Source organism: Pristiophorus japonicus, chromosome 16 (genome assembly GCF_044704955.1).
Source record: "Pristiophorus japonicus isolate sPriJap1 chromosome 16, sPriJap1.hap1, whole genome shotgun sequence".
In the NCBI taxonomy this organism is placed as follows: Eukaryota; Metazoa; Chordata; class Chondrichthyes; family Pristiophoridae; genus Pristiophorus; species Pristiophorus japonicus.
This window is the reverse complement of record NC_091992.1, coordinates 88415325-88559503: the sequence shown is the minus strand read 5'-3', so window position 1 is coordinate 88559503 and position 144179 is coordinate 88415325. Positions and strand designations below refer to the sequence as shown.

The 144179-nt window shown below is 42.9% G+C and overlaps 1 protein-coding gene across 1 annotated transcript; it reads left to right on the top strand.

The window, feature by feature from the left end:
- The first annotated feature begins 34547 nt into the window (after nt 1-34547).
- Nucleotides 34548-110273, top strand: LOC139226206 (uncharacterized). Its single transcript, XM_070856836.1, has 82 exons — nt 34548-34763; nt 37730-37873; nt 37958-38114; nt 38269-38296; nt 38412-38520; nt 39018-39110; nt 39290-39353; nt 39444-39542; nt 39738-39841; nt 39927-40065; nt 42848-42966; nt 43094-43243; nt 43332-43502; nt 43616-43919; nt 44019-44089; nt 44270-44357; nt 44454-44571; nt 45522-45645; nt 45745-45881; nt 45967-46222; nt 52119-52361; nt 52459-52635; nt 52716-52861; nt 52946-53036; nt 53850-54239; nt 54337-54463; nt 54763-54881; nt 60357-60553; nt 60651-60834; nt 60921-61086; nt 61198-61322; nt 62278-62586; nt 63682-63885; nt 63976-64101; nt 64226-64396; nt 64575-64679; nt 67266-67361; nt 70615-70749; nt 82212-82290; nt 83944-84188; nt 86412-86479; nt 89138-89189; nt 90959-91054; nt 93077-93289; nt 93382-93525; nt 93612-93768; nt 93879-93906; nt 94028-94139; nt 94911-95003; nt 95143-95206; nt 95313-95411; nt 95573-95676; nt 95766-95904; nt 98513-98631; nt 98744-98893; nt 100209-100379; nt 100519-100822; nt 100932-101002; nt 101287-101374; nt 101543-101660; nt 101751-101874; nt 101963-102099; nt 102211-102466; nt 103247-103489; nt 103734-103910; nt 104008-104153; nt 104243-104333; nt 104444-104833; nt 104929-105055; nt 105157-105275; nt 105615-105811; nt 106541-106724; nt 106823-106988; nt 107357-107481; nt 107598-107906; nt 108082-108285; nt 108395-108520; nt 108609-108779; nt 108886-108990; nt 109131-109226; nt 109368-109496; nt 110129-110273. The coding sequence occupies exons 1-82, from the start codon at nt 34560-34562 to the stop codon at nt 110150-110152; spliced, it is 12150 nt and encodes a 4049-aa protein (XP_070712937.1). The 5' UTR covers nt 34548-34559; the 3' UTR covers nt 110153-110273.
- The last annotated feature ends 33906 nt before the right edge of the window (nt 110274-144179 follow it).

Sequence of the window (144179 nt, the reverse complement as noted above, 5' to 3'; positions counted from 1 at the left end):
GGCACCTTATCGAATGCCTTCTGGAAATCCAAATACACCACATCTTTCGGTACACCTCTATCCACCATGCTCGTTATATCTTCAAAGAATTCCAGTAAATTAGTCAAACATGATTTCCCCTTCATGAATCCATGTTGCGTCTGCTTGATTGCACTATTCCTATATAGCTGTCCCGCTATTTCTTCCTTAAAGATAGCTTCAAGCATTTTCCCCTTACTATGAAGGCCAACATGCTTTCTTAACCGCCTGCTGTACCTGCATGCCAACCTTCAATGACTGATGTACCATGACACCTAGGTCTCGTTGCACTTCTCCTTTTCCTAATCTGTCACCATTCAGATAATAGTCTGTCTCTCTGCTTTTACCACCAAAGTGGATAACCTCACATGTATCCACATTATACTTCATCTGCCATGCATTTGCCCACTCACCTAACCTATCCAAGTCACTCTGCAGCCTCATAGCATCCTCCTCGCAGCTCACACTGCCACCCAACTTAGTATCATCCCCAAATTTGGAGATACTACATTTAATCCCCTCATCTAAATCATTAATGTACAATGTAAACAGCTGGGGCCCCAGGACAGAACCTTGTGGTACCCCACTAGTCACTGCCTGCCATTCTGAAAAGTACCCATTTACTCCTACTCTTTGCTTCCTGTCTGCCAACCAGTTCTCAATCCACGTCAGCACACTACCCCCAATCCCATGTGCTTTAACTTTGCACATTAATCTCTTGTGTGGGACCTTGTCGAAAGCCTTCTGAAAGTGCAAATACACCACATCAACTGGTTCTCCCTTGTCCACTCTACTGGAAACATCCTCAAAAAATTCCAGAAGATTTGTCAAGCATGATTTCCCTTTCATAAATCCATGCTGACTTGGACCTGTCATGTCACCTCTTTCCATATGTGCTGCTATGACATCCTTAATAATTGATTCCATCATTTTCCCCAATACCGATGTCAGGCTGACCAGTCTATAATTCCCTATTTTCGCTCGCCCTCCTTTTTTAAAAAGTGGGGTTACATTGGCTACCCTTCACTCCATAGGAACTGATCCAGAGTCTATGGAATGTTGGAAAATGACTGTCAATGCATCCGCTATTTCCAAGGCCACCTCCTTAAGTACTCTGGGATGCAGTCCATCATGCCCTGGGGATTTATCAGCCTTCAATCCCATCAATTTCCCCAACACAATTTCCTGACTAATAAGGATTTCCCTCAGTTCCTCCTTCTTACTAGACCCTCTGACCCCTTTTATATCCGGAAGGGTGTTTGTGTCCTCCTTCGTGAATATCGAACCAAAGTACTTGTTCAAATGTTCTGCCATTTCTTTGTTCCCCGTTATGACTTCCCCTGATTCTGACTGCAGGGGACCTACATTTGTCTTTACTAACCTATTATGGCTGATCATTCACCTCAGTACCCCTTTCCTGCTTTCTCTCCATACTGCTTGATCCCTTTAGCCGTAAGGACCATATCTAACTCCGTCTTAAATATATCCAATGAACTTGCATCAACAACTCTCTGCGGTAGGGAATTCCACAGGTAAACAACTCTCTGAGTGAAGAAGTTTTGCCTCATCTCAGTCCTAAATGGCTTATACCTTATTGTTAGACTGTGTCCCATGGTTCTGGACTGCCCCAACATCGGGAACATTCTTCCTCATCTAACCTGTCCAGTCCCGTCAGAATTTTATATGTTTCTATGAGATCCCCTCTCATCCTTCTAAAGTCCAGTGAATACAGGCCCAGTCGATCCAGTCTCTCCTCATATGTCAGTACTGCCATCCCGAGAATCAGTCTGGTGAACCTTCGTTACAATCCCTCAATAACAAGAACGTCCTTCCTCAGATTAGGAGACCAAAACTGAACACAATATTCCAGGTGAGGCCTCACCAAGGCCCTGCACAAATGCAGTAAGACCTCCCTGTTCCTATACTCAAATCCCCTAGCTATGAAGGCCACATACCATTTGCTTTCTTCACCGCCTGCTGTACCTGCATTCCAACTTTCAATGACTGATGTACCATGACACCCAGGTCTCGTTGCACCTCCCCTTTTCCTAATCTGCCGCCATTTATATAATATTCTGCCTTCATGTTTTTGCCCCCAAAGTGGATAACCACACATTTATCCACATTATACTGCATCTGCCATGCATTCGCCCACTTACCTAACCTGTCCAATTCACCCTGCAGCCTTTTAGTGTCCTCCTCACAGCTCACACCACCACCCAGCTTAGTGTCATCTGCAAACTTGGAGATATTACACTCAATTCCTTCATCTAAATCATTAATGTATAGTGTAAATAGCTGGAGTCCCAGCACTGAGCCCTGCGGCACCCCACTAGTCACTGCCTGCCATTCTGAAAAGGACCCGTTTATCCCGACTCTCTGCTTCCTCTCTGCCAACCAGTTCTCTATCCACGTCAGTACATTACCCCCAATACCATGTGCTTTAATTTTACACACAAATCTCTTGTGTGGGACCTTGTCAAAAGCCTTTTGAAAGTCCAAGTACATCACATCCACTGGTTCTCCCTTGTCCACTCTACTAGTTACATCCTCAAAAAATTCCATAAAATTTGTCAAGCATGATTTCCCTTTCATAAATCCATGCTGACTTGTACCGATCCTGTCACTGCTTTCCAAATGTGCTGCTATTTTATCTTTAATAATTGATTCTAACATTTTCCCCACTACTGATGTCAGGCTAACTGATCGCTAATTACCTGTTTTCTCTCCCTCCTTTTTTAAAACGTGGTGTTACATTAGCTACCCTCCAGTCCATAGGAACTGATCCAGAGTCGATATACTGTTGGAAAATGATCACCAATGCATCCACTATTTCTATGGCAACTTACTTAAGTACTCTGGAATGCAGACTATCAGGCCGCGGGGATTTATCAGCCTTCAATCCCATCAATTTCCCTAACACCATTTCCGCCTAATAAGGATTTCCTTCAGTTCCTCCTTCTCACTAGATCCTCGGTTCCCTAGTATTTCCGGAAGGTTATTTGTGTCTTCCTTCATGACGACAGAACCAAAGTATTTGTTCAACTGGCCTGCCATTTCTTTGTTCCCCATTATAAATTCACCTGAATCTGACTGCAAGGGACCTACGTTTGTCTTCACTAAACTTTTTCTCTTCACATATCTATAGAAGCTTTTGCAGTCAGTTTTTATATTCCCGGCAAGCTTCCTCTCATACTCTATTTTCCTCCTCCTAATTAGATCCTTTGTCCTCTTCTGCTGAATTCTAAATTTCTCCCAGTCCTCAGGTTTGCTGCTTTTTCTGCCCAATTTATATGCCTCTTCCTTGGATTTAACACTATCCTTAATTTCCCTTGTTAGCTACAGCTGAGCCACCTTTCCCGTTTTATTTTTACTCCAGGCAGGGATATACAATTGTTGAAGCTCATCCATGTGATCTTTAAATGTTTGCCATTGCCGATCCATCGTGAACCCTTTAAGTATCATTTGTCAGTCTATTCTAGCCAATTCACGACTCATACCATCAAAGTTACCTTTCCTTAAGTTCAGGACCCTAGTCTCTGAATTAACTGTGTCACTCTCCATCTTAATAAAGAATTCTACCATATTATGGTCATTCTTCCCCAAGGGCCCTTGCACAACAAGATTGCTAATTAGTCCTTTCTCATTACACATCACCCAGTCTAGGATGGCCAGCCCTCTAGTTGGTACCTCGACATATTGGTCTAGAAAACCATCCCTAATACACTCCAGGAAATCCTCCTCCAACCTATTGCTACCAGTTTAGTTAGCCCAATCTATATGTAGATTAAAGTCGCCTATGATAACTGCTGTACTTTATTGCATGCATCCCTAATTTGTTGTTTGATGCTGTCCCCAACCTCACTACTACTGTTTGGTGGTCAGTACACAACTCCCACTAGCGTTTTCTGCCCTTTGGTATTCCGCAGCTCCACCCATACAGATTCCACATCATCCAAGCTAATGTCCTTCCTTACTAATGCATTCATTTCCTCTTTAACCAGCAACGCTATCGCAACCTCCTTTTCCTTTCTGTCTATCCTTCCTGAATGTTGAATACCCCTGGATGTTGAGTTCCCAGCCTTGGTCACTCTGGAGCCATGTGTCTGTGATGCCAATTACATTATATTCATTAATTGCTGCTTGTGCAGTTAATTCGTCCACCTTATTATGAATGCTCCTCGCATTGAGGTCCAGAGCCTTCAGGCTTGTCTTTTTAACACACTTTGCCCCTTTAGAATTTTAATGTAATGTGGCCCTTTTTGATTTTTGCCTTAGGTTTCTCTGCCCTCCACTTTTACTTTTCTTCTTTCTATCTTTTGCTTCTGCCCCCATTCTACTTCCCTCTGTCTCTCTGCATAGGTTCCCATCCCCTTGCCATATTAGTTTAATCCCATCCCAACAGCACTAGCAAACACTCTCCCTCGGACATTGGTTCCGATCCTGCCCAGGTGCGGACCATCTGGTTTGTACTAGTCTCACCTCCCCCAGAACTGGTTCCAATGTCCCAGTAATTTGAATTCCTCCCTTCTGCACCACTCCACAAGCCACGTATTCATCTGAGATATTCCTGTGATTCCTACTCTGACTAGCACGTGGCACTGGTAGCAATCCGGAGGTTACTACCTTTGAGGTCCTACTTTTTAATTTAACTCCTCGCTCCCTAAATTCAGCTTGTAGGACCTCATCCCATTTTTTACCTATATCATTGGTACTTATATGCACCATGACAACTGGCTGTTCACCTTCCCCCTCCAAAATGTCCTGCGGCTGCTCCGAGACATCCTTGACCCTTGCACCAGGGAGGCAACATACGATCCTGGAGTCTCGATTGCGGCTGCAGAAACGTCTATCTATTCCCCTTACAATAGAATCCCCTACAACTGTAGCTCTCCCACTCTTTTTCCTGCCCTCCTGTGCAGCAGAGCCACCCACAGTGATATAGACTTGGCTACTGCTCTCCTCCCCTGTTGAGTCATCCCCCCACAACAGTACCCAAAACAGTGCATCTGTTTTGTAGGGGGATGACTGCAGGGGACCTCTGCACTACCTTCCTTCCACTGCTCTTCCTGTTGGTCACTCATTCCCTATCAGTCTGTGTAACTTTTACCTGTGGTATGACCAACTCACTAAACGTGCTATTCACGGCATCCTCAGCTTCGCCGATGCTCCAGAGTGAATCCACCCACAGCTCCAGTGCCGCAAAGTGGTCTGGCAGGAGCTGCAGCAGGACACACTTCCCGGGCATGTAGTCGTCAAGGACACTGGAAGCGTCCTTGAGTTCCCACATAGCACAGGAGGAGTGTCCGAGCTCTCCTGCCATGACTTAACCCCTAGATTAACTTAATTTGGCAACAACAATGCTAAAGGTTACCTACTGATAAAGGAAAAGAAAAAGAAAAACTACTCACCAATCAAGAGCCAATCACTTAGCCCCTTGTCTGTGACGTCACCCTTTGATTTTTTTTCTACTTTTTTGCCGTCTCTCCCTGCAGCTGCACCAGCTGGCCTCCTCCTCGACGAACTCCCGCCGCTCCGACCACTGGGCCTTTTATAGGTCTCCCTCCGACCAGAACTGCACGCAGTTATCCAGCTGTGGCCTTACCAGTATTTTATACAGTTCAAGCATAACCCACCTGCTCTTATATTCTATGCCTCGGCTAATAAAGGTAAACATTCCAATAAAGGTAAACATTCCAGATGCCTTCTTAACCACCCTATCTACCTGGCCTGCTACCTTCAGGGACCTGTGGACATGCAGTCCCAAGTCCCTTTGTTCATCTACACTTCTCAATATCCTACCATTTAATGTGTATTCCCTTTCTTTGTTAGCCCTCCCCAAATGCATTATCTCATACTTCGCTGGATTAAATTCCATTTGTCACTGTTCTGCCCACCTGACCAGTTGAAAGCAGGTTGATAAGTGTGGTAAGCAGGAGTAATTAAATGGCAAAAGGGACAAAAGTCATCTAGTTCCCTTTCTACCATCCTGGTAGTCACATGATCCAACAATAATGAAGTTGTTGATTAATCAGGGCAATCAATCTCTATCAATTAGTTGATAACAGACCCAGACATGAGGTGAGGAAAACCCTCCAGTAGAGGATAGCTTTGGTAATTATGGGGTAGAGTTTCTGCTTGTTTCGGCTAGTTTTGCGCCCATATTCCAGCACAATCGACCTAACCAATGTAAAAAGTTCGAGGAAATTTAAATGTAAGTGAGTTATGCCCCAAACCACTTACGTTCTTGTTTTCTGTGATCTTTTGCAACGGTTCAAGATTCAATTTGTCCGAAGCAGGCCTCTCCCACACATTGGCCTTGCCCTCAGATCGATATTACGAGATTCCGACGATTGCGCTGGTTTGCGAAAGCTCTTCAAATTGCACTCATTTTTTTAGACACACAGGCACGAGTTGGCATGTTTTAAAAGTTTTTTCCACATCAAAAACATATTTAATTTATGAAGAAATTGATGAAATTATTAAACAGTTCGATCTAGTTTCTTTGGGCTAGAACCTCCACTTTCTTTGCCTGCTTAACGCCCACTTTACGCCTATTTAACCGCTGAAATGACATATAACACCCAGATATCGCCCATTTTGGCACAAAAATGGAAACTGACGGGTTTTTTAGGAGACTTATCGGCGAGCGTTATTTTCCCCATGTGCTTAACGCCGAGAAAAAATATTAACGCCCGCCCACTTCTTTGGGGCGGAATCAGCAGAATAGGCGATTTCAACGCCCATATTATCACCCAGCGTTACTTTCCTCATGGACTTAACGCCGAGATTCAATAATAACACCCGATGACTGTTTATTTGTCGTAAAGAGCATATTTACCCAAACTAGCGGCCATGGAGATCGCCCACCATCAATTTTACCACCTCACACACATATCGCCCAAAATATCGGCCACTCAAAAAACTGCCCACAAAACATGGAACCAACTGGGACGGACACCAGCGGTGTGGCTGGCATTTGTTAAATCCCACTCTTACGTGAGGAACTGATGTTGGAAAGATTTGCCTGAAAGAGTGCTGATGTGAGTGAAAACGCTGACACATTGCTGTGTGTGTGCAGCTCAGACATCAATGGTGTCCATCAGCTTGGTACCAGTTAAAGTTTACATTGATTGATGTTAAGTTGTATTTAACTCTTTCATGGTAAGGAATCACTGGTGTGTAATGGTCCAGCTTCCTGAGACAATGCGCAACAAGGTTATGTTCAATAACAAAAGTTTAATACCAACATTGGTCTGAAATCATAAGTAACACAGCCAATAACACCCAACCCCCGCCCACATCCCACTTTTCCCACCATTGACATAAATCACATGGTCAACATGTCTAGCAACACAGAATGTAAAGGCAAAGCAGGAGTGTGGTCCCCAGCCCCCATACATTGCAACAAATTGCATACACCCAGATGGAGATATAACACAGCCATCACCTGTGCACATGCACCTCACTTTCCTTCCCCCCTCTCTTTCTTCTCCCCACCTCTATCCCTTCCCCTCCTCGCTCCACAGCGCCTAACCAAGGAGCTCCTCAGGCGGTGCCTCATTGCGGGGGGACGAGGGCAGATGGGTTGGTTGAATGGGTACGGGAGCAGGGGGGCTGCCGAGGGGACAACATTCTCTGACGCAGAAGCAGGATCTTGGTCCTTGCTCGCATCTGTCGTTTGCAGTGATGGTGCGGAACCTAGGGGTAGAATGCCGTGCTCTGGGACCACTGGGAGGGCTGTGGCAGCAGTGTTCCTGGCTATCGCATCCAGGGACTCCGCCATGCATGGAATGTACTCGGACATGGTGGCCAAGTGTTGGGATATGCCCCCCAAAGCTTCGATGAGCTGGTCACCAATGTCTACAGTCCTCCTGGACAACTGAACCATCTCTCCGCTGTCGTATCATGCTCGTGGAACAGACCTGCCATGTCCACGATGCCTCCGCAGGGTCGGTGCCGCCCTGGGGACAAATGGGGTGTCCTGTAGAGAGGTGCTTGGGGCCAGCACCTTCAGTGTCAAGGCGGGAATGACCGGAGGACCAATAGATGGCCTTGGGGTGGAATGGGTTCTGGAACGTGGCGATGCAGGTTCTTCGAAGTCCACGCTCTCATCCATCGAGAACAAACCCAGCGGATTGACGGGCAACAATTGGAGCTCCTCAGCATCAGATGTAGTAGGATCGTCCACCAACTCCTGCCCCGCACCCCCACCTTCTGGCCTCTGTGGCCTTGCCTGGGGCCGCGCTGCTGGCTGAGCTGCAAGACACAAATGAGGTTGTTAGAGGAAAAGGGGGTGCTCGGGTGACAAGGTGAGTTCAGCGCTACGCACAGCATATGCACGACAAAAGCACCACCGCTATCAAAATCATTGCAGACATCACATTTCATGACCTTCAACACATTGTGGATTGCAATGATTTTCATTTGGCCAGCATTATCTCTATGACACTTTTAGAAATCATCTATCATATATGATTGGCTGGATATGAGTTGGTGTGGCATCTATTGACTTTACTTCACGCAATGGTGTAAGCTTTACTCACATGGCATCACTTCAGGGCTGTCCGGGGGTGCTTCGTCACGAGTGCTAGCACTTGCTCCTCCATGTCAGTGATGTCACTGGGGACTGGTGCCCCCCACCCGTTCGCCTCTGCATGGACCTCATCGTCGATAGTTTCTTCTGTAAATGGTGACAGCACGACATGGCATGAGATCACTGCATGATATCATTGCTGGGTACTGTCACAGACACTGATACAACACATAACTGACAGATGTAATCATGATTATTATGATTATTATCATTCTTTACCTAAAGACGTACACCGTGCCCGCAGGCTTTGAGTACAACATTCCCGGTAAAAGTGCAAGACCTCACATCTGCTGATAGTCACTCATGACTGTTACAAATCAAATTATATAAATAGATAAGTACATGTAAATAAATGTAATACTTACTCTTGCGGATCCTACAAGGTTGTTCCATCGTTTGTGGCATTGGTTGCCCTCAAGCACCTCGTTGGTCGCTGACGAGATCACCTCTGCTATCTCGGTCCATATCCTCTAGTAGGCCTTTGGGGTGGGCTTCCCACGCCCTTCCTGTGTCAAATCACCCCAGTGTGATTCGACCTCCTGCAGGAGGACGGCATTTGCCTCGTCCGAGAATCTCCTGGCTCTTTTGCGGCCTCCACTGTGCTCCTCTCCCACCTTACTGCTCTCTCCAGCATCAGTCTCCACAGTGTACTGTGATGCCTCCTCCGCTCCCTCCATTATAAGGCAAAGTTGGTCAAATATGTGGCTATTAACAGCTACTTTTTGTTTGTCTAAAGCTCTAAAGTCTCCCTCCATCCTCCCAAAGCAGCCACACCACACCCAGCCACGCCTTCAGTCCCTCTGAGCTCTCTCTCTTTCTGTCTCTTCTGCGCATGTCATGGTGACCCTTGACCTCCTGAATTGCAGGAATCGAGCATTGCCATGCCATTGCTAAGGACGGCCACACTTTACAGCAGAAGGTCAGAAAAATTTAACGCGACCGCCCATTTGATATCGCTCACGGTAATGCCCATTTTCAAAAATGTAAACTAGGTGTTTTAAGAATGGGCGAGAAGCCGGCGATCTGAAAACACTTTTTTCCCGCCCACGCCGGAAATAATGCCCATTTTTGGGCGATAAGCTCAAAAGCGGAGGTTCTAGCTCATAAAGTCATTTTCAGAGATTTTAAATCAGGTTACTCACAGGTGGAAGACTAGACACCCTTACTAAAAATGCTTACTTTTGGTGATAAGCCCCATTTCAGCTGCACCAGGTTATCACTCTTAAATACATCAAGGAATACTTTTTTTTAAACCAGAAATAAATAAATAAATAAATATTTAAATTCTATTACGCTGCCTGATTGCGCCGGTTCATGGAAGATGTTATGTTTGATTATGCAAGTTAATTTTAGCGGAAACTTGAACTGTAAGCTAGCCAGCATAATTTCAAGTGATTGCACCCAAAGTGGAAACTCTACCCCTATATGTTCAACATCTACCAGCAGTCGACCTGGTAAGCTGATCGCAACCAGGGTGGTAGTAATGAGTGCTACAATTTGCCTCAGTCTTTTCAGGCTAGTGACCAGTAAAAAAAGTCAGCCTAGCTATCAAGATGATTGGTATCCAGTGCCCCTGATGAAATGTGTACATATGAAAATGAAGAGTATGGTCAGGATTAGATTTGGTTGTGATGCCACCCTCAGTCAAACAGGCTGCCGATACTCACAATCTAGACTCACAGATGGCAATGGCACTTGAGTGAGATATCCAAACGTTGCTGCTATATGGGGATCCATATCACAGTAAGGAGAGTAGGGGAGACATTTTCTAATATTTAATCAAATGCCTCCTTGTTGTCAAATCATCAACAAAGATACCCATCAATTAAGGGGTCAAGTTAAACCTAGTACTGAAAATTTCTGGTATTTTGAGTTTGACTACACCCAATGAAGGTTCAATATAGTGGGACAGAAAGTCCTGTGATGATGTTACTTAACACTATCGGAATTAAATATTTGAAAGACATATTTTAAATAGCTATGCTGTAAATAGGACACATATTGCTTAATATGAACCTAAATAACTGCAGAAATTACTGACGTAAACTCTGGGACTTTATATACTCCAACACAGGACCCGAAATGGCTGATAAACCTCACAGATAGTAGTCAGTTAATAAAATTAGATTTTTCACTTTGCATAAAATCAGAAAAGGCAACTTTGTTCAACAAACCCATCCATTCCTCGTGCCATGTTGTCATAGAGTCTGCCAAAGCCATTCAATCTCTCAAACTGAAAACATTGGGAATAGTCTGTTCATTTTATCCTAATCCAATGGCATTTATTGCTCTAGACTGATCTTGTGGTTTGTGGCTGATCTTGGAACCAATCATCGCCAAGCATTACTTCATTATTTGACAGCAGTAATGACATAAACCTTCAAATGCCGATAGTTTTATCACCATGAGATGAGCAGAGGATCGTTGGGTGTTTGCTCCTTCATTCTGGGTCAGGTGATAATCAGACAGTGATTTGTAAACCACAAACAATATATTAAAAGTTATGGTTGAAATAATTTGGCACTATTAGGAGACAAGTCTTCCATTCCTTGGTCCTGATTTAATGCAGACATCAACCAGTTTAAAATTACAGTGTCATGTCATATGAATGAGTTAAGAGTTCATATGCAACAATAGTGTATTTCCTTTTGTATTCATGGACATTGTAAACAATATGAAAACCATGTCAAACTGAAGTTGACACAATTTATGAATTCCTTTATGAACTCTGTTCCAACAACATCTATATTGAATTATAAGCTGCTAGGTACTCAGTTTGGTTTCCTTAGTTAGTTAACTAAATCGACAAACCTTCAACAAAAGTAGTTCTGAATTGTGGTTACACTGTATACATAATAACATAAGAACATAAGAAATAGGAGCAGGAGTAGGCCATTTGGCCCCTTGAGCCTGCTCCGCCATTTAATAAGATCATGGATGATCTGATCATCGACTCAGCTCCACTTCCCTGCCCGCTCCCCATAACCCTTTATTCCCTTATCGCTCAAAAATCTGTCTGTCTCCGCCTTAAATTTATTCACTGACCCAGCCTCCACAGCTCGATGGGGCAGAGAATTCCACAGATTTACAACCCTCTGAGAGAAGAAATTCTTCCTCATCTCAGTTTTAAAAGGATGGCTCCTTTATTCATGGACTTTGCAACAGTAATATATTTCCTTTTGCATTCATGGACTTTGTAAACAATATGAAAACCATGTCAAACTGAAGTTGACACAATTCATGAATTCCTTTGTGAACTCTGTTCCAACAACATCTATATTGAATTATAAGCTGCTAGGTACTCAGTTTGGTTTCCTTAGTTAGTTGACTAAATCGACAAACCTTCAACAAAAATAGTTCTGAATTGTGGTTACACTGTATACATAATAACATAAGAACATAAGAAATAGGAGCAGGAGTCGGCCATTTGGCCCCTTGAGCCTGCTCCACCATTTAATAAGATCATGGCTGATCTGATCATCGACTCAGCTCCACTTCCCTGCCCGCTCCCCATAACCCTTTATTGCCTTATCACTCAAAAATCTGTCTAACTCCGCCTTAAATTTATTCAATGACCCAACCTCCACAGCTTTCTGGGGCAGAGAATTCCACAGATTTACAACCCTCTGAGAGAATAAATTCTTCCTCATCTCAGTTTTAAAAGGGCAGCTCCTTTATTCATGGACTTTGCAACAGTAATGTATTTCCTTTTGTATTCATGGACTTTGTAAACAATATGAAAACCATGTCAAACTGAAGTTGACACAATTTATGAATTCCTTTATGAACTCTGTTCCAACAACATCCATTGAATTATAAGCTGCTAGGTACTCAGTTTGGTTTCCTTAGTTAGGTGACTAAATCGACAAACCTTCAAATAAAATAGTTCTGAATTGTGGTTACACAGTGTACTATAGCTTAGATAATATTTAGAATTGAATTATTTTGTAGATGCTTGTTTAAATGATCTATAATATTACCATCCACATAAGGTGCTATTTTGCAAATGTTTTGTGCGTTAGTTTTCAGTTGGAAGTGTCTTTATATTGCCCAATCTAAGGTACCATATGACATTGCTTTAGCCCAATTTTCACATCATTTGAAATATATGCAGCCTTGAAGTATATAGATATAATATAAAATATTTGTACGGTGCATATGTGGCAAAAAAGATAACTGGTTGCAGGGTGAAAAGGTTCAGGCCCACACCACTCAGGAGTCGGGACCCTGGACGAGGAAAGAGCCTCACGGCGGACATGTCTCTTTCTCTGAGAATCTGCATTAAGCAATTAGTGATGAGTAAACTGGATATGTGGCATCAGACTTGGGACATCAAGAACATCAACACTGCAAGCTGCCTGGTGTAGTTCCTTCCACTATGCATGAAGGCAGACATCCGTCATATAGCTGACGAGAAAACTAAGTTGGTTGCCTGGCCTACACACCTTTAGAACAGACTTTCAATTGCTGGTTACCTTCCACTGGAGTGAAGAGAGGAAAGCCTGATGATAACTTTATTTTACTGCTACCAACGCAGAAATGGCCTGCCAGTAACATCAATTCTGGCTACTCACAGCAGGAAAAATCACTTCAATGTTTACTAGATTTAAAATGGTTTTATTTAGAATTACAGCTTTATTTAAATTAATAGCATTGAAAAATAAATGGCGTACATATTACCAACTGTTGATAATCAGGGCCACTGAACATAAAATTGTATCTGTAAGTTTTATATGTGACCATCTGAGGTTTATATTTCTGTATCTATGTTGAATCTTACTTGAACAGATAAATATAGACTATAGTTTAGAATGTTTAATACATGTAAAATACTGACACATGATGCCTGAAGATTTATGCACACATATCTTTTTTAATAGTAGATGCTCAGTATAATGTGAAACAAAGCAGCTTTGATCAATGGTACTATATGTGGCCTGCACTGAGTTAGCTGAGGCAGTGGTAGGAGCTCTACAATTGGCACAGTGACACAGCATGAGTGAAGAGATGAATAGAAACATCAACCAGTACAATATATTGCTGCAAAATGCAGTCTGTGGATGATGGGTGAGGACAAGATTGAGGTCTGCTGTGTGGCCACCCTGGCCTAACACCACTCACTATGACCACACCCATGAATGGCCACTTGGGTGCACTACTACAGGGTGGGTGAGTTACTGTGGGCTGCCAGTACCTGAGGAGCTGTACCACAGCTGGAGGAGGGAAGTGAAGACAAGGACAAGTGTAAGTTATATGGCCAATGCTGTAACTCTGGATTGAGAATTTATCATCTTACTCTCATGAACAGAAATAGAATTCAATTGTCCACAACATTGTCCTTTCTGGCTATTCTATGACCAAGATTGTAGAAGACAAAGTTGTTGCATTTAGACAGGCAGGATGTATCGAGAACAGCTGATGATTCAACATAAAAATGAATTGACAGCTGCCTTCGAAATGGAAACTATCACTTGAGCTGCAGTGACATTGGATTGTTGGCATGCGTTAAAGTGAAAGCCTGCAGTTGGTTTAAGACAAGGAAACAGACTATAGATGAGTTCAAGAAAGCAAGCTACATTTGATGTACCATTACAAAAAATACTAGGCTACAATGAATATGCTTAACAAATCAGATTTATTTGGGTGGTGATAATCATTTTCTGGATTCTCCTGTCATGTTGCAAAGATCACCCTGTAAAAATCTGACTGGGGTCAAGATTCCATAGTTTGCACTATGCTCAATTTCCTGAAATGAAATATTCTAATAGCTTAACAAGTTGGAGATGTAAGTACAGAAGGCTGGCTTCTTGTTGTAAGTGGCTTATGATTTGAGTGCCAGAAGCTACAAGATAGAACATACTTATATGTAAATTTATACCAAAGTTAAAAAATAAAAACAGATAAATAGAAAAAATTCCCCGTTTTGCAGAGTGTTTTTTCATGCTGCCGTCTCTTCTAATGTTTTCTTTTGTGTGACCTTTCCTCTTCTTCCTTCCATGGTTTTCTGTTTTTTACACTATGACTGCTACAATTTGGGATTATCAAGATACTTTATTTTCATGTCCAACACAATAGTTACCTCCCATATGAATTGAAGCAAGACCTTGTGCACAAAATACAACAATAATTTGTATTTTATAGCAAATTTAATTAGAAAAATGCTCCAAAGCACTTCACAAAGGCATAACGGAAAAATGTACATTGAGTCAAAGAAGGAAATATTAGATGGGATGATGAAAAGTTTGGTCAAATTGATGGATTTGCCACTGAGGATCTTTAAAAAAGAGAGGGAAGTGGAAAGGTGGAGTGTTTAGGGAATAGCTGTCGTTATGCCTGCTACAGGTGGGGTGAAGGGAGGGATGATACATAAGAGGCTAGAATCAGAGGAATAGAGAGTTCAGGGGTTGGAGGTGCAAAGACGTGGATGAAGGTTTCAGAAGCAAGAGGGTGAAGGTAGGGGTGGAGCCAAGCCCCGTTATGGTGCTGGATGTAGATGATGGCGAGGCTATTGGTTTGGAAGCTCACCTCAGAGTTATGTTGGATGCCAAGATTGTAAACAACTTGGTTCAACCTGAGACAGTGGCCAGAGGGGGGACTGGAATCAATAGTGAGGGTAGAGAGTTTGTGGAAGGGGCAAAGATGATGTTTAGCTGGAGGAAATTAAGCCCCATCCAAGACCGGATGTTGGATAAGCAGTTTGACAGCACAGAAGCAGTACAGGGGTTCAGAGAGGTGGTGGCGCTGTAAGGGTGGGTGTCATCAGTGTACATTTGGAAGTTGACCCTTTGTCATAGAGTTATTATGATGTCACTTAGGGGCAGTACGCAGATGAGGAAGAGGAGGGGGACAGGGATGGATCCCTGGAGGAATCCCAAGGTGGCAGTGCAAGGCTGGTATGTTAAGCCATTGGTAGAGATGCTCTGACCACAATCGGATAGATAAGAATGGAACTAAGTGAGGGGAATTCCAATGAACTGCATGATGGAGTAGAGGCATTGGAGGCAGATGGTGTGGCTTATTATGTCAAAGTGAGGTTGAAGAAGATGAGAAGAGATATAGCAGGGTCACAGTCACACAGAATGCCATATCGATGCCATGGAAGGGGCAGAAACCTGATTGGACTGATTCAAACAAGGATTTGCGGAGAGATGGGCGCAGATTTGAACCAGTTCAGGAAGCTTTAAACAATTCCTGTTCCAACACAATGAAAAAAGTTTACTGTGTTGGTATAGTTATGGTTCATTTTTTGTTTTTATCATTTGTTACTGAAATTTGTGCAGAATGATAGCAGCAGTGTGAAAACTTGGGCACATTATGCTGCTCACAATATTAGGCCCCTGCAAAATTAATATTTTTGCACTGCTCAAGGGGCAGTGTCTAAATCATATTGTGACACTGGCTATTACTAATGAGGAATGAAAGTTTAGGTAATTTCAGACCTTGTTCTAAATTTCAGATATACCAAAATTTGGATCGGGGTCATTTCCCTTGTTCTTGTGATATTTTGCCAAATACTTTTCTTTTTTCTTTTTGCTTAATCCCACTTTCCAGCTCTTGGTCCGTAGCCCTGTAAGCACTTCAAGTGCACATCCAAGTACTTTTTAAATGTGGTGAGGGTTTCTGCCTCTACCACCCTTTCAGGCAGTGAGTTCCAGACCGCCACCACCCTCTGGGTGAAGAAACTTCCTCTCATATCTCCTCTAAGCCTCCCCCCAATTACTTTAAATCTATGCCCCCTGGTTGTTGACCCCTTTACCCAGGGAAACAGGTCCTTCCTATCCACTCTAGCCAGGCCCCTCATAATTTTATACACCTCAATCAGGTCTCCCTTTAGCCTCCTCTGTTCCAAAGAAAACAGTCCCAGCATCTCCAATCTTTCCTCATAGCCAAATTTCTCCAGACCAGGCAACATTCTTGTAAACCTCCTCTGCACCCTTTCCAGTGCAATCACATCTTTCCTGTAATGTGGTGACCAGAACTGCACCCAGTACTCCAGCTGCGGCCTAACCAGTGTTCTATACATTTCAAGCATAACCTCCTTGCTGTTGTATTCCATGCCTCGACTAATAAAAGCATATGCCTTTTTAACCACCTTATCTACCTGGTCTGCTACCTATAGGGATCTGTGGATCTGCACCCCAAGGTCCCTTTGTTCAGTGTCGTACCATTTAATGTGTATTTCCTTGCCTTGTTAGACCTTTCCAAATGCATTACCTCCGGATTGAATTTCATTTGCCACTGTTCTGCCCATCTAACCAGTGCATTGATATCATCCTGCAGTCCGCAGCTTTCTTCTTCATTATCAACCACACAGCCTGCTTTACTGTCATCTGTATTCATGCAGCACTTCTCCTACATTAATGTTACTTGGGAGCAACATCTCAGGTGCCCTCGCTTCACCAAGGAGATAGTCACCAAGCCACATCATCTGCTGCAACCACAACTCAAGCCTCGATCCAGGGCATGGACAGCACAGCCTGTGCATGACAAGATCATCATGGACATTAACTTTTATACCACAGGGTCCTTTCAGATTCTTTTTCTTAGGCAGTCCCCTGGAGTCGAGGATGACTTGTTTCCACACTAATATGAGTTCTAAGGTGACTGATGAGTCCAATACGGGATCTACAGACTCCGTCACAGGTGGGGCAGGTTGTGGTTGAAGGGATGGGTAGATGGAGCGCTTGGTTTGTTGTACGCTCCTTCCACTGTTTGTACTCGGCTTTCGCGTGCTCCTGACGAAGAGACATAGAAACATAGAAACATAGAAAATAGGTGCAGGAGTATGCCATTCGGCCCTTCGAGCCTGCACCGCCATTCAATAAGATCATGGCTGATCATTCCCTCAGTACCCCTTTCCTGCTTTCTCTCCATACCCCTTGATCCCCTTAGCCGTAAGAGCCATATCTAACTCCCTGGCATCAACAACTCTCTGCGGCAGGGAATTCCACAGGTTAACAACTCTCTGAGTGAAGAAGTTTCTCCTCATCTCAGTCCTAAATGGCCTACCCTTTATCCTAAGACTATGTCCCCTGGTTCAGGACTTCCCCAACATCGGGAACATTCTTCCCGCATCTAACCTGTCCAGTCCTGTCAGAATCTTATACATTTCTATGAGATCCCCTCTCATCCTTCTAAACTCCAGTGAATAAAGGCCCATTTGATCCAGTCTCTCCTCATATGACAGTCCAGCCATTCCTGGAATCAGTTTGGTGAACCTTCGCTGCATTCCCTCAATAGCAAGAACGTCCTTCCTCAAATTAGGAGACCAAAACTGTACACAATATTCCAGGTGAGGCCTCACTAAGGCCCTGTACAACTGCAGTAAGACCTCCCTGCTCCTATACTCAAATCCCCTAGCTATGAAGACCAACATACCATTTGCCTTCTTCACCGCCTGCTGTACCTGCATGCCCACTTTCAGTAACTGATGAACCATGACACCCAGGTCTCGTTGCACCTCCCCTTTTCCTAATCTGCCGCCATCCAGATAATATTCTGCCTTCGTGTTTTTGCCCCCAAAATGGATAACCTCACATTTATCCACATTATACTGCATCTGCCATGCATTTGCCCACTCACCTAACCTGTCCAAGTCACCCTGCAGCCTCTTAGCATCCTCCTCACAGCTCACACCGCCACCCAGTTTAGTGTCATCCGCAAACTTGGAGATATTACACTCAATTCCTTCATCTAAATCGTTAATGTATATTATAAAGAGCTGGGGTCCCAACACTGAGCCCTGCGGCACTCCACTAGTCACCGCCTGCCATTCTGAAAAGGACCTGTTTATCTCGACTCTCTGCTTCCTGTCTGCCAACCAGTTCTCTATCCACGTCAGTACATTACCCCCAATACCATGCACTTTGATTTTGCACACCAATCTCTTGTGCGGGACCTTGTCAAAAGCCTTTTGGAAGTCCAAATACACCTCATCCACTGGTTCTCCTTTGTCCACTCTGCTAGTTACATCCTCAAAAAATTCCAAAAGGTCCGTCAAGCATGATTTCCTTTTCATAAATCCATGCTGACTTGGTCCGATCCTGTCACTGCTTTCCAAATGCGCTGCGATTTCATCCTTAATGATTGATTCCAACATTTTCCCCACTACTGATGTCAGGCTAACCGTTCTATAATTACCCATTTTCTCTCTCCCTCCTTTTTTAAAAAGTGGTGTTACATTAGCTATCCTCCAGTCCATAGGAACTAATCCAGAGTCGATAGACAGTTGGAAAATGATCACCAATGCATCCACTATTTCTAGGGCCACTTCCTTAAGTACTCTGGGATGCAGACTATCAGGCCCCGGGGATTTATCGGCCTTCAATCCCATCAATTTCCCGAACACAATTTCCCGCCTAATAAGGATATCCTTCAGTACCTCCTTCTCACAAGACCTACTGTCCCCTGGTACAATCAGAAGGTTATTTGTGTCTTCCTTTGTTCAATTGGTCTGCCATTTCTTTATTCCCCATTATAAATTCACCTGAATCCAACTGCAAGGGACCTACATTTGTCTTCACTAATCTTTTTCTCTTCACATATTTGCAGTCAGTTTTTATGTTCCCTGCAAGCTTCCTCACGTACTCTATTTTCCCCCTCTTAATTAAACCCTTAGTCTTCCTCTGTTGAATTCTAAATTTCTCCAAGTCCTCAGGTTTGTTGCTTTTTCCAGCCAAATTATATGCCTCTCCCTTGGCTTTAACACTATCCTTAATTTCCCTTGTTAGCCATGGTTGAGCCACCTTCCCCGTTTTATTTTTACTCCAGACAGAAATGCACAAGGATGTACTCGAGGTGTTTGGCTCCTTCTCGGATGCTTCTCCTCCACTTTGAGCAGTCTTGGGCCAGGGATTCCCAAGAGTCGGTGAGAACCTTTGTCTTACGAATGTTTAATGTAAGGCCGAATCTCTCGTTCACTTCAGTGAAGGTGTCAACGATGGTTTGGAGTTCGAACTCTGAGTAACTTTTATACCACAGGGTCTTTTCAGACTGCAATAGGTGCTATAAGTTAGCACTCACATCAAAATATCAGGGAGGTAACTGTAAGAGAAAAATTTGGCATTAGGGGCACCAGCGGGACAAGGGTTAAAGTGCTGGTTCCTGCACCGACCCATAAGGAGGTAAAAGGCCTCTCTTCGGCCTTGTACATTCCAGTACCAAGGCTCCAGAAGTTATTAATTCAATATGTACCAGGACATTAGATAATATTCCGACAGGATATGATGTGAGAACCTAAGCAGACATTGATAAGACCTTGCAAAGAGGCTCGAGGCAGACTCACGGGCACCAAGGAGAATCAGCAAATTCTAACCTGATGAAGTCATCCGAGTTATGGCCCAAGGTGGTCACGAGATTTTGGCCTGTCAATCCGAAATAGCACTGATAAGGTAGTCCAATTAGAGAAATAGTACTGATAAGGTAGTCCAATTAGAAAAGTATTACTGATAAGATAGTCCAATTAGAGATCTAGGGAGGTCTTACCAGGGAACGGAGGGTTTTTTGAAATGTATAAAAGTTGTATGATTGTGCTGTTCAGGGAGCATCTCCACTCACAGGTGGCTGTGATGAGAGGTGTTCCCGGATATTTGTAATTAAAGATCGTTATACCTTGCCATCCATCTCTGTCTGCCAACTTCGAGAACTGCTACGCAGGTTGGGGCGAGCGTTGACCCTCTATATCAGGGGGCCCGCTCATGGGAGGAGAAGCCTTCCCATTTTCCCCTTACATTTACCAAGGCTCTCTACACCAGGAGAAACATATACATCTCCTTCCCTATGGACAGGATAAAGCAGGACGACAACACTAGGCTACGCCTGCACGCCAGGCTTCCCCAAAGTTCAAGTTGCCATAGAATGCACACACTTTGCCATACATGTTCCCCATCATAGCCAGGTATCTTTATTAATCAAAAAGGATTTAATTCCCTCAATGTCCAGCTGGTTTGTGACCACATGCAGGTCTGTGCCCGCTATCCTGGAAGTAGTCACAACTTTTTCATCTTGCTCTAGTCCTCTCTGCCACCTTTATTCCAATCAGGCTGTTGAGTTACAGGCTGGTTATTGGATGACAAGTACTATTTCCTCCAGTCATGGCTCATGCTCATGGTTGTCTCTTGTTGAATTATTCTGATGGGAGTTTACTGCTTTTTTGTTCGCATCTGCTTTTTCTCTGATGTTGTATGTTGACCGTGCATTGTTGCACTGAATAAAAGTCAATTGTTTGTTTAAATTTTGCCTGTGCTTCTTTCTGTTTGCATCACCATGGGGATCAATCCACTAGAAAATTCTTCCAGATTTCGGGTCCACCTCCACTTCACTGGTGGAACTTCGGGGTGGGGGTGCGGGGTAGTGACAAGGGATAGGTGGGGTTGTCATTATTCAAGCAGCTGAGCCACCAGCTGATCTCTGACCTCCCTGGCCGCTGCTTCCGTGCCTTCCTCCGGGAGGCCACCACCCATGGGCCCAAGAATATGTGGGTCCGGATCCTCCGGTTCCACAGGCATCTTGTCTGCCCTACCTGCAGGGCAAAATTGTGCAGTGCAGACCACTACAATCTTTGCCACTTTATCATTGGCATACTGTAGTTTTCTCCTCAACCTATCCAAGCACCAGAAGCATGCCTTAAGCACCCCAAAGGTCCACTCCATTGCTTGTCAGGTCGCTGCATGTGCACAGGTTTCACATTCCTGTACTGTGTTGTTTACGATGCAGAATGGTATCATCAGCCACAAATTCAGTGGGTAGACCTTGTCACCCAGGATACATCCACCTCCTTGTCCCTCCTTGCTGAATAAGTCATGGATGGTGGAGTGGCGGAGGACAAAAGTGTCGTGAGCACCTCCCCGATGCTCTGAGTTGACATGTAGGATCGGCATTGCAAATAGTTAGCATATTTAGCGAGCAGTAACCTTTGCTGTTGAAACAGTGACAGGTTCCTCAAATGGAGCCTTCAGCGACACACCGGTCCCATCAGTAACTCCCTGCACCCTGGTGAAGCCACAATTCTATGAAAATTAATGACCCTCTCTCTTTGCTGCACAGAGGACATGTTGTATTTAAATAAATTGGATGCCCTGCAAAAGAGTATCTGTCACCTACTGAATTCAGGTCCTCACAGCTCCTTGGCTGATGTTACAGAGGTCTGCAGTGCCTACCTGTAAGGAACCGAAGTTGTAGAAATTGAGGGCTATCATCACTTTCATTGCCACTAATAAGGCCCTGCGAGAGGTAAACCACATCATCAGGTCTTCATGGAGCATCTCATAGAAGTGGCCAATTATTTCCTTGATGAAGTCTAGCTAGTGCATGCACAGGTCCTCTCACAGTGTCTCTAATGATATTCGATATCCTGTACACTGTCGGTGGCGGGGGGCATGTGGTGGGGGGAGGTAATGAGATCACTTCAGTCTCTGGCCATGGTGCCTCAAGTACCATACCTCCTCTCTCTGCTCCTCCTCCAAGTTCTCCGTAATAATCAAAAACGGGAATGTCCATTGCAATGCTTCCAGCTTCCTAACGTTTAGAAAGAGGTGAGTGGTGTCCTGAAATGAATTGGTTTCAGACACTAACAGGGCTCTGGATGGCAAATCTGTCAATAAAAGATTGGCAAAATTGCGAGAATTGGAAAAAGAAAACTCAGAACAATCTCCAGCCTACTGGAATGAGGCTTCTCAGCTTTAATGGTGCTTTTGTTGATCTTCCGGCCTGACAGTCACTTGAGGGCCATAAATCACATTACTACCTGCTCACCCGCACCATTATTTTTCAGTCTAAGTGGCTGTGGCGTGAATAATGGCGTAAATCCTGCAAATTAGTGAACACCATTGACTGCATTGGTGGACTGAGTGAGGAGAACAAACTTTTATCGGCTTAGCTGAGGGTGCAATGCAGCTAATGGCATAACTCGCTTACTCCTTTTATATGCTGGAACTTTTATATACTAACAATGATGTGCGCTGTTAATGTGTCATTTCTGTGGCATGAGTTTCTAGCAAATTCAGCTTCATTCACAGGATGTAGGTGTCGCTGGCAAGGCGAGCATTTATTGCTTATCCTTAGTTGCGCTTGAGAAGGTGTTGGGTGAATTGCCTTCTTGAATAGTAGCATAAATATGCCCCTTTTTAAATCCTGAAAGCTAATAGTGGCATATAAATTGACAGCTGTTCATATCTTGGTTGCCACAGGACTCTTCTGCACATGATTATTTAGGAAATAGCGAAGGTTGGTAACAACCTACCTGGACAATTGATTCATGTACAATATATGGCTGTTGCAAACGTATTTTGAATCAATTGACGGAGAGGTCAGTAATAGGCCTTGAGCCAGTTCAGCTAATTTTTGGACATCTTCACTCCTGCACTCTATACTGAAATTTCTTCCAGGATTTGGCTAATTCTAGATGAGTCAAATATCAAGGAATATGGGGCAAAGGCAGGTAAATGGAAGTGAGATACAGATCAGTCAAGATCTAATAGAAAAACAGAACAGGTTCAATGGGCTGAATGGCCTACTCCTATTGCTATGCATGTTAATAGAAACATTGAAACATAGAAAATAGGTGCAGGATTAGGCCATTCGGCACTTCTAGCCTGCACCGCCATTCAATGAGTTCATGGCTGAAAATGCAACCTCAGTACCCCATTCCTGCTTTCTCGCCATACCCCTTGATCCCCCTAGTAGTAAGGACTTCATCTAACTCCTTTTTGAATGTATGTGTTAATGTATAACTATTTTTAACAGTCTACATAACAAAAGGATGGGGGATGGATCTAAATTTTACACATCTGATTTGTAATTTCTTAAATACTTCTGCAAGATTAACAATTGGCCTTCGTTTACCATATGTGCAAAACTAAACCAAGTGCAGAAACAGGAAAAGATGTTTCCTGAAAGCTAAAGCATTATGTTGGAACACTACTTCAAGAACAAAACTGACTATGTTTAAGCTTCTTGCCAATTCATTTTGATATGAATATTACTGTAACAATGCACCACAGGATATATAAGGGTATCAGGGAAATAGTAATTGTTAGGATTTATGCCAAAAATGCTGTACTGTTACAGAGCATCGCTAGCAAGGATGAATCAAGTAAGGTAGCACAAGTGAAAATACCAATCGCATTTTACATCCCATCAGGCCTTCATGGACAAGATGGTGCTGCTCAGTTACAACCTCTGCAATGAACCTTAGCCTCCACATGCACTATTCCAGCAGAGTGACATAGGCAGAAAAGCAACCTCTGCAATGAACCTTAGCCTCCACATGCACTATTCCAGCAGAGTGACATAGGCAGAAAAGCAAAATAATGCAAACTGCTAATCACCTAATCATCGTTTGGTCTCCCCAATATAAAGGAGACCCTTAACCTTTTCTGTTAACAGTCCTAACTTTTCAGACCTCTCCTCATAACTGAAGTCCCTCCTCCCTGGTAACATCCTGGTAAACCTCCTCTGTAGCCTCTCTAATGCCTTTACATCTTTCCTGAAGTGTGGTGCCTAGAATTGCCCACTATACTCCAGCTGAGGTCTAACCAGTGGCTTATAAAGTTCTAGCATGATCCCTTTGTTTTATGTTTTATTCCTTTATTTATAAACCCAAGTAACCCATGTGCTTTTATAACCACCTTATCAACTTGCCGTGCAATCTTTTAAGGATTTATGTATATGGACACCAAGGGCTTTCTGTTCATCTACACTTTTCAAAATTGTGCCATTTATAATATACTGTCTTTCCATATTAGTCCTCCCAAAGTGCATCACTTGAAACTTCTCTGCATTGAATTCCATCTGTCATGCTTCTGCCCATTTCACCATCCTGTCTGTTATTCTGAAGCCTATAACTATCCACATTATGCTCTACTGCTTTGCCAAGTATCGTACCATCTGCAAACTTTATAATGCTGCTCCTTACACCCTGCGAAGAGAAATAGTCCCAAAACTGACCCTTGGGGAACACCACTGCCTACCTCCTCCCAGTCTAAAAGAAAACCGTCCACTACCAACCTTTGCTTCCTGTCACATTATGACCAGATGATATCATGTTGATTTATGAATCTGTCAAGCAACCAGAAGTTCTCCTCAGCTGTTGATTTAGTAGGCAGCAACTGGCAAAAAGCAATGTCCTCCTGTATTGCACCTTCGTAAATGTACTCCAGAATGTGAGCTAAGCCTGCCACATCTGTGGATTTGTCCAGCTGCAGAGCAAAGTCTGACATGGTTCACTAATTGAGTTAGGACATCATTGGTCATGTCATTAATTTGACATGACACTGCGTTGTTTGATAATGGCACTCACTGAATTCATTTTTGTGCCTTCTCTCCAAGCATAGTGCTTACCATGCCTGCAACCACAGGTAGTATTACGCCCTCTGCTATGGCATGAGGTTTTCCTGATTTCTCAACTCTGTAACTCAATATTTATGAGGCTTCAAGGGCTTCAATATTGTTATCAGCAGCAGCAGAGCGCAAAACTGCCTTGCTTGCCATTAGCTGTGCCCGCGCCGCTTGAAAAAGTTTGGCGCTTTGTCATTATGTTCTTCATGTTTTGTTTCCAAGTGTAGTAGAAAAGCTGGTTTTCGGCTGTTACTTGACAGGGCCTCATCACATAACACACACTGTGGCTGAGGGTATTTGCTGTCTCCAGTCCAAGTAAATCCCACTGTTAACCACGAGGGACTATGGAGCGCTCTCCTCTGTTTTGGCTGGCCCCAAAGGTTTGTCGCCATCCTCCGCCTGCTCTACGACGACATGCAAGCTGTGATCCTGACCAATGGATCCACCACAGACCCAATGCACATCTGGACCGGAGTCATCGTGCTAACCCTCTTCTCGATCTTCCTTGCTGCAATTCTCCATCTCACGCTCAACAAGAGCTGGAGTGGAACTAAACTATACAACCAGTGGGGATCTGTTCAACCTTCATCGCCGCCAGGCTAGATCAAAGATCATCCCATCCTCTGCCATCGAACTACAGTTAACGGATGATGCTTGCATCTGCGCACATTCAGAGGCTGAACTCCAAGCCATTGTCAACATCTTCACCGAGGCATCCGAAAACATGGGCCTTACACTAAACATCCATAAGATAAAGGTACTCCACCAACCTGACCCCGCCACACAGCACTGTCCCCCACTCATCAAAATCCATGGGGCAGCCTTGGACAATGTGGACCACTTCCCATACCTCGGGAGCCTACTATCAGCAAGGGCAGACATCGAAGACAAGGTCCACACCACCTCCAGTGCACCAATGCAGCCTTCGGTCGCCTGAGGAAGACCAGGCCCTCAAATCTGGCACCAAGCTTATGGTCTACAGGTCTGTAGTGATACCCGCCCTCCTGTATGGCTCAGAGACGTGGACCATATACAGTAAACACCTCAAATCGCTGGAGAAATACTACCAACAATGTCTCCGCAAGATCCTGCAAATTCCCTGCAAGGATAGATGCACCAACGTCAGTGTTCTCGATCAGGCCAACATCCCCAGCATCGAAGCACTGACCACACTTGACCAGCTCTGTTGGGTGGGCCACATTGTCTGCATGCCCGACACAAGACTTCCAAAGCAAGCACTCTACCTGGAACTCCGACACAGCAAGCGATCCCCAGGTGGGCAGAGGAAACATTTCAAAGACACCCTCAAAGCCTCCTGATAAAGTGCAACATCCCCACCGACACTGGGAATCCCTCACCAAAGACCGCACTAAGTGGAGGAAGAGCCTCTGGGAGAGCGCTGAGCATCTCGAGTCTCGGCACCGAGAGCATGCAGAAAACAAGCGCGGGAAGCGGAAGGAGCGTGCGGCAAACCAGACTCCCCACCCACCCTTTCCTTCAACGACTGTCTGTCCCACCTGTGACAGAGACTGTAATTCCCATATTGGACTGTACAGGCACCTGAGAACTCACTTTTAGAGTGGAAGCAAGTCTTCCTCGATCTCGAGGGACTGCCTATGATAATGATGATGATGAAATCCCATTTCAATGTACTTTCGTCATATTTACATCTCTTTGATATAGGTCTTGTTTTTTCCGTGGTGTCAATGTTTCGCTTCACAGGCTGAGATTCGCATGTTGAGTCAGTAGTTGTTGTCTCACCAGTAATTTCAGCAAGTGCGCTGGTACTGGCAAGACAAATGTCATTACTTTGCATCTCATCACTGATACCTTGTGTGCTCTTCTTAATACTAGCTGACTTTAGCCATCTGTCCATTTTTCACTGTTATGTCCCATCAGATATAATTACAGTGTGATGTATACAACCGAAAAAAACACGAGTTAGTTCTGAGCTCAGTTAGACTGGACAGTTGCTGGGCAACTGAAATCATGCTGTAGTGTATGGTGATTGGAGGTACATCATCGTCTCTGTGTATCTGTGTTCTCATTGGTACATCTTGAAATAAATTAACTACTTTATATAATTATTAATAAATAAAATCCACCATTAGACAATTTCTCCTGTGTACCTCCCAGATGTCTTGCGTACTCCCAGGGGTATGTGTACCACAGTTTGGGAAGTCCTGGTCTGGAGGAACTGTAAATGACTACAACAGAATCATACCAACAGTTGCTGTCGAAAAAAATAGGAGTATTGGTTATGAACTAAAATTGTTGAACTCAATCTTGGTCCAGAAGGCTGTAAAGTGCCTAATCAAAAGATGAGGTGCTGTTCCTTGAATTTCCATTGAGCTTCATTAGAACAGTGTAGAAGCCTGAGGACAGAGAGGTCTGTGAGGGAATGGGACTGCTAATTAAAATGGCAAGTGACGGAAGCTTGGGTCACGTTTGCAGACTGAACGGAAAGCAATCACCCAATCTGCGTTTGGTCTCCTCAGTGTCACGGAGACTGCATCGTGAGCAGTGAATATAGTGTACTAAATTGAAAGAAGTACAAGTAAATCACTGTTTCACCTGAAAGGAGTGTTTTGGGGCTCTGGAAGGTGGGAAGGGATGAAGCAAAAGGGCAGGTGTTGCAACTCTTGCATAGGGAGGTGGGTGTGGGTTGAGAGTGATTGAAGAATGGACCAGGGTGTCATGGAGGGAGTGGTCTCTTCGAAATGCTGAAAGGGAAGATGGCGGGAATGGTGGCGGATCATGCGTTGAATGTGGAGGTTGGTGGGGTGGAAGGTGAGAACAAGAAGCACCCTATAGTGGTTCTGGGAGGGAGTGAAAGGGATGAGAGCAGAGGTACAGGAAATAGAATGGACACAGTCGAGGGCCCTGTCAACCAACATGGAAGACAATCCTCAGTTGAAGAAAAAGGAAGACTTATCGGAAGCACTGGAATGGGAGGTGGCATCAGCAAAACAGATGCGACGGAGACAAAGAAACTGGGAGAACGGAATAGAGTTCTTACAGGAAATGACGTGGGAGGAAATGTAATCAAGGTAGCTCTAGGAGTCAGTGGGCTTATAGTAGATATTGGTCGACAGCCTATCCCCCGAAATGGAGACAGAGAAGTCGAAGGAAGGGAAGAGTCAGAGATGGACCATGTGAAGGTGAAGCAGGGGTGAAAATTGGAAGCAAAGCTGATGACATTTTCCAGTTCAGGGTGAGAGCATGAAGTGGCACTAATACAGTCATCAATGTATTGGAAAACGAGGTGAGGGAGGAGACTTGAGTTGGACTGGAATAAAGACTGTTCCGCCTATCCCACGAAAAGGCAGGCACAGCTAGGATCCATATGGTTCCCATAGCAACACCTTGTATTTGAAGGAAGTGAGTACAGTCAAAGAAGTTGTTCAATGTAAGAACAAGTTCAGCCAGGCTGACGAGGGTGGTGGTGAATGGAGACTAGTTAGGCCTCCATTCATGGAAGAAGCCGAGGGCCCTCAGGCTGTCCAGGTGGGGGATGGAGATGTGGAGGAACTGTATGCCCATGGCGAAAAGGAGATGGTTAGGACCAGGAAACTGGAAACTGTAAATGTGGTGGAGGTCATTGGAAGAATTGCAAATGTAGGTGGGAAGAGACTGGAAAAGGAGAGAAAAAAAGAGTTGAGATAGGAAAAATAACTTCCGGGGGGAAAGAAGAAGCTGAATCAATGGGTCGACCAGGGCAGTCCTTTTTGTGGATCTTTGGAATGGAGGTAGAAGCGGGCTTTGAGGGGTTTAGAGTCTATGAGGTTGGAAACCATGGAGGAAAGTGCTCCAGAGGAGGTGAAATCAGTGACAGCCTGGGAAATGTTTGCTTGATGTTCATTGGTGGGGGTCATAGTCTAGGGGGAGGTAAGAGGAGGTGTCAAAGGTGTTCAGCCTCTGCAAGGCAGAGGTCGGTTTGTCAAACTACAACAGCTCCACATTTGTCAGCAGGTTAATGACAATATTAAGATTGCACCAGAGAGTGTTGCAAGTTCAGAGGGAGGTAGGTTAGAGTGAGTAAGCAGAGTAGAAATATTGAGATGGCCGATGTCACAGCAGCAGTTCCCGATTAAAGGATCTAGAGAGGGTAAGAGGCTAGAGGAAGGGGCCTGGATGGAACACGAATTCTGAAGACGAGAGAAAGGGGGGTGGGGGGGAAGACTCCTAGCAAAAGAAGTGGGTATGGAGTCAATGGAAAATGAGCTCAGCATTGTGCAGACTTTGAAATTCATTGAGATAAGGGGCAATGGGATGAAGCTGAGGCCTTTACTGAGAACTGATTATTCAGGGTCAGAAAGGGACAGGTCAGAGGGCATAGTGAACAGAAGACAAAAGATACGATTGGTAGGAGGAATGGAGTCAGAGAAAAGTGATGGAGAAGAAGGATACACAGGTGTGTTGGTATGCAAGAGTTGTTGAAACGAAATTGGAGCTGGCGATGTAACTTTGCTCTACGAGCATTGTAATGCTTTTTACAAGCGTTAATTGGAGACCAGGACCTGCTTTATAAAGTGCTGGCTGAGCATTGCAATCATTGTTCAACATACACTGCTCCTGAGCAGTGGGGGAGGGCGACAATGCGAAAGTAATCTTAGATCCTGCATCTATTTAGGTCTTTTTATCAATAAGGGATTGAACAGCTATTGCAACATATGAAATTGACAGAAATGAAGAGCATAACGTGGTCAACTGTAAGTAGTTCTACCCAGGTGGTATAAACAGTAACAATCACCATCACAGTGGGCTAAAAGTCCATAACTTGGTCTCACAAAAATTAAAATGAGTGAGAGTTGAATCGCCACTCTAGTATTAAAATGGTCGGGGATGAAGAGCTCAGCATTGTTAAGACTTGGAAATTCATTGAGATGAGGGGCAATGGGATGAAGCTGAGGCTCGACGGGCTGGTTGGCCTAGTCCTGTTCCTAATTCTTATGTTCTTATGTTCTTATATTACTGAGAACTGATCATTCAGGGTCAGAAAGGGGCAGGTCAGAGGGGATAATGAAAACAAGACAAATGATACGATTGGTTGGAGGAATGTAGTCAGAGAAAAATGATGGGAAGAAGGATACAGAGGTGTATTTGCATAATCACTGCTAGTACAGTAGCCTTCAGCAAGGGGTATCAAGCAACTGGTACAGGGTTTGCTGGACATCTTGATCTCGGAGTTGAAGATGTTCTTACGGTGCATTTCCCATCTATAATTGCAGAATGCACACAGCTATTATGTACTGGCTAGAATACACTGAGGTAAAAGAGGTAAGACAATACAGTAGAGTTCAGTGAGAGGGTACGCCTGAAGTAAAAGTCCATCAAACAGTATCCAGTTGCGAGGAGCAAACTTAAAAACATTGCAATTCAGTTCGAGACTTTTGAAATTAACGTGGGCAGTATTGGGCGAGACATTTTGCATTCCAAGGGTGCTCAACATTCTTCTGAACCTGCATCCCATATGATCTGTGTTCTCAGCTCTCTGTCAGCACATTTAAAACAGAAACATTACAACATTGTTAACCCCAGTTCTAGCCAAGGCAAGGAAACAGAGCCACATGCTCCCCAATGACAATCAAGGTTGTTCAGTGTGTGAAATTATAAACGCCATATATACTCCGGTTTCAAATTATGGGTAAGGAAAATACACCTACATCTTGTGATACTACATTGAACAATGACACATCTATAAGTTCATCCTCAATTAAGTATACCGAACCAGATACAAAGATTATTTGGGTCCAAACCATAAGTGCACGTTTAAACATAAAATATAGCTTGCAAATTGTTTGAACTATGATAATTGAATGATTTGTTTTATTATCACCTTCTCAATGTACCGTCTTCCAAAAAGACATACATTCATACTATTACAGCGACTGCAATATTCTATATGAAGAAAGCGACTGATTCACTGCATTCATTTTGATCAAAATTATAGTACACTGCCAAGAATGCGAAACCGATAGTGTTGGCTTGCCGCTGGTTGCTGTAGAATTGCATTGTTGAAATGTTTTATGGGCCAATAAAACATTTCTAATTTTATCAGCTGATATCAAAAATTAGAGTAAATAATGTGAGCAAAATTGAGCCAGCCAATTACAAAGATCGCCTCTCCCACCGGACCTCCCTATAAAAGTGCTGTTCTGTCTTGTGCTGACTGGATTCCTCGATCAACCTTCAAAGTAAGAATTTAGAACTAACTCATGTACTGGAGTTGGGCGAGTGACGGGGCTGATGATTTTGTATTTTTGTGCAGTATTGCAATATGTTGAAGTCTCTGGGCTTGTTATTTTATACGGCAATAACATTTAAGATCCCATTAAATCGGGCTTTATTGCACCTTTTCTTCCAAACGTCAATTGTTTTTTTAAGTATTCATTCATGTGATGTTGGCGTCGCTGGCAAGGCCAGCATTTATTGCCCACCCCTCATTGCCCTTGAGAAGACTTGTGTTTAAACAATGCAAAATTGTTACTTCACTCTAATGTCATGTATTTTAGATATTTCCATTCAAGCGTGTTTGGCCTATATATAACGATATATGTCTTGATTCTTACAGTTACGAACTGCTCTCGGGTCTTCTGTTCTTGTCACAACAGGTAAGGATCGCATACGTTTCAAGTCAAGAAGAGCACTTCATGGTACAGACTAAAACGTGATTGACTCTTCTGTATCGGATACTCTTGGCAGTAATGACTGGAGGGAATTTAGTGCAATGGAGAGATACAGACTTGGGTGGGACTGATGAACAAAAGAGAGGACGGGCTGATCTTAATTGGTGGTGATTTTATGGGAGATGGGGAGAACAGATAACTAGCACGATACTGACAGCCCATTTTGAACAGACAATACAATGACAACCTTTTCCTATTAACTGGAATGCCCGAAATAACAACCAAGGTTTTTGGACCGATCAGAAAAGTATCTAAAATATTCCTTTGCTAGATTTTATAATTATTTCTTCCATTTCCCCCCTCACTTCGCCATTCTTCACATGTGACATGTGATACTTTCAGACAGTGAGTGTGGGCCGACGATTCCAACTCCTGGCCTTACCTGACGTTAGCACGTGTACTTCCCATCAAGGATCATTGGATGGGGAACGGAGGCCGCAAGTCTGGTGATGTTTTATTTGCTGACCTAGAATACGGTGCCTCTGCCGCCTGTTTTGATCACAGGTTTGAGAAGTTTTGGTCTGCAGCACTGCGAGTTAACGAGACTTTTTGCTTGATAGCTCAGGTCTGCATCATGCTCTGTGAAGCATTTTTTTCATACAAGCATTTTTCTTACAATGCTATTTTAATCAAAATAAGTTGACGACAGATGAATATATTTTCCTGTCTTATTCGAGTGCACTATTTTCTAGTCAATTGTTCTCCAGTTGCCAGATAGGAAGGCAGACGGGCTTTTGTAAAATACAAAATATGTATACCCTTTAAGTTTTCCACTTTACTGTGCAACAACTCTATTTTAACAATGAACACAGTTTGCTTATTTTCCAGATAGCACTTTATTTTGGAGATAATACAGAAGTTGATATTGTAATATTCCTAAAATGAAATTGTTTGCAGCCCTGTTACATAAACATCTTTTAACAGAAATACATTTCAGATTTGTTTGAATGTACAACAACACCAACTTGCATTTATATAGCGCCTTTAACACAGTGAAACATCCCAAGGCACTTCACAGGAATGTTATCAAACTCAATTTGACACCGAGCCACATAAAGAGATATTAGAACAGGTGACCAAAAGTTTGGTTAACGAGATAGGTTTTAAGGAATGTCTTAAAGGAGAAAAGAGAGGTAGAGATATGGAGAGGTTTAGGGAGGGAGTTCCAGAGCTTATGGCCTAGTCAGCTGAAGGCACGGTCACCAATGATGGAGCAATTAAAATAGGGGATGCGTTAGAGGCCAGAATTGGAGGAGTGCAGGGATCTTGAAGGGTTGTAGGCTGAAGGAGGTTACAGAGGTAGGGAGGGGTGAGGCCTAGGAGGGATTTGAAAACAAGAATGAGAATTTTAAAATTCCGTTCTGAAAACCAATGCAGGTCAGTGAGCACAGGGATGATTTGTAAACGGGATGGTACGAGTTAGGATATGGGCAGCAGAGTTTTGGATGAGCTCAAGTTTTTGGAGGATGGAAGAGGGAAGGCCAGCCAAGAAAGCATTGGAATAGTCAAGTCTAGAGGTAACTGAAGCATGGCTGAGGGTTTCAGCAGCAGATGAGCTGAGGCAGGGATGGAATAAGGCAGTGTTATGGAGGTGGAATTAGGCAGTCTTGGTAATGATGCGATTATGTGGCTGGAAGCTCATCTCAGGGTCAAAAAGAAGACCAAGGTTGGGAATGGTCTGGTTCAGCCTCAGACCAGAAGGATGGAGTCAGTGGCTAGAGTTTGTGACGGAGATCTAAGGCAATGGCTTTGGTCTTCTCAATACTTAGTTGGAAGAAATTTCTGATCATCCAGTACTGGATGTTGGACAAGTAGTGTGACCATTTAGAGACAGTGGCGGGTTCGAGAGAGGTATTGTTGAGGTAGAGCTGGGTGTCGTCAGCATACATGTGGAACTTGACATTATGTTTTCGGATGATGTTGCCAATGGGCAACATATAGATGAGAAATAGGAGGGAGCTAAGGATAGAGCCTTGGGGGACTCCAGAGATAATGGTATGGGAGTGGAAAGTGAAGCCATTGCGAATGATTCTTTGGCTATGACTGGATAGATAAGAAGGGAACCAGGTGAGTACAGTTCCCCGCAGCTGGGCGACGGGCAGAGGCATTGGAGTAGGATGGTGTGGTCAACTATGTCAAAGGCTGCTGACAGGTCGAGAAGGATGAGGAGGGATATTTTTCCGTTGTCACAGTCACATAGCGTGTCATTTGTAACTTTGATAAAAGCTGTTACGGTACTGTGCCGGGCAGAAATCTGATTGGAGAAATTCAAACATGGAGTTCTCGGAAATATGGGCACTGATTTGGAAGATGACAGCACGTTCAATGATTTTGGAGAGAAAGGGAGGCTGTAGATTTGGGATGATACAGTTATTTGTTTAAAAAAAAGCAGTCTGTGCAAAATACAAAATGTTGTATTCAAATTCCAAAGCTATGTGTGCTTGGGTGATGTTTAGAAGGGTGTATTCAGACTGCACAAGTTTCATGTTAGTAGTAAGTAAAAATCGTTTCGCACCTACTAAAATTGGAATGTAAATTGGATGGCAAGGCCTCAATTGATTGCCAAGCGAAGTGGAATTAGACAACACCTTTTTACGTTCAGGTGGGCCCAGATGCTGGTTTCAGGCTGCATTTTTACAGTGCCTTTGTTTAGGGGTGGGGATGGGGGATAAGGGGCAGTAGAAAGCCAACTGTCTTCCCATTCATTCTGCAGTTGGACTGTGAATTCATCCTAAATGATCTTGCTTAGCAACATTAACCTTGACATACAACAAGGCAAAAGCAGCATAAGCCTGTTTGGCTTCCATTCGAGCTGGGTATGACTGTAATTAACTATCTGAAGACCATGTTAAACTTTAGATAGGGCAAATGTTCACCATTAAACACTGCTATTTCTTTTTTTTAAACAGTAAACCGCAAACATGAGTTCTGACGCGGAAATGGAGATTTTTGGAGCGGCTCGTCAGTATCTCCGCAAATCGGAGAAAGAGCGGATCGAAGCTCAGAATAAACCATTTGATGCGAAAACATCCTATTATGTCGTTGACCCAAATGAATTGTACATACCAAGTACAATCAAAAGTAGGGAAGGTGGCAAAGTCACAGTGGAAACTATAGACAAAAAGGTTAGTAAGAATTGATCTGATGAAAGGTCAGGGATCCCATGATAAGAATTCTACCGGGTTTCATGAAGCTTAATTGAGTATGTGATGATTTTCTTTGATTGTATTTGCAGGCAAATGGTAAACATATTCTGAAAGAATTCATTTACAGTTGCCAACAGAGGAAATATTTATGGAAGCATTTCCCATGTCACTATAAATAGGGATCAGAATAAATCTGAACCTATCATCTAAATATTAATCTTTCAGCTGCTAATTTACCAATGATATAAATCCAGGCTTTCTGTTTTGTTTTAGATTTCCAAAAGCTGTTTCTTTATCTTCAAGGCTGCAGTTAATCTGTCACTTTTTTGTCCTTGCAAAGTGATATCAGATGCACGTAAATTCAAAAGGGACTTGCGAGCCAAGTCCTCTCTACCATTTCCAGCCAAATGGTGTTTCAGAGGTGCTTGGCATGGTCCACCGTATTACTCGGGCACCTCAAGGTCTTTTCAACCCCCTTCAACCACCATATTTTATTTCAAGTAACTGAACATTAAAAACAAACAGGTTACACGTTGAAACAGAAAATCTGCAAATATTGAACTATTAATAGCTCAGGTATAAACAACTTTTTAAATGTAACATTTTCAAAAACCTTTTAAACAAAGGACAAACTGGTTGACAAATTGTCGACTGGTTTTTGCACTAATATACTACTTGGTAATATTCTCAACACAACATTTGAGGGAGGGTACATTTATGGCCTAATTATGCATATTTGTACATTGTCATATTTCAGCTCCCAGTTGGCCATGATGTGAGTCAGCACAGCTGCCTAAAGTTTATCGCATCCCTCTCGGGATTTGATTTTGTTGGGTCAATTTTTTTGTACAGTTTAATGGTACTGATGCAGTATGTTCTCGTTGCATTCCTCATCCTTCTGAGAATTTTGCGAGAGTTTGATCTCTCCACTACCTCCCTGACCCATCAACTGCCTCTTTGCTGTTAGAAGTTTTGCCCAATATCCAGTCTTTGATCAATCATAAACTTCCTCAAGTTCAAGATCAGGAAGATCATTATCTTCAACTCCTGCCATAGGCTCTGTTCCCTTGATGTCAATTGTTTCCCTCTTCCTGGACTGTAGCGCGGGCTCAACCAAGCAAACTTGGTGTTCTCTTCAAATCTTGGGCATAGTTTCAGATACCATATGCACTCTTTCACAAAGGTTACTTACTTTTAATTCTACAACAATGCCTGCCTCTGCTCCTAGTTCTGCTCCTTCACTGCTGAAACCCTGATACATGCCTTAATCACCTCAAGACTCAATGAATTTAACACTCTCCTTGCTGCTCCACCTTTTATATTCTCCATGAAATCCCAGTTTATGCAAACTATGCCACAAACATCCTTTCTGTGCTACGTCCCAATTGCCGATCACTCCAGTCCTTACTAATTTAAAATTATTTCCTTCACCTTTGAATCCATACCTGGCTTCACCCTAACCCTACATCAAAGTGGCAGTGAAGGGTTGTTCGCAAATTCCCTCCCATCCTTTCCATATTATTTAGATCTCACCCCAGAGCACCTTTACGACTTTCTCTGAGTCCTGTATAAGTGTAGATGAGTAGAGTGCATTGTGCAAAAAATATTTTTAGTATGGGTGGGGGAGGGGGTTGATCATTAGTAGCTCTGGAGGAGTTGATACTTGTTGGAGGATGTGTTTTATTTGAAGGTAGCTGAGCACATAAGGCTGAGTGAGAGGGAATGTTTCCATTAATTGTTGAAAAACGTATCTCACCCACATGAAGAAGTTGGCCATGCCTGACAATGTTCTTCTCATTCTAGGCTTCAAATCTACTTGTCGTTAATGCACCTGGAAGTTCTTTGTTGTACTCATATTGCACTGGAATCTTCAGCTGTGGTCATGCCTCCTTCCAGATTGAAAGCATTAATTCAATTATGGGATGGCTTAGCCCTTCTGATCTCAATGTTTTTAATGTTAAAAATGAGGAAATACTCCACATTGCTCTTGTCTAACGATAAACATCGGCCTAGATTTTGCGGTCAGCGGTGAAGAGATGGTGCTCACTGCTGATCTTTGTGGCGTGGATTTCACTTCTCCCAACATTAATTTGATTCTGGTACCAAGTCTAGGGGAACTCCAGCATCAAGCAACAGTGGTGTCATCAAGCTGGCTAAGCAGCCAATCACATTGAAGAATTCACACAGGCAGCAAACCAGGAAGTAAAATGCACTTATTATCATTCACTTTATAATCATTTTACAGAGAGCGAAATAAAGATTGGGACATACACATGGGATTGAGGTAGAAGCTGAAATATCATAAACAAACTTATAACAATTATATTAAAAACCATGGAATTTTTATCATAATGGAAAAGATTGACATTCCACAATTATAAAATTTGTTTTTAGTGCCAGGGAGGTTGTTCAGCAGTAGTTATGACTCAGTACTCTGTTAAAATCCAAGTCATGCCTCATATAACCAGACTTATTTTTTTCAGATTTTTTACAGTGTAATAGGGACGTTCTAGTCACTTCAGTGATTTCAATTGACTGCCAGCTGTGGGGAGTTCAAGAGCTCATCCTAAAGGGGTGCAGGGTATGCTTGACAGCAACTTCTGGATTTTCTCGTTTTACTGCACATGTGCAGATATCAGAAGTTGTTCTCAGTTTCACAGTTGTAATGCGGAGAATGCTGACAGTTTCACCATGGTTACAACCGCAAATTCCAGGCCATGAGCTGTAGAGTTCTGCATATTTATCCAAGTACAATGTGCAATGTTCCTTTTCTGTTACGCTCAGGATGATCTGCAGCCAGCATTACAATGGGGCTTTGCTGACTGTGCATGGTACTGCACAGAAATCATCTGTGACTAAACTGCAGCATTAGATGGTGTCAATACATGTTCCGCTTTTACTATCACTGGAATTAGCTTAGCATAATCGCACATTCATTTTTGCAGACAGTAACTGTTAAAGAAGATCAAGTGTTCCAAATGAACCCTCCAAAATTCGATAAAATCGAGGACATGGCCATGTTGACCCACTTGAATGAAGCATCTGTGCTGTTTAACCTCAAAGAGCGTTATTCAGCCTGGATGATCTACGTAAGTGTACTTGAATCTTTAACGAGGTCTTATATTAATGTATCACCAAAATAATCTAACAAATACATATATTTTGTTATCCAGACCTACTCTGGGCTGTTCTGTGTCACTGTAAACCCCTACAAGTGGTTGCCAGTGTACGATCCTTTAGTTGTCAATGCTTACAGAGGCAAGAAGCGTCAGGAGGCTCCTCCCCACATCTTCTCCATCTCTGACAACGCTTATCAGTTCATGTTAACGGGTAATAATGCATCCTTTTATGAACTTTATGACTCTTATTCATTGCAGACTGTAAATATATACATTTTGCTATTTAGAATTCTAGACAGATTAGTTCGATTCACATAAGTTTTAAACAATTTTGCATCAATTTAACATGTTTTTTTATTTCATAGACCGTGAAAACCAGTCTATTCTGATTACGTAAGAATTAATACTTTTAATTACAATTATATGTCACCCGAACCCACAATATTTAGGATTTATAGCAATTTATTTGGCTTATATATAATTTTGCTCCCCGTGTCCTTCCACCTAGCGGAGAATCCGGTGCAGGGAAAACTGTGAACACGAAACGGGTCATCCAGTATTTTGCATCAATTGCAACCAGTGGTGATGTCCTCAAGAAAAAGGAGTCCAAAATGCAGGTAAATGAAAAATACAATCTTTAATTAATATGCATATGGTACTAATAGGAACAAAGGACAGGAGTATTCTGTTCAGTTAGATCATTGCTGATCTGCACCTCAACTCCATTTACCTGCCTTTGGTCTATATCCCTTGATACCCTAACCTAAAAAAAGTCAACTTCAGTCTTGAAAAAGTCAATTCACAGCCTTTTGTGGACCAAGTTCCAGATTTCCACTGCCCCTTTTTGTGAAAAAGTGCTTCCTGATTTCACTCTTGAATGGTCGTGCAAGCTTTAATTTTAAGTTTATGCCCTGTTGTTCTGGATCCCCCCATCCCCCAGAGGAAAGAGTGTTCATGTTTCCCCTATCTAATACCTTTATCATTTAAACACTTAGATTAGATCACTCCCAACCTTCTAAATCTGAATATCTAATATTCAGTATGCTTACGTTTTGTTATCTGCAGTCTTTGTAATAGATTATAAAGCTGGCTTATGTATACCCTGTACTTTTAGGGAACACTGGAAGATCAAATCATCCAGGCTAATCCATTGCTTGAAGCCTTTGGTAATGCCAAGACAATGCGAAATGACAACTCGTCTCGCTTCGTAAGTTTTCTGAAATGTTATTTCTATACTATAGGTAAAATATCGGAGTACAAACATCTGTAAATAGAATTCAGTCAATATAGCCATAAATAGGCTTGAAGATTAATTGGACATAGTTAGAAAATTAAATTTGAAATTAAGCTTTATGGCTAATAAAAGCATTTTCTCTCAATACCAAGGGTAAATTCATCAGAATCCACTTTGGAGCTACAGGGAAATTGGCTTCTGCTGATATTGAGACCTGTAAGTATGAGTATATTTGGGTTATTTGTGATCTGTGTAATTGAAAATTATTTGCAGCTACATCAACTCAAACATAAATATACTCAACAGATCTGCTGGAAAAGTCCCGTGTTACCTTCCAGTTGAAAGCTGAAAGAAGCTACCATATTTTCTACCAGATTACGTCCAATAAGAAGCCAGAACTAATTGGTAAACCAAAATAGATTTTGGCATTGTAGTTATACTTAAATGAACAAATTGCTGCTAATATACAAGAGTTAGTGCAAGATATGAAAACTTTTCAAATAACTATTCAATTTTGTAATAAACACATCTGAAATTATTGATTTGTTTTCCATTAATATTCGTAAATAATTGCAAATCCGTTGAATCTTTTCACTTCAGAATTGTTGCTCATCACCACCAACCCCTATGACTATCCGTTTGTGAGTCAGGGTGAGATTACTGTAACTAGTATCGATGACCAAGATGAATTGATGGCTACTGATGTAAGTTAAGACATATAGGTAATAATCGAACTACTGATGCAAAGGAGGCTACAGCAATGATAACATTACTTATTTGGTTCTGTAGGAAGCTATTGATATCCTGGGCTTTACTGCTGAGGAAAAAGCATGTATCTACAAACTCACTGGTGCAGTAATGCACTATGGTAACCTAAAGTTCAAGCAGAAGCAGCGAGAGGAACAGGCTGAGCCTGATGGCACTGAAGGTAAAATATTGATACATTATCAAAAATCTTGTGTAGGAGGCATACTTTCTATTCACAAACCTGACTACCCGATTTCAAAAATGCTGTTACACTTATCCGTCAACATTTACCTTTGTAAATTGCTGTGCCAACATTTCCTATTTAATTTTGCTATGTCAACTGTCACTATGGGCTAGAAATTCAGCACCATTTCCGCCCGGTTTCTCGTCTGTCTTCTTCGTTTTTGGCGGAAAACCACTGGCGGGAATTTCATCAAAGAGTTCCGCCATGGTTTCGGAATACCACTGGGGAGCGGACCGCCGGCGTGGAAGATTGAAAAAACCGCCACCGCCGCGTTTGGTGGTAGTGGTGTTTTGTAGCTGAGGGAAAAAATACCGCCCACGAGAAAGCAGCCGGATCTGGGCGGTTGGTATGAAGTCCTGCAAAAAAAGGTAAGTTAACGTTTTTTTTTAAAAGATTCTTTTACAGCGATTCAGTGGAAAAGGGTCCTGAGAATGTTTGCCGATTTAAAATTTTTAAAATGTTTTTGGAAAAATATTTCTTGGGTTTTCCCCCCTCCCTCGGCCCAACCCGTAGCCTCGGACTAAATTTTGAGTAAGTACCGCCCAATTTGCCCAGGATCACATTTTTAGCCGAGAATCCGCGTGTAAGACACATTTTTCCTGCTGGGTGGAATTTTTTCCTTTTTTTCATCAATTTTTCGCTGGCGTTAATTTAATAATCTTAGCGATTTTTTGGGTGGCAATCCGGCAGTGGCAGATTTTGCTGAAATTCTAGCCCATTATAGTTTCAGGCTCTGCCCATTATGGAGCACAAAATGGAGCAAGTTTCCAAAGTCTCTGTCCCAATTCTATATATGTATGTAATTTATCAACTGACTGTGTGCAACGCTATTGACAAATTTATTCTGAAAATAATTAGCTAAATTGAAAATTCTAAGAGGTAGAATTTACCCAAAGTCCGCCAGCGCCCGATTGCCGCCAAAACAACCGCTAAAGCTGGGAAGATTATCGCTGGCGGAAACTTCCCGAAAAAAAAAAAATCCGTCCAATGAAAAATATGGGCCTTGCACCCCCAATCTGGGTGAAAAATTGCAATTGCGGCTAGATTAGGCGGTGCCAAAAGAAAATAAATTTTAAAATCTATAAAAGTTTACCCCAAGGCTGCGGGTTGGGCCTAACACAAGAAAAAGATTAAAAATAATTTTTCAAAAAACCTAACTAAAACATCAAAAAAAACATTCCCAACACACTTTTAAATGAAATCACTCCAACAGATTTTGAAAATAACTATTAAAAAAACGATCACTTACCTTTTTCTTGCAGACCTACTTACTTACCGCCCAGCTCCGCTGATCCTCGTGGGCGGTTTAAAAAATTTTTTTTTCATACTTACCTACGAGAGCCCCGCTCAGCCAAAAATCGCGCCAGGGCGATCTGTGGACGGTGTATGCTGGCGGTCCGCTCCCTAGCGGGTCTCTGAAGCCACCGGCGTGCCTCAGTTGGGGAACTTCTCGCCGATCTGGTTCTCGCCCAAAACAGCCAATACCGCCGAGAAACCGGGCAGTGAACCAATGCAAATTCTAGCCCTAAATCAGAAGTGTTTCTGTTGTTCTGTTAATTATATAGGCACTAATAAGTTGCCTGTCGCTCTCCAAACACATTGTCAACTTGGTATTGAGTCTTTTCTCAGGGTTGATGTCAGGAAGCATATCTTCACACAAAGAGAAGTGGAACTAGAAATATAGAAACATAGAAAATAGATGCAGGAGTAGGCCATTCGGCCCTTTGAGCCTGCACCACCATTCAATAAGATCATGGCTGATCATTCACCTCAGTATCCCTTTCCTGCTTTCTCTCCCTACCCCTTGATCCCTTTAGCGGTAAGGGCCATATCTAACTCCTTCTTGACTATATCCAATGAACTGGCATTAACAACTCTCTGCGGCAGGGAATTCCACAGGTTAACAACTCTCTGAGTGAAGAAGTTTCTCCTCATCTCAGTCCTAAATGGCTTACCCCATATCCTTAGACTATGTCCCCTGGTTCTGGACTTCCCCAACATCGAGAACATTCTTCCTGCATCTAACTTGTCCAGTCCCGTCAGAATTTTATATGTTTCTATGAGATCCCCTCTCATCCTTCTAAACTCCAGTGAATACAGGCCCAGTCGATCCAGTCTCTCCTCATATGTCAGTCCTGCCATTCCAGGAATCAGTCTGGTGAACCTTCGCTGCACTCCCTCAATAGCAAGAATCCCCTAGCTATGAAGGCCAACAGACCATTTGCCTTCTTCACTGCCTGCCATACCTGCATGCCAAATCTGCAACACTCTCCCCAAAAAGCTTTTGTGGCTAGGATAATTGAGAATTTCAAAACTGAGATTGAAGACTTGCATTTGTATAGCATCTTTCATGATCAATTGATGTTCCAAAGCATCTTACAGCCAATAAAATACTTTTGAAGTGTAGTCACTGTTGTAGTGTGGGAAATGCGGCAGCCATTTTGCGTACAGCAAACTCCCCCAAACAGCAATGTTATAATGACCAGATAATCTGTTTTTGTGATGTTGATTGGGGGATAAATATTTTTGTAAGTACATATGCACAGGGGGCTCTCTTGGCAGTTAGAGTATGATTCACACAGGGATAAAGCACAGTATAACTCTGGTCTAGCCAGCTGAATTTTTCAATCTGAATCTACCATTCTCAGCCCTAATGTAGTATGTTTGTGTCCATAAACCCATTATCCACTGATGCTGAACAGATTTTGTTTTTTAACAGTGGCTGACAAGAGTGCTTACCTGATGGGCTTGAACTCTGCAGATTTATTAAAATCTTTATGCTTCCCAAGAGTAAAGGTTGGCAATGAGTACGTAACCAAAGGGCAAACCGTACAACAGGTATTATGTGCATTATTTGACATTATATAAAATTGCACTGACCCACTGCTTGTAAAATAATTCCTGAAATTTGTTTCATCCAGTTATAATTTCTAAGGCTCATAATGTGTTTTTGGATTGATTCAAGGTGCACAACTCAGTGGGTGCACTGGCAAAAGCTGTGTACGAGAAGATGTTTTTATGGATGGTTACACGAATCAATCAGCAATTAGAAACAAAACAACCAAGACAATATTTCATTGGTGTGCTGGATATTGCAGGCTTCGAAATCTTTGACGTGAGTCAAAAAAATTCAATTCTTGAGCAAACACTTTTTTTCTCTGTTGAGCTCACATGCTTTTATTATTGTTTTTCATGAATTCCAGTACAACAGCTTGGAACAGTTGTGTATCAACTTCACTAACGAGAAACTGCAACAGTTCTTCAACCACCACATGTTCGTTCTGGAACAAGAAGAGTACAAGAAGGAAGGAATTGAATGGATATTCATTGACTTTGGTATGGATCTGGCTGCTTGCATTGAACTCATTGAAAAGGTAAGGGAATAAAAGTAAATCAGATAGAGCTGAAAAAAAGAACTTTAACATTGTAACACTAAATTACACAAAGGATTCTCACAGTTTAAGAAAACTTATTTTTGATGTTAAAGCCCATGGGGATCTTCTCAATCCTGGAAGAGGAGTGCATGTTCCCCAAGGCCTCAGATACTACTTTCAAGAATAAACTGTATGACCAGCATCTTGGAAAGTCAAGCAACTTCCAGAAACCCAAGCCTACTAAAGGAAAGGCTGAAGCTCATTTCTCATTGATCCACTATGCCGGCATCGTGGATTATAACATCACCGGCTGGTTGGAAAAGAACAAGGACCCGCTCAATGAAACTGTTGTTGGCCTCTATCAGAAATCTCCGATGAAACTTCTGTCATCGCTCTTTGTTGCCTATGCTGGTGACGGTAAAATATTTTAACTTAACAAGCACTGTGAATTCATTTTCTTGCTGACTGGAAAAACAGCATTTATCGATATCTGTTTTAAATGTTCTTTTTTGACAGCTGCTGATGCTCCTAAAAAGGGTGGCAAGAAGAAGGGTTCTTCTTTCCAAACTGTGTCTGCACTCTTTAGGGTATACCTTGCACTTTAATGTTTCCACAATTAGTAACACTTTATCGACATAATTAAGCAATTTTAAGAAGAAAAACTTTAAAGAGTAATGAACTAAAATTACTTGTCTCATTCTACAAATTAATAATTTGATTTTCTTTCTAGTTATTGGTAATAAAATGATCTCTCTTATGCATTACAGGAAAATCTGAATAAGCTGATGACCAATTTAAGAAGTACTCATCCTCACTTTGTACGCTGTTTAATTCCCAATGAAACAAAGACTCCAGGTAAGAATTTTCAGATAATTATGTTAACATTTAAAATGATATTCTGTTTGCTAGTAGATGTGTATTGATTCAACCAATATAATATTCTCTATTTAGGTGCAATGGAAAATCACCTAGTCATTCATCAGTTGAGGTGCAATGGTGTGTTGGAAGGTATCAGAATCTGCAGGAAAGGATTCCCAAGCAGAATCCTTTATGCTGACTTTAAGCAAAGGTAACAATTTAAATATAAAAGGAAAAGGAAAGGATGTAGTGATTTTCATAACCGCAGGAATCCCAAAGCATTTTGTAGCCATTCAAGTGCATTTTCTTGTGGTTTTTAAAATTCATTCATGGGAAGGCCAGCATTTGCTGCCCATCCCTAATTGCTCTTGAGAAGGTGAGCTGCCTACTTGAACCACTGCAGTTTTTCCTAGTTCTATATAACACAATACATGCTGGGCCATTTCAGAGTCAACAACATTGCTGTGGTTCTGGAGCCACATTGGCTAAGGGAAACAGATTTCCTTCCCTAAAGGGCATTAGTGAACTAGATGAGTTTTTATGCCAATCCAGTAGTTTTACCATTTTCCAGATTTATCTACTTAACTGAATTCAAATTCCATAGCTGCCATCATGGGATTTGAACTCATGGCTCTAGAGTATTAGTCCAGCCCTTTGGATTACTAATCCAGTAACATAACTACTATGCTACCATTTCCGCTATGCGCTCACTGTTATAATGTAGGAAATACACAGCCAATTTACATGCAGAAAGATCCCACAAGCAGTAATGAGCAGATAATCTGTTTTAGTGAAGGATAAATATTGGCCAGCATACTTGCAGAACTCTGCTGCTCTTGTTCAAATAGTGTGTGGGATCTTTTGCATCCACCCGAGACTGGTTTAACATTTGATCCAAAAGTTATCACCTCCAACAGTGCAGCACTTCCTCAGTTTTGCATTGAGGTGTCATTCTGGATTATATAGTCATGTCTCTGGAGTGGATATTGAATCCATGACCTTCTGACTCAGAGGTAAGAGTACTACCACTGAGCCAAGGCTGATGCCCTTATTGATATAGGTGGCTATTGGTGATTTTTGGCTGCTATCGATCTTCTGACTCTTAATTCCATTGAGTAGTGATTGTACTCAAATATATATATATATATTTTGAAAACACAGATACAAAATCTTAAATGCAAGTGCCATACCCGAAGGACAATTTATTGATAGCAAAAAGGCTGCTGAGAAACTGCTGAGCTCCATTGACGTGGACCATACCCAGTATAGGTTTGGCCATACTAAGGTAACAGCTCAGTTTTCAAAATTTCATATGAAAGAATGGTAGAGAATGATGACCCACTAATGACTCTTAAAGCTAATTTATTATTTATCCCATTTAAAGGTGTTTTTCAAAGCTGGTCTCCTGGGTACTCTTGAGGAAATGAGAGATGACAAATTGGCCCAAATCATCACACGCACACAGGCCATTTGCCGCGGATTCCTAATGAGAGTAGAATTTAGGAACATGATGGAGAGAAGGTAAATTGAAATATTAATGGTATTTAGTAATGTAGGCATATCAATGCAAATAATAACAACATTTTCATTTATTACAATTCTACAGGGAAGCCGTCTTCACTATCCAGTACAACATCCGTTCATTTATGAATGTCAAACACTGGCCATGGATGAAACTATATTTCAAGATCAAACCACTTTTGAGGAGCGCAGAAACTGAAAAGGAAATGGCGAATATGAAAGTGGAGTTTGAGAAGACCAAAGAGGCACTAGCTAAATCTGAAGCAAAAAGGAAGGAATTGGAAGAAAAAATGGTTGGGCTGCTTCAAGTAAAGAATGATTTAATGCTTCAAGTTCAGTCAGTAAGTAATGCAAACAATTGAAATAAATGTTTGTACCTTACTATTTCTATAGATTTTTTTCTCAATCTGCCTCATGTTAGGTATAAGGTATTCATTTGGCTGTTCAGGAGGTATTCTGAGAAATATTAAACAACTGCTAGTCCAGGACAAGTACATTGTAAATGATCTGCTGGTACTGTGCAAATTGTATTTCAATAAACATCTATCTAGCTATAATATAATCAAAACTCTATATATAGTCTATGCAGAGGTTAGATTCCAAATGTCACATTTTGTTGCAAGTACAAAACAATCATAGAATGCTGGTTGCTTCTGACCTGTATACCTGACCTTCGGCCTGAAATAACAATAACAATGATCAAACTACAATTGAGAGTGATTTAGTTAAGTCCAAAACTAGGGTCCTAAACCTGAACAAAGCAGGTATGAGAGCCGAGTTGGCTAAGGTAGGTTGGGAAACTAGTTTGAAAGATATGACAGTAGAAAAGCAATGGCATACATTTAAAGAACTAATTCATAATTCACAACGAATATACATTTGGTTAAGGAATAAAAACACCATGGGAGAAATGATCCAACTGTGACTAACAAGAGAAATTAAAGATAGTATTAAATTAAAGGAAAAGATTTATAATATTGCCAAAAAGAGTAAGCCTGAGAATTGGGAAGATTTTAGAATTCAGCAAAGGAGGACCAAGAAATTGATAAAGAAAGGGAAAATAGAATAGGAGAGTAAACTAGGGAGAGACATAGGGCTCAATTTTCCCCAGTGATTTGTGCCATTTTTTTTTGAGCGGGCTGCTCTTTTTGGCTTAAGTTGAAAAATCACAGTTTCCCCAATCAATTTGCACCAGTGTAACTCAGTTACGATTTTTTTAGGTCTGTTTTTTTTTCAGCCAAAGGGGGCGTAACCAGCTCCTACGCCTATTCTGGCCATTTAGGGAAGTTTGGCCAGCTGAGAGTTCTGCTTAGGCCAGCGAATGTAGCCTCTCCAGAAAAACCTTCCGGAGAGATAAGGAAATCAGCGCAGGAATGGAAATCGGCGCAGCAGATGGCCGGACACACAAAAAGAATTAAAAAATACATAGCAGCAACTTACCTCCAACCCTGCTCGAAGGGCTTCCTGGTCCGGTCCCATTCTCCGTCCCCATTCTCCCGGTCCGGTCCCATTCTCAGTCCCTGGTTCACAGAGAGAGAAAGAGAGAGGACCAGCAAGCCCTTCGGGCGGGGTTGGAGGTAAGTTGCTGCTATGTGTTTTTCAATTCCTTTAATGTGTTGGGAGCTGGCTGTATGCTTCACTTTGCAGCCTCAGCTCACATTGTGTCCCTCGTTTTGGTGCAGATCAAGGCTCCACCCCTGTTGTGTATTGCTCTGGTACATTAAATGTATGATATAAGTACAACAGTGCACCACAGAGGGCTGAAAGTACCTGTACGAGGCAGTATAAAAGGCTGCCCACCACACCTGGAGGCCACTCTGGAGCTGTTCAATAAAGGACTAAGGTCACAGCAGTTAGATCAACACCAGACCGTGTGGAGTCAGTGATTTATGTGCTACATACACCACATTGGCAACGAGGAAGCGGACGAACTCCATGCAACCATGGCTACTCTGGGCTCGCTAAAGGATTTTACCTCGGGCAATGAATGGGAGGCCTTTACGGAAAGGTTCGAGTATTACTTTACAGCAAACGACCTGACGGGGAGCACGGACGCAATGAGAGATAAGCGTAAGGCGATATTGCTTTCCAGTTGTGGCGATGAGGTTTACTGTCTCATCAGGGATTTGCTGGCCCCCACGAACGCCAGGGACAAGTCATATGAGGAGCAGATCGCACTCATTCGTGACCAGTTTAAACTGAAGGAGAGCATCCTCACGGCCAGATACAAATTTTACCATCACTGCAGACCCGACGGCCAGGACGTCACCAAATATGCTGCGGACCTCAGGAGACTCGCGGCGCCGTGTGATTTTGGCGCACACCTTGATGATATCTGCCATGTTAAAGGCCACCTTCAGCGTATGTGTAAAAGAAATCGGACTCACCATGTGGCTGAGGAGATGGGGGATGATCCCTCATCCAGCGAGGGGCAGACAGAAGATAATGAGGTGTTGGGACTGTACACGTGTATTGACAATTCGCCCCCAGTGATAAGGGAAGTCAAAATTAACAGAGTCCCTGTGAGCATGGAAGTGGACACGGGCTCGGGTCCGTCGTTGATGAGTCGGAGAACTTTTGATAAACTGTGGGACAACCCGGCTGCACGACCCAAGCTGGTCCCAGTCACGGCAAAGCTGCGTACCTACACCAAGGAACTGATACCTGTTCTCGGCAGAGCAGATGTGCAGGTATCTCACGGGTGCGAGACGCACGGTTTACCCTTATGGGTCATTGCAGGCGATGGGCCAACGCTCCTCGGCAGAAGATAGATGGGAGAGGGCCGTGGGAACTGGGAAGACTTCACTCCTCCACAGACTGCTGCTCCCCGGGTTCCCAAAGAGCAGCGCCAACCGAGCTGAAGCTGCAGCCTAAATCCACACACAGGCGACAGCAGCCCAGAATTCCTGACCCCAAGCAAATCTGCAGCCTCAGCCTCCACAGGCGAACAGACCCTGGAAGAACAAAGTTGCAGGTGTGGGCCTATTGCTGGAGTGCGGGCCGGCGGGGCGCTGCGGGCGAGAAGCGGGAGGCCCATCGGTGGCCGGTGGATCTGGGGGGGCCCACACAGCGGAACAGTTGGGCAACGGCAGTGGCTGCAATGGTGACGGCCACGGCGGGCCGCAGGAGAGACGGCCACAGCGGCAGCAGGAGAGGCGGCCATGGCGGCAGCAGGAGGGGTGACAAGTGTGGAGATCATCAGCTGGAGTTTGCACTGGGCAAGTGTGGAGACAACGGCGGGAGCAGAGCCTGCGGCGTCGGCGGGCGTGACTCGGGCTAACGCGAGCCAGAGCGGCGGATGCGGCAGCAGGCACGGACCGACTCACAGGGACTGTGACTGATCGAGTCCAGACTGACTTCTGCAAGATGGGCCGTTTTCTTTTTCTCTTTTTCCCCTTTCCCTGCTTCCTTGTCCCCTCTTCTTTCTTCGCCAGCGAGCTCAAGATGGCGGTGAGCCTCGTGGCAACGGAACCCTGCAGACAAAGGCCAGCAGAACACCTAAGATGGCGGCGCCTCGAGGAATGCCACAAGATGGCGCCTTAAAAGGGAAATGCTCCTGGGAGTCTTAAAAGGACCTTACACCATTGGCGGTCCCCACGTAAAGACTTTTGTAAGGCAAGAGCGAGTTTAAATGTGCTATGTGAATGTAGGATGATGGATTTATGATAAGAATTAAAATTTTAATGCTGGATGGTTACCGTGTTTAAAATAATGGATATGAATTGCGAATTACGATAAGAGTTAATATTTCAATGCGGAATGGTCATTGTGCTTGAAATCATGGACATGAATCACGGGAAGAGTTGATACCACGAGGTTCAAGAAAAAGGGACATGGATCCGTGACTAACATTACCAATGGGCTAATGCGATGTTCGATGAGGGGATTCAAGCAACGGCTTTTTGAACTGGCCGGGGGAGTGAGATGTTGTATATTGCTCTGGTACATTAAATGTATGATATAAGTACAACGGTGCACCACAGAGGGCGCTGTGGTGAGAGACCTGAAGGTACCTGCACGAGGCAGTATAAAAGGCTGCCCACCACACCTGGAGGCCACTCTGGAGCTGTTCAATAAAGGACTAAGGTCACAGCAGTTGGATCAACACCAGGCCGTGTGGAGTCAGTGATTTGTGTGCTACATACACCACAACCCCCACAACTAAAGGTCGGATTTCGCCATGCCAAAATGAGTAAATCCAACGGGGAAACTTAGAATAATTTTTTTTTGCTGTACTTAGGCCCCCAAAAATCGGGTGTAACTCTTCAAGTATGCCAAAAAAATGCTTTGTGGAAAATTGAGCCCATAGAAACAGACTGTAAAAGCTTCAATAGGTATGTAAAAAGGGAAAGATAAGCTAAAATAAATGTGGGTCCCTTACAGGCTGAGACAGAAGAAATTATAATAGGAAATAAGGAAATGGCAGAGAAATTAAACAAATACTTTGTGTCTGTCTTCACGGAAGATTGGTACTGGAGAAATTAATGGGACTGAAAGCCGATAAATCTCCTGGACCTAATGGCCTACATCCTAGAGTTTTAAAAGAGGTGGCTATAGAGAAAGTGGATGCATTGGTTGTTATCATTCAAAATTCCATAGATTCAGAACAGTTTCCATAGAATGTAAGGCAGCAAATATGTAACCCCACTATTTGAGAAAGAAAAGAGAGAGAAAATGGGGAACTAAAGACCAGTTAGCCTGACATCAGTAGTAGGAAAAATGCTGGAATCTATTATTAAGGACTTGGTAACAGGGCACTTAGAAAAAAATAATAGGATTGGGTAGAGTCAACACAGATTTATGAAAGGGAAATCATGTTTGACAAATATGTTAGAGTTTTTTTAGGCTGTAACTAGCAGAATAGATAAGGGGGAACCAATGTATTTGGATTTTCATAAGACATTCGATAAGGTGCCATACAAGAGGTTATTAAACAAAATTGGGACTCATGGGATTGGGGGTAATATGCTATCATGGATTGTGGATTGGTTAACGGATAGAAAACAGAAGGTAGAAATAAATGGGTCATTTTTTGGTTGGCAGGCTGTAACTAGTGAGGCACTGCAAGCATCGGTGCTTGGGCCTCAGCTATTTACAATCTATGTCAATGATTTGCATGAGGGGACCAAATGTAATATATACAAGTTTGATGATGATACAAAGCTAGGTGAGAATGTAAGTTGTGATGAGGATGCAAAGAGGCTTCAAGGTGATATAGACAGGCTAAGTGAGTGGACAAGAACATAGCAAATTGAATATAATGTGGAGAAATATGAAGTTATCCACTTTGATAGGAAAAATAGAAAAGCAGAGTATTTTTTAAATGGTGAGTGATTGTTAAATGTTGGTGTTCAGAAGGACCTTTTGAGGAATTAACTTTGTGGTGGGGCTACTAGGCCAGGGCATATAAATTATTAACTATACTTCTAATCCTGGTGTAATTATAAATTGCATTTTAACATTTTCTATCTATAGTGTATTCAAACAAGTATGTCTGGCAGATATACAGAAAACATATCATACATGATCTGAATTATGCAGGTGATGATGAATAAGCCTGGTACATGATATTGGGTCAAGTATCTGATGCCGTCTAGCAAGGGCTCAAACCCAAGCTTGATGATTAACTGGTGACTTTCCTATGGGAGTGGGGGGGAAGAGATAGTTGGGATCTCTGTGAAGTTCAGATGACTCCAAGGTGGCACATCTGGCAATGGAAGTCGAGAACCATCAATGGAAGATTGTGTAATCTAATGATCCTGGCAGGTTCAGAGTATTTCAAGTCGAGTTGATGATAGACCAGTCAGTCTGACTTACCATGGAACCTAGAATTCTTTCTACTCAGCTCCAGCTAACCATGCAGGCAAAAGTTCAAATGGGTAGGCTGTGTTAGCTGCTCTGCTAAACTACACAGTTTTAATTGCTTAATCTCCAGCAATACACCTGCACACTCTTGGAGGTCTCTAAGCATTGGTTCTGTTATCCTGTATTTAAGCTCCAGATTAGGGAAGTGGGATATGTCCTTACAGGAAGAGATTGGGCACTCAATTCTGGGCAGATAGAAACCCAGTGGGTGTAGCTTTCTCATTAATTTGTGAAATTCCTAAACATCAGTAACAGGCTTCTGTATTACTTCCAAATATATTTAATTGTGCAAAAACACAAGTCACAAAGGCGCAAGAAAGTTTTATTATTAAGTTGGTTGGAAAAAGAACCATTCTCTTTTTTCTCCAAAAGGAGGCTGATGGCCTGGCAGATGCAGAGGAAAGGTGTGACCAGCTCATCAAAAACAAAATTCAGTTAGAAGCGAAGGTCAAGGAACTTAATGAAAGATTAGAGGATGAGGAGGAATGTAATGCAGAATTGACAAGCAAGAAGAGAAAACTTGAAGACGAATGTTCAGAATTAAAGAAGGATATTGATGATCTAGAACTCACACTGGCCAAAGTTGAAAAGGAAAAACATGCCACAGAAAACAAGGTATTTATTTAGATTCACAGCAGAATTATTTAATTTGTAGAAATTAGTGGATACAATTGCACATTTAACTAATTTAAATAATGATTTTTACCCATAGGTTAAGAATCTTACAGAAGAAATGGCCTCCCTTGATGAGATCATTGTCAAATTAACAAAGGAGAAGAAATCCCTCCAAGAAGCCCATCAGCAGACCTTAGATGACCTCCAGGCTGAAGAGGACAAAGTCAACACTTTAACCAAAACCAAAGCTAAGTTGGAACAACAAGTGGATGATGTTAGTATTAGTAAACACGTAACTTTGAATATTTGTATTGATGCCTTGATCAGTATGACAATTTTCCTCATTTATTGTAGCTCGAAGGCTCGCTAGAGCAAGAGAAAAAGCTTCGCATGGACCTTGAAAGGGTCAAGAGGAAGCTTGAAGGGGATTTGAAACTGATGCAGGACTCGTTAATGGATTTAGAAAACGACAAGCAGCAATTGGAAGAGAAAGTGAAGAAGTAAGAAGTGATTTTGCTTTTGTAATGTATTCATGGTATGTATGTTATAATATTTTATAAACTTTCATTATACTCGCACTACAGGAAGGATTTTGAAATAAGCCAGTATCAGAGTAAGATTGAAGAAGAGCAGATTCTTGGAGGCCAATTGCAGAAGAAAATCAAGGAACTGCAAGTACGTTTAAATCAGAGATACCTGAATATATTTGGTTGTTATCGGGTAAAGCATTGTCAGAATTCATGGCCCAGAAATTACGGCTTCCTCGGGTCCATACGGAATGTGTACGGACCCGGGAAGGCATCGCAAAAACTGTTTTTCAGTGCACAATGTGCATGCATCTCGGGAGCGAGGACATTTGCAAGGGCAAGATTGCGATATTTTCCCATATCCTGCCCAGCAAATGTCCTCAAAACTCTTGCGCCTGATAAAAAAAAAGCAGGTGCATAGCCTACTTTTACAGGCGTAAGAGTTTTAAAACACACTTAAAACATAAAAAATAAAAATAAAAAAAACACATTTTATTTTAAAAACCCTGCCCACTATGTTAAATTTATTTTAAACCATAATTTAAAAAACTTTTTAAAAACTCAAAAAAAGCATTTTCTCTAAGATATTTATTAACTTTAATTTCAATTAATTTTAATTATGTGAGGTGTGTTTTTTATTTGGTGTTATTGTGTTTGGGTTTTTTTTCTCGATTAATAGCAATGAGAACTCGTAGATACAGAGTTCCCATTGCTATTAATTGAGAATACTTCTCCTGCTTGGTTGAGCAGTCACACGTGACTGCATCTTCTGCGTGGTAACCTGGAGGACAGGAGCGCACTTCGCAGCGCAGGAAGGGAAGGCCTCCCCAACAGAATTCCACGCTCCTCCGGGACCACCGGGTACTTTGGGAAAAATTCTCCGGTCGGAAGCGTTCGTCTAAAAGAAGCCTCCGACCGGAATTTCAGGGCCCATTTAATGTCCAACTATTTCAAATTCTAGGCCCGCATTGAGGAACTCGAAGAGGAGATTGAATCTGAGCGTGCAGCTCGTGCCAAAGCAGAGAAGCAGAGAACCGACTATGCCCGTGAACTTGAGGAAATCAGTGAGAGACTAGAAGAAGCTGGCGGCGCGACTGCCGTCCAGATTGAAATGAACAAGAAGCGTGAAACAGAATTTCAGAAAATGCGCCGCGATCTGGAAGAATCTACCCTGCAGCATGAAGCCACAGCTGCTGCTCTTCGTAAGAAGCAGGCTGATACCGTTGCAGAACTTGGGGAACAAATCGATAGCCTGCAACGTGTGAAACAGAAACTTGAGAAGGAGAAGAGTGAGCTGAAGATGGAAAACGATGACATTGCTAGCAACATGGAAACAGTTTCCAAATCCAAGGTATGTCACAAATTGTCTTTTTGTTGCACAGTAAGTACCTTGGACAACCTTTCACTGTATGCACACTATTTACGTGCCTGAAATAATTGCATTACAGAGTTATCTTGAAAAGAGCTGCCGAACTCTTGAGGACCAACTGAATGAAATAAAGACAAAATATGAAGAACATGTGCGTCTTATGAATGACACCACAACACAACGAGCTCGATTACAGACAGAAAATGGTATGCCTCTAGTGAACTGTACACTTAGCGGTTACTTGAAGTTCCATGTGAAGATTAGAGTTTCTTTATTTACCCATTTTGGATCTTTGTATCCTTTGCTTTGCTGTGCCACCAGTCTCACAATAGCCGTTTACCACATACATCGATGGTCAGCTGGAAGGATTGGTGTAAAGGTAACTCGGTACTTAGAATTTGTGTTCCACCTACAGCTCTGGGAGATGAGGTATTAGCAAAAGCCAATGGACCAAGGTTCTTGCCTTTATTCTTTATGTTGCTCTAATTGCAATTTTTAATTTAAGGGGAGCTAAACCGGCAGGTCGAAGAAAAAGAATCCCTCATTTCACAATTCACTAGAGGGAAGCAAGCATTCACACAACAGATTCAGGAGCTAAAGAGGCAATTGGAAGAAGAAACTAAGGTGAAGCATGCTTTTTCATCATATCTTAATATTTATTGGATTACAAAAGTGAATCCATAACTAATTGCTCCGTTTTAGAACTGCAGTCAAACATTAGAGATGCTTACATCTATACCAATGATAATTCTTTGCAATTGTTTTGAAACATAGGGACCGAAATTCAGGGTCTCGGTAAGACACATTACTAGCCCATTTGCAGCGGCCATGCGGCGGAATCCCATGGCTAGCCAGACCCAAATTCAGGTCAGGGATTTTTTGGCCTGTCCCCACTTCCACCCTGCTGCTGCCGACTGCTGCAAGCGCGTCATAAAACCGCACACCGCCGCTATCCCTCACCTGCAGAATACACCGACCCAAATTCACCTATAAAAAGCATTTCCCCACCAAGCGGTGTCCCGACAGCTTTCTCTGTCATTGCACCTTCTGCTGACTGTGTGCGGCCCGGCAGTGTGGTGGCCCATCAAGGGGAGGGCCCACTGCTGAGGCCGCCATGTTTTTATTTTTGCCGGCCGATTTCGCGATCGGCTGGCAAAATAGTGCCCTCTTGGGTGCCAGGCCATTGGCCCGGCTGAAACCCTCCCTGGTGGGCCAGTGGCTGAAGATAAAAATGCCGGATTCTCTTTGTCGTGTATGTACTTTTGGGATCACTAGCCACTAGATGGCATCACTGTTGGAGGCCATTGGGCTGCACGCACTTGTGTGCAGCCCAAGTATAAAAGGCCAGCCACTTTGTATATTAGTCACTTTGGGCCTTAGTAAAGCAGAGCCAAGGTCATACCTCTTGGAGTTAAACAGTACTCAGTCTAACAGTTATTGCATACACAACATTTGGCGACGAGGCAACAAGAACCTTTGCATGCAAAAATGAGCACAATTGGATTGTGGAGCGATTTGTGGAAGGAGAAGATTGGGCAGACTTTGTGAGCCGTTTGAGTCAGTTCTTCGTGGCCAACAAAATGGAGGAGGACGGCGACGCAGTTCGGCACTGGGTGGTGTTCCTCACGGTTTGAGGGCCAAACATTTATGGTCTGATAAAGAATCTACTCCTGCCTGTGAGTCCAACAGAGAAGACGTATGAAGAATTGTGTACACTGGTACAGGACCACCTTTAGCCAGACGAAGGCATCATCATCTCAAGATACAGATTTTACACGCACGTTCGCTCAAAGGGCCAGAATGCGGTGGAATTCGTTGCTGACCTGAGACGTCTAGCGGGACCGTGTAAGTTCGGGGCTGTGTTGGCAGACTTGCTGCGGGACTTCTTTGTAATCGGCATCAACCACAAGGTGATCCTGCGTAAAGTACTGGCGGTGAGGATGTTGGACTTGAACAGGGCCATCACGATCATCCATCTTGCATGGATAGAAGTCTAAAGCAGATATCAGTGAAAAATCGAAACTCGGCAAGTACTGTAAATATGATTGATTTGCCGTTCGGCAGAGCAGCACATGGCAGGGCCTACCCGACTGTGTACATGAAACCGGTGGCTGCCCAAAGTCCGCCAGCGGGAATGCATCCGATTTCTCCATGTTGGCGTTGTGGGGGAAATCACCAGCACCAGCAGTGCCGATTTAAGCGATATAGTTGCAAAGGCTGTCTGAGAGTGGGGCATCTCCAGCACAAGTGTCCGCAGATGAGCAAGCATGCTGCAACACACCACGTGGAGGATGATGGTCAGACTAGCGTGGATCCGGATATGCAATCCGAGATACCAAAGGAGGAAGTGAATGGACTGTACTCGTACCTAACTAAGAGCAAACCTATAATGATCAGCGTGAAATTTAATGGGGTGCCGGTAGCGATGGAACTGGACAAGGGGACGAGTCAATCGATAATGAGCCAGAAGGCATTCGATAAGCTGTAGGATACAAAGGCTGTGAGGCCTAGGCTAAGTCCAGTCAATGTCAAGTTGCGCAAGTACACCAAAGAACTCATAACGGTGATTGGCAATGCCACAATTAAAGTGTCATATGACGGTGCAGTTCACGAGTTACCGCTATGCATTGTCCCAGGCAATGGCCCAATGCTGGCTTGAAAAAAATCAGATGTGATTGGAACGACACCAATGCGTTGTCGTTGGAGAAAGATACAGGTGCCCAAGTACTGAGCAAGTTCCCCTCGCTGTTCGAACCAGGCATCGGCAACTTCACGGGTGCCAAGGTGCAGATCCACGTGGACTCAGATGCAAGACCCGTCCATCATAAAGCTCGGGCAGTTCCATATATGATGAGGGAGAAGGTCGAAATCGAACTGGACAGACTCCAGCGTGAAGGCTAGTTGAATTTAATGAATGGGCCAGCCCCATTATTCCTGTGCTGAAAATTGATGGCACAGTCAGAATCTCTGGAGACTACAAGGCTACCATCAACAGGGTTTCGATACAGGAATAGTACCCGTTACCGAAGGCTGATTTGTTTGCAACGCTAGCCAGGAGGAAGTCGTTCACCAAACTGGACTTGACGTCGGCCGACATGACACAGGAGCTGGTCGAGATGTCGAATAAACTTATGTGCATTAACACGCATAAAGGACTGTTTATTTATCACAGGTGCCCTTTTAGAATTCGCTCGGCTGCAGTAATATTTCAGAGGAACATGGATAGTCTGCTGAAGTCCATTCCCAGAACCGTCGTGTTCCAAGATGACATCCTGATCACAGGTCGTGACTCTGAGGAACATCTGAACAACCTGGAAGAGGTTCTACATCGTCTGGACAAAGTGGGACTCAGACTGAAACGCTCGAAGTGCGTCTTCATGGCACAAGAGGTCGAATTCCTGGGGAGGAAAATTGCTGCTTACGGCATCAGGCCCACGGACACGAAAACCAAGGCCATCAAGAATGCAGCCAAGCCGCAGAATGTGACGGAGCTGCGTTCATTCCTGGGTCTACACAACTACTTCGGTAACTTCTTACCTAAATTGAGCACCTTATTAGAACCACTGCACTAAGAAAAGGCGACAACTGGGTGTGGGGTGCGCCTCAAGACAGAGCTTTTGAGAAAGCCACTAATCTGCTTTGCTCTAACAAGCTGCTGGTACATTATGACCCATGTAAACGTTTAGTATTGACCTGTGATGCTTTGGAATTGCTTGTGTACTCCACCAAGCTAATGAGTCGTGTAAACTTCAACCAGTTGCGTATGCTTCAAAAAGTTTGTCTAAAGTGCAAAGAACCTACAGCATGGTAGAAAAAGAAGCACTAGCCTGTGTGTATGGGATTAAAAAGATGCATCAGTACCTGTTTGGTCTTCAGTTTGAACTGGAGACAGATCACAAGCTGCTCATTTCACTGTTCTCTGAAAACAAAGGTATCAATAGCAATGCTTCATCCCGCATCCAGAGGTGGGCGCTGAAATTATCCGCTTATGATTATGTAATTCACCATAGACCTGGCACCGAGAATTGTGCCAATGCTTTGAGCCATCTGCCGTTGCCCACACCGGAGGTGGAAACGCCACAACCGGCGGACCTTTTGTTAGTTATGGATGCTTTTGAGAGTGAAGGAACCCCTGTCACGGCTCAACAAGTTAAGACCTGGACCAGCTAGGACCCAATTTTATCAGTGGTGAAGAGTTGCATCCTCAAAGATACCATACCGAAGCAAATGTGTGAGGAGATCAAACCTTACATTCGTCACAAAGACGAACTGGCTATTCAGTCGGATTGTTGTTATGCCCGAGAAAGAGAGAGAGAAATTTGTATGTGAGCTACATAGCACACATCCCAGCATTGTAATGATGAAAGCCATCGCCAGGTCTCATGTATGGTGGCCAGGAATTGACTCTGAGCTAGAATCATGTGTGCATCAGTGCAACACTTGCATGCAGCTCAGCAAAGCACCAGCGCCGCTGAGTCTGTGGTCGTGGCCATCCAAACCATGGTCCAGGATCCACATAGACTTTGCAGGTCCCTTCCTGGGGAAGATGTTTTTAGTTGTGGTGGATTCATATTCGAAGTGGATAGAGTGTATAATCATGTCATTCAGCACATCCACAGTTACCATTGAGAATCTCAGTGTCATTTTCGCAACACATGGTCTGCCTGACATCATTTTTGGTGACAACGGATCGTGCTTCACCAGTCAGGAGTTTCAACAGTTCATGAAACTCAATGGTATCAAACATGTAAGGTCAACACTGTTCAAACCTGCATCCAATGGGCAAGCAGAATGTGCTGTCCAAATCATAAAGCAGAGTATGAAGCGAGTAACTCAAAGGTCACTGCAGAACAGTCTGTCATGCATACTGCTTAGTTACAGGACATGACCACACACACTTACTGGCATCTCGCCTGCTGAACTAATAATGAAGAGAGATCTTAAGACCAAGCTATCTCTTGTATACCCTGACTTGAATAATTATATCGAATATAGAAGACAAAGTCAGCAAGGGTATCACGATCGCGCAGTTGTGTCACGTGATATTTCTGTAAATGATCCTGTATATATTCTGAATTATGGTCAGGGTCCCAAGTGGATCGCTGGTACTGTCATGGCCAAGGAGGGCAACAGAGTATTTATTGTCAAGTCCAAAAATGGGCAAACATGCAGGAAACATATGAATCAGACAAAGCTGCGGCACACAGACGAACTGGAACAGTCAGAGGAAGAGACAATCGACGACCAACCAACCTACCCCCAGTCATCAGAGGATTCGGTGGTCATCAGTGAATCGAGACTTTCAATCACTGACATGTTCAATGAAAATGGACTTTCATTCCTTGACACTCCCACCAAGTCAGCCATCCAGCCACCAGTCACAACAGACTTTGAACACTCACCCAAGGCTGGAGTTGAACTGAGACAGTCAACCCGGGAGTGTAAAACACTGGACCGTCTCAATTTGTAAAAGACTGTGTTAATATCTCAGAGGGGGGTATTGTCATGTATGTACTTTTGGGATCACTAACCACTAGATAACATCCTTGTTGGAGGCTATTGGACTGCACACACGTGTGTGCAGCCCAAGCATAAAAGGCCAGCCATTTTGTATATTAGTCACTTTGGGCCTTAATAAAGCAGAGCCAAGGTCATACCTCTTGGAGTTAAACAGTATTCAGTCTAACAGTTATTGCATACACAACACTCTCCCCTTTAACGGAGGGGAGAGAACATGGTCACATACTCGAGCTCTGACATCACCACCGTTCTGCCGCTGAGTGACAGCAGCGGAGCCCCAATCTCGTTCCAATCTCCTCCCCTCAGCCTGCCTTACCGCCTCACGTTCGCCCCCACTATGACGACTTCCGGTCCACCTTTAAAAAAACGACAAAGTTACGAAAGTCAATGGAAAGGATGCCTCAATGATCCCGGCGGAAAAAACTTGAAGAAAAAAACCCTGAATTTCGGCCCCATAAGGTGATAAAGGATTGATTCTTGCATGGACTATTCTTATTTCATCTGATAAAACATAGTTTTATGTTTAAGCATTTAAGTATTAATACTTTAACCAGTAACTTTCAAATTCAAATATTTCAGGCCAAGAGTGCCTTGGCACATGCTCTTCAATCTTCCCGCCATGACTGTGATCTGCTCCGTGAGCAATATGAAGAGGAACAGGAGGCAAAGGCTGAGCTCCAGCGTGGCATGTCCAAGGCCAACAGTGAAGTTGCTCAGTGGAGAACAAAATATGAAACTGATGCAATCCAGCGCACTGAGGAACTGGAGGAGGCCAAGTACGTGCATTAAGAGAATTTTAGTTTATGCTTTCTTTGGGTGAAATTTTAAATTTTTTGGTGATAGTTAAGTGGGCATTATCATCTTCATCTTCAGGAAGAAACTTGCACAGCGACTCCAAGATGCTGAGGATCATATCGAAGCAGTGAATTCTAAATGTGCTTCACTGGAAAAGACAAAACTGCGGTTGCACGGTGAAGTGGAAGATCTAATGATAGATGTGGAGAGAGCTAATGCTGCTGCAGCTGCTCTTGATAAGAAACAGAGAAACTTTGATAAGGTTCAGTTACAATAATTGAATGATTTAGAGACAGCTACATGTAGTTTAAAACTACGTGCCAATTGTGGACTATTGTGGCATTCTAGGTTCTGTCAGAATGGAAGCAGAAGTATGAGGAAACCCAAACTGAGCTGGAGGCAAGTCAGAAGGAATCCCGTTCTCTGAGTACCGAACTGTTCAAGATGAAGAATGCTTATGAGGAGGTGTTAGACCAGCTGGAAACTCTTAAACGAGAGAACAAGAATCTGCAACGTGAGTTTTCATGTGATTAAAGTGTTCTTTTACTGCAAACACATCGACATAAGATTTAAATGATAAATTATATCTAACTTACTGCAGAAAATGTTTTGTTTCTTTAAACAGAGGAGATCTCAGATCTAACTGAACAGATTGGCGAGAATGGAAAGACAATCCATGAGCTGGAGAAGGCCAAAAAATTAGCCGAGCAGGAAAAGTCTGACTTTCAGGCGGCATTGGAAGAGGCCGAGGTTTGTTTACCGGTTTTGACTTGGATTCTTTGGGCCGGATCTTGCTGGTATGGGCCATTTTGTGGCATGCAACTTTAGTTGGACCTTTTTTCTGCATCATTCAGCGCAAAGATTTTGTGTGCTGTAATTTGCTGGATGAGCGAGCTGATCACAGTGCGGTGAAGGCAACAGAGCATCTGGGATCATAGAGAATGATGGGACCAACAGTGGATCTCCTTAACCAATGAGATTTAAGGATTGAGAAAAAAAACAGAGGAAGGACTAAGAAGACAATAGAGTGAATTAGAGTTAAATCAGGTACAGAAAGAGAAATAAGGGGAAAGAAAGATTGGATTAAGAGAGAGAAAAGAGAAACAGAAAGATAAAGTAAGTCAAAAATTAAGATTGAAAATTTAAAATGATTAAAATCTCTAAAAAAAATTTCTTACATGGAGGAATAAGATTGAACACTTTAAATTGTTCCCCTTCTGAGCTAGGATGGTTGATTGGCATGGCATTAACAATTATCATGTCATTAAAAATTACACTGTTAATTATCAGACTTGACTTTCCATGACATTTAATGGACAATTAATGTGCAAATCCAGCAAGTGCTTAAAATAACAGGGAGGATAAGGGCACGATGCCATTTGTGGGAAGCAAATGGCATAGCGACATTAATCCACAAGCAAATTCTGGAGATTTGCAACCCATGGTGTATCAATCAACTGAATTTGCTAGCCGATTTGCACATCATTATCAATCTCATTAATTTGTCAAGTAAAAATTAGCAAAATTAGTCCTGACAACCCTACCATTTTGATAAGCTAGTTTTTATATTTCAGCATTATAGTGGCGATTGTGGAATGACCAGTTGCAGCTCCATGATCCTTTCTCAGGATATTTTCTAACATTTTATCACATGAGACTGCGTGTAATCTAATATCCTAATAACGACTTTGTGTTGTATTTTAAGGCATCTCTGGAACACGAAGAAAGCAAGATGCTGCGTATTCAGCTCGAATTGACCCAGGTGAAATCAGAAGTGGATAGGCGGATCGCTGAAAAAGATGATGAGATCGAGCAAATAAAGAGGAATTACCAACGGACAATAGATACCATGCAGAGCGCCCTGGATACTGAAATTAGGAGCAAGAACGATGCCCTGAGGATCAAGAAAAAGATGGAGGGAGACTTGAATGAAATTGAAATTCAGCTGAACCACGCAAACCGTCAGGCTGCGGACGCTGTAAAACATTTCCGAAACATGCAAGGCCAGCTCAAGGTTCGTGGAGCTTCGGTTAATGCATGACAATGGCCCTGGATTCGTGGACTCTGCGGGCGCGTACGAGGTGAAGCACATACGCCTAAACCCGGAACTTGCGATCTGTCAATAATCCTCTTGACAGATTGCAAGCATCCGGAAGTAAAGGGCCTCCACAAGTGGAGAGTTGGGCTGTTTGCCCAACTTCTGCCCAGCGAATGCCCTTGAAATTCTTACGACTGATAAAAGCTGGCATAAGGCCTGCTTTTTTATCAGCGTAAGACTTTTAAAGGACAGAAAAATACATTTTTTCAATAATTTATACATTTAAAATCCCATTAAATAAGGAAAGTTTATTTTTAACCCCTTTAAAATATGTACATTTATTTTCAAAAAATTAAAATGTTGTTTTAAATAATTAATTAAATTTCATTTTGATTAATTTTAACTATGTGATGGTTTTTTAAGATTTATTTTAAGTGCTTGTATGTTTTGGGGTATTCCCATTTATACTTGCAGTGAGTTCGGAACTCATCACAAGTATGAATGGGAATACTCCAACTTGGATTGGTTGGGCTGGCCCACATGATCCCAAGGAAGCGTACGAAGCGCTTAAGTCCCTGGGATACATGGGGCTATATGCAGGCCTTCGCATAGAGACCCAGGAGCACAAGTCCCTGAACCTCCGAGACCACCAAGTAAATTCGGATAAATTTTTCAGGTCTGAGGCATCTGCCCGCGGGAAGCCTCCACAATTTTTAGGCCAATAAGTTAATGTTAATGAATTAAGCAAATCAAAGGCTTTGCGGGTAAAGTTGAATTTTCGTGTGCACCTTTTTTTGATAGATCTTTAGAAGCAGTAAAATATATCTATCTTTATTTGAGATTATTTATTTCACATGGATAATTCCATTATGGCCATAATGCATTATTACCAATATGCACACATGGTTTAACTTTCAGGAACTTTCAATACTGACTTAAACTAGGTGGTTGAAATATAAAAATGAAGTAACACATATCAGATGCCTAAATGAACCATTGGTTAGAATTAAGTTATCTATGTGAGCTTTAAAGGTACGATTAGTTAATATCAATCAACAATCTGGTTTTAAGGAATGCCAGTTGCATCTTGATGAGGCCCTCAGATGCCAAGACGACTTAAAGGAGCAACTGGCCATGCTGGAACGGAGGTGCAATTTACAGTTCGCTGAAATTGAAGAAATGAGAGCAGCCCTCGAACAAACGGATAGAGCTCGCAAAGTTGCTGAGCAGGAATTGGTTGATGCGAGTGAGCGTGTGCAGCTCCTGCATAGTCAGGTAGATAAAAACAGCAATCTTTCAGACTAACTTGGGTGTACAATATTGCGGTACATGGACCATAACAACTCTGATTGATTCTTCCAACAGAATACCAGCCTGATAAACACGAAGAAGAAGCTTGAAACTGATATTAGCCATCTTCAAAACGAGGTTGAGGATGCTATTCAAGAATCAAGAAATGCAGAAGAGAAGGCAAAGAAAGCCATCACGGACGTAAGGCTCTTGTTTCAATTTTATTAGTAATATCAAAGACATGTTACTTTTCAACCACGTCTTGACATGTTTTATCTGTACAGTAAGCCAATAATGACAAGTTGTTTCATAATGTCACGACAAGGCTGCTATGATGGCGGAAGAGCTGAAAAAGGAGCAGGATACTAACGCTCATTTGGAAAGGATGAAGAAAAATCTGGAGCAGACCGTGAAAGACCTGCAACTCCGTTTCGATGAGGCAGAGCAGCTGGCATTGAAAGGTGGAAAGAAACAGCTCCAGAAACTGGAGGCCAGGGTATGAATTTTTAAGCAATATACATACCGGATTAGGATATTTTCTTTTGCTACCACCACCATCTTTTAGAATGATGTGGTCTTAAGCAGAGACAACCTTATAACGCTTCCACTGGACCAAATATAAATGCATTCAGGTGTTTTTTAGTTTTTTAAACGTGTTTTTATTTTCTTTGTAGGTACGTGAGCTTGAGAATGAACTTGAAGCTGAGCAAAAGCGGTGTGCAGAGGCAATTAAAGGTGTTCACAAATTTGAAAGGAGGGTCAAGGAGCTCTTCTTCCAGGTAAGGAGATCTATTTTGAATAGCCTTTTAATCTTTAAAAAATGAACACTTCCCCCCTGCTCTTCTGAAGTTGCTGACTCTTACTGCAGTATGATTCCAGGAACACTGGGCATCCTCCAGTATCTGAACCAAGTAACCATTCTTCATGAAAGCTCAGCCAGTGTGTGATGGCAGGCTATTTGACTATGTGCCCAATTCTGTTCTCACTCGACAGCCACACATGCATACATTCCAGCAGTTGACAATGGATAATAACAGGAGTGGGAACTTTGGCTGATTTTCCCTTCTCTGGCTAAGGGTTACTGAGAGCAATTGTACTGCCCCAACTTCAGCCCTGATTGAGATCAGATAACGCAAAGGGGAAGTGAAGGTGGAATCTTCTGGTCTCTGGCTCAGTCCCACAATGAAAAGCAATTTTACCCAATAATTGATCTAAAGAGCTTGTATTTACATCTTTCATTTCTTGTTTCTCAATCAATTTCTCAGCAATAAGAACATAACATAAGAAATAGGAACAGGAGTAGGCCATATGGCCCCTCGAGCCTGCTCTGCCATTCAATAAGATCATGGCTGATCTGATCATGGACTCAGCTCCACTTCCCTGCCCGCTCCCCATAACCCCTTATCCCCTTGTCGTTTAAGAAACTGTCAATTTCTGTCTTAAATTTATTCACTGTCCCAGCTTCCACAGCTCTCTGAGGCAGCGAATTCCACAGATTTACAACCCTCTGAGAAGAAATTTCTCCTCATCTCAGTTTTAAATGGGTGGCCCCTTATTCTAAGATCATGCCCTCGAGTTCTAGTCTCCCCCCATCAGTGGAAACATCCTCTCCGCATCCACCTTGTCAAGCCCCCTCATAATCTTATACGTTTCGATAAGATCACCTCTCATTCTTCTGAATTTCAATGAGTAGAGGCCCAACCTACTCAACTTTTCCTCATAAGACAACTTCCTCATCCCCGGAATCAACCTAGTGAAGCTTCTCTGAACTGCCTCCAAAGCAAGTATATCCTTTCCTAAATATGGAAACAAACTGCACGCAGTATTCCAGGTGTGGCCTCACCAATACTGGTCATTATTCATATATGTGTGGCAAGGCAGGTTGAGAGAGTAGTTAAAAAAGCTTATGGGATCCAGGGCTTCACGAATAGAGGTATAGAGTACAAAAGCATGGATATTATGATGAATCTGTATAAAACAGTAGTTTGGCCTCAACTGGAGTATTGTGTCCAATTCTGGGCACCGCACCTTAGGAGGATAAGTACCTGAAAAAAAAATTGAAGGGCTACGGGAATAGGGCAGGGGAGTGGGACTAACTGAAGTGCTCTTGCAGAGGGCTGGCACGGGCTCGACGGGCCGAATGGGCTTCTATGCTGTTACCATTCTATGATTTTATTCTATGGGGAATAAATTGCCCCCCGCCTAAAACACGGCACACGCAGCTCATTTCGATGTTTTTTACTGCAGCTGCGGTTCAACTCGACTCTTTTGGAAAATTTTGCTCTTTGTTTTTTGTTTTGATCCGGAAGACGGCCATAATGGGGGGCCATGACTACACCTGAAGGGCAAAAATGCAGCGGTGACAGCAACTGAGGGGTGGAATTTGAGGACTTAAAGGGGAGAGCCTCCTTGCTTTTTAAACTTCGGCCCACTGGGCCAACAGGGAGGGTTTTGGCTGGGCCCAGCAGCCTGACACCCAAGATGGGGTGCCAGGCTGCCTGTTGGCGGCCCGGTTGAAGCCGGGGGCATAATTGTTGGGACGACCTGGCAGTCAGCCGGAAAAGAAAATGTGGCAGCAGCGACAGTGTGCCCTCCACTTTCAGGAAAGCCGCACCACCATTGCAAAAGTCCACAGCCTCACTGATAACCGGGGAAAAGGTTGTTTTGGCTCCACCAGGCAGGCCGAAGATTTTCCCAGGGGAATGTTGCCGTCGGGTTAGATCGACCGGTGTGCACAGTGATGATGTGCTTAAGTCGGATCAGCAGCAGCGGACCGGTTAGGGGCACCACCGGGAAAACTCGGGAGGACAATTGGGCTAGCAGCGGCTATTCCACCAAAAGTCGGCGGTCATTCCACTCCGCAGTGTGGTCGCCGATTTGCGGTGGTAATAGGCCTTAAGGAAAGGGGCAATTTCGGTCCCTAAATCTCTTGACAGTATGTTCGTGATGGTTATTCAGCCACAGAAAATGTCAAGGACAACCTTCACTGAGCATGATTCTGTTCTCACCCATCATCCACAGACATACAGTTCCCACAGGAGTAACTGGATACTGACCAAGAGTAGAAGCCTTGGCTGATACTCGCATTCCTTAGCCCAACAGTACTGAGACCAATTGTAGAGGTCCTACCACTGTCCTCCCTGAGATCAGCTAACTCGAAGAGACTATGGATCAAACTTGGGATCTTCCTGCTCAGTATGACTTAACTCATAGAAAAAAAAACATGAAGCAATCAAGAGTTATTCTGTTAACTTTTAGCCATTTTTTACTTTTAATACAGGCATGCAAATGAAGTGCTTTTCAAAATGCAATGTAACTAGTACACATACTCTATATACTTTTCTATTCACAAATTCTCCACGTAGACTGAAGAAGACAGAAAGAATAATCTGAGACTTCAGGACCTGGTTGACAAACTGCAACTGAAAGTTAAGACCTACAAGAGGCAGTCTGAGGAGTCTGTAAGTAACAGTTATATTTTCTGCTGTTACTTTCAAAGGCAAGCATGTTGCAAAATAAATGCGATCCATCTTAATCCATGTTGTTGTGTTTATGCATTTATCCTTTGGTCATTGAGTTATAGCAAAGCTTTAAAATTAGAACTAAAAGTTACCGTTTTTTTCAAAATCTTTATTTTGCCCCAAATATGCAATAAACAGCGAAGAATGTTTTAAATTACAACAACTTGTATTTAAATTGCACCTTTAACATAGTAAACTTCCTAATCTGAGGAAGGATGTTCTTGCTATTGAGTGAGTGCAGCGAACGTTCACCAGACTGATTCCAGGGATGGCTGGACTGACATATGAGGAGAGACTGGATCAACTGGGACTTTATACACTGGAGTTTAGAAGGATGAGAGGGGATCTCATAGAAACGTATAAGGGACAGGTTAGATGCGGGAAGAATGTTCCCGATGTTGGAGAAGTCCAGAACCAGGGGACACAGTCTTAGGATACGGGGTAGGCCATTTAGGACTGAGATGAGGAGAAACTTCTTCACTCAGAGTTGTTAACCTGTGGAATTCCCTGCCGCAGAGAGTTGTTGATGCCAGTTCATTGGATATATTCAAGAGGGAGTTAGATATGGCCCTTACGGCTAAAGGGATCAAGGGGTATGGAGAGAAAGCAGGAAAGGGGTACTGAGGTGAATGATCAGCCATGATCTTATTGAATGGTGGTGCAGGCTCGAAGGGCCGAATGGCCTACTCCTGCACCTATTTTCTATGTTCTATGTTTCTATGTTTAAACACTGAGTCATATAAGGAGATATTAAGGCAGATGACCAAAAGCTTGGTCAAAGAGGGAGGTTTTAAGGAGTGTCTTAAAAAAGGAAAGAGAGGTAGGGAAGTGGAGAGGTTTAGAGTGGGAATTTCAGAGCTTAGGGCAATGGAAGCTGAAACCATGCCACCAATGGTGGAGCAGTTAAAATCGGGGTGCTCAAGCAGAGCAGAATTTGAGGAGAGCAGATATTTGGAGGGTTGTTGGACTGGAGGAGATTAGAGATAAGGAGGGATGAGGTCATGGACAGATTTGAAAACAAGGATGAGAATTTAAAAATCAAGACATTGCTTAACTGCGAGCACGGGGAGATGGGTGAATGGAACTTGATGCGAGTTAGGGCATGGATATCAGAATTTTGGATGCTCTCATGTTTAACAAGTTAAAAACTGGGAGGTCAGCCAGGAGTATGTTTGAATAGTGAAGTCCAGAGGTAACAACGGCATGGATGAGGGTTTCAGCAGTAAATGAGCTGAGGTAGACATCAGTGGTCTTAGTGATGGCACGGATATGTGGTTGGAAGCTCATCTCAGGGTCAAATATGAAACCAAGGCTGCTAACAGTTTGTTTCAGCCTCAGACTGTTGCGGGTGGAGGGATGCAGTCTGTTATTAGGGAATGGGGTTTTTGGTGGGAACCGAAGATAATGGCTTCGGTCTTTGCAATATTTAGTTGGAGGAAACTTTCATTCATCCGGTATTGGATGTCAGATAAGCAATGTGACAATATAGAGACAGTGGAGGGGTCGAGTGAGGTGGTGGTGAGGTAGAGCTGGGTAGCGACAGCATACTTGCAGAAACTGATGCTGTGTTTTTGATGATGCCCCCAAGGGGCAGCATGTAGATGAGAAATAGGAGGGGGCTGTGGATCCTTGGGGGACTCCAGGGGTAAAAGTATGGAAGTGGGAAGAGAAGCCATTGCAGGTTGTGGTTTTGGGAGGTGCTGTCAAAGAAGCCTTGGCAAGTTGGTGCAATGCATCTTGTAGATGGTATACACTGCAGACATGGTGTGCTGGTGGCAGAGGAAGTGAATGTTTAAGGTGGGGTTGAATTTCTTTAATGTTGTTACAGCTGCACTCATCCAGGCAATTGGAGAATATTCCATCAAACTCCTGACTTGTGCCTTGTAGATGGTGGAAAGGCTTTGGGGAATCAGGAAGTGAGACACTCACTGCAGAATGCTCCTAACTTGCTCTTGTAGCCACAGACTGAATGCTATTTAAAATTTTTTGTTAACAAGGACTCAGTAGAGGTCAATGAGTTGCTTAGGTCATTTTAATAGTACCTTTGCATTGATTGCAGTTATATTGAAGACAGCGTGAGGCAGTCTCACACCTTTTCTAATTTATGGATAACTCTAATAAGGACATAGGAACATTAGGAACAGGAGTACGTCATTCAGCCCCCTCAAGTCTGCTCCACCATGCAATTAGATCATGGCTGATCTGCACCTCAACTCCATTTATCGCCTTTGCTAAATATATCTTGATACCGTTATCTAAAAAAAAATCTATCGATCTTCGTCTTGAATATATCAATTGAGCCCCCAGTATCCACAGCCTTTCGGGGAGGAGAGTTCCAGACTTCCACTCCCCTTTGTGTGAAAATGTGCTTCCTGATTTTGCGCCTGAATCCTGCAATGTTGAATTACACTACTGTTTTGTTGTTACATCAACTGTTTTGTTAACATGAAGCTGAAACTGATTTCAAGTCAACTTACTTTTCCCATGTTAAAATATTTTTCAACAAACTGATGTAAGTCATGCAGGTAGATCTTCCCCATGAGCGGTGTTCAGGTGGCCAGCCAGCCGACCGCACCAGCCCGCTGCCCTGTAGTTGTGACTGAAGACTCAGTCCATTTTGGAGGTGGGGCAACATAAATGAGTGGCAGAAAGCTTTGGCAGTTTCAGAAGTGCAAACGATGAAGGGAATTTGCGTGTAGAATGTATCAGCGTAAAACTGGCAGGGATCAGTTAATCTTGACTGTCCTCTGAAAAGAACGGTGCAACATCGTTCTTATGCTGTAGCTATGCTGAAACCAGTAAATTATGGGCTGGTAACTTAGTGCTGCTTACTCTGCATTGCTGTAGGCTGGTACTTGTCTTATAATAATGTCTGTAAGATAACTGAACCAGAAAGTTGAAGGTCAAAATTTTAGCCTCCAGCTGGTGCCAAATTGAAGTGATGTCAGATTACCTCCCTCACATCCCATGATAAATACAGAAGTGGTATGGTATTTGGTTCAATTATACTGCATAATTTGTGTCCCTGAAATGCTACAACCACTTGGCAGCGATACAAAATATGTAGTGTAACTGTCCTCTATTTTCTTCTTAGATTGATGTTGCTTGCTTGATAAAGATGATGCTTTCACAACTATTAGTGCCATTGCCTATCGAAACTAGTCGCATCAGCTTTATCTACTTTTCCTTTCAGGAGGAACAAGCCAATGTCCACTTATCCAAATTTAGGAAGGTACATAATGAACTGGAAGAAGCAGAAGAGCGTGCTGATATTGCAGAGTCTCAAGTCAATAAACTCAGGGCTAAAAGTCGTGATTTTGCTAGCAAGGTAATGTGTGTATTGTAAATTCAAACTTAATGCATTGGTATGCTATATAATGATTAGTCAAATCTTTCAAATAATGTGGAAAATAATGGGCCAGATTTTGGAAGTAGCAGGGCATCTAAATGTGTCTGACCCTTCAGCTCAAAAAAATCTTTGCCCACAAAGATGCTGGAAGTACGAGCTGATAACAGCGCAAGAGTGAGACAAGACATCTGGGACATGAGTGAGCAGGGAAACCAACAGGGTATCTCCTTATCCAATGAGATTTAAGGACTGGGAAATAAACAAAGGAAGAACTGAGGAGCAGGGTGGATTAAAGCGGGTGAATTCAATGCCAAATCAGGTACAGAAAGAGAAATAAAGAGAGGGAAAGAAATTTTGGATTAAGATAGGAAGAAAATGGGATTAATGGGTCATTTTCCGGTTGGCAAACAGTAACTAGTGGGGTGCCGCAGGGATCGATGCTGGGTCCTCAACTATTTACAATCTATATTAATCACTTGGACCGAGTGTAATGTAGCCAAGTTTGCTGATGATACAAAGATGGGTGGGAAAGCAAGTTTTGAGGAGGACACAAAAAATCTGCAAAGGGATATAGACAGGTTATTTTAGTGGGTAAAAATTCAGCAGGTGGAGTATAATGTGGAAAAATGTGAGGTGATCCACTTTGGCAGAAGAAATAGAAAAGCAAATTATAATTTAAATGGAGAAAAATTGCAAAGTGCAGTACAGAGTGACCTGGGGGTCCTTGTGCATGAAGCACAAAGTTAGTATGCAGGTACAGCAATTAATCAGGAAAGTAAATGGAATGTTGGCCTTTATTGCAAGGGGGATAGAGTGTAAAAGCAGAGAAGTCCTGCTACCACTGTACAGGGTATTGGTGAGGTCACACCGAGGGTACTGCATACAATTTTGGTCTCCATATTTAAGGAAGGATATGCTTGCATTGGAGACTGTTCAGAGAAGGTTCACTAGGTTGATTCCAGTGATGAGAGGGTTAACTTATGAAGATAGGTTGAGTAGGTTAGACCTATACATATTGGAGTTCAGAAGAATGATAGGTGATCTTATCAAAGCATATAAGATAATGAAGGGACTCGACAAGGTGGATGCAGAGAAGATATTTCCACTCATAGATGGAACTAAAATTAGGGGACATAGTTTCAGAATAAGGGGCCGCCCATTTAAAACTGAGATGAGGAGGAATTTCTTCTCTCAGAGGGTTGTAAATCTATGGAATTCTCTGCCCCCGAGAGCTGCGGAAGCTGGGTCATTGAATATATTTAAGGCGGAGATAGACAGATTTTTGAGCGATGAGGGAATAAAGGGTTATGGGGAGCGGGCAGGGAAGTGGAACTGAGTCCATGATCAGATCAGCCATGATCTTATTAAATGGCGGAGCAGGCTCGAGAGGCCAGGTGGTCTACTCCTGCTCCTATTTCTTATGTTCTTAAAATAAATAAAAAAGAAACGTAAGAAAAAAATTTACATTTTTAAACTTGGCATTTTAAAAATTTCACCGAAAAATTCAAAAACTTGAAGGAATGAGACTCCACATTTGTAATGATTAATTTCCAGAACCAGAGAGAGTGATTGATAATCATTAACAATTAAAAGGATAATTATGCCATTCATTGCTAATTACTAGCCCTAAATATATGTGGTGGGTTTAGTTCGTATCTACTGCGCAAATACAGTAACTTCATGACATTTAATGCATGTCAATGGTGAGGCAGACAGCAAAATGTCATTTTCAAGAAGCCAATGGTGGAACAGGACAACTGAGATAGTAACATCTGGATAATTGAGTTGAGCCACGGATCTGCTCCTTGCCTGAAGTTGCTGTATCATTTGCACGTAAATAGCGGCGAGCGCTGTTAGCCACACTGTTATTTTGACAGTAAATTCTTGTGTAATAGATGTCAAAGTATCACTAACAGATATAACCACATCAGCCTTGATATAACTATTGTTTTTAATTTTACTTTGCAGAAAGGACTAGAAAGTGAAGAGTAAACCCAATTTAGAAATTCAGTGGTGATTACAAGAAATCTGCATAATGTGAATTTCTTTGTTGCTCAATTAAAAAAAATAAAACCGTAACTCCTTTGCAATCCATATATTTGTTTGTCAGCTTTATTTGATATTAATTTTTGACTTCTTTTATTGATCATTTAAACCTGTCTAATATTTAGGAGAAATTGAATATTAACTTCTATGGTTCCTATTTGTTCTTGAAAATGTTGGATAGATTTCTCATTGTTCCTACAATATGACTAAAAAGTGTGCTATTTTTGTTGATATATTTTGTCTTATGTGTGAGAGAGAAAATCAGGAATCAGTATTATGGTTTATTCATATTTGTGAAACACCCAAAATTAGAGTCTTTGCAAAACCAAGAGCATAAATCCAGTTGCCAGAAATTGGATGCATACGTTCTATTGGCTTCTGAAGGACGAGGTAGCCCAATTGTAGGCCAGCTGTAGGAGTAATATTGCATTGATTTGATATATCCATCAATGCAAAACAAGTATAACTGGGGAACCATGTCAATGATCTGACTGTGCAATGCACTGTTGCATTGAGAAGGATAGGCAGAAAGAAAAAGGAGGTGGGGTAGCTCTGTTAATAAAAGATGAGATCAGTGCAGTAGTGATAAATGATATTGGCTCAGAAGATCAAGATGTGGAATCAGTTTGGGTGGAGCTAAGAAATAATAAGGGAAAGACGTCACTGGTGGGAGTAGTCTATAGGTCCCCTAACAGTAGCTACACTGCAGGGCAGAGTATAAATCAAGAAATAATGGAGGCTTGTAAGAAAGAGGATTGGGAAATTTCTAGAAACCAGCAAAGGATGACTAAAAAATAAAAATGAGAGAGAAGATAGATTATGAGAGTAAACTAGCGAGAAATATAAAAACAGACACTAAGAGCTTTTATAGGTATATAAAAAGGAAGAATGTAGCTAAAGTAAATCTTGGTCCCATAGAGGATGAGTTTGGGGAATTAATAATTGGAAACAGGCAAATGGCAGAGACTTTGAACAAATATTTTGTAACGGGTCTTCATGGTAAAAGACACTAAAAGCATCCCAATAATAATAGATAATCAAGGGGCTATAGGGAGGTGGGAACTTAAAACAATCACTATCACTAGAGAAAAAGTACTAGGCAAACTAATGGAACTAAAGATGGACAAGTCCCCTGGACCTGATGGCCTGCATCCTAGAGTCTTAAAAGAAGTGGCTGCAGAGATAGTGGATGCATTGGTTGTAATTTACCAATATTCCCTGGATTGTGCAGAGGTCCCAGCGGATTGGAATGAAGCAAATGTAACGCCCCTATTCAAGAAAGGAAGGAGACAGAAAGCATGCAACCAAAGACCAGTTAGCCTATCATCTGTCATTGGGAAAATGCTGGAGTCCATTATTAAGGAAGTAGTGGCAGGACACTTAAAAAAATTGTAATACAATCAAGCAAAGTCAGCATGGTTTTATGAAAGGGAAATTATGATTGATAAATTTGCTAGAGTTCTTTGAGGATGTAATGAGCAGGATAGATAAAAAGGGAACTAGTAGATGTTGTGTATTTGGATTTCCAGAAGGCATTTGATAAATTGCCACATAAAAGGTTCTGCACAAGATAAGAGCTTACGGGGTTGGGGGTAATATATTAGCATGGAAAGAGGATTGGCTAATGAGCAGAAAACAGAAAGTTGGGATAAATGGGTCATTTTCATGTTGGCAAACTGTAACTAGTGGAGTGCCACAGCAATCAATGCTGAGACCTCAACTATTTCCAATTTATATTAATGACTTTGATGAAAGGACCGAGTATAATATAGCCAAATTTGCTGATGATACAAAGATAGATGGGAAAGCAAGCTGTGAAGAGGACACAATGAATCTGCAAAGCGATATAGATAGGTTAAGTGAGTGGACAAAAATTTGTCAGATGGATTATAATGTGGGAAAGTGTGAGAGTATCCACTTTGATAGGAAGAATAAAAAAGCAAATTATTATTTAAATGGTGACTACAAAATTCTGCGGTACAGAGCAATCTGGGGTCCTTGTACATGAAACACAAAAAAATTACAGTAAGTAATTTGGAAGGCAAATAGAATGTTGATCTTTATTGCAAGAGGGATGGAGTATAAAAGTCTTGCTACAACTGTACAGGGTATTGGTGAAACTGCGCCTGGAGTACCACATATAGTTTTGGTCTCCTTATTTAAAGAGGGATATACTTGCATTGGAGGCAGTTCAGAGAAGGTTCACTTGGTTGATTTCTGAGATGAAGGAGTTGTCTTATGAAGAAAGGTTGAGCAGATTTGGCCTGTACTCATTGGAGTTTAAAAGAATGAGAGGTATTGAAACATATAGGATTCTGAGGGGGCTGGACAGGGTAAATGCAGAGAGGGTGCTTCCCCTCATCGGGGAATCTAGAACTAGGGGATATAGTTTCAGAATAAGGGGTCGCCCATTTAAAATGGAGATGAGGAGGAATTTCTTCTCTCAGGGGTTCGTGAATCTTTGGAATCCTCTACCCCAGAGAGCTGTTGACGCATATGAATGGACAGTGACAGTACATGTGAGGTCAGTGATGTATCCGGATGGATACTGACAATATTAGTGAGGGCAGTGATGCAAATGGATAGACAATCATTGAATATATTTAAAGTGGAGATAGACAGATTTTTGAAAGATAAGGGAGTCAAGGGTAATAGGGAATGGGCAGAAAAGTGGCGTTGAGGCCAAGATCAGATCATCCATGATCTTATTGAATGGCGGGAGAGGCTTGAGGGGCCAAATGGCCTACTCCTGCTCCTATTTCTTATGTTCTTATGCAAGAATACCTAGTAATTTGTAACTGTAATTTTGAATGTTATTAATGTGAACAAGAGCTGACTGCCCTGCCAGCTCACTCCTAACATTAAAATGTAATCAGCAATCAGAGACTGGTGATTAGAGCTCTGTGCATACATGAAAGCACAGAGTTCCAATTTTCCTAGGCTGTACAGTGACAGAGTGCCATCTGCATGCATGCCCTCATACCACTAGGTGTAACATTTTCTTAAAAGCACATATTAACTGAATGTTTAGTGTACCAGAGCTACTCTACCTATGCACCACAACTTCCATACGTAACTAAACACATCGGGCCATCAAATTTGGTAGGTTCAGCATTGGTTTGATATTTCCTCTTTTTCCTAACATGCATACATAGAAGCTGGACTGGAATCTACTAGTCGTGTCCTAAGGTTTGTACACTGCCTCAATTAGCTCACCTTTGAATTGTCTTACATTACCTAGTCCAACTTATCTTAATTGTTATATGCAGAGCTAATCACCATAGAATAGCATGTACAATATGTGAAATCAGTTAATTGTTTCTTGACATAGAGATCAAAGTCAAATCAGAAATAAAGATGTATTGCCTAATACTACTTAATTTAACAACAGAAAATACTAGAAATTCTCAGCTGGTCAGGCAGCATCTGTGGAGAAATATTATTTATTTAACAATGTCTATGTTAGCACAATTAATCCCAACACAAAAATTAAGTACTTGCAGTCCCCCTCGCGCTGCAGCATGACAGAGAGATGGAGCAGAGGCAGTAAAGAAGGTATGCTGCTCGCAGAGGGCGGAGGAGTGGGAGAAGTGCTCTCAACAGGAGGCCTTACCAACCTATGGTCTTCTCCTACTGGCATCTAAGCCATGAGAAGTGTGTTTGGCAGCTGCACTTCACCAAGGAGGTGTTCACAAAACTCTGACACCTCTTGGAACCAGACCTGCAGCCTCAGAGCAGGGTCAGATGGCTCTACAATAGCTCTCAAGATGATGGTGGCCCTGAATTTTTAAGCCAGTGGATCCTTCCAGGCTGGAACAGGCAACATAGCAGTTCACCATTCATCACTGCATTTGGGAGATCACAGAGAGAAGCAGGAGGAGCACACATATGGCTTTGCCAGAATATCGGGCTTCCCCATGTGTGCAGGGCATCATCGACTGCATACACATGGCTTTACGAGTGCCGCATATCAAAGACTACCACTCAATTAATATGTAGTTGATATGCGACCATGCCTAGCACATCATGATAGTGAATGCCCAGTATCTTGCCAGCAGCCATGATTCCTTAATCCTGCAGCGTGGAGGTCCCGACCTGCAAGAAACCACCAGCCGCAGGTTGGGACCATAAAAGGAGTGGAGGTGCGGCAGCCCGGGAGCAGCATGGAGGCCACTTCAGGGAGCAGTGCAAGCTGGTGCAGGAGGGCAACGACTTGGAGAAGGGCGACTGAATTGGAAGTCACCAAAATCAAGGTCACTAATTAGAGCGTGGGCGGGTACAGCAGGAGAGGTGGCAAGCAGCAGAGGAGCAGCGAGGTCGGGGCGAAGGAGCAGCGAGAGATAGTAGAGCGATGTGATCGGGGCCCAGGAGAGGCGTGAGTTCGGGGCCCAGAAGAGGCAAGGGCCCAGGGGCAGCATGGGCAGCCCACACTGCGATAATTGTGCGCACTAGGTCCGTGTAGCAGAGCTGGTCTCCAGTCGTCTTGGTTAATCCTTGTCACTGGAACAAGACCTAGCTCTGTCAAGCCCATGTGGTGGCTGGTGTGCAACGACCACCGCACGTTAAAAAAATCCATGCACAGGCATCTTCCACTCTTCAATATGTAGTTCTGGACATGGAATGTCAGGTCCTTCATTGAAATACCTGTGAACTCAACACTTTTTGGTGTGGAAGCAAGTCATCCTCGATATGAGGGACCACCTAAGAAGAAGAAGAATCCTGCACCAGTCTGCTGTGCCAGCAATCTTCTAGCCACCACATTGAACCCAAGGGTAGCTGCAAGCCAACAGGAGCTAACTGCTCTTCACCTAGCTGATGACTCCCCTCCGCAACCCCACCACTCATGGCCAGCGCTCACATAATGACAGGCATGCTGTCATGGGGAATGTCATTGATATATCATCAGGGTGCTCAAAGAATGGTACCGCTGCCTGAACCATTTGGGAGGAGCTCTCCAGTACGCACTAGAGTGGGTGTCCCAATTTGTGGCAGTCTGCTGCATCCTCCGCAAATCTGCCATCATGAGGTCACAGCCCTTGCCACCAGGGGTTCCTCGGCCACCTCAGGAGGAGGAGGAGGAAAAGGAGGAGGAGGAAGAGGAGGAAGATGATGATCAGGAGGAAGGGAGGAGGCAGGCTGAAAATCCCCATTCTGGACAGGCTGTCCTTGACCACATCATCAGACTCTGCTTCCCCTGAATGAAATCCCAGATCCCATTGCTCAACACTTCCCCACCTTACCATTTCTCTGGCGCAGGTTTATTAATACAACTGAAAATGGGTTTATCACAATAAATAAGCATTTTTAATCAGTGTCCATTCCACCACTTGTGAGTAACCCGATTTTATATAACTGAAAATGACCGTAATAAACTATACAGAACCATTTGTTTGTAGTAAATTCAAAAGATGGTATTTAGAAGCTTTTAAAATGTACCTATTAGAGTCCTTGCACCTAAAAAGGCTTAATTTTAAGAGCCTCCTCAAAGGCCCATAAACGGGCGCAATTAGTGGAAACTCACCATGTCGAATAGTTCGATCTGGGGAGCATTGCCAGTTTTGTGGGCAGGGCTGGCTTCGAGCATGATGTTTTTTTAAGCTAGTGCAGGAGATTGCGGAAACTTGATTTGAGCTGAATGTAATTTGTGCTGGAAATTCCTTGATCTTTCGTGCAGGTTTTGCATATTTCAGATGAATTGTGCTGCAAAAGAAGTGAAACTTAACAGAAACTTCTGCTGAAGATATTTTAATGTATTGCAGGCAAGGAAGCTTGTGAATTTGGAATATAGATCATGGGTGTAGTTATATTGACATTCTTACATTCCTGTAAACTGATTTCTTCTTTCCAGGAATGTAAAAGGGACCTTCAATTAATCTCGATCTGACCCGAGAATTCTGCAGTGAGACAGGTCAATGGTTGTTGGATTTGACAGTGCATGGAGTAGAATTTTAGTCTAGTGAGCAGCTGGATTTCTGAATACTTTACAAACTTAAGCAGAGTAGGCTCTTTATTTTTAAGGGTGTGGGTGCCCTAGTCCATTCGATCAAGATATTCAAATTTACTGCCTGGATGTGACAGCCTGCACATTCATTTAAGCAATAATGGCCAGCTTGCCCTCAAGGATGTGATTTCAGAAAGAAAAAAGAAAGACTTGGATTTATATAGCACCTTTCATGACCACCGGACGGCTCAAAGCGCTGTACAGCCAATGAAGTACCTTTGGAGTGTAGTCACTGTTGTAATGTAGGAAACGCGGCAGCCAATTTGCACAGAAGTAAGCTCCCACAAACAGCTATGTGATAATGACCAGATAATTTGTTTTTGGTTATGTTGATTGAGGGATAAACATTGGCCAGGACAGCGGGGAGAACTCCCCTGCTCTTCTTCAAAATAGTGCCATGGGATCTTTTACGTCCACTTGAGAGAGCAGACGGGGCCTTGGTATAACATCTCATCTAAAAGACGGCACCTCCAACAGTGCGGTGCTCCCTCAGCACTGCACTAGAGTGTCAGCCTAGATTTTTTTTGTGCTCAACTTCCTGGAGTGGGACTTGAACCCACAAACTTCTGACTCTGAGGCGAGAGTGCTACCCACAATATCAATCTGATATTTACATAGCAATTACAACAGGGAATCAAGCCAATAATATGACCCAATAAGTTCACGTTTGTGTTTATCCTCCATACTAGCAGTAGTTCCAAATGCCAAGTGCCTACACTTTCCTCATTTCCCTTTATTTTCCTTATAGCCAGCTATAAATCAGTCCTTTAGCTATTAATTTCAAGACTTGTGTATCGATAGTATAAATTATGTCAGTTTCAGTATTATACCTTCTGAAGTGACGTATTCTATTGATTACAGTCCGGTGGAATAATAGTAGCTCCATAACTTTGTGAGGTGGTATGGATAGAGATTAAAGTTGAAGCCTTCAGCTAGTGTCCTTCTGAGCTACTAGTCTATACATGCTTAGAGAAACTCTAAGATCCAACCATAGGGATGTTGGGTGTCAGTGCTGCTGAGAAGCGAAGGATCTGGTGACTTTCAGAAAGAATGGCTGCGATTTCCCCAACCTTGAGGGGTGCGGTGTGGCTGGGATCAATGATGGGTCCCAACCCCACTGCTGGCTCAAGCGCATTGAGTAGAATGATTTTCCCTGATTGGGCTTGCTAAGCCCGCCATTTCCTGGGCACTTGAAGGAAGCGTGTCTGGTAATGTCACTTGATGGTGCATCATCAGAAAGTTTCCTTAAAGGGACCATGTGCAAATTAATTTTGAAAGTTGTGTAGTCAATGTGCTATAGCATCGAGGTGCTGCAAACACTGACAAGTACTGCACAAATGTGCACCCAGGCTCTCCCATGATTCCCTCCAGATGCCGAAGGAGGGAGTCACAGCACACAGGGAGGTTCTCTTCCCTTCCAATGGGCATAAGAATATAAGAACATAAGAATTAAGAACAGGAGTAGGCCATCTAGCTCCTCGAGCCTGCTCCGCCATTCAACAAGATCATGGCTGATCTGGCCGTGGACTCAGCTCCACTTACCCGCCCGCTCCCCGTAACCCTTAATTCCATTATTGGTTAAAAATTTATCTATCTGTGACTTGAATACATTCAATGGGCTAGCCTCAACTGCTTCCTTGGGCAGAGAATTCCACAGATTCACAACCCTCTGGGAGAAGAAATTCCTTCTCAACTCGGTTTTAAATTGGCTCCCCCGTATTTTGAGGCTGTGCCACCCAGTTCTAGTCTCCCCGACCAGTGGAAACAACCTCTCTGCCTCTATCTTGTCTATCCCTTTCATTATTTTAAATGTTTCTATAAGATCACCCCTCATCCTTCTGAACTCCAACAAGTAAAGACCCAGTCTACTCAATCTATCATCATAAGGTAACCCCCTCATCTCCGGAATCAGCCTAGTGAATCGTCTCTGTACCCCCTCCAAAGCTAGTATATCCTTCCTTAAGTAAGGTGACCAAAACTGCACGCAGTACTCCAGGTGCAGCCTCACCAATACCCTATACAGTTGCAGAAGGACCTCCCTGCTTTTGTACTCCATCCCTCTCGCAATGAAGGACAACATTCCATTCGTGTTCCTGATTACCTGCTGCACCTGCAAACTAACTTTTTGGGATTCATGCACAAGGACCCCTTAATTCCATTATTGGTTAAAAATTTATCTATCTGTGACTTGAATACATTCAATGGGCTAGCCTCAACTGCTTCCTTGGGCAGAGAATTCTGCACCGCAGCATGTTGTAATTTCTCCCCATTCAAATAATATTCCCTTTTACTGTTTTTTTCCAAGGTGGATGACCTCACACTTTCCGACATTGTATTCCATCTGCCAAACCTTAGCCCATTCGCTTAACCTATCTAAATCTCTTTGCAGCCTTTCTGTGTCCTCTACACAACCCGCTTTCCCACTAATCTTTGTGTCATCTGCAAATTTTGTTACACTACACTCTGTCCCCTCTTCCAGGTCATCGATGTATATTGTAAACAGTTGTGGTCCCAGCACCGATCCCTGTGGCACACCACTAACCACCGATTTCCAACCCGAAAAGGACCCATTTATCCTGACTCTCTGCTTTCTGTTAGCCAGCCAATTCTCTATCCATGCTAATACATTTCCTCTGACTCCGCGTACCTTTACCTTCTGCAGTAACCTTTTGAGTGTAAGAGACCTCCGCAGGAGACCAATGTAGCCTGGTTGCACAATGCATAGGAGGACACAAGCAGGGATGTCATAAGAAGGACCAGGCTACAGTAGCACAAACTTTTCAATGATCTCAGTGGATCACGAAACATTACTGCAAAGCCACATTCAACCTCATACTACTGTGCCACTCATCACATCCCCATCATTTGGACTTCCCTACCCTACTCCTGTACATTCTTATTCACACCAACTTAGCTTGCACCTCCACCCATCTATCTCTGCCTACATTATCACTTCCCCATCTCACTAGCCACCCCTCACACTGACCCTCATCCTAGTTCAATTTTACAAAACAACAACACACAAGGATAGGCACCTGTGTGTTTTAGCCAATGTTCATGTGAAGTTTCGGTTAATGTGCTGTCAAAAATTGAAATTTTTGTTTTAAACACTTTGCATTTTTGGACAGATTTGTGTGCACCTTTGGAAATGGCTTAGTGAGTTGCAGTGAATGGTGAGACATAACGGTACCCCCACAATGGCGATGAGTGTGAAAAGAATGGCTTGGGCATTGCAGGGATACTTTATGGAGCTGGTGTGGATGGTGCCAACCTGGCACATCATTTATCATTAAGCTGTACAGCATCAAGTAAAGTCAATCTGGCCAAAGTGAGGCCAGCTCTGGCTACCTGGGCAGCAATGTGGTCAGGTGCTGATGCCCTGTGTCCTCTGCAGCATCAATTGATTGCGGAGGAGGTTGGTGTTGTTCCTACTGCTGGTGTGCCTGGTGCTGCTGGTGTTAAGGCTGATCATGGTGCAATTTTGAAGATCACGGTGAGGTAGTTTCAAGGGTACAGATGCTGATAGAATATATAGCAGATGAACTTGAGATGACAGAAGTGATCTGTTAATGGTGAGAGAGGTTGTTCCAGTGAGGTGACTTGCAACCTGCATAAAGCTCAATCTTTCTTCCAACTGCAGTAAGCATCAGCTTCTGAGCTTGGAAAGTGAACAGCTGTGAGGTGGGAGCTTTTATAGTACATTTGCAGCTGTTAAGTAAAGACATGGGGCCAGACTTTACACTTTTCTGCAGATCGCCCATAAATGGGCGTTATTTCCAGCGTTGGCAGTTAATATGGGTTTTGAGATCGCCGGGTTATTGCCCATTTTCAAAACCCCAACATTCCACTTTATTAAATAGGCGTTACTGCGAGCGATGTGAAATGGGCATCAGCGTAAATTTTTTTGACCTTCTGCCGTAAACTGGCAACGTCGTTTCCCACGTTTCAGGAGGTCAGGGGTCATCAATACATGTGCAGAAGAGGAGAGAGAGAGAGAGGGAGCAGAGAGGAACTGAAAGCGTGTGTGGGTGTGTTGTGTGGTTGTTTGGCTTATGTGGAAGGTAGGAGGGAGATTTACCAGCAGCAAAAATAATTGAGTGCACAAATAACGTTGTTCGCATGGAGTTTTGGGGGGAAAAAATAGTTAAAATGGAAGGGACACAGCATGCTGTGGAGACTCTGGCGAAAGCAGTGAGGTGGGAGAGGAACTACTGGGAAGATGGAAACGAGCTCGGAGATTCTCCAATAAGGCAAATGCCTCCGTGGATTACGTTGGGGTTAATTGACCCGGGGGCGGGTGTGGGAAGCCCACTCCAAAGGTTTACCACATGATACGGGCCGAGGTGGTCTCGTCGGTGACGAATGAGGTGCGTGGGGGCAACCAGTGCCGCAAGCACTGGAACGACGTTGTCGGATCCGCCAGAGTAAATATTACATTTATTTACATGTACTTATATATTTATATAATTTGAATTGTAAATATAATAAGTGATTAAAATCAGATGTCTTGCACTTATACTGAGCATGTTTTACGCAAAGCCTGCATTGATGGTATATGTCTTTAGGTAAAGAATGATAATTTTCATAATAATCATGATTGCATCTGTCGGTTATGTGTTGTATCAGTCTCTGTGACAGTACCTATCAACAATCTCATGCAACGATCTCATGCCATGTCGTGCTGGTGTTACCTTTTACAGAAGAAGCTTTCGAAGAATAGGGCCGAGCAGCGGCGAACGGGTGCTGGGCCACCAGTCATCAGTGAGCTCGCCGACATCGAGGAGCGGGTGCCACCCCCGGTCAGCCACGAAAGCAGCAACAGAACCTGATGTGATGCCACATGAGTAAAGTATACACCATTGCGTGGTGTAAAGTCAATAGATGCTACACCCACTCATATTCGAACAATAATATATGATAGATAATTGATAAAAGTTATATCTAAATAATGATGGCCTCATGAGAATCATTGCAATGCAGAATTTGGTCATGGTCATGAAATGTGATGTCTGTGATGATTTTGATAGCAGTGGTGCTTTTTCGTGCATATGCTGTGTGTAGCATTGGAATCACCTTGTGACCCTAGTACCCCCTTCTCCTCTAATGACCTAATTCATGTTTTGTAGCTCAACCAGCAGCGCAGCCCCATGCAACACCACCGAGCCAAGAAGCTGGGGGTCCGGAGCCGGACTTTCCAGAGGATCATCCATCTGGTGCTGAGCAGACCCGATTATCGCCTGTGGAGCTGCAGGGTGCCTTCTCCATGGATGACAGTGCTGACTTCAAGGAGCCTACAGTGAGAAGCTCCATAATCCATTCGACACCGATTACATCTAGTGCTTCTGCAGCCATTCCCTCCTCCACCGTGGAGGTAGTGGGCCCAAGCACCTTGCTGCAGGGCACCAAGGTGTCTGCATGATGGCGTCGACCACATGGTGGTTGGTTCAACGCAGCAGGTCTGTTCCACGAGCAGTAGATCTGAACGAGGACATGGTATACTTGTCCAGGAGGAATGTTGACATAGGTTAGCAGATCCTACAGACAATGGGGGGCATATCCCAACAGCTGGCTAGCATGTCTGCCACCATGACCGAGTATGTGCTGCAGATGGCAGAGGCCCGGGAGGTGATAGCCAGGACCGGAGCATGGCACTGCACCCCAAGGTGCCGTACCCCCATTGCCAACGACACATAGCCAGGAGGAAGGTCTTGCTGCTGGCTCAGAGGATGTTCCTTCCTCGGGACTGTCCTCTCCCGTATCCAGCCAACCAGCGGATCTGCCATCATCCCTCCCAATGAAACAGTGCCTGAGGAGCTCCTCGGCAAGGCAGCTTGGAGTCAGGAGGGGAAGGAGAAGGGGCAGAGGTGGGGAGGAAAAGCGGGGTGGGGGGGAGGGGGGAGGAAAGTGAAGTGCATGGCTGCAGGAGTTGTATTGTTCACAGTTTTTTATGTTTTGGTTGCTATTTTGTTGGAAGGTTTGGGGGAAGGGGAGAGGGGGTACCTTGTTTTTTTTGCATTTGTGTTCTATGATTATGAAGTTTTGTTTGAAATGTGAACACTTTTCTGAATGATATAAATTTTATCAATTTGTTGTGGGTGAGATGGGGTGGGGTGGGGTGCTTTTTACAGTTATAATTATGATTTTATACAAATGTTCTCATTAAATGTTTATTATTTCACATAACCTTATTGCGCATTGTCTCAGATGAGACCACTTCTCCCTGTAAGTGCGTGGGGTATAAGTTCTCATCCTCATCCTCCTCAGTGTGCCACCTCTTGGATTGGGCACATAATGCTCTTGAATATACCTTCTGCCATCTCTAGTCTGCAGCATGTGTGTAGTCATCAAGACAGGCTGAGAAATTACAGGTCCCATTACAATAACAATCAATATTATTCCTATTGTTCACAAACAATAAATTTGCCTACTAAAATACTTAAAATAAATTCAAATCGTCCACAGATGTTCAAATCACCTTAAAAGAACTGCACAGTACATCAAAACTCCCCAGAACTTGAAGCAGCCTTTTATATGAACCAACATGGCGTCCATACCATTGGGTTCAGTTTAGGTGAGAGCAACTTTTTCTCAGCGGTTTTTTCGGCGAGCGATATTTTCGGCGATATGTGGCCGAGGTGCCGAAAGTAACGCTCGCCGATATTATGGGTGTTAGTTTTGCCTATTCTGATCTTTACGGCAAAAAAAAAGTGGGCGGCCGGTAATATTAATTCTCAACGTTAACTACATGCCGAAAGTAATGCTCGGTGATAAGTGAGCGATACATGGGTGTTAGTTTCCATTTTGTTGCTAAATTGGCGATACCTGGGCATTATACCTCATCTCAGCATTAAAATGGACGTTAAGTGGGTGGTATCGATGCAAAAAAGGGGGAAAGTCTAGGCCATGGTCACACAACTCCAGACCTCCTTACTTGACATGATCCTCGAGCAGTGCACCATAGACCCTATGGACGACCATCTAAAGGTGAGCTCAAACTGCTTTTTTAAGTAGCTGTTAACAAGGACATAATGACCTGAATCGCCATCGCACCGCAACGTGTCGGGTCTGCTCAACACTGACAGATTCGACATTTGGGAAAGACGCATGGGTCCCGACCCTCTGTCCAAAAAAATTCCCACCCATCCGGTCATCGATCCCCCGAAAAATTCCCCCCAATGTTTGGGAAAGATGCAGGAAAGTGGCAGTGTAAACATCATTGTTGTAAGTACAAAATTTTATTTTAATCAACTATGTATTTGAAAATCTCCCATTCAATTTCAGGGTAAATTTTCTTTACCTTAAATACTTTTGTCCAAAGTTACTGACAGTTTGGGAGTAACAGCGCCTCTTGCGATTGGAAATATTCAGGTTGCTAATATTGATAAGGAGTGTGAAACGATTGCAGATAACAATGGAATTGTAATGCAAGTGATCGCTGCCTTCAAACTTTCGGACTTTTGATTCATTTTACTCTGATTTAATGGGAGAGGGTTTTTAAAAAAATGTTCTGGGGGCTCCTGCATTACTTTGTCCCAGTCTGTGTCAACACGTTTTCCATGCATCTCCTAACTACCCGAGTTTTATTTGTTGCTAGTTTGTTAACGCGAGCTACAAAGCAATTAATGAAACGCATCTTAACTATAGGGCTCTTCAAATAGATCTGTACTTCAATTCAAAACAAGCGCCTATATTTACTTTCCATCTTTCAAGTCGTACTTGACCCGTTCGCTCTGACAAGGGTCACACTTTGATCTGGCAGATTCCGGGTGTTGAGAAATATGAGCCCGACTTTGCCGCAGTCAGTGAACTTCGCCTATGCTGCTACTCATACAATTATTACACATGAGCGGAGTCCCTTGTCTCTCGCATCATTGTCATTGTTTAAATAAGGTAAATAAAGATCGGTAAAATGAATTAGTATATAACGCACCTGCACATAAAATCTTTACTTCTGCTTAGTTATTGAAGAGCATTGCATTTTAATCAACTATGTATTAGAAAACCTCTTCACTGCAATCATAGTGTCTGGAGTTTCTCACCAAAAGTCATTATAATTGTCGTTATTCCCAGTCTGTCCTGCTCTATTTTCCTATTAAACAGCTATTTACTCGAAATTAAAGTCTGTTTAAGCGTGGCTATTTTATTTTTACATTTGGGAATAATTCCTGGTGCAGTCACTGAAAGCAGCAAACCCCTAGCTCTCTCCAACAAGGCTCCACTCCAAATGGAATAATCCCTGGACCTCCACATAGTTATACCCGTCATAAACTAATCCCACGTAACTGAGCACAGAGCGCGTCCCACAACCGACAGTAATCCAATGCAGTAATAACCACCCCCCCAGAAATAATCAGGATCAAAAGCCAGACCGCAGAGTTATCTGTTGTCTACCAGACTGATTTAGACGGCCTGTCACCTCGCCTCCCTGTGAATGTGTAATGGAAATGTGAAGCAAATATAGAAAGTTGTTCCAACTAGATCTTATAAAAATTACACAAATCGAGATGCTGCAGTACCAGGCAGTACCAGAGCCACCACATTTTCATATTTTGCTTCTAGACTTCAATTTTTTTGCCTTAACCTAATGTTTCGGTTTCCTCATTTTGCAGCCCTTTGTAACCGTTGTTAAATACTGAGTTATCATAATCTCGCGGATGGTCTCCCTCGAACCACTTCTAGTAATCTCCGTCAGTTTCTCGATGGTTATTCCTAATGAACTGCATACATACAATGCACAAATCCAAAAGCATTTAGCACTATTTTACATTCTTATTTAACTCTTTAGCAAATTATGTCTGTAGTAGGGTTTCTGAAGGTGTGAAAGGGGACACAACTTGTTTACCCACTGTCATTGCGTGCTGTAATTCACATTTTCATATTTTTTTTCAATATTTTACGGAATGAAGCATCTCTAAACAAACACATCTGATCTGAACACATTTTCTCTGGAACATCTCGAACAACATCGCAATTAATTTTTGTCCTAATTTCCTTAGATGTTAATTCGAGTTGCAAATAATCCGGTACAACAATGTTGCAGAGAACACAATTAGACAAATCCTATATTTTTATGTAAAAACACCGCAAATAGTGATATTGGTTCTGGTGCAATCCGACCATTATTTGAGACCCAAGTTGCAGCCTGACAACCGGTACCTGACCTATTAGTCTGCATTTGCTGCTGGTCTCCAATTTCCAGATTTCTTACTCTAGTTACCTTCATCTTTTACGCTCCATCTACAAAGCTCCCCGTTCAGTTAAAAGCAAGTTCAGTATACTGCCACTACTTTATCATGCACACACGTTGGGCTTAAATTATACTAATTACCTATACATCTAATATTCATTTGAAATTAGTAATCAAATGGTAAGCCAATTCAGAATGAAATGTTTTGCATTTCAGACATCACCGCTGAATCACTAACAGAGACAAGTTAGCGCAAGTAACGCTCACTGCTTTATATAACGACCATTCTGGCTGTGTGACAGCGTCAAACCGATCGATTTTTTAAATGACAGACAGATTTATGATTACATAATTCCAATATCTAAAGAGTTACATGCATTTCTACTAATTATAACCCATCCCTGTAAAGATGATATTCGACAACCACATCAGGTCACTGAATCGGGCCAATTGTTGTATTTTCCATATTTGGAGACGACAGCTGCTGAGTCGGCAACATTCTCTTTTAAAAGCAAGTGCAGTGGATGCACTCGGCATCCTCCACTGAGCCAACAGCAAGGTAGGTTGCAATGGGTCCTCTCTCCGACGTTGTGCATTCTTATTAGAGTGGATGTGGTTATTTAATAGAAGCATTAGAATTCTTAATGCTCTAGGAAAAATTACCCTATTGTGAAAAAAACTAAATATTATTTCTATGTAATTGTTATATATAAATGCTGCTGATCCCCATCTATTTCTGATTGTACAAAATTAAAGTTTTACATTATTTTGCCACAAAATTTCCCTAATGCGCTACTCATCGCATCATATTTCACCGTTACCTCTGTATGACTGTGCTGTTCACACTGACTCGAGATTTAATGCTTTTTAAAAACGATCCCAGTGGAGTTGAATTGCGAGAATCGAACAGATTTATCGATGATTAGCTAAGGCAGTTACTAACCGCCCGCGCAGCCGTGTCGGGAGCAGGATGGGGGAGATCTCTGACGGCGCGGTCGAAACGCACTATTGGAGACTACATATCACATAACGAAGTGCCTGTTTAAAGTAAAAAAATGGTCCAATTTCTACATCAATAAAATACGTCGCGCTTTACTTGGTTAATGAAACTCATCGCTTCTCTCTGCTTGCAGCTACTGGCAGCTTCATATGATTCACTACTTCCAGCTACTTGAAGCGAACCAGGTAAGATGAAATAATTACTCTGTCCATGCATGAGATTTTCACGATGAGCTGATTTGATTTGTAAAGGCTTTAAAAACAAATGCCATAATAAACAATAAAGCATACCAATACCGTAAATTGACTGATAACACTGCATTCTATGCATCATCATCATAGGCAGTCCCTCGGAATCGAGGAAGACTTGCTTCCACTGCTGAAGTGAGCTCTTTGGTGGCTGAACAATCCAATATGAGAGCCACAGACTCTGTCACAGGTGGGACAGACAGTCGCCAAGGGAAGGGGTGGGTGGGACTGGTTTGCCGCCCGCTCCTTCTGCTGCCTGCGCTTGACCTCTTCATGCTCTCGGCGTTGAGACTCGAAGTGCTCAATGCCCTCTCGGATGCACTTTCTCCACTTAGGACGGTCTTTGGCCAGGGACTCCCAGGTGTCAGTGGTGATGTCGCACTTTATCAGGGTGGCTTTGAGGGTGTCCTTGTAATGTTTCCGCTGCCCACCTTTGGCTCGTTTGACATGAAGGAGCTCCGCATAGAGCACTTGCTTTGGGAGTCTCACGTCTGGCATGCAAACTATGTGGCCTGCCCAGCAAAGCTGATCGAGTGTGGTCAGTGCTTCAATGCTGGGGATGTTAGCCTCGACGAGGACACTGATGTTGGTGCATGTCCTCCCAGGGGATTTGCAGGATCTTGTGGAGATATTGTTGGTGGTATTTTTCCAGCGACTTGAGGTGTCTTCTGTACATCGTCCATGCCTCTGATCCGTACAGGAGGGCGGGTATTACTACAGCCCTGTAGACCATCAGCTTAGTGGTAGGTTTGAGGACCTGGTCTTCGAACACTCTTTTCCTCAGGCGACCGAAGGCTACACTGGCGCACTGGAGGCGGTGTTGAATCTCCGCATCGATGTCTGCTTTTGTTGATAAGAGGCTCCCGAGGTATGGGAAATGATCCAAGTTGTCGAGGGCCACACCGTGGATCTTGATGACTGGGGGGCAGTGCTGTGCGGTGCAGACAGGCTGCTGGAGGACCTTTGTCTTATGGATGTTAAGCATAAGGCCCATGCTTTCATATGCCTCAGTAAATACATTGATTATATCCTGGAGTTCAGCCTCAGAATGTGCACAGAGACAGGCGTCGACCACATACTGTAGTTCAATGACAGAGGTTGGGGTGATCTTGAACCTGGCCTGGAGGTGGCGTAGGTTAAACAGCTTCCCACTGGTTCTGTAGTTTAGTTCCAATCCAGCGGGGAGCTTGTTGACTGTGAGGTGGAGCATGGCAGCGAGGAAGATTGAGAAGAGGATTGGGGCGATGACGCAGCCCTGTTTGTCCCCAGTCCGGACGTGGATTGGGTCTGTAATGGAGCCATTGGTAAGGATCACGGTTTGGATGTCGTCGTGGAGCAGGCGAAGGATGTTGACAAACTTTTGGGGGCACCCGAAATGGAGGAGGATGCTCCTTAGACCCTCGTGGTTGACAGTATCAAAGGCCTTTGTAAAGTCGAAAAAGGCCATGTATAAGGGCTGGCGTTGTTCCCTGCATTTTCCTGCAGCTGTCGCGCTACAAAGATCATGTCCGTTGTGCCCCGTAGGAGACAAAATTTGCACTGTGACTCGGGGAGGAGTTCCTCGGCTACAGGGAGAAGATGATTGAGGAGGACTCTAGCGACAACAGATGATGGCTGTCAGCCAGCATAAAAATGGAAATATTCTAAAGATCTTTCACTAAATTAAATCTTATTGAATAATTCAAAAATTAATTTCTTTTTTGAAGAGTACAACTGAACACTTGGATGTACCTGAACAGGCTTATAAAGATATTCTTGCAAATATAGACATTTTGCACACAAATCAGAAACTGTGCGTGCTCGTAACTCCTTCTTGTACTCTGGAAAAGCATTCTTGCTAACACAAGTTGTCATCAAGCGCCACTCAAAGAGCAACTGTGTAATTGTATGAAGAAGGCACTGCAGATACCACTGGTGTTTCTGAAGATAATACTAATATGTAACATGGCAGTACATCATACAGGCTGGTTAGCAGGTGTTGCATAAAAAAGCAATCTAGCCGGCATTACAACAATTTACTCAAATATGATACTTCCATTATTTGCGCTGTATACTATATTCTCAGCTAATGATCAGTAGCTATTTGACTTAAGTGTTGTAATTCAAACTCTCGAAAATATTTCAAATGCTATCCAATTCGTATATGAAGATCCTGATGTGTGAAATATGCAGAACAATAGCATTGTCTTTAATGACGTGGTCCTTTAATGATGGCCAACATTGTGAGTTTTTAACACGTAGTGTTTGATTTGCTTTCTTCCACGAATATGCAAAACAACAAATAGAAACATAGAAACATAGAAATTTACAGCGCTGAAGGAGGCCATTTCGGTGCATCATGTCTACGCCGTCCGACAAAGAGCCCTTGGTCAGCAGCCCTAAAGGTTACATATAAACCTATGAACAACGACGGAACAACAAAGAGCACCCAGTCCAACCAGTCCATCTCACACAACTGCAACACCCCTTATACTGAAACATTCTACACTCCACCCCAACCGGAGCCATGTGATCTCCTGGGAGAGGCAAAAATCAGATAAAAACCCAGGCCAATTTAGGGAGAAAAAAATCTGGGAAAAATCCTCTCTGATCCATCCAAGCGATCAAAATTAGCCCAGGAGATCACCCTGGCCGTATTCTATTCCCTACAGTACTTACCATTATATCTGCACTGTCTAACAAAAGGTCATCCAGTCTAATCCCAATTACCAGCTTTAGGTCCATAACCCTGCAGGTTACGGCACTTTAAATGTCCATTCAACTATCTCTTAAAAGTAGTGAGGGTTTCTGCATCCATCACTCTTCCAGGCAGCGAGTTCCAGATCCCCACAACCCTTTGCGTAAAGAAGCCCCCCCTCAAATCCCCTCTAAACCTTCCACCAACCACCATAGAACTATGCCCCCTCGCAATAGACCCCTCCACCACTGGAAATAGGCCCTTACTATCCACTATGTCCAGGCCCCTCAATATTTTGTACACCTCAATAAGGTCTCCTCTCAACCTCCTCTGTTCCAATATTGTTGCAAAACAAGTATTCTACATTTATCTTATCTCTTCTGGCGAGATCAACAAGAAATGTGTTAGGCTGCAATTAATACTGAGGCTACAGAGCTTATACTCGTGGAGTCTAATGCTCGATGCTTAGAAGGCAGCCCCACCGTATATTGCTGCTGCGCCCAGCCCGACCACAGCTGCTGGCCCGAGACCAGTATCTGCAGAGTACAATGTTAAGTCATACTGCCTCAATTTAGCAACGAGTGTGCATTCACGTCTAACTTTATGAGAACACTGAAACACGATTAAAAAAATGATGGGGGGAAATTTCTAACCCATTCCCCATCACAAAATCCCCATGTCACTTAAATCACTGTAAGATTTTATCTTCAGTGCTCCAACCGGAAGTCTATATCAAGTTTTAATCTGTGGGTGTCTGGGCACTTTTAACATCTGGCTTCAACCTCACGTGCTGTGAATCCTACTAGAGATAATTTAACATTTCTTGTTTTACTGCAGTTGGCAGACAGGTTGGAAACCTAACTCTCAGTGTCACTTTCGCGTGGAAATTGCTTTGCATCGGCGCGTTAAGTGGTGTCAGAATTGTACACACAAAGCGCAGGCACCGACAAAAAGCCCATCCGGTCTTTGCGCGGACAGGTAACGCAGTGGTTAAAAAAAGTAAAACATGATTTTAAGTTGTTATCCTTTTGCAATGCAAGGTGGACACGCGGATATACGAGGTAGTTAAATTTTACATTTTATTACTATTGGGCTGAAATTCCTTTAAAAAAATTTTCGAGACGCTGTTTTACTGTTTTCACAGTAAACTGCAACCATGAGCTCGGATGCGGAAATGTCGGTTTTTGGGCTGGCGGCACCCTTTCTGCGAAAGCCGGAGAAAGAACGAATTGAAGCCCAAAACCGACCCTTCGAAGCTAAAATTGCGTGCTACTGCGTCGATCCGAAGAATGAGTTCACAAAAGGCTCAATCAAGAGCAAGGAAGGTGGCAAAGTGATCGTCGAGACCTTGGAAAAACAGGCACGTGCTTTAAAACGTTAATCTTAGAAACATTGAGCTGGGGACTATTTTTTAAAAAAAGAATCCAAAAAGATCTGTTGATTATTTTGCAGACACTAACTCTTAAAGAAGACCAAGTCTTCCCAATGAACCCTCCAAAATTCGATAAAATCGAGGACATGGCCATGATGACCCACCTGAGCGAACCAGCAGTGCTGTTTAACCTCAAAGAGCGTTATGCAGCCTGGATGATCTATGTAAGTCAGAGGAGTAAAAACAGAAATACTACTTAATGTATGAGGATTTTGCAGAATTCTAAAGCATTTCCATTCTTTCCCTTTAGACCTACTCTGGGCTGTTCTGTGTCACTGTAAACCCCTACAAGTGGTTGCCAGTGTACAATCCCGAGGTCGTGACTGGTTACAGAGGCAAGAAGCGTCAAGAGGTTCCTCCCCACATCTTCTCCATCTCTGACACTGCTTATCAGGCCATGTCAACCGGTAAACTAGAGACTTTACTCAGATTTAATGAAAGAGTATTAATGCAGTAATCCACTTCTAGTTTGCCATGTCATCAACTTAAATTGAAACATTTTTTTTTCTGTCCACAGACCGTGAAAATCAGTCCATTCTGATCACGTAAGATTTTTAAATTCTCACATACATATTTAACACCTGGAATAAAGATTATTTTAATATATATTTTTTAAATACTCCTCTTTGGATTTCCTTCATTGGTCCCCTTTCTACCACCAACCAGCGGAGAATCTGGTGCCGGAAAGACTGTGAACACGAAACGTGTCATCCAGTACTTTGCATCAGTTGCAGCCAGTGGTGATGCCAAGAAAAAAGAACAATCTGGCATGCTGAAGGTAAATCAACATGTTCTGTTGTAAAGACATGGTTAAGCTAAAGAAAGTCTAGGTTCAGTTATAAAATGAGAGAAAATACCATACTAGCAATGTGACAATGTCATATGGTTATAATTCGCATGTCCCAGAACATCAGCAGCAATTTAGTACATCAGAAGCGTATAAACGTGGATGAAATTATACCGTGATCTTTGCTTTACATTTTACAAAGAATTACTTTGAAATTACAGCATGGAAACAAGCCATTTGGGTCTAACTCAGCTATTTTGGTGGTCATCATCCACACGAGGAGTAGTCGTAATCCCATGTGTCCTCTCTGTTCCAATATCCTTTTCTTCAACCACCTACCTAACTGATTGCTTTGCAATTTTATTCTTAACTGTTGACATGGTGTCTGCTTCAATCATTAACTCTGGTAGTGTTAATAATGAAATATACAAAAATAATGAAATATAAAAAAATACCACAGCTTCACAGCCCTCTTAAGTAAAAAAAAAAGTTTCTCCTCTCTGCATACAAGAGATTTAGAACTGTCGTACGTCTAGATCCCCTCATTCTAGACCACTCAACTGCATTATTTGCCGCATCTCTCGACAATTTTAAACATCTCTATCAAATCACTCTGTAATCACCTTTTTTCTAACAAAAAACAGACCTGATTTTTCTTCTTTGCCTTTCTTCATACCAATTAAACATTATTGATGTGTGTTTGTTTCTTTTATCCAATGAATTAGTTGTTTCATTATTAACACTTGCCATGTGTACTTCTAGGGCACCCTGGAGGATCAAATCATCCAGGCTAACCCTCTGCTGGAAGCTTTTGGTAATGCCAAGACAATGAGAAATGACAACTCATCTCGCTTCGTAAGTGTTTGAGCAGCACTTTACCTACAGGGAATAAACTGCCAAAAATAACTAAACATATACATAATACTTACTCAGTTTCTGAGACACTGCTCAAGTAATTCAGCTAACCAACATTTTTAAAAATTCTAATTCTAAGGGTAAATTCATTAGGATTCACTTTGGAACCACAGGAAAACTGTCCTCCGCTGATATTGAAACTTGTAAGTATTTATCTAGCTCAGATGTATAAATTTAACAAATGAAATGCTGCAATTAATTTATTGGGGAGAGCAATATTCTTAACTATCTATGATGCTCCCAAAACAGATTTACTGGAGAAGTCCAGAGTGACATTCCAACTGAAAGCTGAAAGAAGCTATCACATTTTCTATCAGGTTACGTGCAACAAAAAGCCAGAACTTATTGGTAAGAGATCTTGACATTAACGTTCTTGAAATTTCCACTAATTGTCATTTTATGTTTTTTATTAATTATTATATTTCAAACGCATGTGTTATGAATTAGAAATGCTTTAAAAAAAATCACCCATCTCTACACTGCAGTCTAAATCTATTGTTTGGTTTCAGAAATGTTGCTCATTAGCACCAACCCCTACGATTTTCACTTTGTTAGCCAGGGTGAGATTGTTGTAGCCAGTATCGACGATGCTGATGAACTGATGGCTACTGATGTAAGTTAGATCTCTATGGCTGTGAATTTAATGTTACAGCAATTGTTCGCACAACTCTAATGTTACTGATTGATCCTATTGGTCCCTAGGAAGCCATCGACATTTTGGGCTTCACGTCTGAAGAGAAAACAGGTATCTATAAACTCACTGGTGCAGTAATGCACTATGGTAACCTAAAGTTCAAGCAGAAGCAACGAGAGGAACAAGCTGAGCCTGATGGCACTGAAGGTAACATAAAAACAATTTCATTTGTTCAGAATATTGTAAAGCATCAATGATATAACCATTTTTTCACTCCAAAATTTAGGCTAAGTACACAATTCTTTGTAAGGTAAATTCGCATAAGTAGAAGAATGTGATGGAAATTAGTTCGTCAATGTGTTTACCTTGACTAGTTCTTTTATTAATGCATGGATAATAGAACACAGTCCTGTCCTCTGTTTGGTGGACTGACTGTTTGCTCTATCTGTACTGTTGGTGCATACCACTGGCGCCCCCCGCCCCCCATGTGCATCCTTTCCATTAGCTCCTGAAACTCTGCCTGTAGGACTTCAACACTTTCCCTACCTATATCGGTGGTTCCAACATGCAAAACAACTTCTGGCTGGCCCCCTTCCCCTTGCTGAATGTACTGCATACATTCAGTGATATCCTTTGCCCTGGCACTAGGGAAGCAATACACCATTCAGGACTTACATCTGCGGTTGCGGAAACGACTGTCTATCTCCTGACCATCGAATCCCCTTGTGCAGCTGAGTCTCCGATGGTGCTGTGAATTTGCTTCTGACTGCACTCCCCCGAGGTGTCATCACCCTCACTGGTATTTAACAGTGAACATCAGATTGTGAGTGCCAGGCTCCCAGGGGATTCCTGCACTGTGTGTCTGTTCCTCCTTATCTGTAAGGTGGTCACCCACTCCCTCTCCCCCGAACTCTCTGTAGCTGCGGGGTGACCACCTCCTGAAACATGATATCCACAAAACTCTTAGCTAGCCGCATGCACTGTAGTGATGCCAGCCACCCCTCAAGTTTAGAAACTCTCAGCTCAAGCTCAAGCAGTTGGCAGAACTTTCTACATTTGTGGTTTTCTAGGACACATGAGGTATTCTGGAGTTCCCACATGGCACAGGATGTGCATGCAATGGATTTGTATAGATTAGCAGCTAACATGAAAGGGAACCCAAAAGTATTTTATAAGCATATAAATAGTAAAGGGTAGTCAGAGAAGGGGTGGGACAGATTCGGGACCAAAAAGGAGATCTTCTTGTGGAGGCAAAGGGCATCGCTGAGGTACTAAATGAGTACTTTGCATCTGTCTTCACTAAAGAAGAAGATGCTGCCAAAAGCACAGTAAAGGAAGAGGTGGTAGAGAAATTGGATGGGATAAAAATAGATAAAGAGGAGGTACTTAAAAGGTTGGCAGCGATCAAAGTAGAAAAGTCACTCGGTCTAGATGGGATGCATTCTAGATTGCAGAGAGAATTAAAGATAGGCTGGGGGATTGCAAATGTTACACCCCTATTCAATAAAAGGGAAAGGGATAAGTCCACCAACTACAGGTCAGTCAGCCTAACATTGTTGGTGGGGAAACTTTTAGAGACAATAATCCAAGACAAAATTAATTGTCATTTGGAAAAATATGGCTTAATAAATGACAACCAGCATAGATTTGTTAAAGGTGAATCGTGTTTAACGAACTTGATTGAAGGCAGTGCGGTTGATGTTGTGTATATGGACTTTCAAAAGGCGTTTGTTAAAGTACCACATCATTGACTTGTTTGCAGAAATGAACCCCACAGGATTAAAGGGACATTGTCAGGGTAGATATAAAATTGGCTAAAGGACAAACAGCAGAGAGTAGTGGTTAATGGTTGTTTTCTAACTGGAGGGTAGTGTACACTGACATCCCCAGGGATTGGCATTAAGACCACTGCTCTTTGTTTTATATATATGTTAATGACCTGGACTTGGGTATACAGGGCATCATTTCAAAGTTTGCGGAAATGTGGTAAATAGTGAGGAGGAAAGTAACAGATTTCAGGAGGACATAGATAGACACTGAGCTGATGAAATTTAACACAGATAAGTGTGAAGTTATATATTTTGGGAGGGTGAATGAGAAGAGGCAATATAAACAAAATGGTGCAATTTTAAAGGGGACGCAGCAACAGAGTGATCTGGAGATGTATGTACGCAAATCTTTGAAGGTGGCAGGACAAGTTGAGAAATCTGTTGAAAATGCATACGAGATCCTTAGCTTTATAAACAGAGCCATAAAATAAATAAGCAAGGCCGTTATGCTAAACCTTTTATAAATCACTGGTTAGCCCCCAGCTGGAATACTGTGTCCAATTCTGGGCACCACATTTTAGGATGGATGTTAAGGCCTTCGAGTGGATGCGAAGGAGATTTACTAGGATAGTTCCAGGGATGCGGGACTTCAGTTATGTGGAGAGTCTAGAGAAATGTTTTTTTTCTTCTCCTTAGAGCAGAGAATGTTAAGGGGAGATTTGATAGAGGTGGTCAAAATCATGAAGGCTCAGTAACCAAAGGACACAGATTTAAGGTAATTGGCAAAAGAACCAGAGTTGAGATGAGAACTGCTTTTTACATAGCAAATTTTATGATCTGGAATGCACTGTCTGAAAGGTGATGGAAGAAGAATTGCATAGATATGGGAAAGGGAAAAATTCGCCAGGCCATGGTGAAAGGGCAGGTCAGTGGGACTAATTGGATAGCTCTTTAAAATAGCCGGCACAAGCATGATGGGCAGAATGGCCTTCTTCTGTGCTGTATAATTCTATGAATCTATGATTGAGCTATTTTTCTCCTTTTAGTTGCTGACAAGACTGCTTACTTGATGGGCCTCAACTCTGCTGATTTGCTCAAAGCTTTGTGTTACCCACGAGTAAAGGTCGGCAATGAATACGTGACGAAAGGCCAAACGGTACAGCAGGTAATGCATTCACCTCTGATTCTAAAGAGAGATTCTTGTAAAATTGGTTATTAAGATTTAACTGAAACCATGGATGCACATTCTCTCACTGATACACACTTTGTCTTGGTAGGTAAACAACGCTGTTGGTGCCCTTGCAAAATCAGTCTATGAAAAAATGTTCTTGTGGATGGTGATACGTATCAATCAACAATTGGACACAAAACAGCCCAGGCAGTATTTTATTGGTGTGCTGGACATTGCTGGCTTTGAAATTTTTGATGTGAGAGACAAAACATTACTTTTAGGAATATCTAACCTAAATCTATTTTGATGATACTATTTGATCTTTTGTAGATGGGGAGTCAAGACCTAGTGTATTCTTCAAGTAACAAGGTTAGAGGGTGGGGGTAATTGGATCAGAGTACCCTAATGCAACTTAGTCCTCAGTTTAAAGTAATACATCTGTTCTTACTTTTATATTTTCATCATAAATTTCTATGTTTACATTTATAATGAAAACTGCCTGTGTAAGCTTACCATGCTGTAATTACATCCTCCTGCCACTAGTGCCATTTTAGTTTCTCCACTTCGTACAAGAGAGTAATTGGTGTTAGTCATGGCTCAGTGGCAGCACGCACCTCTGAGTCAGAAGGTTGTGGGTTCAAGACCCATTCCAGAGACATTGAGCACAAAAATCTAGGCTGACACTTCAGTACAGAACTGAGGGAGCCTCCGCTGTGTGGTCAGAGGTGCTGTCTTTCAGATGAGATGTTCACTCAGGTGGATATAAAAGATCCCAGTTCACTTTTTAAAGAAGAGCTGGGGAATTTTCCTGGTGTCCCGGCCAATAATTATCCCTCATCCAACATCACTAAAACAGATTATCTGATCATTGTTATTTGTGGGACCTTGCAGTGTAGAAATTGTTTGCCTTGTTGCCTACATTTCAACAGCAACTACATTCAAAAGTACTAAATATGCTGTAAAGTACTTTGTAACATCCTGAGGCCATGAAAGGTGCTATATAAATGCAAGTTTTTAAAAATTTACATGATGCCAAGGTTACATAGGCAGTTTTCATTATAAAAGTGGAAATAGGAATTTATAATGTAAAACATTGACAGATTGTGCAGCAGACGTACTATTTTTAATATATTACGACTCAATCTTTGTCAAAACCAAGAGCAGACTTCAGATAAAGCAAGGTTAGATGGCAAGGAATAATTGGACCTGCTGCCCACATGTAATTCAGTCTGCATTCTGTTGTTATTTATATATCCATTATAAATGTGTCTGTTCACAATTATAATGGAACCTCAAGCCCAATAATTGCACCATCTTACCAGTGGTGGCACTGCAGCACCTCTACTGGGGCAGAGTGTCATTTCAGAGTGTTAAACTTACGTGGCCAATTTCCATTTAAGTGTGGATATATGAATTTGAAATGGGAAAAATGGACAGGACTTACTCACAGATATAAAAAAAATAATGTAGATACAGATGGTGTTTACCTTCTCTATAAATTTAGTTTAACAACATGAACAATCCAATGATCCAATGATTAAATGACACTTTAAATTGCTCTATATATTCAGTACAACAGCTTGGAACAGTTATGTATCAACTTCACTAACGAGAAACTGCAGCAATTCTTCAACCACCACATGTTCGTTCTGGAACAAGAAGAGTACAAGAAGGAAGGAATTGAATGGGAATTCATTGACTTTGGTATGGATCTGGCTGCTTGCATTGAACTCATTGAAAAAGTAAGGAATCAAAATGTGTTATATATAAGAATTTATGCTAAGAATGGGCACATAATATGTTTGTAACTGTCATATATGTTTATAATTGAATGAAAGTCCGATACACTTTCCTCCAATAAATGCATATTTTAATTAATAGCCCTTGGGGATCTTCTCCATTCTGGAAGAGGAGTGCATGTTTCCCAAGGCTTCAGATACTACTTTCAAGAATAAATTATATGACCAACATCTTGGAAAGACAAGCAACTTCCAGAAACCTAAGCCTGTCAAGGGAAAGGCTGAGGCTCACTTTGCCTTGATCCACTATGCTGGCATTGTGGATTATAATATCACTGGTTGGCTGGACAAGAATAAGGACCCACTGAATGAAACTGTTATTGGGCTCTACCAGAAGGCTTCCCTGAAACTCTTGCAAACACTTTACAGTGGTCATAGCGCGGAAGGTATGGTTTGATCTACTCATAACCATTTTATTAATTTAGAAAATATTTTGACAAACCGCTAGTATTTGTCCATTTTTCAATTACTAATTGCTGAAAATATTCTTTGCAGCTGAAACTGCTGGCAAGAAGGGAGGCAAAAAGAAGGGTTCATCTTTCCAGACTGTGTCTGCTCTGTTTAGGGTATGTTTTTTTAATATATCAGGACTGCAAGTTTTAGTTATGGGTGAAAACGTACACAGATTCTCAGTGTTTTGCAACTGTAATTGAAAAGTAGAATGGAGCTTCACTCTTGGGAACCTTCTATAACTTTCCCAGGCTGGGTACAGTGTTCATTACAATCAAAAAAAAGATTCAAGCTCAGACTGATTAACCATTGATTAGAATGGCATTACAAATTTATAACAACATTGTATCCGCGTCATGGAAATGCTAGTAAAATAATTAAGATATGTTGTCTTCTACAGGAAAATCTGAACAAACTGATGACTAACTTGAGGAGCACTCATCCACATTTCGTGCGTTGTTTAATTCCCAATGAGACAAAGACTCCAGGTAATTCAAGTAAAACACATTTTATAATAAAATTCAGCATTTCCTTTCATTTTCCCGGATCGTTTTTTACTCATTAATGAATATCCAATCAATTTGATTTTTTAGAACTAAAACAAAACAAAAAATAAAATGTGTGAATTATTCTTCATCATTCATTTCATATCCTAGGTACCATGGATAATCACCTAGTCATGCACCAGCTCAGATGCAATGGTGTGCTTGAAGGAATTAGAATCTGTAGAAAGGGATTTCCAAGCAGGATTCTATATGGTGACTTTAAGCAAAGGTAAGGAGTTATGTAAATGGACTATACTTGAATGAAAATTAGCATAAAGTTTTACTTTTTAAAAAATTTCTCAAACATTAAACTGAACAGATACAGGATTCTGAATGCAAGTGCAATTCCTGAAGGACAGTTCATCGACAGCAGGAAGGCATCTGAAAAACTCTTGGCTTCCATCGAACTTGATCGTACCCAGTATAAGTTTGGTCATACTAAGGTAAGATGCTATTTTATAATTATGTCTGTCATTTTATAGTGCGGCGATGAGACTTTGTTACCATCTGAAGCTATTAATTCCATTAAAGGTGTTTTTCAAAGCTGGTCTGCTGGGTTATCTTGAGGAGTTGAGAGACGACAAGTTGGCAGAACTTGTTACCCGCACACAAGCCGTCTGCCGCGGATTTCTCATGAGAGTTGAATTCAAGATGATGATGGAGAGAAGGTAAAATGAACTTGCATATACCCTAGTATGCTTCGTTTTAAGCAATAGAAAATGAAGAAAGGTATGTGTTGATATTGTTTGTACAATTCTCTTTGCAACTGTTTCCTCCAGGGAGGCCGTCTTTACCCTGCAGTACAATTTCCGTTCATTCATGAACGTCAAGCATTGGCCATGGATGAAACTGTTCTTCAAGATCAAACCTCTTCTAAAGAGCGCCGAATCTGAAAAGGAAATGCAGAATATGAAAGAGGAGTTTGAAAAAACTAAGGAGTTGCTAGCCAAATCTGAAGCACGAAGGAAGGAATTGGAGGAGAAAATGGTGACTCTGGTACAGGAAAAGAATGACCTGCTTATTCAAGTACAGTCGGTATGCTTTGTTAGATAAATTATTGCACATACTTTTATATAAGTCATGGAACGGGTTGTTTGATAAAATAATTCAGCGCAGACACTGTTAGTTAAAGAGTTCACCTTTACTTGTTGAATTTAACGAGCAATTAAACCTCCACTGTTTTTCATTGAAACTTTGCGCTCATTAAGAAGGATATCAAATAATTTTGCCCATTATTGACACACATTGCAAGCATCAATGAATAATCCCTTTTACTCTGCTCCAACCATTTGCCTTGAAGCTAACTTGAGAAGTATGTTTCACTTCTCACACCAGCCATCCTTATAACTTCTTTGAAAGAAGTTGCCAGTTTATGCCAAATTATGGTTATTTATTTGCTGAGACTTGTGGCCAATAGGAATGGTTGAAACTGCCAAACACATTTCACATAGAACCCATAAAGATGGTAGCATGAAGGTCATTTCATTCCAATAGTCTGGGTGGTATGGAACTTAAACCTCAGAGGTGAAGCTTAGGTATTGGTCCATAATTTTACTTTAATATCACTGGTTATGATGAGTCAATAAAAAATGCTCCAAATAATCCAATAATAAGGATTGGAAATCAGAGAATAATTATGCCATAAATCATTGGCATAATTAACTTTATCTGAAACATTATTCCTATTTCAAGGTCTTTCATAAATTAGTGACATTTTGCTTCAGTTTTGGTACGGTGAAATTTACATTTATCAGGATTCTTTTACATTTATTCTTGTTTTTGAAACGCAGTAAGAATGCATATTTTGTCTGTCAGGAAAGCGAAACTCTGGCAGATGCTGAAGAAAGATGCGAGGGGCTCATTAAAAACAAAATTCAGCTCGAGGCTAAACTTAAAGAATCAAATGAAAGGCTAGAGGATGAAGAAGAAACAAATGCTGAGCTCACGGCCAAAAAGAGAAAATTGGAAGATGAGTGCTCAGAACTGAAGAAAGATATTGATGACCTGGAGCTCACATTAGCCAAAGTTGAAAAGGAGAAACATGCTACAGAAAACAAGGTATCATCAGGCATAGATTTAAAATAATTATTTGCAGATCCCACAGGCAAGTAAACTGATCATGCAATAACACTTAGTGCCATATTATTTTAATGTTTCAGAATATATAGTGATAATAATGACATTTTTATAAAATGGCAAAATGCATAAGGCATTTTCCTGCTCCTGTGAAAAAATAATTCACTCATCTGAGTAATGCTACACAGCGTAAATGTGAATTTTACATATTCTTTTGTGCAAACAGGTCAAGAATCTTACGGAAGAAATGGCCAGCCTTGATGAAAGCATTATCAAGTTAACCAAGGAAAAGAAAGCCCTACAAGAGGCCCACCAGCAGACTTTGGATGATTTACAGGCTGAGGAAGACAAAGTCAACACATTGACCAAAGCCAAGGCAAAGCTGGAACAGCAAGTTGATGATGTAAGTGTCCATTAAAATGAAATATCATTCTATCCTAAAACTTTCTTCCTGAACTCACTTTGAATATGTGCACTTGCTTTTAATCTATGCATATCAGCTTGAAGGGTCTCTGGAACAAGAGAAGAAGCTTCGCATGGATCTTGAAAGGGCCAAGAGAAAACTTGAAGGTGATCTGAAACTATCTCAAGAATCAATAATGGATTTGGAAAACGACAAGCAGCAAATCGACGAGAAGCTGAAAAAGTGAGAATAATTAATATTGTTGCTTTGAACTGCTGCACTGTATCATTTTTCTGCCCGCATTTATTTAAATGAATCTATTTGTATTTCAGAAAGGAGTTTGAAATTAGCCACCTTTTAAGCAAGATTGAGGATGAGCAGGTCCTTGGCATTCAGCTGCAAAAGAAAATCAAAGAGCTTCAGGCAAGTCACAATATAAAAACAAAGTTTAGAGGATTTTGAGCAATGTATGTGTCATGCACAATTACATAATGCAGATTGCAAAGGTAAAGGTATGTAAATATATATTTTAGGCTCGCATTGAGGAGCTTGAGGAAGAAATTGAAGCTGAACGTGCCTCTCGTGCTAAGGCTGAGAAACAGAGAGCTGATCTTGCTCGGGAACTTGAAGAGATCAGTGAGCGACTAGAAGAAGCTGGAGGTGCAACTGCAGTACAGATTGAAATGAACAAGAAACGTGAAACAGAATTTCAGAAAATGCGCCGCGATCTGGAAGAATCTACCCTGCAGCATGAAGCCACAGCTGCTGCTCTTCGTAAGAAGCAGGCTGATAGTGTTGCAGAACTTGGGGAACAAATCGATAACCTGCAACGTGTGAAACAGAAACTAGAGAAGGAGAAGAGTGAGTTGAAGATGGAAATTGATGACGTCGCCAGTAACATGGAATCTGTATCTAAATCTAAGGCAAGTTCTGAAAACCTTTTTAATGTTGGTTGCATTAAGAAATTATCAAGTTCTTTACTTTAATAAGTTAACCTGTCATGACTGTTTCCTTAAAGGCTAATTTTGAGAAGCTTTGTCGTGCCCTAGAGGACCAACTTAGTGAAACTAGGTCGAAGAATGATGAGCACATACGCATGGTTAATGATCTGTCAACCCAGAAAGCTCGTCTGCAAACTGAAAATGGTAATAGTTGGCATGACATTAGAATTTCTAACAGTTTCATGTTGGCTTTTGTGCCACGTTTTTAAAATCTAAGTTGCAGTCAATCCTTAATTTATTTCTAGGTGAATTTGCACGCCAACTGGAAGAGAAGGATTCACTGATTTCTCAACTAACAAGAGGAAAGCAAGCATTCACTCAACAGACTGAAGAGTTAAAGAGACAACTGGAAGAAGAAATGAAGGTATTTACCTTTGCAGGCAATCTGAGTGTGATGCTCACGAACTGAAGTAGTGAACTGCTTAAAAATGTCCCAGGTTTTGTGCAGAAAGCTTTGGCCTATATTGTTCTGTTCAGCTGATTAACAAGCAAGAATCTTGATAAAAATAGGGATGCATAGTAATGCAGTGTGCATTATCTGACTACATTGACTTTTGCATTAGTGTTAATATATTACGTTGGATGGATTGCACTGCATTCATTTTCCAGTTCGAGTTATGGTAATTCTTAAATACCATTTGTAAATTCTAAGATCATTTTAATATTTACACATCATTTTCTCTTATCTGTATCTTGTTTAAAGGCTAAGAATGCCTTGGCACATGCTCTTCAATCTTCCCGCCATGACTGTGATTTGCTCCGTGAGCAATATGAAGAGGAACAGGAGGCAAAGACTGAGCTCCAGCGTGGCATGTCCAAGGCCAACAGTGAAGTTGCTCAGTGGCGAACGAAATACGAAACTGATGCAATCCAGCGTACAGAGGAATTGGAAGATGCTAAGTGCGTTCTGATCGCCACATTCATTTCTTCACATAGAATTTACAATACAAAAGCAGTCTATTCAGCCCAACTGATCTATGCTGGTGTTTTTGTGTTCCACTCGAGACTCCTACCACCCTATCTTATCTAACCCTATCTGCATCTCCTTCAATTCCTTTCTCCCTCAAGTATTTATCTAGCTTCTATGTCATTTGCCTCAACTACTCCCAGTGGTAGTGAGCTCCACATTCTAAGTACTCACTGGCTAAAGAAGGTTCTCCTGATTTTCCTATTAGATTTATTGTTGGTTATCTTATATTTATGGCTCCTTATGGACTTCCCACGTGAAAACATCTTATCTACGTCTAGCCTATCAAACGTCTTCATAATTTTAAAGACCTCTATTAGGTCTGTCCTTGGCCTTATTTCTAGAGAAAAGAGCTCCAGCCTGCTTAATCTTTCCTGATAGTTATAACCTCTCAGTTCTGGTATTACCCTTGTAAATCTTTTTTCCATCTTCTCCAGTGCCTCTAAATAGTTTAATAATATGGAGACTAGAACTTTGCACAGTACTCAAGTGTGGCCTAATCAAGGTTCTATACAAGTTTATCATCGCTCTGCTTTTCAATTACTATTCCACTGGAAATGAAAGCCAGTGCTTTTGTTTTTTGATTACATGTATTTATCCATTATTTCTCCACAATTTTGCCATATTTCAAATTTGCATACTTTTGTATTATTATTTTCCAGGAAAAAACTTGCCCAGCGACTCCAAGAGGCTGAGGATCAAATCGAGGCAGTGAATTCCAAATGTGCCTCACTGGAAAAGACCAAACAGAGATTGCAAAATGAAGTTGAAGATCTAATGATCGATGTTGAGAGAGCTAATGCTGCTGCAGCCATTCTTGATAAGAAACAGAAGAACTTTGATAAGGTATAAATCAGATCTCTAAATCCGAGTAGGAGTGTTAAAAAAATGATTCTTTTCACCCCTGGATCAATGACAGCCTTTTGGCTCTTGTGTGCTGACAGATTCTGGCAGACTGGAAGCAGAAGTATGAGGAATGCCAGTCTGAATTGGAGGCATCTCAGAAGGAATCTCGTTCTTTAAGTACTGAACTCTTCAAAATGAAGAATGCTTATGAGGAATCATTGGACCAACTTGAAACACTTAAACGAGAGAACAAGAATCTTCAACGTGTGTTATTTTTCAAACTTATAGCATTCTTTTAGTTTTGTGTGCTCTGGCCTCTTGCGTATCCCTGATTTTAATCATTTCACCATTGGTGGCCGCTGCGCCTCCAGCTGCCTAGGCCCTAAGCTCTGTAATTCCACCCCTAAACCTCTGTCCCCTCTCCTTTAAGACACTGCTTAAAACGTACCTTTTTGAGCAAGCTTCTCATCATTTGTCCTGATATCTCCTTATATGGCTGGGTGTCAAAGTTTGTGTGACAAATGTTCCTATGAAGGTACTTAGAACATTTTACTACCTTAAGGGCACTATAAAATGCAAATTGTTGTTTTTGTAGCAAAAGTGGCTTCACTGTCGAATGTATCTTTAAACAGAGGAGATCTCCGATTTGACTGAACAACTTGGAGAAAGTGGTAAGGCACTGCATGAATTGGAAAAGGCTAAGAAACTAGCTGAGGCAGAAAAGAGTGAAATCCAGAGTGCTTTAGAAGAAGCAGAGGTACGTTAAAATAATGGTTATGATTATACCGTTTCTAACAATTTTGAAAGTGAGTTAAACACACAGCATCCAAGACTTTTGCTTAAAACAAAAGCATATTTTTTTTCCCAATATAGGCAACCCTTGAACATGAAGAAAGCAAGTTTCTTCGTATCCAGCTCGAATTAAATCAAATAAAATCAGAAATTGACAGAAAAATTGCTGAGAAAGATGAAGAAATTGAACAAATTAAGAGGAACAATCAGAGAATTGTGGACACTCTGCAGACTTCTTTGGAGGCAGAGGTCAGAAGTCGGAATGATGCTCTGAGACTCAAAAAGAAAATGGAAGGCGATCTGAACGAAATGGAGATTCAATTGAGTCATGCAAACCGCCAGGCTACAGAAGCCCTGAAGCATCTCAGGAACATACAGGCTCAACTTAAGGTATGGGCAACATAATGTAGTTGTCCGCTATATTCCTTCATATACTTGAAATAAATATTAAAATTTTATTAAATGTCCTCCATAGGTGTTAAATCATTATTTGAAGAATTAACTAGTGGTCTCACAAGGTGGAAGCAATTGCAATTTAACAAAAAACTCTCTTTACACTCTTAAGGATGCACAGATACAGATAGATGAAATTTTGAGGAGCAATGAAGACCTGAAAGAGCAACTGGCTATGTCTGAACGCAGAAGCAACCTCCAGCAGGCTGAAATAGAAGAACTGAGAGCATCTCTGGAACAGACAGAAAGAGCTCGCAAGCTGGCTGAACAAGAACTTATCGATGCCAGTGAACGTGTGCAACTTCTTCATTCTCAGGTAATTTGCTGCTGGCAGATTTGAACAACGTCGTCCAGAAGTGTTATGCCCCAATAAATGATTGATACTTTGCTCATATAACCGAGAATCATTGTTTCATTTTTAATAGAATACCAATCTCATCAATACCAAAAAGAAGCTTGAATCTGATATCTCCCACCTTCAGTCTGAAGTCGAGGATGCCATTCAGGAGGCACGGAATGCTGACGAGAAGGCAAAGAAGTCAATCACAGATGTAAGTTTTATATTCAAAGTTGCCAATAACACTTAGCTATTGCTTACCAATTTATATAATTGAATATATCACGCTTAATTATGATAAGGCTGCTATGATGGCAGAAGAGTTGAAGAAGGAGCAGGATACAAGTGCCCATCTTGAGAGAATGAAGAAAAACCTTGATCAAACGGTGAAGGACCTGCAACACCGTCTGGATGAGGCTGAGCAGCTGGCCCTGAAAGGAGGAAAGAAACAGATCCAGAAACTGGAAGCCCGGGTATGTGATAATACTGAACCATGAATCACTTGCCTAAATAGAAATACAAAAATTAGCAGCATTGACTTTGCTTGAAAATATGACTGTTTATATTCTCCTACCTTAGGTACGTGAACTGGAAAGTGAATTTGAAGCTGAGCAGAAGCGTAGTGCAGATGCTGTCAAAGGTGCTCGCAAATTTGAAAGACGGGTCAAGGAGCTTTCCTATCAGGTATGGAATTCAAATTTCAAATGACATTTTAAATACAGTACAGTAAAAAGGTATCATCAATTGTTGACATTTTGTATTTTTGCTTACAAGGTACTAGATACGGACTAGAGTTACGTGTTCTTTTCTTCTATTTTTAACAGTCTGATGAAGATAGGAAGAATCTCCTGAGACTGCAGGATTTGGTTGACAAATTACAACTGAAGGTTAAAGCCTACAAAAGGCAATCCGAGGAGTCTGTAAGTGATGGTATTTATTTGAAATAATTTGATGTTCAGTTATGTCCGCTGGAAACGTTTCAGTGCAGTGTCCATTTCAAGAATTTAATGTTGCATTTGAATATTTATGCATAATCTTCACTGTTTTTCACATAATTCCAGGAGGAACAGGCTAACGTTCATCTATCCAAGTTCAGAAAGGTACAACACGAACTTGAGGAGGCTGAGGAACGCGCTGACATCGCGGAATCCCAGGTCAACAAACTCCGGGCTAAAAGCCGTGATATCAAGGTAAACGTGTTGTTTTAAATGTGGTTACCTATATTGTCACACAAGGTAATCTGAAGCCCACAATTCTGATGCAGATCAATTGATCCTAATTGTGGATATTAATCAGCTGGTAGCTTCAGCTTAGGTTCCAGCTAGGCAGAACTGCATTTAAATTGCCTGGCTTCTGCCTGACTGTAACTGTAACAGTATTGTCCAGGGGCGAACTGTTGGCATGCCTGGACACTGGCAAGGGCAGAGCCTTTTCATCTAAAAGTTCAAAATTTAAAAGTTTAGAAAGTGGGTAGGGCAAAATCCCCACTCCATAAACATTTAAGTGGGATTTTGAGCATTTTGTAAACAAGATTTGACAATGCACTAGATTTAAACTATGTGGTTTCAAACTGAAGTTGTGTGAGTCTACCTCTTTTAGGGAGTCTCACTCTGGTATCAGGTTGGCCTCTGACACTGAATTTATACTGCTAATTTAGCATTACTGTGCAGCAGAAATTGTTTTGTACTGTAAATACACCCGCAGTTGTAAATAGTGCTTTTCCAGAAATTGAAGTAATATCCATACAAGAATACAAACATTTTTAATATAGTTTATTAACTGGATTTTGTTTCTTAAATTAAAAAAAAAGTTTGTTTTACAGAAGGTAGTGCAAGCTGAAGAGTAATTGCAAGCTTGAAGAGTTCACAGAAGAAATTCACAGAATGTGCATTTCTTTGTAACTTATTTTTGTATATTATGTTAGACTTGTAAGTTATGTGTTAGTAATAAAGAAAGCATCAACTTCTTGAGATTGGTCATGTCTTAATTTCTTTAGTAATGATAAAAATGTAGAAAAAAAACAAAGATAAGTCTGCCTTTACAAGAGTGACTACACTCCAAAAGTATTTCATTAGCTGTAAAGCACTTTGAGATATCCGATGGTTGTGAAAGGTGCTATGCAAATGCAAGTCTTTTATATAATCAGAAGTATATTAAAAGTTAAAATGATATGTAAGCCAATTATTTTGTTCTCATTTTACTTTTAATCTTTTATTCGCAAATACAATAATCATTACTGTTGCTGAGCTATATAAATAAGCTCGCTTGATAACTCCATTATTTATCCAGTGAATAGCTGAGCTAGATAGATAAGGAGATTGGCACGTTAGATGCTGAGTTAACTGCTTTCAGCCATGCAGTGGGAAGGTTGCTATAATTATCTAGTGAGGGTTGGAAGAGTAGACAGCAACCAGTGCCGCTCACCTTCACCAGCACAGTTGCAGTGGGCTAAATGACATTCTTCCTGCTAAAATTGTAAGAACCTATGATCCTCTCAGCTAGGATATGGCCTCTTAGTGATGCCCTCGCCTATCTTGCTCTCCACAACCTTCCCCAAGTGACCACTCCTTGAGTGTAAGCCTAGAAAATGAATATAGACCTAATATTTATCATGATCAGATTGTCTTAAGGTAATGACAGTATTATGTGCATAATCAAACATGATTTCTTAAGTTAGTTGTATACATCGAATCATACAGTACAGAAGGAGGCCATTTGACATATCGTCCCTGTGTCAGGTCTTTAAAAAAGCTATCCAATTAGTCCCACTCCCTTGCTCTTTCCCTATGACCCTGCAAATTTTCCTTTTCATGTATATATCTAATTTCCTTTTGAAAATTACTGTTGAATCTGCTTCCATCATCTTTTCAGGCAATGCATTCCAGATCATAACAACTTGATTGTAAATGAGATTGTAAATGCATAGATTAGAGTTTCGGCAATAGTGAGGGTGGTCAGACTGGAGGCAATTAATGTTTCCAAGGTAAAAGGAGAAGCTTTGGATGTGGGAAGAAAAACAATCCCCAGATCAACCAATACATCAAGCTGCCGAACTATTCGACTTAGCCTGAAATGGAATTCGGGTTAAGAGGCAAGACACAAAGGAACTGACAGAAGCCAAAAATAAGTTTCAGTTTTGCCTATAGTTGGGGGATTTTCAACCATTCAAGACTTAATGTCAGTTGAGTTGAGAAATAGCCTTGGAATCAAGAAAGGATGCAGAAAAATAAATCTATTATCAGCATACATATGGAGGCTGAACCCATACTTCCAGATGATGGCGCTAAGGCGTTGCATTATAGAGGGTACTACAAATTGAGGCATACACCAGTAAAGACTGTTCAGGCAAAGGAGCAATTACCATTTAAATATATTCAATGTTGTCTTTGAGACAAATGTAGATGGAAACAAAATCTAATTCCTAGATGGCTGCTGTCTTTGGTAAAGTAGAATGAATAGTCTTCTCATTTTTCAGGGATTTCAAACTGGATTTCCAATTGTTCCTAAATTAATAGCTATGGCAGACCCCAATGACATGGCCAATGGTCATTGCTTGTATTCATCACGCATTAGAACTGCTAGCAGCTTTTACTGAATGAATTAGAAAGAATTGAAGGATTTTGGTTTGATGTTGGTGATCATATGTCTGAAGATGAAATTATCCTTTTTCTGCACTAAATGGCTTAAAGCATCCCATATCTGCTCGTCCAAGTGAACATGTTTGGCAGGCTACCAGAATCCAAGATAAAATGGAATGTATCTGAGGCTATAACATTTGATCCGCTCAATAATGAACCCTTTTTATGCACCAAATGCAGGCACATAAATATTGTAATAAATTATTTATCAAAGCTAATAGTGCCCATCTATTGGAATCCTTAGAGGCATTTCTGCAATGAACTTCTCTCTTCCTATGAAAGAAATATTTAACTCAACAATATAAGTTAAGTAATTAAATACAGAGTGAATAAATAGTTGCTGAAGCTTTCAGAATCTGGGTAGCTTTTTTCCATTTAACACCCTTTTAAACCATCTGGGGTTTTTTTTGACCTAGGGTGAAAGCAGGCCCTAAATGGGTGCAGTGCTAATAAGACGAGCCTGTTTGAAAGTCCCAATTTAGCACTCAATTTGGCCATGCTGATTACCATAATTTGAACGTGCCTGGAGGTGCTAAACAGACACCTGCAGTGCTGATTAGAAGCAATTTTCATACAGCAGTATATGTGGGCTCCTTGCACCCACTTCCACTGAATGTGTGGAGTGCACTGGCTGGCATACTGCTGCACGTTGCAGGATGGCTCGGGGACGGAGAGAGAGGGTGCACAGGTTCATGGATGCAGCATTGAAGGTACTGGTGGATGAGGTCCAGAGGAGGAGGGATGTCATATACCTGCAGGGGGCAAGGACACCACCTCGCTCTCCTGTGGGTACTGCTCTGCCCGGCCTCACCATGTGCTCCCATTCCTTGTCTAGACTTAGGGGGAACCCGAGCAAGATTTCCATTACCAAGCATTCCCTTTCTCCAAGTGGAGAAGCACCGCACTCACTCTTTTTACGGGAAGTCCTCAGAGAATTTCCGGAATATATGTTGCTTGAGTGTCGATGAAGTCATGACAAAGTGTCCAGAAAGTCTCCCGACATGTTTCAGAGGTCCTCTTCACAGCTCCAGCACCGTGAATATGAAATTGTGAGTATTCCTTTAAGTAGCACTTGGAATCTACATCAGCACCATGTTTACTCCCAAGCAGCTGGTCGCTGATAGGAGAGGGCATTAGGACAAGCATTAGCCACCAAAATGCCTTGCAGCCTCTTTAATGAGCACTGCTGTTTAACAAGCCTCCGGGTGGCCGTTCCTTATATGGCTTCAACTCCTTTACCAAAATGGTGTCTTGCCCTAAACACGGGTTAAACTGGTGTTTCAGCTTAAGACCGTAGCTTGACCATGACGTTACCTCTTTAACGCCTAAAGTATTTGGTGAAAGTTGCCCGCTCCATCTTTTAAAAAACATTTATCTAGGAATTTCCCTGGACAGAGGAAAGCTAAACACACATGCATACACTCACAGCTTAGCATAGCAGCTCTCCACATTTCCCCTACTCACAATTAATTTTCACCAAAGAGCCGAATGGGCATTTTCTTTACTGCCTTAATGTATAAGAAAGTTTCTGAAGTTAAGGTGATGGTGTCTAATGCACTGTTGAGGCTATAGGATGACCACCACAATAACAAGAGCATATGTGTGGTCACGGATGAAAAACAGCCATTTTAAGTGCTTTTAATTTATGGCATCTAATTGTATCTTGCATAGTGCCAATGCTTTTACCTCTATTATCTTGCTGTATATATATTGGCCTTAAATTTGCCATCATTCTGCCTTTGAAGCTGACAACAAGTTCGGGATGTGGCGCATGTGCAGGCACATGTGGAAATCCGCAGTTGTGGTCTGTCAATTTACGATTGCCCAGAGGCTTTGCTTCATTGTTCAGCTCTTCATTGAAACCAACGTGCTGGTGAAGATTTGGGCTAATTGCCCACTTACTATGAACTAATATTATTTTGAATTTTTAAGTCTTGTGCAAGCAGGCGCAGGGATTCTGTTTGCATGTCCCAGATATTTAATTAGGGGACTGGAAGGAAGGTTTTGAAACTCTTGCAGGCATTTTACCTACCAGGAAGGGCTCCAAGAAAGAGGTTTGCGTTTACTCAATTCTATTTCACTTTTTAAAAACTTGAATGACTGTTTATAAAATATTTTGTTCACATTTATATGACTTTTAAAAATAATTGTACCAGAAATATATGAATTTTAAAAATATTGATAACATTTATATGGTTATAAAATGTTCACACCCATATGACTTTGTAATAAATTTTGGTTGCCATTCATTTGACTTTTACAACTTTTTCCATTTTTTTCTCCATATTTACTACAACTATTTAAAGAGGAAACCTTGAAAAGGAGTAACATGCCTTTTGAACTCTTTGGCTTAATCTTGTACACTTTGTTGGTACGGAGAATCAGACACAGGAGGGAACAACAAAGAACAGGATAAGGAGGAACTTTTACCCACCCCAAAGAATGTAGGGAGAGGCTGTCTTTTGAGATGATGTCAGAGGAGTTGTGTGTAAAGAGACTACACTTCAGTAAAGAGGCAATCGGCTGTGATATTTTAAAGGAGGACCTTCAGCCATGTTCTAAGACCCACATTGCCTAGTCAGTGGCCATGAAGATAACCACAGCACTGAACTTCTATGCATGTGGGGCATTTCAGTCAGGCACCCGTGACATTTCCAACATCACCCAGAGCGCTGCAAGAGCCTGCATTCACCAGGTCACAGATGCCATATTCTGTAGGGCTTCTGACTTCACCGATCTGTCCCCAGGGCAGCAAAGGGAGTGCTCCCTCACATTCTATAGGATTGATGGCTTCCCAAACTGATTGAGGCCGTCATTGGAACCCTTATCGTATTGAAGGTACCAAGTAATACACCTGTTAGATTTATGAACAGGGAAGGGTTTTATTCCTTAAACATAATGATTGTCTATGATGCTCAACTGCAGATCCTGAAAATCACTGGGGAAGTGCTCATTATGCCTTTGTCCTCCGGCATTCAAACTTACATGATGCCCACAGTACACTGCGTTGGATCTAGATGGATAATAGGCGACAAGGGCTACCCGCTGAATCTGTGTGATGACAACATAGCACATAACCAATAATGAAGCACAGGAGAGCTACAACTGTGCACATGTATCCACACACCAAGTGGTGGAGAGGACAATTAGGGTGCTGAAATCATGCTTCCGGTGCCTGGACAGGTCAGAGGGGGACTTTGCAGAACTCACCTGTGAAAATGTCGAGGATTATAGTGGCCTGTTATGCTTTGCACAACTTTGCTCTGCAGGAAGGACTGACCCTTAACCCGGCAGACGAGAACCCTGTGGAACTAGACGCCATGGAGGATACCAACATGGATGTGGTTATGCCCAGGCTTCGTGGGGCACCCAAGGAAGCAACTGCTGCAAAAGTCAGAGTGGCTAGAGAGCAGCTGGTGTCTAATACATTTCAACAGTGATGAGAGTGTCAAGATGTCTCCTCCCTCTCATTTCCCAAGGAAGACACACAAAAGGACAGACAAGATTTAAAATCAAACTGAACTTTTATTGTAGCAGCAAATACTTATTGCAAGACTTTTGAGGTGGTTATTTGAGGTTGTTAGAGCAAGACTGTTAACTAGCTATTTGCTACTTTGTAAACAGTTGTAATGTTAAATTGCTGATAAAAAAGTAAACAGTAAAAACAGTGTAAAAATGTAAATGTGACTTCCGATTATATAGCAGAAAAAAAGATATTTGAGGTTCTTATAGCAAGACTTTAAATACAAATTGTTAACTAGCTATTTGCTACTTTGTAAACAGTTGTAATGTTAAAATGGTTGATAATAAAAACATTTAAACACTTTAAAGTGGACTGGGAAATAGCTTAAAGGTTAAGACTGTAGAAAAGCAGTGGCAAACATTTAAGAAGATATTTCATAACTCTCAGCAAATATATATTCCAGTGAGAAACAAAAACTCTCGTAGAAGGATGAACCATCTGTGGCTAAATAAGGAAGTAAAAGATGGTACCAAATTGAAAACAAAGGCATACAATGTGCAAAGAATAGTGGAAGGCCAGGGAATTGGGAAATTTTTAGAAACCAGCAAAGGACGACTCATAAGCTATCTTCTCTATCATTCTTTTAGAGTAAGCTAGCAAGAAATATAAAAACAGTAAGAGTTTCTACAAGCATATAAAAAGAAAGAGCAACTAAAGTAAATGTTGGTCCCTTAGAGGATGAGACTGGGGAATTAATAATAGGAAACAGGGAAATGGCAGAGACTTTGAACAAATATTTTGTATCTGTCTTCATGGTAGAAAACACTGAAAGCATGGCAATAATTGATAATCAAGGGGCTATGGGGGCGGGGGGTGGGGGAGAACATAAGACAATTATTATCACTAGAGAAAAAGTACTAGGCAAGCTAATGGATCTAAAGGTGGACAAGTCCCCTGGACGTGATGGCCTGCATCCTAGGGTCTTAAAAGAAATGGCTGCAGAGATAGTGGATGCATTGATTGTATTCTACCAAAATTCCCTGGATTCTGGAGAGGTCCCAGCGGACTGGAAAATCGCAAATGTAATGCCACTATTTAAGAAAGGAAAGAGACAGAAAGCAGGAAACTATAGACAGTTAGCCTAACATCTGTCATTGGGAAATTGCTGGAGTCCATCATTAAAGAAGCTGTAGCAGGTCATTTAGAAAATCATTAAGCAGTCAAGCAGAGTCAGCATGGTTTTATGAAAGGGAAATCATATTTGACAAATTTGCTGGAGTTCTTTGAGGATGTAACAAACAGGGTGGATAAAGGGGCACCAGTAGATGTCATGTATTTGGATTTCCAGAAAGCATTTAATTAGGTGCTACATAAAAGGTTGCTGTACAAGGTAAGAGCTCACTGGGTTGGGGGCTAATATATTAGCATGGATTGGCTGACTAACAGAAAACAGAGTTTTGGGATAAATGGGTAATTTTCAGGTTGGCAAACTAACTAGTGGGGTGCCACAGGGATCAGTACTGGGGCCTCAACTATTTACAATATATTAATGACTTGGATGAATGGACCGAGTGTAATGTATCCAAATTTGCTGATGATACAAAAATAGGTGGGAACGCAAGTTGTGTGGAGCATGCAAAGAATCTGCAAAGGGATATAGATAGGTTAAGTGAGTGGGCAAAAATTTGGCCGATGAAGTATAATGTGGGAAACTGAGGTTATCAACTTTGGTAGGAAAAATAAAAAAGCAAATTATTATTTAAATTATTTTTATTACAAAATGTGGTACAGAAGGATCTGGGGGTTGTACATAAAACACAAAAGGTTAGCATACAGGTACAGAAAGTAATTATGAAGACCAATAGAATGTCTTTATTGCAAGAGGGATGGAGTATGTAAGTAGGGAAGTCCTGAGGTGGTACGGCTATACCTGGTGGCCATTTGAGGAGGGATATACCTGCATTGGAGGCAGTTCAGAGAAGGTTCACGGGGTTGATTCCTGAGATGAAGGGGTTGTCATATGAAGAAAGGTTGAGCAGGATGGGCCGATTGCTCGTTGGAGTTTAGAAGACTGAGAGGTGATCTTATTGAAATGTATAAGATTCTGAGGGGGCTTGACAGGGTAGATGCAGAGAGGATGTTTCCCTTCGTGGGGGAACTTAGAACTAGCGGGCATAGTCTCAGAATAAGGGGTGGCCCATTTAAAACAGAAATGAGGAGGAATTTCTTCTCTCCGAGAGCTGTGAATCTTTGGAATTCTCTGCCCCAGAGAGCAATGGAGGCTGGGTCATTGAATATATTTAAGGTGGAAATAGAGAGATTTTTGAACAATGAGGGAGTCAAGGATTATGGGGAATGGGCGGGGAAGTGGAGTTGAGGCAAGATCAGATCAGCCATGATCTTATTGCATGGTGGAGCAGGCTTGAGGGGCTAAATGGCCTATTTCTGCTCCGATTTCTTATGTTCTTATGTACAAACTGTACATCTAAGACAAAATGAGTCACAATACAATCATTCATAAAAGTAAATATCCATAAATAACACACCAATATTTCAAGAATAGCAAACATCAAAAAGATGACAGACATGCTCCCTTGCATGCATGCCTGAGGGTCGCTGTGACAAAAGGTGCGAGTCAAAGGAGGTGGACTCTGCAAGAGATAGCACCCTTGTGTTTCATTGTTGGTTAAAAGAGACAATTTGGCTGCTTTGGTGATGGGGTGGCAGTGTGTGGGGTGGGAGGAGTGGGTGTGAAATTCCATAGCGCCCCACTTGTGGCACTAATTTTCAACTTTTTGAAAAGTTACCGCCTGGAAAATGCGGTGCAAAATTGTGTGAAATTGGTCATTTTCACCCCAGGAAGGAAGTGGGGTAGTAAATGATGCGCTGCTGGCCTCAGTGGGGTCCTGTAGGGGCGCTATTGCCCGAGCGCTTCCTAATTTCAGCTGACTTGCATTCAGCAATCAGCCTTCAATCCTTGATTCAAGCTCATTCGATTCTTAAAGGGGAGGTAATTTCAAGCTACAGCTGCTCATCTTCAGCACTGCTGGACTTGAGTCAGACCTCTCAGCAACTCAGAACCTTTGTGCAATGGCGGCTGCGAATCCTGGTGCAAAGGAGAGGGCCACGTGCTTCAATAATGTGGCATTGGAGACATTGGTAGGGACAGTGGAGAGAAGGAGGGAATCGCTGTTCCTTCCATCTTGAAGGTTTTCAGGGCCATGTGGCGAGAAGTGGCCGAAGAGGTGTCGGCCAGCACTGTGGTAGACTGTTCTCTGTCACAGTGTCGCAAGAAATTCAATGACCTCAGTTGCCTGGTCAAGGTGAGTACATGCTTCCAAACTTCCTACATACCAGCCTCTGAACCTCTGGCTGTGCAAACTGCGCAACCCACACTTCCCCACCATTCAACCACCAAGCATCTGCAGCTACTCACACTCAAATCCTCACCTTGCTATTATTCACAGCTATTCAACCACTGCAGGCATATCTTCCACAGACATAGCTGGACTCTTACACATCCTTTTTTTTGAAGGCCAAGATGGCACATGACAGGAGGGAACAGCAGAGAACTGGAGGGGGGAACCTGAACTGCATGAGCTCACCAATATTGAGGAACTAGTGCTGGGGCTCATTGACCTGCAGGTGTTGGGCACTGTGGCTGGCAGAGACGTTGGCCCTGCTGGGGGCAACAACGGTATGTTTATGCCCTCCTTTTCTCATTCCACTTCCCAGTCAACCCAGAAGGCTTTATCACTATCCAGCTCCTCATACTATTTAGAAACATCGAAACATAGAAACATAGAAAATAGGTGCAGGAGTAGGCCATTCGGCCCTTCGAGCCTGCACCGCCATTCAATGAGATCATGGCTGAACATGCAACTTCAGTACCCCATTCCTGCTTTCTCGCCATACCCCTTGATCCCCCGAGTAGTAAGGACTACATCTAACTCATTTTTGAATATATTTAGTGAATTGGCCTCAACAACTTTCTGTGGTAGAGAATTCCACAGGTTCACCACTCTCTGGGTGAAGAAGTTTCTCCTCATCTCGGTCCTAAATGGCTTACTTAGACTGTGACCCCTGGTTCTGGACTTCCCCAACATTGGGAACATTCTTCCTGCATCTAACCTGTCTGAACCCATCAGAATTTTAAACGTTTCTATGAGGTCCCCTCTCATTCTTCTGAACTCCAGTGAATACAAGCCCAGTTGATCCAATCTTTCTTGATAGGTCAGTCCCGCCATCTCGGGAATCAGTCTGGTGAACCTTCGCTGCACTCCCCCAATAGCAAGAATGTCCTTCCTCAAGTTAGGAGACCAAAACTGTACACAATACTCCAGGTGTGGCCACACCAAGGCCCTGTACAACTGTAGCAACACCTCCCTGCCCCTGTATTCAAATCCCCTCGCTATGAAGGCCAACATGCCATTTGCTTTCTTAACCGCCTGCTGTACCTGCATGCCAACCTTCAATGACTGATGTACCATGAAACCCAGGTCTCGTTGCACCTCCCCTTTTCCTAATCTGTCACCATTCAGATAATAGTCTGTCTCTCTGTTTTTACCACCAAAGTGGATAACCCCACATTTATCCACATTATACTTCCTCTGCGATGCATTTGCCCACTCACCTAACCTATCCAAGTCACTCTGCAGCCTCATAGCATCCTCCTCGCAGCTCACACTGCCACCCAACTTAGTGTCATCCGCAAATTTAGAGATACTACATTTAATCCCCTCGTCTAAATCATTAATGTACAGTGTAAACAGCTGGGGCCCCAGCACAGAACCTTGCGGTACCCCACTAGTCACTGCCTGCCATTCTGAAAAGTACCCATTTACTCCTACTCTTTGCTTCCTGTCTGACAATCAGTTCTCAATCCATGTCAGCACACTACCCCCAATCCCATGTGCTTTAACTTTGCACATTAATCTCCTGTGTGGGACCTTGTCGAAAGCCTTCTGAAAGTCCAAATATACCGCATCAACTGGTTCTCCTTTGTCCACTCTACTGGAAACATCCTCAAAAAATTCCAGAAGATTTGTCAAGCATGATTTCCCTTTCACAAATCCATGCTGACTTGGACCTATCATGTCACCTCTTTCCAAATGCGCTGCTATGACATCCTTAATAATTGATTCTATCATTTTACCCACTACTGAGGTCAGGCTGACCTCAGTTCCCTGTTTTCGCTCGCCCTCCTTTTTTAAAAAGTGGGGCTACATTGGCTACCCTCCACTCGATAGGAACTGATCCAGAGTCAATGGAATGTTGGAAAATGACTGTCAATGCATCCACTATTTCCAAGGCCACCTCCTTAAGTACTCTGGGATGCAGTCCATCAGGCCCTGGGGATTTATCGGCCTTCAATCCCATCAATTTCCCCAACACAATTTCCCGACTAATAAGGATTTCCCTCAGTTCCTCCTCCTTACTAGACGCTCTGACCCCTTTTATATCCGGAAGGTTGTTTGTGTCATCCTTAGTGAACACCGAACCAAAGTACTTGTTCAATTGGTCGCCATTTCTTTGTTCCCCGTTATGACTTCCCCTGACTCTGACTGCAGGGGACCTACGTTTGTCTTTACTAACCTTTTTCTCTTTTCATATCTATAGAAACTTTTGCAATTCATCTTAATGTTCCCTGCAAGCTTCTTCTCGTACTCCATTTTCCCTGCCCTAATCAAACCCTCTGTCCTCCTCTGCTGAGTTCTAAATTTCTCCCAGTCCCCGGATTCGTTGCTATTTCTGGCCAATTTGTATGCCACTTCCTTGGCTTTAATACTATCCCTGATTTCCCTTGATAGCCACGGTTGAGCCACCTTCCCTTTTTTATTTTTATGCCAGACAGGAATGTACAATTGTTGTAGTTCATCCATGCGGTCTCTAAATGTCTGCCATTGCCCATCCACAGTCAACCCCTTAAGTATCATTCGCCAATCTATCCAAGCCAATTCATGCCTCATACCTTCAAAGTTACCCTTCTTTAAGTTCTGGACCATGGTCTCTGAATTAACTATTTCATTCTCCATCCTAATGCAGAATTCCACCATATTGTGGCCACTCTTCCCCAAGGGGCCTCGCACAACGAGATTGCTAATTAATCCTCTCTCATTACACAACACCCAGTCAAAGATGGCCTCCCCCCTAGTTGGTTCCTCGACATATTGGTCTAGAAAACCATCCCTTTTGCACTCCAGGAAATCCTCCTCCACCGTATTGCTTCCAGTTTGGTTAGCCCAATCTATGTGCATATTAAAGTCACCCATTATAACTGCTGCCACTAACGTTTTTTGCCCTTTGTTGTTCTGCAGCTCTACCCATATAGATTCCACATCATCCAAGCTAATGTCCTTCCTAACTATTGCATTAATCTCCTCCTTAACCAGCAATGCTACCCCACCTCCTTTTCCTTTTATTCTATCCTTCCTGAATGTTGAATACCCCTGGATGTTGAGTTCCCAGCCCTGATCATCCTGGAGCCACGTCTCTGTAATCCCAATCACATCATATTTGTTAACATCTATTTGCACAGTTAATTCATCCACTTTATTACGGATACTCCTTGCATTAAGACACAAAGCCTTCAGGCTTGTTTTTTTAACACCCTTTGTCCTTTTAGAATTTTGCTGTACAGTGGCCCTTTTTGTTCTTTGCCTTGGGTTTCTCTGCCCTCCACTTTTCCTCATCTCCTTTCTGTCTTTTGCTTTTGCCTCCTTTTTGTTTCCCTCTATCTCCCAGCATTGGTTCCCATCCCCCTGCCATATTAGTTTAACTCCTCCCCAACAGCACTAGCAAACACTCCCCCTAGGACATTGGTTCCGGTCCTGCCCAGGTGCAGACCGTCTGGTTTGTACTGGTCCCACCTCCCCCAGAACCGGTTCCAATGCCCTAGGAATTTGAATCCCTCCCTGCTGCACCACTGCGCTATCCTGCGATTCCTACTCTGACTAGCATGTGGCACTGGTAGCAATCCCGAGATTACTACTTTTGAGGTCCTACTTTTTAATTTAGCTCCTAGCTCCTTAAATTCGTTTCGTAGGACCTCATCCCTTTTTTTACCTATGTCGTTGGTACCAATGTGCACGACGACAACTGGCTGTTCTCCCTCCCTTTTTAGAATGTCCTGCACCCGCTCCGAGACATCCTTGACCCTTGCACCAGGGAGGCAACATACCATCCTGGAGTCTCGGTTGCGGCCGCAGAAACGCCCATCTATTCCCCTTACAATTGAATCCCCTATCACTATCGCTCTCCCACTCTTTTTCCTGCCCTCCTGTGCCTTACTTGTTCCATTCCTGCCCTCTTGCCCTCACCTCAACGTGAGTCTTGTGCCATTTATGCTTTCAGATAACCAGTCAGCAGATGTGCAACCTGTATTTCAGCTCCCCCCAGCACAGTCAGGAAGGAGAGGAAGAGGAGGAGGAGGAGGAGCCAAGCACTGTATCATTACATCTCTCATCCGCAGGCACAAGCTCAGAGACTGGCGCTATGCGTTCGTTAGAGGTTAGCTTAGTAGAGGGGTCTTCACTGGGTGATGCTCCAGGGCCTAGCAGGCTGCAGCTAGGACAAGGAGAAAAGGAACCCAGTCATTGCCAGTATGCAGATGATGGTGGACTCCCAGAGAGACTGTGCAGATCCAAACCTCATATGTGTCATGGGCGATGTGGTAGCTTCCATTGCAGCACAGATGGAAGCAACACGTCTTGGTCCTCTAATGCAGATAATGGTTGGCGGCATGGAAGCTCAGACTGCTGTTATGCATTCTCAGCTGGGTGCCATACAACTCCTTAGTGCTGTCATGCAGTCAGTGACTGCTGGCATCAAGTCCCAGACTGCTCTCATGTATTCTCAGCTTGATGCCACGCATGGTCTGACTATTGTCATGCAGTCAATGAGTGCTGGGATCGAGTCTCACAATGCTTTTACGCAGTCTCAGCTGGATGCTATGCGTACTCTGACTGCTGGTGTTGCTGCTCCTGCTCCTTCTCGTTGTCCTCCTTGGCCTCCTCCTCCTCTTGCTCCTCCTCCTCCTCCTCTCGAGGTGGTACGGCTATGCCTGGTGGCAATGGCTCTGCCCTCATGATGGCCAGCTTGTGCAGCATGCAGCAGATGGTGACGAATAGAGACACTCACTCAGGCGAATACTGGTGAACTCCTCCCAAGCGACCAAGGCAGCAGAACCGTTGCTTGAGCACTCCGATTGTCTGCTCAATTATGTTCTTGGTTCTCATTGTATGAGAGCTGGGCAGGAGTATTTGGGTTGCGGATGCGTGTCATGAGCCAGGTGGAGAGCAGATAGCCCTTAACTCCGAGTAGCCAGCTGTGAGCTTGATGTGGTGGCTGGAAGAGAGCTGGCACATTGGTCTGGTGCAGGATGAAGGCATTGTGGTTGCTGCCAGGATAGCGGGCATTGACGGTGAAGATTTGGTGTGTGTAGTTGCACGAAATACCTCAGGATTGTTAAGCGGGGTGCCCGCAAAGTGACGTGGGTACAGTCAATGGTGCCCTGGATAAGGGCCTAGCTCTGTCAAGCCCGTGTGTTGGCTGATGTGCATCGGTCACCACATGTTAAAAAATCCATGCACAGCATCTACCACCCCTTCAACTGGAGTTCAGGACTGGAATATCGGGTCCTTCATTGAAACATCTGTGAACTTATGTGGAAGCAAGTCATCCTCGTTTGAGGGACCGCCTATAATGCATCATGGGGAAACTCGCTCTCCTGATGAAGCCATATGTGCACTTGTGCTGCTTCTCTCTGGTCATGGGGAACGAAATAGAGACCCTTCTCCTTCAGCACATAGCATCTGTGACCTCGCGGATGGAGTGACGGATGACTGAAACGATCCATTGGCATAGAAATTGGTGATCTTGACTGCCACTGAGATAGCCGTCCTTAGCCTGGTCTGAGGCTCGAGGTCTCATTGCAGGATGTGGCAGAGCTCTGTGACCATGTCCTTGCTGAAGTGCAGCCTTCAAACACACTGTTCCTCATTGAAATTGATGTAAGAGAACTGCTATCGGAATACCTTGGGAGGGTAAGGGCTCCTGTTGCTAGCCATGTTAGGCCGCCTTTCCCCTTGTCTTGCTCCCTGTATTTCCCCTGCATTTCTCTCTGCCATTGCCTCCGCCTTTGTCTCCGCCTAAGTAACCTCCAATGGTGACGTCGGAGCAGGAGGTCAAGTGCCTCTGAGAGAGCCATCCTTACCCTGGTCTGAGGCTCGAGGTCTTGTTGCAGGATGTGGCAGAGCTCTGTGACCACCTCCTTGCTGAAGCGCAGCCTTCAAACACATTGTTTCACATATCCCATGAAACAAGATAAATGTTGTTATTTCAAATCTGCCCTCAATAAAACAAAGGAATGGTCCGTTTGACCTCCCCTTTAGGCGCTAGGCTGCCGGTTTCCTAGCACCAGAACTTCAGCAGCGTTCCCGCGATAATGCCCTAGGAATCAGGGTTAACGCCCGAAAAGGGGTGTGGAATGCTTCCCTTAGAGCTCCACTCCCCTCTTGCGACGCTAAAAGTGAATATCCTGATTGGAGGCGGTAAACGTTGCCCACACTAAAATTAGCGACCAGGCGGTGTCACCGCCTTAAACCAGACTCTACTGAATTTTTAGCCCTCTCAGTTTAACCTCTTACCAACGAGCACAATTACATTAAGAAAGACTTGCAACTATATAGCACCTTTCGCAACCTTGCGGGGTCCTAAAGCGCTTTACAACCAATGAAGTACCTTTGAAGTGCAATCACTGCTATAATGTAGGTCATGCATTGAAAATGCATATAAATTTTCCATTTATAGTGTCCTACAAAACACCAAGTTATGCCCACTTTTACTTCACAACAGAAGTTGCTCAGCTGCAGAGCAATGGGTGAGGGTGAGGAAGAAAGGATTTCACGAGACTGGGTGCAGGAAGTGTTTGGAGCTTTGGGCGCGAGGTTTGGAGAACACAAGGCGCATGCTGACCACGTGCACCAGCGATGTACAGGCGCGCGCTTCCCGCCCGCACGGTCTCCCAGGTTAAACTGCTGCCTGCCTGAGAGATCGCGGGCTCCATATTTAGCCGGGCTCCCGTTGTTCCGCCAATGGTTAGGGGCAATACAAAGAGTGTGTTCCTTACTTATAGCGTCAACCCGCACCCCCCCCCCCCAAAAAAAAAGCCTTTGCAATCATTGCTAACCGGGTGGCGTCAATTCGGGAACAATCGATCGATTTTGAGGCACTTTTTGGGGAGACAGTTGGCGGACGTCGTGTGTTGTGGTGAAACGAGAGCACAAAGGTGAGAATCCCAAATAAAAACAGAACGTGATGGAGGTACTTTGCACATCAATGGCCATTTGAGAGAGAAAAGGGTAGGTTTGGGTGTTATTGAAAATTGAAAAAAAAACACTGAAAATTGTTCATGAAAGAACCTCAGACATTTTGTTTTTTTCATCTGCTACAGTTCAAATGGCTGCTAATGTGATGCATTGTAAACAGTAGACAGGGAGCAGTCAAAGTCACCTTACATTGCAATTTGACATTGTTGAATTGTATCACAATCTTACCATATTAAGGCACCATGAGATATAATTTGCATCTGAAACATTTCTTAATTGAAGCAGTGGAGTGGAGTGCTACAGTAACATAACCACTACACTACTGTACCCTCAAGAGGTGCATGTGCTGTTGTTGTCCAAGATCACAGGGTAATCATCGACAAAGCAGGGGTGAAAGAATTCAGCTTTAGGACACTGTAACCAATTTTTGCTTCCAATTTTCCTGTCTTTAGACATTGCGTATTCCCACGACTTCAAAGTTCTTGCCTTCAGTGTTTGATTGAAAGTTTGATTTCTTCGGATGAGACATTAAATCGAGTGCTCTCTGTAGTGGATGTAAAAGATCTCATGGCACTGTTTCGAAGAAGAGCAAGTGAAGATTACCCCAGTGTTCTGGGCCAATATTTATCCCTCAATCAACATAACAAAAACAGATTATCTGGTCATTATCACATTGCTGTTTGCGGGAGCTTGCTGTGCACAAATTAGCTGCTGCGTTTCCTACATTACAACAGTGACTACAATCCAAAAATACTTAATTGGCTGTAAAACGCTTTGAGACATCCAGTGTTCGTGAAAGGCGCTATATAAATCCAGGTCTTTCTTTTTTTAGTTAAAGTTTCAGGTGTGCGTTATGAATGAAGGGGTAATTTTGACTTTTGGGGGGGGCGGGGGGCAAAATTCGGTATCGCCCCATTTGAGGCGATAATTTTTTAGTTTTCGAAAATTTAGTGCCCGGCGAGATGCCTTGCCAAATTGTGTGAAATTCACCAGTTTGGTCCCAGGATTGAAGAGGAACGGAAATGAGGTGCTAATGGCCCCAGCTTTGTGCTGCAGGGATGCTAATCGCGGAGAGTTACCCAATTTTAGCTGAGTTTCATTCATCAATCAGTCTTCAATCCTTGACACCAGCCCGATCTGGCTCATAAAGGGGAGGTCATTTGAATTTGCTGCTGCTCATTTTCAGTATTGCTGAACTGATCTCTTGACCTGAGGAAGCTTGTGAAATAGCTGCTGTGAACCACCCCCACCCCCGCCAATGAATCAATGATTTGGCTCTGGAGGTATTGGTGGGGAGCACTGGAAACCAGGAGGGAGTCCCTGAACTTGGAAGGAGGTCATATCCGCAGGTTTTCCGGGCCTTGTGGCAAGAGGTGGCCCGGGAGGTGTTGGCCAGTACAGTGGTACAGAGAAGCCTCACCCAGTGCCGTAAAATATTCAACGATCTATGTTAGGTGGTGAAGGTGAGTACAAGTTTCCACACCTCTACACCAGTCTCTCAACCTCTGTCTGTACACACTGTGAAAACCACCACTTTCACACCACTCAACCACCAAGCATAAGAACATAAGAATTAGGAGCAGGAGAAGGCCATACGGCCTCTCGAGTCTGCTCCACTATTTAATACGATCATGGCTGATCCGATCATGGACTCAGGTCCACTTCCCTGCCCGCTCTCCATAACCCCTTATTCCCTTGTCGTTTAAGAAACTGTTTATTTTGTCTTAAATTTATTCAATGTCCCAGCTTCCACAGCTCCTTGAGGCAGCGAATTCCACAGATCCACAACCCTCTTAGAGAAGAAATTTCTCTTCATTTCAGTTTTAAATCGGCGGTCCCTTATTCTAAGATTATGCCCTCTAGTTCTAGACTCCCCTATCAGCGGAAACATCCTCTCTGCATCCACCTTGTCAAGCCCCCTTATAATCTTATACGTTTCAATAAGATCACCTCTCATTCTTCTGAATTCTAATGAGTAGAGGCCCAATCTACTCAACCTTTCCTTATAAGTCAAACCCTCATCTCTGGAATCAACCTTGTGAACCTTCTCTTAACTGCCTCCAAAGCAAGTATATCCTTTTGTAAATATGGAAACCAAAACTGCACTCAGTATTCCAGGTGTTGCCTCACCAATACCTTGTATAGCAAGACTTCCCTGCTTTTATACTCCATCCCCTTTGCAATAAAGGCCAAGATTCCATTGACCTTCCTGATCACTTGCTGTACCTGCATACTAACCTTTTGTGTTTCATGCACAAGTACTCCCAGGTCCCGCTGTACTGCAGCACTTTGCAATCTTTCTCCATTTAAATAATAACTTGCTCTTTGATTTTTTTCTGCCAAACTCACACTTTCCAACATTATACTCCATCTGCCAAATTTTTGCCCACTCACTTAGCCTGTCTATGTCCTTTTGCAGATTTTGTGTGTCCTCCTCACACATTGCTTTTCCTCCCATCTTTGTATCATCGGCAAACTTGGCTACATTACACTCAGTCCCTTATCCAAGTCGTTAATATAGATTCTAAATAGTTGGGGTTCCAGCACTGATCCCTGCGGCACCCCACTGGTTACTGATTGCCAACCTGAGAATGAACCATTTATCCCTATTCTCTGTTTTCTGTTCATTAGCCAATCCTCTATCCATGCTAACATATTATCCTCAACCCCGTGATCTTTTATTTTGTGCAGTAACCTTTTATGTGGTACCTTGTCAAATGCCTTCTGGAAGTCCAAATACACTACATCCATTGATTCCCCTTTATCCATCCTGTTCGTTACATCCTCAAAAAATTCTAGCCAATTTGTCAAACATGACTTCCCCTTCATAAATCCATGTTGACTCTGCCTGACCGAATTTTGCTTTTCCAAATGTCCTGCTACTGCTTCTTTAATAATGAACTCCAACATCTTCCCAACCACAGATGAGTGTGAACATCTGCAGATACTCAAACTCACATCTTCATCTCACACCTTGCCTACATTCACAGCTATTCAGCCACGGCAGGCATATCTTCCACATACATAGCTGGACTCTTACTTTCTTTTCCTTTCTTTTGCAGGCCAAGATGGCACATAAGAGATGGGAGCAGCAGAGGACTGGAGGAGAGGAACCTGATCTGCGGCCCCTCTGAGCTTGAGGAGCAAGTGCTGGGGCTCATTGGCCCGCAAGTGGTGAGCGTCGTGGATGGCAGAGACATTGACCCCACTGGGGACAATAACGTTTTCTTTATCCCCGCTCCTTTTCTCATACCACTTCCCCACCATATCAGAAGGTTTTATCACTTTTCAATTCCCCTCTCCTTTTCTCATACCACTTCCCCCCACACAAGAAGGCTTTATCACTTTCCAATGTCCTCTCTCCTTCTCTCATACCACTTCACCCCCACACCAGAAGGTTTTATCACTTTCTAGCATACTCTCTGCATTCCTTTCTCCATTCCTGTTCTACTGCCCTCACCTTAATGCGAGTCTTGTGGCATTTATAAAAACATAAAAAATAGGAGCAAGAGTAGGCGATTTGGTGCCTCGAGCCTGCTCCGCCATTCAATAAGATGTGATCGTGGCCTCAACTCTATAACCCTTGACTCCCCTGTAGTTCAAAAATATTGTCTATCTTAAATATATTCAATGATCGAGCTGCTACAGCTCGCTGGTGTAGAGAATTCTGAAGATTCACAGCCCCCTGAGAGAATAAATTCCTCCTCATCTCCGTTTTAAATGGGTGACCCCTTATTCTGAAACTATGCCCCCTAGTTCTAGATTCCCCCATGAGGGGAAACATCTTCTCTGCATCTACCCTGTCAAGGCCTCTCAGAATCTTATATGTTTCAGTAAGATCACCTGTCATTCTTCTAAACTCCAATGAGTGTAGGCCCAACCTATTCAATCTTTCTTCATAAGACAACCCCTTCATCTCAGGAACCAACCTAGTAAACCTCTAAACTGTCTCCAAAGCAAATATTTCCTTCCTTAAATAAGAATAAAATGGTATGCAGTACTCCAGGTGTGGTCCAGGTACAGTTGTAACAAGACTTCCTTACTTTTATACTCCATCGCCCATGCAAAAAAGACCAATATTCCATTTGTCTTCCTAATTACTTGCTGTACCTGCATTTTGTCATCTCTCCCCATTTATATAATAATTAGCTTTTTTATTCTTCCTTCCAAAGTAGATAACCTCACATTTTCTCACATTATACTGTATCTGACAAACTTTTGCCCACTCACTTAACCTATCTATATCCCTTTGCAGATTTGTTGTGTCCCCTCACAACTTGCTTTCCCACCTATCTTTGTATCATCAGCAAATTTGGTTACAGTACACTTGCTCCCTTCATCCAATTCATTAATATAGATTGTAAATGGTTGAGGACCCAGCACTGATCCCTGTGGCACCCCAGTAGTTACAGTTTGCCAACCTGAAAATGACCCATTTATCCCGATTTACTGTTTTCTGTTAGCTAGCCAAATCTCTATCCATGCTAATATATTATTCCCAACCCCGTGAGCTGTGTCATCTTATCAAATGCCTTCTGGAAATCCAAATACACTACATCTACTGGTTCCCCTTTATACACCCTGCTTGTTACATCCTCAAAGAACTCTAGTAAATTTGTCAAACGTGATTTCACGTTCCTAAAATCATATTGACTCTGCTTGATTGTATTTTGGTTTTCTAAATGTCCTGCTACTACTTCCTTAATAATGGACTTCAGCATTTTCATCAATGACAGATGTTAGGCTAACTGGTCTATAGTTTCCTGCTTTCTGTCTCCCTCCTTTCTTGAATAGGGGCTTTACATTTGCAGGTTTCCAATCCGCTGGGACCTCTCCAGAATCCAGGGAATTTTGGTAGATTACAACCAATGCATCCACTATCTCTGCACCCACTTCTTTTAAGACCCTAGGATGCAGGCCATCATGTCCAGGGGACTTGTCTGCTTTTAGTCGCATTAGTTTGCCAAGTACTTTTTCTCTAGTCTTAGTGATTGTTTTAAGTTCCTCCCTCCCTGTAGCTCCTTGATTATTATTATTGGGACGCTTTCAGTGTCTTCTACCGTGAAGACCGATACAAAATATTTGTTCAAAGTCTCTTCCATTTCCCTGTTGCCCATTATTAATTCCCCTGTCCCATCCTCTAAGGGACCTTCGTTTACTTTAGCTACTCTCTTCCTTTTTATATACATGTTGAAGCTCTTACTGTCGGTTTTATATTTCTTGCTAATTTACTCTCATAATCTTATCTTCTCCCTCTTTATTATTTTTGTAGTCATCCTTTGCTGGTTTCTAAACATTTCCCAATCCTCTGGCCTACCACCAATGTTTGCAACATTGTATGCCTTTTCTTTCAATTTGATAGCATCCTTAACTTCCTTAGCTAGCCACGAAGGGTTCATCCTTCTCGTAGAGTCTTTCTTTCTCACCAGAATATATCTTTGCTGAGAGTTATTGAAATATATCCTTAAATATCTACCACTGCTTTTCTACCGTTTTACCCTTTAGTCTATTTTCCCAGTCCACTTTAGCCAACACTGTCTTCGTACCTTTGTAATTGCCCTTATTTAAGTTTTGGATGCTAGTTTCAGATCCAAGTTTCTCACCTTCAAACTGAATTTGAAATTCTAACATGCTATGATCACTCTTCCCTAGAGGATCTTTACTATGAGATCATTAATTAATCCTATCTTATTATACATTACCAGATCTAAAATAATCTGCTCCCTGGTTGGTTCCACAATGTATTGTTCCTAGAAACCACCCCGAATATACGCTATGGAGTCATTCTCAAGGCTACCTTTGCCAAATTGATTTGTCCAATCTATATGATTAAAATTGCCCATGATTATGGCAGTATCTTCATTACAAACCCTCATTATTTCTTGGTTTATACTCCGCCTCCAGTGTAGCTATTGTTGGAGGGCCTATAGATTACTCCCACCAGTGACTTCCTTTCCTTACTATTTGTTATCTCCACCCAAATTAATTCTACATCTTGATTTTCGGAGCCAATATAATTTCTCAATATTGCACTGTTCTCATTCTTTATTAACAGAGCTACTCCACCTCCTTTTCCTTACTGCCTATGCTTCCGAATTGTCAATTGCCCCTGAATATTCTGTTCCCAGCCTGGTTCACCTTGCAACCATGTCTCTGTAATGGCTATCAGATCATACTCATTTATTTCTATTTGTGTCATCAACTCAGCCATCTTGTTATGAATGCTGCGTGCATTCAGATAAAGACCCTTTCATGTTGTCTTTTTACCACTTTTCCCTACTCTGACTCTTAATTGCTGGTGCACTCTTGTGTTGGTACACTCTGTCCCTTCTGGTCGCACTTTGGTTATCATTACCCCTATCACTACCCTGCATTATTGCCTTCTCCTTTCTCTGACTTTTTAAATTTCCCCTCACCGGAGCCCTCCCCCCCCATTATTTAGTTTAAAGCCCTATCTACAGCCCTAGTTATTCGATTCTCTAGGACACTGGTCCCCCACATGGTTCAAGTGAAGCCTTCCCCAACAGAATAGCTTCATCTTTCCCCAGTAGTGGTGCCAGTGCACCATGAATCGAATCCCATTTCTCCCATACCAATCTTTGAACCATGCATTCAACTCTCTGATCTTATTGACCCTATGCTAATATACTCGTCTCTCAGGTAGTAATTCAGAGATGATTAACTTTGTGGTTCTGATTTTTAATTTAGCCCCTCGCTGCTCATACTCCCTCAGCAGAATCTCTTTCTTAGTCCTACTTATGTCGTTGGTACCTACATGGACCACAACAACTGGATCCTTCCCCTCCCACAGCAAATTCCTCCAGCCCGGAGGAGATCTCCTTAACCCTGGCACCGGGCAGGCAACACAGCCTTCGGGACTCACGCTCTCGGCTTCAGAGAACAGTATCTATCCCCTTAACTATACTGTCCCCTACCACGATTACATTTCTTTATACTCCCCCCAACTTGAATGGCTTCCTGGACACTGTGGTCAGTTTGCTCATCCTCCCTGCAGTCCCTGCTCTCGTCCACATAGGCTGCAAGTACCTCATATCTGTTGGATAAGAGCCAGGGCTGAGGCTCCTCCATCACTACATCCTGAGTCCCCATACCAGCCTTACTCATAGTCACACCCTCCTATCCCTGACTACGAACCAAATTTGAAATATTTAACCTAATGGATGTGACTGCCTCTTGGAACAAAGTGACTAGGTAACTTCCTCCCTGATGAATCGCATTGTCCAAAGCTCGAACTCCAGCTCATCAGCTCTGAGCCGAAGTTCCTTGAGCTGCAAACGCTTATGCAGGTGTGGTCGCCGTGGATCACACTGGTGTCCACCAGTTCCCACATGCTGCAGCCTCAACACATCACCTGCCCTGCCATCTCTATTGTACTTTATTTAGCTGATTAGATTTTCAAGTTTTGAAATATCACTTAATTATCTATGTATAGTTTTTAATCTAAAATCACGGCTCTTAATTGAAACCAATGCCCTGGTTTAGAGAAAAAGATAAAAAAAGAAATAAATACTTACCAGACAATCACTTACCTGCCTGTTGGTGAGTTTGTAGAAGTGTTTGGTGCTTTCTTAACTTCTTTAAAGTTGCCTAAAGTCTACAAGGAGTGGTGTGGCACATGCTCAAGGACTTGGTACTGACTTTCACAGGGTCTGCTCAGATCAATTGCTCCCAGAAATGGGTGCAGTCGGTTGTATCCCCTTTGACCTGCAGCATGACAGGAAGAATGAGCAGAGTCGACACAGAGCAGAAAAGCTGCTGGAAGAAGCAAGAAGAGAGGGATAAGGGCTCTTAGCAGGAGGCCATATCCACCCAGTGTCTTCAGGGAGCAATTCTCCCACCTCAACCCCAGTGAGGAACAGTGCATGTGACCTCTCTGGTTTACTGAGGAGGTGCTCACTGAAATCTGCCACCTATTCCAGGCAGATCTGCAGCCTCAGTCCAGGGCGAGGAATGCATTGCCAATGGCTGTAAAGTTACCGTAGCCTTGAACTCCTTCGCATTTGGCTCCTTTCAGGCTGGAGCAGGTGACATCTGTAACATTGCCCAGTTCGTCGTCTACTCCTGTATAAGAGAGGTGAGTGAGGTTCTGTATGCAAAGAGCTGAATACATTTCATGGAACATAGGAACAGGAGTAGGCCATTTAACCCCTTGAGCCTGTGCGGCCATTCAATGAGATCATGGCTGATCTGCGACCTAAATCCATATACCTGCCATTGGCCCATATCCCTTAATCCCTTTGGTTAACAAAAACTTATCAATCTCACAGTTAAAATTAACAATTGATCTAGTATCAATTGCCATTTGCGGAAGAGAGTTCAAAACTTCTACCACCCTTTGTGTGTAGAAGTTTTTCCTAATTTCAGTACCGAAAGGTCGGGATATAATTTTTAATCTATGTCCCCTAGTCATAGAAACCCAACCAGTGGAAATAGTTTCTCTCTGTCTACTCTATCTGTTTCCCTTAATATCTTGAACATTTTGATCAGATCACACCTTAACCGTCTAAATTCTAGAGAATACAACCCTAATTTATGTAATCTCCCCTCATAGCTTAATCCTCGAAGTCCAGGTATCATTCTGGTAAACTGTAATATATTTATGCTTGGGGTCCCCTGACACCATGCAGGCAATACAGAAAGTCGGATCTTGTTCTTATATGAAGTGGGAATAAAAGAGATCGGGTACACACCCGAGGCAGTTTATAATAGCTGGGCTCTTGTGTTATTACATTGGTGATGTAGTAAACTAAGAACTTTCCTATTTACAATGGGCACTATCGGAATTCTGCACGAATTCGTGGATAGCGAGGATTGGGCGGATTTTGTCGACTGCCTGGATCAATATTTTGTTGCCAACAAAATGGAGGGGAAGGCTGATGCAGTCCGTCGCAGGGTGGTTCTCCTCATCGTCTGTGGTCAGAAGGTTTACGGCAACATGAAGAACTTTCTCTCGCCTTTACGTCCAACTGCCAAGTCTCACGAGGGATTGTGTGATTTGGTGCGTGACCATCTAAAGCCAAAAGAAGGGATCATCATCTCATGCTATCGCTTCTACAGCATGTCCGTGCTGAGGGCCAGGACGTGTCGGGATTCATTACCTACCTATGACGTCTTGCTGAGCCATGTGCGAAACATAGAAACAGAAATTTACAGCGCAGAAGGAGGCCATTTAGGCCCATCTTGTCTGTACCAGCCGACAAAGAGCTGCACGGCCCTTAGTCAGTAGCCCTAAAGGTTCATATAAACCTATGAACAATGAGGGAAAGGCAAAGAGCACCCAGCCCAACCAGTCCGCCTCACACAACTGTGACATCCCTTATACTGAAAATATCTACACTCCACCCCAACCGGAGCCATGTGATCTCCTGGGAGAGGCAAAAATCAGATAAAAACCCAGGCCAATTTAGGGAGAAAAGATCTGGGAAAATTCCTTTCCAACCCATCCAGGCGATCGACACTAGTCCAGGAGATCACCCTGGCCATATTCTATTCCCTGCAGTACTTACCATTATATCTGCGCCGTCCAACAAAAGGTCATCCAGTCTAATCCCAATTAACAGCTCTAGGTCCATAACCTTGCAGGTTACTGCACTTTAAGTGCCCATCCAACCATCTCTTAAAATTGGTGAGGGTTTCTGCATCCACCACTCTTCCAGGCAGCGAGTTCCAGATCCACACAAACCTCTGCGTAAAGAACACCCCCCCCCCCTCAAATCTCCTCTAAACCTTCCATCAACCACCTTAAAACTATATCCCCTCATAATAGACCCCTCCATCAATGGAAATAGACTCTTACTATCCACTATGTCCAGGCCCCTCAATATTTTGTACACCTCGATGAGGTCTCCCCTCAACCTCCTCTGTTCCAATGAGAACAAACCCAGCCTATCCAATCTGTCCTCATAACCTCATAACTAAGATTCTCCATTCCAGGCAGCATCCTAGTAAATCTCCTCTGCACCCTCTAGTGCAATCACGTCCTTCCTATAATACAGTGACCAGAACCGCACGCAGTACTCCAGCTGTGGCCTAACCAAAGTATTATACAATTTAAACATAACCTCCCTGCTCTTATATTCGATGCCTCGGCCAATAAAGGCAAGCATTCTGTATGCCTTCTTAACCACCTTATCCACCTGGCCTGCTACTTTCAGGGATCTGTGGACAAGCACTCCAAGGTCCTTTTGCTCATCTACACTATTAAGTGGCCTACCGCTTAATGTGTATACCCTTTCCTTATTAGCCCTACCAAAGTGCATCACCTCACACTTCCCTGAATTTGCCACTGCTCTACCCACCTGACCAGTCGATTAATATCCTCCAGCAGTCCATGACTTTCCTCTTCATTATCAACCACACAGCCAATTTTAGTGTTGTCTGCAAACTTCTCAATCATACTCCCTATATTCAAATCTAAATTGTTGATATATACCACAAAAAGCAAGGGACCCAGTACTGAGCCCTGTGGAACCCCACTGGAAACATCCTTCCAGTCACAAAAACATCCATCAATCATTACACTTTGCTTCCTGCCTCTAAGCCAATTATGGATCCAACTTGCCATTTTGCCCTGTATTCCATGGGCTTTAACCTTCATGACCAGTCTACCATGTGGGACCTTATCAAAAGCCTCGCTAAAGTCCATATATAAATTCAGGAACATGCTGGAAGACATGGTGAGAGACTTTTTTGTTATAGGCATCAACCATGATGTGATTCTTCGGAAGTTACTGGCCGAAGAGAAACTGGACTTGAAAAAGGCCATCGCGATTGCCCAGGCATGCGTGACGACTGATGAGAACTTGAGGCAGATGTCATCCAAAGGTCAGAGCTCCATGGCAGGCTTGTCAGGTACTGTAAACAAGATTGTGTCTTCTTCTGGCAAAGCTGCTCATGGCAGGGCTAAGTCAACTGTTTACGTGAAGCCTATAGCTGCTCAGAGCCTGACAACTGGTACGAAGCTGAGTTCACTCTGTTGGCGTTGTAGGGGCAATCATCGGCCTCATCAGTGTTGGTTTAAACAATACTCCTGTAATGGCTGTTCGAAAGTGGGACATCTCCAGATAATGTGCCCACAACTGAGCAAGTGTGCTGCTGCTGCTCATCATATTGTTGATGATGACCAGTCCAGTGCTGACTTTGATACACAACCTGAGGAGGAACTGTATAATTTGTATTCGTTTTCGTCAAAGAGCCAGCCAATAACTATTAATGTGAAGCTGAATGGCGTGCCTGTATCAATGGAGCTGTGCACAGGTGCAAGCCAGTCGATCATAAGCCAAGTGACATTTGACAAGCTGTGGGACACTGAGGCTATGAAGCCTAAGCTGAGTCCAGTCAAGGCCAAGTTGCGTATTTAAACGAAGGAAATCATACCTGTGATGGGCAATGCAGTAGTCAAGGTGTCGTATAAAGGCGTGATCCAAGATCTACTATTATGGATCGTCCCAGATAATGGTCCAACGTTGTTCGGTCAGTATTGGCTCGAGAACATCAAGCTGAATTGGAGTGATATCAAAGTGTTGTCCTTGGTGGACGACACTTCTTGTGCTCAAGTGTTGAAGAAGTTTCCTTCTTTGTTTGAGCCTGGCATTGGTAATTTTCCTGGAGCCAAGGTGCAAATTCACCTGGATTCTAATGCAAGGCCTGTCTATCACAAAGCTCGGTCTGTCCCTTATATGATGAGGGAGAAGATTGAGATTGAGCTTGACAGACTCCAATGTGAAGGGGTCATATTACCTGTTGAGTTCAATGAGTGGGACAGCTCTATTGTTCCTGCTTTGAAGAGTGATGGCACTGTCGGGATTTGCGGAGATTTCAAGGTTATGATTAACCGATTCTCAAAACAGGTTCAGTACCCGTTATCGAAGGCTGATGACTGATTCGTCATGCTAGCTGGTGAAAAGTGATTCACTAAGCTAGATCTGACGTCGGCCTACCTGACACAGGAGCTCGTCGATAATTTGAAGAAACTGACCTGCATCAACACCCATAAAGGACTGTTTGTCGGAATTCGGAAGTCGTTCTGTTGTGTATCTGTAAAGCATGCACTCCCATGTTCCGCCACCAGGGAGCACATTCCCTGAAGTCCCAAGGAATCCCAGCGTCCCTTGGGAGCACTGTATATAAGCCGCCCCTCAGGCCTGTTACTCACTCTGGAGTGTCTTAATAAAGACTGAGGTCACTGTTACTTTAACCTCCCTGTGTGCAGTCTCATCTGTGTTAGGAACACAATAACTGGCGACGAGTGTACAAATCCAACGCAAAGGTGCAGCAAACTGTGGACATTCTGGAGAAGTTCTCAGAGGGTACGGACTGGGAAGCCTATGTTGAACGGTTAGACCAGTACTTTGTAGCTAACGAGCTGGATGCAGAAGGAAGTGCTGCAAAAGGGAGAGTGGTCCTCCTCACGGTCTGCGGGGCACAGACCTACAGCCTCATGAAGAATCTTCTGGCACTGGTGAAACCCACAGATAAGTCATATGAGGAGCTGTGTACACTGGTTCGGGAGCATCTTAACCCGAGGGAGAGCGTGCTGATGGCGAGGTATCGGTTCTACATGTGCCAGCGATCTGTAGGTCAGGAAGTGGCGAGCTACGTCGCCGAGCTAAGGTGACTTGCAGGACAATCTAAGTTTGATGGCTATCTGGAGCAGATGCTCAGAGACTTTTTTGTATTTGTACTGGGCATTGATCACGGGACCATCCTACAAAAACATTTGACTGTAGAGACACCGACACTCAATAAGGCCATTGCGATAGCACAGGCGTTTATGTCCACCAGTGATAACACCAAACAAATCTCTCAGCACACAAGTGCTAGCAATGTTCATAAATTAACTGGAACTATGTTTGCAAGCAGAAATGTACAGGACAGAAACCATGAATCTGCAACTGCCAGCAGGCCTCAGGTGACCCAGATGACTCAGACTCTGCAACAAAGGATGAATGCAAGGCAATTCACACCTTGTTGGCGTTGTGGAGGCTTCCATTCAGCCTATTCAGGCCGCTTCAAAGGGTATGTTTGGAAGAGCTGTGGAACAATGGGGCATCTCCAACGAGCTTGTAGACGAGCTGCAAGTTCTGCAAAATCTGCTAACCACCACGTGGCAGAGGAAGATCGGTCCATGGTGGATCAAAGCAATTTCAAGCCTCAGAAAGAGGAGGCAGAGGCCGAAGTACATGGGGTACACGCATTTTCGATGAAATATCCACCTATAATGCTAAATGTAAAATTGAATGGCTTACCCGTAGCCATGGAACTGGACACTGGTGCTAGCCAATCCATCGTGAGTAAAAAGATGTTTGAGAGACTGTGGTGCAACAAAGCACTCAGACCAGCCCTGAGCCCCATCCACATGAAACTGAGAACGTACACCAAAGAGCTCATCACTGTCCTGGGCAGCGCCATGGTCAATGTCACCTACGAGGGCCTAGTGCACGAACTGCCACTCTGGATTGTTCCAGGCGATGGCCCCACACTGCTTGGAAGGAGCTGGCTGGGCAAAATCCGCTGGAACTGGAATGACATCCGAGCGCTATCACATGTCGATGAGGCCTCATGTACCCAGGTTCTTAACAAGTTTCCTTCCCTTTTTGTGCCAGGCATTGGAAACTTTTCCGGGGCGAAGGTGCGGATCCACTTGGTCCCAGAGGCACGACCCATTCACCACAAGGCGCGAGCGGTACCTCACATGATGAGGGAGAGAGTGGAAATCGAGCTGGACAGGCTGCAATGCGAGGGCATCATCTCCCCAGTGGAATTCAGCGAGTGGGCCTGCCCGATTGTTCCAGTACACAAAAGTGATGGCACGGTCAGGATTTGCAGCGATTATAAAGTAACTATTAATCGTTTCTCACGACAGGACCAATACCCGCTACCTAAGGCAGACGACCTATTTGCGACGCTGGCAGGAGGCAAGACGTTCACCAAGCTCGACCTGACTTCGTCCTACATGACGCAGGAGTTGGAGGAGTCTTCTAAGGGCCTCACCTGCATCAACACGCATAAGGGACTGTTCATCTACAACAGATGCCGTTTGAATTTCGGTCGGCTGCAGCGATCTTCTAGAGAAACCTGGAAAGCCTACTCAAGTCGGTACCATGCACGGTGGTTTTTCAGGACGACATATTGTTCACGGGTCGGGACACCGTCGAGCATCTATAAAACCTGGAGGAGGTCCTCCAGCGACTGGATCTCGTAGGGCTGTGGCTGAAGAGGTCGAAATGTGTCTTCATGGCAACAGAAGTGGAGTTTTTGGGGCGTAAGATCATGGCGGACGGCATTCGGCCCACAGATGCCAAGACAGAGGCTATCAGGAACGCACCCAGGCCACAGAACGTCACGGAACTGTGGTCGTTCCTGGGACTCCTCAACTATTTTGGTAACTTCCTACTGGGTTTAAGCACCCTCTTAGAGCCCCTACATGTGTTATTGCGCAAAGGTGAGAACTGGGTATGGGGAAAAAAACAAGTAATTACTTTTGAGAAAGCCAGAAACATTTTATGCTCCAACAAGCTGCTTGTATTGTATAACCCGTGTAAAAAACTTGTGCTCGCATGTGATGCATCATCGTACAGAGTCGGGTGTGTATTACAACAAGCTAACGTTGCGGGGAAGTTGCAACCTGTCGCCTTTGCCTCCAGGAGCTTGTCTAAGGCCGAGAGGGCCTACAGCATGATTGAGAAAGAGGCATTAGCGTGTGTGTTCGGGGTAAAGAAAATGCATCAGTACCTGTTTGGCCTCAAATTTGAGCTGGAAACCGATCACAAGCCCCTCATATCCCTGTTCGCTGAAAACAAGGGGATAAATACTAATGCCTCAGCCTGTACACAAAGATGGGCACTCGCGCTATCAGCATATAACTATATCATCCGCCACAGGCCAGGCACCGAGAACTGTGCAGATGCTCTCAGTCGGCTATCATTGCCCACCACGGGGTAGAAATGGCGCAGCCTGAAAACTTGTTGATGGTGGCGCAGCCCGCAGACTTGTTGATGGTCATGGAAGCGTTTTAAAATGATAAATTACCTGTCATGGACTGCCAGATTAGGACTTGGACCAGCCAAGATCCTCTGCTGTCCCTAGTAAAAAACTGTGTACTGCATGGGAGCTGGGCCAGCACCCTGTTGGAATGCAAGAGCTAATCAAGCTGTTCCAGCGGCAAAAGGACAATCTGTTCATTCAGGCAGACTGCCTGTTGTCGGGTAACCGCGTAGTGCTACCCAAAACGGGCAGGGAGACGTTCATCTCGGATCTCCACAGCACACACCTGGGTACAGTAATGATGAAAGCAATAACCAGATCCCACGTGTGGTGGCCCAGTATCGACTCTGACTTAGAGTCCTGTGTACGGCAATGCAGCGTGTGTGCTCAGTTGAGCAACGCGCCCAGAGAGGCACCACTAAGTTTGTGGTCCTGGCCCTCCAGACCATGGTCGAGGATCCATGTTGACTATGCGGGCCCATTTCTCAGTAAAATGTTCCTGGTGGTGGTGGATGCTTTTTCAAAATGGATTGAATGTGAAATAATGTTGGGAAGCACTACCACCGCCACCATTGAAAGCCTGAGGGCCATGTTTGCCACCCATGGCCTGCCTGACATACTGGTCAGTGACAACGGGCCATGTTTCACCAGTGCCGAATTTAAAGAATTCATGACCCGCAATGGGATCAAACATGTCACCTCGGCCCCGTTTAAACCAGCCTCCAATGAGCAGGCAGAGCGGGCAGTACAAACCATCAAACAGAGCCTCAAACGAGTCACAGAAGGCTCACTTCAAACCCGCCTGTTCCGCGTACTGCTCAGCTACCGCACGAGACCCATTTCGCTCACAGGTGTGCCCCCGGCTGAGCTACTCATGAAAAGGACACTTAAAACCAGACTCTCCAACCTGCATGATCAAGTAGAGACCAGGCAGCAGCAACAAAATGTAAACGATGGTCACGCCACAGTGTCACGGGAAATTGATCTGAATGACCCTGTGTATGTGCTAAACTATGGACATGGACCCAAGTGGATCGTGGGCACGGTGATAGCTAAAGAAGGGAGTAGGGTGTTTGTAGTCAAACTAGACAATGGTCAAATTTGCAGAAAGCACCTGGACCAAACGAGACTGCGGTTCATAGACTGCCCTGAACAACCTGCAGCAGACACCACCTTTTTTGAGCCCACAACACACACCCAAAGGATCAACGACACCACCCCGGACCTGGAAATCAAACCCATCATGCCCAACAGCCCAGCAAGGCAAGGCTCACCCAGCAGCCCTGCAGGGCCAACAACACGCCAGCCCAGCGAGGGCACAGCCAACACATCAGAACAGACATTTGTATCGAGGCAGTCCACCAGGGAAAGAAAGGCTCCCGATCGCCTCACCTTGTAATAGTTTTCACTTTGACTTTTGGGGAGAGTGATGTTGTGTATTTGTAAAGCATGCACTCCCATGTTCCGCCACCAGGGAGTGCTTCCCTGTATATCCCAAGGGATCCCAGCATCCCTTGGGAGCACTGTATATAAGCCGGCCCCTAAGGCCTGTTACTCACTCTGGAGTGTCTTAATAAAGACTGAGGTGACTGTTACTTAAACCTCCCTGTGTGCAGTCTCATCTGTGTTAGGAACACAATAGTTCGGCTGCAGCCATATTCTAGAGGATTATGGAGAGTCTACTGAAGTCCGTTCCTACAACTGTCATGTTCCAAGATGACATTCTAGTCACAGATTGTGACACCGCTGAACATCTGAACAATTTTGAGGAAGTTCTACATCGTCTGGACAAAGTGGGACTCAGGTTGAAAGGTTCGAAGTTTGCTTTGATGGCACCTGAAGTTGAATTCCTTGGTAGGAAGATTTCTGCTGATGGAATCAGGCCTACTGATTCAAAAACCAAGGCCATCAAAAATGCACCCAAGCCTCAGAATGTAACAGAGCTGTGTTTGTTCCTTGGGCTACTCAACTACTTTGGTAATTTCTTACCCAGATTGAGCACTTTATTAGAGCCACTGCATTTGCTACTCAGAAAAGGTAACAATTGGGTCTGGGGTAAGTCTCAAGGTGGAGTCTTTGAGAAAGCTAAGAGTCTGCTCTGTTCAAACAAGTTGCTTGTTCATTATGATCCGTGTAAGTGTCTTGTATTAGCCTTCATCATGCTTCATCATATGGTGTTGGATGTATACTCCAGCAGGCCAATGAGTCGGGGAAGCTACAACCTGTTTATCAAAAGCAGAAAGAGCTTACAGCATGGTAGACAAAGAAACTTTGGCCTGTGTGTATGGTGTAACAAAAATGAAGCAGTACCTGTTTGGTCTCCGTTTTGAACTCAAAACGGATCACAAGCCATTCATTTAATTGTTTTCTGAAAACAAAGGTATTAATACCAATGCATCATCCCATATTCAGAGGTGGGCATTGACATTGGCTATAATTACATTATTCGTCATAGAACTGGTATTGAGAATTGTGCCGATGCACTGAGTCATTTGCCTTTGACTACACCTGATGTGAAAATGCCACAACCCGCATGTCTAATGTTGATAATGGATGCTTTTGAGAGTGATGAAACTCCTGTCACTGCTCAACAAGTTAGGATCTGGACCAGTCATGACCCTATTTTGTTGGTTGTGAAACATTGTGTCCTCAGTGGTGATTGGTCTGAAATACCTACTGAGATGTGTGAAGAGACCAAACCTTACACCCATCGCAGGGATGAGCTGTCCATTCAGTCAGATTGTTTACTGTGGGGTAATCGTGTCATCATGCCTAAGAAAGGTAGAGAAAGATTTGTACATGAGATGAAAGCCATTGCTAGGTCTCATGTATGGTGGTCTGGAATTGACTCTGATCTGGAATCATGTGTGCATCAGTGAAATACTTGCATGCAGCTAAGTAAAGTACCAGCGGAATCTCCGTTGAGTCTTTGGTCATGGCCACCTAAACCATGGTCGAGGATCCACATTGATTTTGCGGGTCCATTCCTTGGAAAGATGTTTTTTGTTGTGGTGGATGCATATTCAAAGTGGATACGGTGTATTATTAGGTCATCCAGTACAACTACAGCCACTATTAAGAGCCTACGTATCATGTTTGCTACTCATGGTTTACCTGACATTGTTGTGAGCAACAACAGATTTTGTTTCACAAGTCTTGAGTTTCAGGAGTTCATAAAACCCAATGATATTAGACATGTGAGGTCAGCTCCATTCAAACCTGCTTCTAATGGTCAAGCAGAGCGTGTTGTTCAAACTATCAAACAAAGTATGAAACGTGTAACTCAGGGTTCACTTCAAATTCATTTGTCATGTATATTGCTCAGTTATAGGACAAGACCTCCTACTGCTATTGGTGTTTCCCCTGCTGAACTACTGTTGAAGAGAAATCTCAAGACCAAGCTTTCGCTTGTTCAACCTGACTTAAATGATCGTGTTG

Bases quoted from the DNA above. Each gene is read 5' to 3' on its own strand.
- LOC139226206 (XM_070856836.1), top strand. From the start codon at position 34,560: ATGAGTTCTGACGCGGAAATGGAGATTTTTGGAGCGGCTCGTCAGTAT. The intron at 108,991-109,130 runs GTATGGAATTCA...TATTTTTAACAG, and splicing joins TCAAGGAGCTTTCCTATCAG to TCTGATGAAGATAGGAAGAA. The intron at 109,497-110,128 runs GTAAACGTGTTG...TTTGTTTTACAG, and splicing joins CTAAAAGCCGTGATATCAAG to AAGGTAGTGCAAGCTGAAGA.